General features: G+C 52.5%; 1 protein-coding gene across 2 annotated transcripts; it reads right to left on the bottom strand.

The window, feature by feature from the left end:
- Positions 1 to 14,920: 14,920 nt before the first annotated feature.
- POC1A (POC1 centriolar protein A) lies at positions 14,921 to 90,183 on the bottom strand. 2 transcript variants are annotated; one of them, XM_047844000.1, is made up of 11 exons: positions 90,069 to 90,183; positions 86,470 to 86,554; positions 85,327 to 85,498; positions 84,771 to 84,950; positions 83,778 to 83,885; positions 82,729 to 82,844; positions 74,505 to 74,638; positions 63,781 to 63,849; positions 61,232 to 61,330; positions 35,209 to 35,352; positions 14,921 to 15,680 (listed from the first exon to the last, which is right to left on the bottom strand). In XM_047844000.1, the coding sequence occupies exons 1-11, from the start codon at positions 90,084 to 90,086 to the stop codon at positions 15,582 to 15,584; spliced, it is 1,224 nt and encodes a 407-aa protein (XP_047699956.1). In that variant the 5' UTR covers positions 90,087 to 90,183; the 3' UTR covers positions 14,921 to 15,581. The 2 variants fall into 2 exon arrangements, with proteins under 2 accessions (XP_047699956.1, XP_047699964.1); XM_047844008.1 differs by lacking the exon at positions 90,069 to 90,183 and having other exon boundaries at positions 85,327 to 85,494; positions 86,470 to 86,543.
- Between the last annotated feature and the right edge of the window lie 23,803 nt (positions 90,184 to 113,986).

Raw genomic sequence — 113,986 nt, forward strand, 5'->3', positions numbered from 1 at the left:
GCGGGCTTGTTGAGGGCTTACTGGAGCTTCAGGTACAGCAGTGCCCAAGGAGAAAATTGGTCACTGCTCTCACTAGTGGGGGCACAACTGAAATGGGGACCTCCAATGTGTCCCCACAGTCCCTGTCCCCCCCCCCCCCCCATGGAGGAGAAAGAACCTCCCTGGACAGAGGAAAGGAGGCCCTGCCACCCCTCCCATTAGCTTGTGATGGCTCCCTTGTCTCCCCCTCAGGATTCTTCCAGGAGGCATGCACACGCCAGAGGAGAGACCTGTGAGGATGTGTGGAAATACAGAAACTCTCCAGGAGGTGGGGGCGTTCTCCAGCAGGGATGTAAGAAGAGGCAGCGTTCAGATGACTACAGGATGAGGGGGGCACCGAGAAGAGGGTGACATTAGAAGCAAAGGAGTGGAAGAGAATTAGTATGGCAGTATGAGCTGCCAGCAAGGTTGTGGGCTCCCATCACTCAGCTTGGAGGAGTAGCCCAAAGCCTTGGTTCCCGAGTGGAAGCCCTGCCTCCAGTCTTGAACGGCTAATAAAGTGGATCATAGCAGGGATGCCCTGGATGTATGTGTATATGTGTGCAGGCGTGTGCAAGGGGGAACACAGACTCCTCTGACTTACAGAGCATAGCAGGAACTTGCCCTTGTTCAGACAGCAAGAGACCAGAACTACCTCTGTCCAGGGCCTTGCCCTTTAACAGTGAGCCGCCCTCAAGAATTCTGGGAAAGGGTACCTGGAAGAGGGAGCCTGGTGCCCTGGGCAAGGTCTTGTGATCAAAGACATTCCTCCTCTTCAGGAATGTGGCCTTTCCTGCCCTTCAGGGTTCAGGCCCTCCCTGCAGCCCCCAGGAGAGGTGCCCCACCTCCCCTCTTCCCCCTCACCAGGGTCTCCCTGAGGGCCAGTGTGGGGGCCCTCAGAACAGGTCTGGGTCCCTGGAGGTGAGCTGGTCTCAGGAGAGGAACTGCAGGTAGGGTATGTTTGAGCTCTCTGAAGGCTGTCCCTTTTTCCCACACACCTCCAGGCCTTTGCACACACTACTCCCTCGGCCTGGACATTTTTTGACCTCACCCTTTGCCTGCCTTCTAGAAGATCCCAGTTCAGGTGTCACCCTCAGAGAGGTCTCCTCTGATCCTCCAGGCTAGAATTACCCACCTTGCTCTGTGCCCCTGGAACCCCTGCCCCCATCTTTGCTCTGGAATCTATCACTGTCACTGTTCAACACCCCCCACCAGACTTTCTCCCTTTGGACACCCAATGGCATGTCTACCTCCCCTCAAGCCCATTCTTCCTCCTGCCATCTGTCTCATCCCTGTTCCCCTCAGGTGCCAGGCCTGAGCCCATGAGGCGTGTTTGGAGCTACCTTCCCTGTCTGCACATAATCCATCCCCAGAAGCACAGTGAAGGGGCGTTCCCAGCAGGGCAAGTCTCGGCTATGACAGTGGAATGTTCGATGTGAATTGAGCAGATATGAACTGATATGCACCCCCTCGCCCACCACACACACATCTACATGGTTGGTAACCCAGGAACTATGTCACCAAGAATAATTTAAGCATCTTGGAAGCAAACTTTCCCTTTTCCACTGGTGCCCATGGATTTCTTAGATAGGCCAACATTTTTTTTTTTTAAAGTTCATTTATTTATTTTGAGAGAGCATGAGAGAGAGAGAGAGAGAGAGTTGGGGGGGAAATCTCAAGCAGACTCCACCTTGTCAGCACAGAGCCCAATGTGGGGCTTGAACCCACGAACTGGAAGATCATGGGCCAATATGGTTTTGAATAGCATATGCCAGAGTGCGAGGAACGCAGGGGGGGTCAGTTCCTTGCCCTCCTAGCCTAAGAAGGCTAGTGCAAATTTAGGGTGAGCTCCTGCTTCCTTCCAGGAGGGCAGTTGGCAATAAGGATGGATTTCACATCCCACCATGAGATCTGAGAAGGGGCTGGGGAGAGGGCCGGGTACTCCAGGCCAACTGTGCCTGAGACCCAGACTGAGGGTCACTCTGCTTGTCCCTGAACTTGAGACAGCTTCTTCTCCATCCTTTGGTGGGGTGCCTGTGTGAGTTGCAGTCAGAACGGGTAATGTCTAAGCTGGGCCAGAAGGGAATTGTGGAAGGCCCTGGCAACTCCCTTGCCCTGGACAGAACTCTTGCTGTGCAGTCCTGTGCTTGTACGTGCACATACACGCATGCAAGGACACACACTATATGCTGTATCATATGCTCACAGGCATAGATATGTGTGTGTGCAGAAATATACAATACACATGGACACACACAGACCCTGCATGTCTGGGCACTTGCCACTCTTGTTGGAGGTAGCCAGGAAGGGTTCTTACAGGCTGGGGGAATCTGCGTTCCCCTCCCCCAGACCTCCAGTCACCTGGACTCACCCTGTCCTATTGGCTATTGCTAGGATCTCTTGTGGTGACAAGTTCTGAATCGAACCACGTTCTGCCGCTGTCTTCCTTCCGGTGGGGAGCTGCCAGGCCTTGGGTGATGGCAGTGCAGCATGGGGAAGCTATGGCCCAGACAGGCGGCGCTAGTGTTAGGGAGCCACGTGCCTGTTCATCCCCCACCCCCCCTGCCCTGCCCAGGTGTGTGGGCCAGAGAGGTGGGAGGACAGGGCCCTGGGGAGCAGGTGGGAGAGGGTTACACCCAGGATAAGCAGAGAACAAGACCCAGCAGGATGAAACTCCCCAAGGCTGCCTGGAGTAGGCAAAGGGGAAGAAGTAAGGAGAGCCAGCTCCCCACCATTCATGCTCAGACGTTTCGGGGCACCTGCCCTGGGCCAGGGAGTGTGCAGGGAAGGCAACTGGGACCTGAGAGGGGAGCTAGGCCAAAGTAATTCCTCCCTCTCCCAGCTCCCCACCCAGCAGTGGCAGAGCAGGCCCTCAGCCAACCTCCCTCCCCAAGTGGATCCCCGTGGCTTACTTGAGAGTGTGCTTCTCTCAGTTGCATACCCAGCCCACCGGGGTCAGCCTGAGGAGGGAGACTACAGGACACAAACACAGGGCTTTGCCATGCTTTGTCCCTGGCAGGCATTACTAGTCAATCACAGCACTTTCTCCTGCTGAGCCACTCTCTGGCCTCAAAACCCTTCCAAGCAGGCATGACCAGCTGATTGATTGTGGTAGGCAAGGGAGATAAAGCCTATTTGCTAAGGCTTGGATTCACAGCCAGACCAGCAATGGCCTCTCTGTCCCCAGCCCCAGCTCACTTCACCCTGACCTTCTCCTGCTCCCTACTCTGTGCCCAGACACAGCACCTCTGCTTCCACACACTTCCTCATTCCATACTCCCACCCTCTGAAATCATCTCCAGCTTCTGAGGGGCCTCAGCCTCAGGAAGCTTGCCTTGCCTGATCTCAGCAGAGTCTGCTCCTTCTCCTGGTCCTTCCTGTGCAGTCCATACTTTCTGCCCTCTCCCCACTTAAGGGCAGTTCAGCTCATGGGGATCTGTGGTAGAGCAGGTCCAGTCATGGAGCCTCACCTGTGACTTCACCTATGTGAGCTCTCCTTTCATCACTGGAGTCCCACTGTGGTCACCCAGAGTCCTAGGACCCAACCAGGCCTTTCTCATGGCCCGGGCCTCCCTCCATTCCAAGCTCTCCCCAGCATGAGGGCCCCCTTAAGGGAGATGGGGGTCTCCTGGGCTGCTCTCTGCTCAGGGCTGATTTGGGACTGATGTCAAGCAGGCCTGGTTTTTGTCCTAGCACAAAGGCCACACCCTGTGCTGCCCTCATCCTATGGCAGCTTTCACATCCTCAGCCCTGCATGCACCGAGATTCTCCAGTGAGGAGACCAGGGCTTGTCTGTTCCACAGGTGGGGAAGCTGAGGCCTAGGAAGGGAAATGTCTTGCCCAAGGGCCTGGCTGTAGGCCCAGCCAGTTACTCACTTACCCATTGGGCCTGGGGTGAGTCATGGTGGCCCAGGTGATGGGAAGGAAACACATAAACATGGGCAAGTGGGAAGGGCAACCTTGGAGACGGGGGGTGGAGGGGGGGGCGGTAGTGCCTGCCTGGGACTCCCAGCTATGAGCTCCCACACACAGGCCCCTGTGGGCTTACTGGGAAGGTGCACATCTGACGGTCTCACATCCTGTTCCCTTCTGGCTCTGTGTCCAGGCTTTGCATCACCTCTGGAAAGGCTGTCAATGCATTTGACAGACGGGAACACTGAGGCCCATGGTAACCAATCAAGCTGTGACAGGGGGCTGGGCCCCAGACTAAACCCAGAGCTCCTTTTCCCCAGGTGAGGGGCTCCCTGCTGGCTCTTATTGCAGCTCCAGGACCCTGTAGGAGGAGACCCAAGCATAGTCCACAGGGAGCCTTTGCTCTACTTGCTCTTCCCCATTTCTGGGGTGGCAGGGGGCCAACACAGGCAGGGTGGGGGACAGACAGGAGGCATGTACAGCTATTCTCCCCATAACAAGAGGGGGCTATATCTTGCACGTAGCTTATGTGCTATCAAACGCTCTTTCTGCTTCCATGGCATACTTGGATAATCCATCCCATGACCCAGTTTCAGAATCTGCCTTCCCAGGCTCTCCTACTTCTCCCTGGCCCATCTTCCCAGCCTCCTTCCCAGCCCCTGCTCCATTCCCTACACGCCAGCCAGAGGGATCTTTTGAGAATGTGAATCAGACTTGGCCTTTTCTGCTGTAAAGCTTCCCATTGTCCTGGCAGAGTCCCAGCTCCTCTCTGTGGCCAGTGTGGCCCTTGATGATGTGACTCTGTCCCTCTCTCCACCTCCCTGCCTCTTCTCAGGGCTCAACGTTCTCTGACTGCCCCCACTCTCCCAGCCCAGCCCTGTCCCTATGTTGTCCTCCTGCTCTGTGTTTAGGGCCTTTGCACTCACTGGTCCCTATGCTGGAAACCTCTTCCCCCAGTTTTTGCCTTTAAATACCTTCTTATGCTTCTCCCCAAACCCACTTATCCTCCAGAGTCAGAGTGGACATCTAGGAAGTGGCTGAGCCAGCATTGAAACCCCCCTCTCCTTCTAGACTTTGTGTTGTCAGCCCCGAGCCGATGGTCCTATGATTTAAAATGCCTTTGGTTCTCCCTGCACACTGGTTGGTTCTGGAAGCCTCTCACTTCCATTTCCCACTTGCACCTCAGCCTGTCCTGCATGACTGCCCACAGTCACTCCGTGAGATCACCTGGAGCCAGAAGAGGCTCTTTGCCATGAAGGGATGGATTCCTGCTCTCAACTTGCCTAGCAGGACCTCGTCCCCAGCCTCAGGCTATAGGCCTCAATTTTGCTGTTTCAGAGAGGGCTCTCCTACCCTGCCATCCAGGTGCAGCTTACCCTTCCTCCAAAGAATGAGCCAAAACTTCTACCTCTTGGTGGCCTCAGAGGTCCCAAGCCTGGGTTCCAATCCTGCATAGAGCTACCCTGGAGGAGGGGCTGGGCTGGGGACTAGACTCAGCTGGGACGCCCATCCACTGACACTGAGGTCATCCCTAGCGGGCCAGAAGCTGCTGGGCCTGCTTTCCTGAGTGCTCAGAAGAAGGCAGAGGAGAGAGAGAAAGAGTCCAGATAAGCCCAGGTGACCCAGTTCCCTACCCCAAAGCCACAGGTCCCCCTCCCCAGAGTCATTACTCTGAGCTGATTCCCCCTCCCTCTTGTGACATTTGGGGCTTATGGGCAGCACCTCATGATCCCACCTAGGCTCTGAGGGATGGAAGCCAGGGCTTTGGGAGTAGGAGTCCTTAACAACCTGCCCATCCAGTCACCATATTGCCCTTGACCTCTTGCTCCAGGCTTCTGATCCTTCCGAGGCCACCTCTGCCAGGAAGGGCCTGGAGTCCCAGGGCCTGAGAAGGGGTGGGAGGCCAGAGGGATCTTGGACAGAGGTTCCCAGTCAGAGCAAAATCAGGAAGCAGTGATGGAGTCAGGAGTGTGTGTGTGTGTGTGTGTGTGTGTGTGTGTGTGTGTCCAGGTCCTGTCTTTGCTGAACCAGCCTATGGTCTTTTGATTGGGAGAGCCAGCAGTGGCAGGCTCCTGACAGTAAAGCCAGTCCAACCTTTGAGGCTGGGAGGGTGGAGAGGCTGGGAATTCCCAGGGTATCTGAGCAGGGCGGAAGTGCCGGGGGCCTGGGCTGGGTCTGCTTCTTCGGGTGGGCCAAGGGGTGGAGACTGCTAGGTCTCTCTGTAGCTGCCAGGCCTAATTGCCTCATTAGTATCTGCCTGCCGCCCGGGCCTGTCTGGTTCCCTCCCCAACGGCCCAAACAGCCCTGTTTTTCAGGAATCCCTCCTACAAGGCACTGGTGACAGTGACAGTGACCACATGATCATGACGAGGCTGGGGAAATGGCCCGGGAGCCAGGTGGCCTGGGCCAGGCATGAATTTGCTGGGTTGAGGCCTCAGCATCCAGCCCCATCCCAGGTTTCATGCCCTGTGCTGTCCCACATGGGTTCAGCTGTCAAGCTGCCTGCCGGGAGCTGGATATGTTGTGTTCCCAGGCTCACGGGGACCAGTAGCAGCACCAGAAAACAGTCTAGAGGACTCCCTTCCTGGTCTGTTCCTACCCACCCCTACTCCTGCCACAGGGGCATGTGCCCCAAAACCTGGGAGGATCCATCCCTGCAAAGACTAGGGTCTCCTGGGAGAGAGGAGTCTAAGGGACTCTGACTCTTAGGGCCCCGAGCAGGAGCCAAGATGAGTATACCATGTGTGTTGGGACAGGGCAGGAGTGAGAGGAGGGTGGTGGGTGGAGATTGGGGGACCCGACCAAGAGACCTGGTTCTAATCTTGATTCTACCACAGGCCTCCCTTCTCTGGGCCTCAGTTTCCTCCTCTATAAACTAGGGGTGCAGTATACCAGGCAAACTGCTCTGAGGCAGGAGGAAGCCCACCATTGAAGGGCCCAGCCAAGGGCTGAGCACATGTTCCCTGAGTCAACCCTCTTGTGCCTGGACAGTTGGGACAGGGCCCTGGGGGCAGGTGATGACCCCCAAGGGAAGGCCTCCGGGAGCAGAGGGATGGGAAGGGGGCTTGTAGCAGCTGTGCCAGGGGACGTGAGCAAGATGGGCTCTGAGCAGAGAGGCCGGCCCCGACGGGGAGGTTAAACAGAGACTGAGGAGACACAGCATCTCTTCTGAACCTGGAGCTGTTGGCTGCCCTGTCCTGAGGCTGATGTCGTGGTGGGGGCGGTGGCATGGACGCTCCCAACACCTGGGGCCTGCCTGTGCAGGTCCCTTCCCGTGGGGCAAGGCCCTACCCACCAGCCTTCTGCCTTTGACTCTGTGGCCACGCCTGCCCACCCACCTGGCTGCCCTCCCATAATGAAGGAGGGAATCAGAGTCATCAGGACCCCAACATGGCTCAAACATGGTCCTACCTCCAAGCCTTGGCCATGCCAGCCCCCTGCTGCCTTCTGTTCACCCTTCCTTAGCTGTCACCCCCATTCAGTTCCCACCTTTTGCTCAGACCCAGCAGACAACAGCCCCTGCTCTGAATCCAGAGAGCCTTTCCCATCATGGGGCTTTGACCTACACCTCCTGCCTCCTCAAGGGCTTTTCCTGTAGCACTGTCCAAAATGGGATCCATGGAATACTGGGCTGGCCCGGCACACCTCGATAAAAGAAGTTAAGTGGTCAAACGTCTGGAAAACACTATGAGCTCTGTGGCCCAAGCTGCATAGCATTGGAGTGTTAAATGCTCTGACAAGTCCTGCAAGGATTGAGCTGGATTTATTTTGTTCATCAAGCATTTCCCAAACTCTGGCAACCACAGCATGAGTTTCCTGCATAACCTCCACTATCAGCTCATGGGACTGTGCCCTCAGCATGTCCTTCGGGGGAGAAAGTGGCCTTATGTTGCCCAGTGGCTATTCACACCACATTCTCTTCCCTGGACTGTGCTTCCCATCTTCAGGGTCATCAAGGTGATCACTCAGAACCCCATACCCTTCCTCTGGCCTGCTGTAGGGCCCTGCGGTCTGCTTTCTGCCAGCAGGTCCAGCCACCCCTGTGGGATCAGAAGCTAGTCTGGTGGGAAGGTGAGGGTGATAAATGGATGCTGGGCAACAGGCTGGAGAGGAAGAAGATGAGCCAGACACTCAGCCATGTTTCTCCCAACCGGCAGCTGCCACCTCTTGGCCCCGACTGGCTCCGGTGGCCTCTAGCTCTAGGCTGCACAGGGCCAGGTTGGGTGGATAGAGGGGCTGTGCTGTCTCGGCTTGGGAGCTGCGGACGGGCTCCCCTCCCCAAGCCCAGGCCAGAGTTGGGTTACGAGCCCTGAGGGTCTCCTAATGAGTTCCACATGCAAGTGGATGCCTCGGAGAGGAAACGGGCAGGGGCTGGGGTGGGGGAGAGGGGCCTGAGGATTGGAAACATGTGTGGAGGAGGAGAAGGAGGATGGGGAGGACGACAGAGAGGTGGGGGAGAAGGAAGGGGAGCAGCAAGAGGAGGAGACTTTATTCTCAGAAGTCCTGGTGCCTACCCCTCACGAGGTTGACTGCCAGGCCCCCAAGTCCCTGTCGGAGGCCCCTCAGAGGGCCTACGCCTCTTTACTTCAGGTGGAAAAAGCCCCAACCTCCTGGCCCTGCTTGGTGGGGGTTCTGAGCCATTAGGGGCAGGATAGAACCCGCTGGGTGGGAGGGACCATGGGGACATAAGGAAGCCCCTCCAGTGCCAGCCAGCCTGGCCAGCAGCAAAATACTCCTCCAGATCCAGCCCGGCTTCCCCTACTCCACTGGAGAGCCCTGGGTGCAGCAAGGCCACTGACTCGTCAACCCTGACTCCCACCTTTGCCCCTCTTGGCTAGTGGGTGGGCAGGGAGGCCTGGCATGTGGGTTGGCTGCCCTACCACCCCTCCCACTCACGTGGGCACCTGGACTGGCCTGGTAGCTGGAAACCTCATTAGGAAAAACAAAGGCTGTGCAGGAGCCATGTTGACATGTGGGGTGGGGTGTCTGGTGAGAGAGGCCCACAGTGGGTAAGGAGCAGAGTCTACCTTAACAGATTCCCCCCCCCACTCCCAGGAATACCGGTTGAGCCCCAGGTTTCCAGCCAGCTGACCAAGGTGGAGCCTGGAGTGGGCCTTATAGCCAGCTGGCCAGCCTGCAGGACTCCGATGCCAGGAGCCCAGCCCTTCAGCCCCCACCTCCAGCCCCCTCCCCAAGCCATGGTCTGGAGCCCAGCAAGGACAAGGTCTGCTCTTAGAGCTTTGTGTGAATTGTCTCAGTGAGTCTTTCCAGCAGCCCTATGAGGTCACTCCTGCTCTTACCCTATGTCATGGAGGAGGAGGCTGAGGTACAGAGAGGTGCATACAGAGCATTCCTGGCATCAGAAATAGTGGGTGCAAAGGTCCTGGGGCTGGAATGTGCCTGGTGTGTCCAAGGAACAGCGAAGAGGCTGGTGTGGCTGGAGGGGCATGAGAGGAGGGTGGAGGGGGTGGCAAGAGATGGGGTAGGGGACAGGCAGGAATGAGTGGGGCCTTGTGGTCGTGGTGAGCACTGGGGCCTCTATTCACTGTCGGGGAGGCTGGAGAACCAACCACTGGAAGCAGTTGAGCAGGGATGGCATGAGCTATCTTACCAGTTCTCATTATTTATTGCTTTTTATTCTGACAGCTTAGTCAGCCTCTGGCTGCTCTGCTGAGAACAGATGGGGTGGGACAAGAGCGAAAGTGGGAGACCAGGGAGAAAAAGACCAGGCATCTCAGCAGGTTCTGGCTCCTTGAGGGTTTAGCTTTGGGAATGGCGTGAGTGGTGGGCAGGCCCAAACTTCTGGGGGAGGTTGACAGGACCCTCACCTGACCTGCACAAGCCTGAGGCTCCTATCCCTCACCAGAGGGGCCTATAGAGCTGAGGCAACCCCAGGCCAGAGACCTTATCCCCCAACAGGAGACTTCAGGATACCTCTCAAAAGGCACGGGCATCCTTGTGGGGTTTCACAGATGTCTCTATCTCAACACACCCTAACTACCAGGGGAGCTAGACCCAACCCCAGGATCAGGGCAACCCCAAGAGCAAAGGTCAGCTTCCTGGTTCCGGCTAAGAAGTCCATGGAAGCAACCCAGACAGGGGTTGGCCCCGCCCTCTGCCACAGAAAACACCTCCTGTTTCCAGTTAGCAGGCGCATGTGAGCTGCTGCCTGGAGGGTCTGGGAGGACTAACTACACCGCTTCTCTGGCTGCAAGTTTCAGAGGCTTCTGAGGAGCCAATCCAGGAGCAGTTGTCACGGGAGGAAGATTCTGGGGATTGAGTTGGAACTGGGGAGCAAAACCAGCATCTCCATTCCAACCTTGGGCAGGAGGGCATGTCTTTGGGGCGGATCTGGCTGCGGTCAGGATTTACGGGGCTCAGTGCAGAGGTGGGGTGGGGCATCATAGTTCTTCTGGGAGATCTAGATGGTTCTAGAGAGAGCTGCCAGGGGAGGGCAGGGGGCAGGGCAAAGGTCTGGAAGAGGCCAGTTAAGCAGAGCATCTGTGGGGTGCATGTGCCCTCGGCCAGGCTTGAGACCAGGAGAGTGACAAGGACTGGCTAAACATGGGCCCCCAGCGCTCAGGGACGTCCATGGCTCTGAAGGCAGTCTTGATTCCAAAGCTGAGTCCAGGCACCCAATGGGAGGAGAACGGAGATAGACTGGGGCTGATGTCAGGATGCGTGGTGGAGTGACACTGCCTAGCGTGGGTTCTGGCTCCTGCAGGCCAGCCCCCCACCTACTGGGCACCCACTTGGGCCTGAAGGAGAAGCTCAAGGCCGAGAAAGGGAAGCTTCGGCAGAACACGACTTCCCTCTCCTGCCCAGGTTCCTTATCCCAGTGCTCAGATTTCTCATCAGTGGTAGGTCAGCGGGTGGGGGGCTGGCATTCCTGAAGCAAGAAGCGCTCCTAAGGTGAAAGAGGCTCACCTAAAGTGAAAGCACTCCTTAGCTTTGCTTTATAAATAGGTCCTCGGGAGAGTGCACTGGCAGCTCCCAACCAAGGAGGGGCTGGCATGAAAGCTTCCTAATGGCTTTGCCCCAGGCTCTCTGGCCTGGCTCCAATCCTATCTTGAGCTCAGCTGGGCCCTCAGGGGTCGGGAGTCCGGGGCAAAGCTTCTAAAAGACTTCCCCAGGGTGGCCAAGTAAGTGAGCCTAGGTTGCCAGGGCCTCCAGGCTAGGGTGAGCTGGAGCCCACCAGCCAATGGGACAAGGCCCCACACCAGGTGTGGCGCTCACAGGAAGTGGAAGAACACCCAGGACACCGGGCTGCCAACAGCCTGCCACTGCTGCCTTGGCAAAGTGGTTCCCTCAGCAGCCTGGGGTGGGTGGGGTGGAGCAGGGGTGCTCAGTAAGAAGGCCCGGGGGGATTTCTGGTCCCCTTAAATGGCCATACACCAATTAAGGTGGGAGCCATCAGGGGCCTATCTTGAGCAAATCATTTAGGAAAATGAGGTTAATGACAGGGAGCCAGGACAACAGGGCCCGTGTGAGTCACCATGCTCCCGCTCGCTCAGCGGGCTGGGTTTCCGGGATTCCGGGTAATCACAAACACCCATCCTCGAGCCTGTGCTGGCCCTGGTGGCAGCCTGGGTGATAGCAGAGAGGTGGCCTTAGAGTGCTGGCCTCCCTAGGTGGGGAGGGGCTGCCCTGAGTCCCCCTGCCTGCCCGCCCAAATCCCCGTTCACCACAGGCATGCTCATGGCGGGGGCCACAGGATCAGGAGTTCGTAACTGTAGCCGTCTAGAATTCCAGAGCCAGAGGGACCGTGGGACCATCAGCCCATTGACACATGGACCAACTTCCAGGAAAGGGGCCTGACCTGTCACAAGTGTCACCCCAGACTGGTGGTGGCGGGGGTCATACCAACAGTCACACACTGACCACACTCTTGTTCTGTGCCAGTCACTGCTCTGAGCGCCTCATGTGCCTGAATACATAGGCATATAACCTCAGAGAGAGTCTACAAACTTGGGAAACTCATTCAAGACCACGGAGCTAGCAGGTGGCAGAGCCGGCGTCTGGAGTTGGGAGTCAGCGACCCCTGACTCCATTGCTCGACCTCTCAGCAGCCTGCTTGCACACAGCCCGCCACCACGGAGAAATCGCGAATCTGTGGCAAGCAGATCCTGGGACAGAGGGACAAGGATGGTGCTGGGTGGGAGAATGGCAGAGTTTCTAGGTCAGGCTGGCTGGTGCCACTTGAGTCTCTGAAGGGACATGGTCAGAGCTCGTGGGGAGTGGAGACTCGGGAAAGAAAGGGTAGCAGGCTTGCCAGGGGTCAGGACAGGACTCAGCTGCTGCTGCTTTCTGGCTTGGTGGGCCGGCCCACCTGAGCTGCCCCCTGCAGTTTCTCTGGCAGAAGTACAGGTTCATCTTGAAACCCCAAGAATCTGGCAAAGGGTAGGTGGAGGGAATCACAATTTAAATCACCCATCACCAACACCTGTTCTTTTATTTCCCGTTAGGAAAATCAGGGCACGAGAGAAGGGGGTGGTGGGAATTGCCACTAGGATATACTTCTTTTTAAAAAAAATTTTTTTTAACGTTTATTTATTTTGGAGACAGAGAGAGAGAGAGCATGAACGGGGGGAGGGCCAGAGAGAGAGGGAGACACAGAATCTGAAGCAGGCTCCAGGCTCTGAGCTGTCAGCACAGAGCCCAACGTGGGGCTCGAACTCACGGACTGCGAGATCATGAGCTGAAGTCAGACGCTTAACCGGCTGAGTCACCCGCCCCTAGGATATACTTCTTAACAAAAAACCCCTAACCTAATCTCACCTTCCTAGCAAAAAGAAAAAAAAAGAGAGAGAGAGAGAGAGAGAGAGAGAGAGAGAGAGAGAGAGAGATGCCTGAAATTTGGATTTTGGGGGACTGTTATCAAAATCTACAACCAGAAAATACGGTGGCTGAGCTGAAGCACTTGCATTTCCAGAAGGCAGAAACACCAGTGGGGGCACTGGTAAGAGCCCCTACGACGGGGGAGCCGGCGGCAAGGGCTGGCAGGGAGACACCACCACAAGAAAGGCCCTGTCATGTGGCCCCCAACCTTGCCAAGCCACCTCAAGCCCACCTAGGCCTCACGCTCCTCCCTTGCTTGTGAGGGTCCCCACGGCCAAACAGCCCAGTGTTGCCCAGCTCAGGGTCCTGTAGCACCTTCATGGGCTGGGGGTGGGGGGTCAGAGCACCCTAGAATCTCCCGTCCCCTCTTCCTCAGGAAAAATCTGGGCCCCCTAGATCCTCACTGAGCAGTGAGGTCCCAACTCAGGCCCCACGTGAGCAATTTCAAGAAAGAACTCTTGGGGTTAGAACTTAGGCCCTTCATTGCTCTGCCTTGTGTGTGTGACACACTGACCCTCGGGCTTGGAGGAGGTGGGTTCTCTGTGGTGTTTCAAAGACCAGCGCAGCTCTCCAAGAACCTTCTTCCCCCACATTCCGGGTCTGGCTGGTGGCTCCATCAAGGCAGGTGTGTGAGTGTGCAGGAAAGCCCTCAGGAGGGCCCTGCCTGGGCCACTCCAGAGAAGTCCTCTCAGACAGCCCGTGGCTGCCTCAGTAGGGGAGAGCCCAGGCTGGGCTGCCTCAGAACACACGGACATTGGCCTATAAGGGGTGTGGTGAGGGGGGCTGATAAACTAGGGTGGGGCTTCCAGGGACAAACACTACACCATTGTCCCCAGGCCATTTCCCCGAATCCCTAGCAGGCTCTCAATCTCCATTTTCCTCACAGAGAAAACTCAATCCTGGTGTAAACTGAAGGCAGGGAGATGGCAGCCTGGGCCCGGCCGGAGGGCAAGAGCTGCCATACAATGCCTGGAGACCTGGTTCCAGTCCTGCTGTCCCCAGTGAGAGGTACCATCTATGTCTCCCGAGATGACCTCACTCTGAGATGGCTGCTCAAATCACCAGAGTTCCAACACAGACCTCCAGCTTCACGACTGGAAGCTACAACAGGACAGCCAGCATGGTGGGGGCGGGGGGTGGGGTGGGTGGGTGCTGACAAACCTAGTCCCACAAGCTGCATCCTCTCTGAGCAGGTTCACTTAGGGTACCCAGACTCCCTAAAGGCCTTTACGGAGGGGGATCCCATGACCTCCCGAGGCAGCTGAGCACCTCACCTGCCAATTCAAACCAGCAGGCCCGCCCAACTCTTCTACACACAGGGACACATGGGAGGCCTCAGCAGATCCCTGGGGACCTTCAGAAGAGCCTGAGCCAGCAGCCTCCTCCCCACTTTCCCACTCACAGCTCATGGGGAGCGAGCCTCCCTCGTAAGCACCTGGAGGGGTGGTTACCACCACCACATAACACAAGAACCTGAGGCTCAGAGAGGTTATGTCGCCATGCGGAGGTTACACAGCTGGCTAAAGGCAGAATCTGTAGCCTGATCCTGGACTGCGGCTCTCTCTCCACACAGCCGGGGGAGGCAGCTTCCCCGTTCTCATCGTTTATCAGGGCTCAACACAGGCTGCCTCCTTGGCGGCCCAAGCTCCTAGGCATTCAGGCTCTGCTCCCACCTGGAAGCCGCAGAGGCTGGGAACCTCATTAGCTGCGTGGTACTAACAGCTCCCGAGAAGGTCTAACACCCCCACCCCCCACCCCGGTCTCCCAGGGCAAGGCAGGTATGTTGAAGGATAAATACCTCCCTGGCTGGCTGGGTCCCAAGAAGCCAAATGCTGAAGGCATAGACCGAGACACCGAGACATATGGCAAACACTGCCTGGCTCTCCCTGCAGGGATGCAGAGGAAGGCGCCTATGAGAACCCTCAGGAGTTAAGTGGAAATGCAGGTGCCTGAGTCTTCCAGGATCCAATCGAGGAAGCCAGCTGGGGGGCCGGCCAGGGGAGGTGAATGTCATGCGGGGACTCTGGCTGTCCTTGCTCCCCCAATACCCTGAGCTCCAGAGGTAACCTGGCAGGGGCTCTCCGAAGTCACCGCTCTCATTCTCCCTTTATGGGACCTGGGGATGGAGGCACTGATAAGGTCTCACTCAGAACAAGCCACTTTTATGAGAAGCTCAATAAAGTCCATTTTAATTTCAGATTCCTTCACCTTCGTGCATACAGAGGAGGAAGCCACCAGGCCCCAGTGAACATGCGTGAGGCAGAAATCGAGGCCACTGCAAAGCTACCGCCTCCCCGCCTCGAGTGCTTGGTCCTGGATAAACCTCAGATGGACCCACATTGGGCCTTTTGTCAGATTTAGAGAAAACTCCTGGCTCCCCATCCAATGTGTAGTCCATTGCTATGGGTGGGAAGAACCAGTCATATGACAGAAGGTTGGACAAACCCCAGGAAGGGGACTCTTCTGGAGGGGGCAGGGAAGCTGCGATCTTAGGGCTCATTGGGACTCCGAGGTAGAGGTAGCAAACATTTCCGGCTGACTCCTTCACATTAAACCAAACACAGTCCATTCTGCATGTGTTGGCCCTGCCCACAGGGGGCCGGCCTCCCACTGCCAGGTGGAGAGCCTCCAGGTGCAGACAGCAGGTGGAGGACAGAGATAGGGGCATAATCTCTGGGGCTCAGGGATGAATGTGATGCCCACAGAGCTGAATCCCTTTCATTTAAATAAATGAGTCCCCAAGTCCCACAGTACCAATCCCCGGTCTGCCACCCCCCCAAAATCGACCAAGCTCTTGATTCTTGCTCCCCTGATCACGGTGTTGTTCTCTGCATGATTAGCTGCTGGTTCTCCAGACACTGCTTCAGCTTGTCCTCCGTCAGTGTCAACCGCTGCTCTAGGATGGAGACTGTCTGCAAAATAAATGGTGGTCAGGCTTCAGGGTTGCCCTAGGGATCCCCCCAGCCATTCCTGCTCAGCTGCTCGGCCTGCTGTCCTGTCAGGTCCCTGGCTCTTGCTTTCATGTCTCTTCCTGGCTCTGGATGGCTGTTCTCTGATGCTTGCAGGCAGGGGGAGGACACAGTGAGGGAAGGTCGGCAGCAGGTCCCACAGCCCTGGGTCAGAATCCCTGGCCCTGGTGGTCTGGCACTTAGATTGGGGTCTGGAACAGAACCACTTCCTCATTTGGGCCAGGTTTCTATCCACAACCAACTGGAGACCATCACCCATCTCCATTCCAAAGGTAAGAAAACGACACCCCCAAATGAAGGCACCAAATTAGGGTCCTGCCTACACCTCAGGCTCTTCACCTCTATACCTGGAGGGACTTCCCAGACTGGGAGGTGAGCGACTGAGCGACCCCGAGCCTAGGAGGGCCTCTGCCTGTCCAAGTCCAGTGAGGACCATTGCAGGAATATGCCACCTGGAAATTTGGCCCTAACTCCGCTTCCAAGCCCCCCTTTTCCTCTGTAATGGAAGGATAACGCCAAGCTCACAGGAGTCCTGGACACTATGGGTTTTGACTCAGGATGGCACCCAGCACTTCTTAGCTTGACCCATGTTGGCAATGCTTGTCATCATGTTGGCTTCCGGAGGCTGAGCCCTTGCTCCCTGGCCTCTCCTGCACACACAGCACGACCTAGCTGTCTAGCCTGCCCACGCCCCCAGCTGCTGGGGCTGCATGCGCCTTATGGGCCAGGGCCAGTGTTGCAGACGTGGCTGCAAAAAACCTGCCCACCTCCTCTGGCTTTGGACAGAGTGCTGGCAGAGGGGCAGGTGCTATCTGGAAGCCGGTGTGCTCCCGGGCCTGCACACCGGTCACACGGCCCACCCCAGCCATCGCCCAGCCTGACCCATGCTGGCCACTATGGCTGAGCTCACATTCCCCCCATCGAGAGCTGGGTGAGTGCCTGTGCGTGTCAGACCCGCACCTGGCACTGGGTGAGTCTGCCGTGAGCAAGGCAGGCTCGGTTCCTGTGTGGTGCCGCCTACAGCCAGCAGAAAGGCTCAGATTAAGAAACAATACTTTCTATTAATTTTACCCATTTGTCTGTGGGCTTTCCCAAGAGGTTTTGCCACCTTCCCTGAGGCTCCACGGAGGCTGTGGGCCTTGGTCCAGTGAAAAGGAAATTTTCCCTTCATACATTTAATAAAACATTGAAACATTCTGGGAGGGAGTTTCCCCTCTAAGGCTGCTATAAATTCTCACAGCATCCCGCACGGACGTCAGCCGCTCACGGAGGCTGCTCCTCCTGGCGGCTGGCCCTTTCTAACTGAGCTGGCCTGGGCTGTAAGGGCTCTGAAAAGGTGCACTGCACCCTGAGAGGCAGGGCTGAGCTGAAAGAGAGTCACACTCCCCCTGTGCTGGCCAGAAGCCGTCGAGGGGTCTGTACCTCGTAAAAGTGGCGGCGGAAACAGCCCCTGGCTGGCCCAGAGCAGCATTCCTGGAAGTTTCCACAGACTGCTGCAAAGCTTGTGCCGAGCCAAGCTCCAAAATCATTCTTCATCCAGACTTTTTCCGATGGTCCCGGACTCCAGGCCACAGTGGGGGAGCCCGCCTGCTTTTTCTCTTTGCCCACCCCCTCCCTGCCCCTTTAAACTTTTCACAGGGACCGAAGTTTCAAGTGTGGAGGCAGTGGGTGCTGGGCCAATGTCAATACCGGGGGTGCCACGCATTTCATGAGGCCTCCACTTAGTTCCATGGGGGGGGGCCCATACTTTAGCTCAGTAGAAATAGGGCCCTCCTGAAAGGAGGGTGCCAGCCCAATTTTGGGCCCTTCCTGGGGGAGCTTTGAGAGGGTGCTTTGTGGCATGTTGTAGACAAAAAGGCTTTCACAAGTCCACTACTCCTCAAACCTGCAGCTCCTTCCTCTCCCTGACGTTCTCCTACTTCCCCCCTTTTCTAGCTGAGAAAGACTCGGGAAGAGTCATCATCTCTGTCTTTTCTCTCTACTTCCTGTCTCCCCTGTGCCCCCGGCATACTCTGCCAAGATGCTGGGTGGCAGCCACCATCCAGGGATGAAGTCTACCAGGCTCTTCCAGCTCACATTTAATCCCACCCAACCCCTGTCTGAGCCAGAAGGATGGGCCAGGGAGAGGACGATTTTTTTGATTTCTGTATGTTAGAATGTTGTCTTGGTGTTCTCTGCTCCACAAGTTTTCCTGAATAATCCTACTCTAATAAAACACGAGGCTTCACTTTCATGGAAAATGGTGTCTCTCATGATAAAGTAAAACCTAGAAATCCCAACGTCTAGTTTTGCTGATGTGCCTTCCCTCCACCACGGGAAGGGTCTCCACAGCAATGGAAAGGTTGCCAGTGGGGCATCTGAGGAGCAGAGGTCAAACACACTCAGGGCTGGAGGCACAGACAGCAGGAGGGCAGGTGGGCCACCTGTAGGGACAGTCCAGGCCACCACGGTGTCACCATATTCCCAGCTGCTGGGGCCTGTGGGAGGGAGGAAGGGAAAGCATCTGGGACAGTGTGTGGGTGGGCGAGGGTATCCCCAGCAAGGGCTGGTTCCGGGACATATCACTTGGCCTTGTTCGCAGTGTGACCTCACCTGCCGGTTCAGAACAACATGCCCACCCGCACCAAGTGTCAGGCACACAGCAAGCCTCAGTAAACACGTGCTGCCTCAGTGTCCAGAGGGCAGAGGCCGTAGCTCGTTTCTCCCGCTGTCCAGGGCCACGCCAAGCAGGCTGCTCGCCCTGCTCTGTGCACCGGGTCCTTCCACACGGCGTCTGCAGTGTGGCATGCCTGCCCCAGAGGCGGGGGGAGCACTACCGAGGCAAACAGCTCCACAGTCTTCCTGACAGCCCCCCACTCCCGCCAACATTCTCACCTTCCTTTCACTCAGGGCAAATGACAGCTGGCCTCACAAGCAGCCCCTGGGCCCTCATGGCCCCTCACCTTTCTCTGTCCGGAGGAGCAGGGGGTGAGAGAAAGTCCCCAAGGGGGTACAGGCTGGTTCTGGTGGCAAATGGCAATGAGAGAAGCAGCCCTGCTTGACCTGGGCATCTGTGGACCTCTGTCTTCTCAGCAGGGCAAAGGAAATGTGGAGAGAGGGCTGAGGAGGCCAGTGTTCTGGCTGCTAGGCAGACCTGTCTGGGTAAGGTGACCCATCTCCCAGGACTCCTGCATGGTGGAGTCCAAACTCCTCCAGAAAGGTCCCTCCTGCCTGCTGACCTTGGAGAAACCAGGCAACTCATTCCCTCTCCTTGGCCTTTGTGCCATCCGGACAACTTACTCTAGAGTCCCCTCCATAATTGAGGTGTGGAGCCCAGACTCCAGGGGAGACTGGTGGGAGGACCCGGGACAGGCCCTAGGGGCTCATCCTGATGCTTCTTGACACACTCTGCTCCAGGGGCTGCTCTCGGCAGCTCAAGTTCATGGAGCGCTCGTGATCCTGCCGAGCCCTCTTCCACAATCCTTCAGCGTGGGAGCCTTCCACATGCCCATTTTTCAGATGAGGAAATCCATGCACAGTGATATTAAGCAACTTGCCTAGAGTCACACAGCTTATAAATGACAAACCAGGCCATGACCCACAGCGGCCTGGCTTCAGAGTTTGGGCGAAGGCACCGGGAGCTGCACCTTCGCTTTGTCCCCATCAAGCACATATAGGGTGAGGCCTGGCCTAATTCCTCCCCACTTGCTCCAGCCATGCCTGAGGGCTACTGGCTACGTAACCGCGGGAGGCCTGTGTGTCCCCCACCCAGTGCCCAAGCTCGAGCAGCCCGAGGAGGAACTCGTGGATCTCTGTTCTTACCCAGCAACAGTCATCATCTGTCCTGTCCAGGCCACCTGGACACCTGGCTCCAGATTAAATGAGCAGAAGTAGTAAAAAGGGACACCCCCCAGAGTCACCTAGCAGTCCTCTCACACCATCAGGCCACACTTAGAGACAGTTCCTAGGCCTCAGACGCCTCCAATCCCCTATAAAGCAGTCTCTTACCTCACTTAACATTTAGGTTTGGAATTATCATAAAAGTCATGATTTTGAGCTACAAAAATATTATAGGATTAAAGGGGACATCCCAACAAGAACCCTTTAATAGACACACGATGAGAAAGTACCCAAACGCCTGAATTTTAGACATTCTCTTTCACTGGAGTGTGGTGTCACTCAGCATAAGTGAGCAGTTCCCAAACATGCTGTGGGACTTGCCCTGGTCACTGCTGGGTGTCCCACCCCTCACAAGACGGGGCTCAACTAAGTAAGGCACCTCTCTCTCTGAACCATGGGGACAGGAAGCAGAATTCAGACCCCACACCTGGACACTGTCACCCTCGCCCAACACTGTCCACTTCCAAGGTCACGGCATTCACCTGCCAGCCATGGAGAAGCCTCATGGGACAAAGTCATAGGAGACTCAGAAATTTCATCTTCAAAGTCACCCCTGTCAGAGGGTCACTTGGGGGCTTGTTTCTGAACCACCTTCTGCTGCTGTTACCAGCAATTTCCAGAAAGCCACAGCCCTTGTCATGGGAAACAGTACCCTTAAAAACATTCCTGTTCGCTGTTGAACATAGTCTGTTGTATCTTTAGACCGAGGCTTGGTGTACTTGGCCTGCTGTCTATTTTGGTAAGTAAGGTTTTACTGTCACGCCCATTTGTTTATGTTGTCTACGGCTGCTTTCTGGCTATGATGGCAGGTTGAATAATTGTGACAAGAGACCCTACGGCCCACAAAACCAGATATTTACCAACCCTTGCCTCAGACTGTCTTCACTCACTCATCCTCACTGAGCACCCCTGTGTTGGCCCGTGTAACCCAGGGTGACAACGGTGCACACAGACTCGGCTAGGCCTGCAGGGCGCACACCAGTTTGCAGAGGCAAGTACCAAGCAGTCGTACAGACCAGCAGCGTGTGCTGGGAAGAACAGAGGGGTTTGGCCTGGGGAAGTGGGCCCGGGAACGGAGCGGTGAGCAAAGGCTAAGGAAGAGTTCACCAGGCAAGCGGGGCAAGAAGGCGCTGGGGCCAAAGGATCGCAGAGCACGGAGCCCCGAGGTGGCAGGGAAGGTAACGAGCAGAGGGATGGATCAAAGGAGGCATGTCTGAGGGAGTGAGGAAGGGCCTTGTGGAGGCAAGAGATGGGGCCGGGGCCTTCAGGCCATGCTAGGTGGTGGCCTTGCCTTCAGCCTCAGAGCAGAGGACAGGGCTGGTGGTCCTGGGCCGAGTGGGGAGCAGACCCTTCTGGCCGCCACAAGGGGATGTTGCGCACACGGCTGTGGTTAGGTGTGTTGGAGGCCCAACCAGATACCAACGAAGTATGATCCCCCACCACGTGGGGGTAAGTCAGAGGCAGATGGGAGAAGGGACCATTCCCTGAGGCCCTAAACATAGGACAGAACAAAGGACAGGGGCAGAGAATGGGCTCCAGACAGGACGGGTTAAGTGTGAGGGCCCTCTGCCTCTGAGTGGGCTGGGTAGGAGGCCTGAGCCAGTAACAGGGCTATTTTGCATTCTGACACTATCGTCCCTGCTGGGGGCAGAGTGGGGGAGGAAGAGGTAGGGAGAGCAGAGGAACAAGCCCCTGGACACCAGACAGAATCTGGGGCGGGATGATACCAGTGACACTGCTGAAGCCCACTGGAAAGTAGCCTAGCCCCTCAGTGGGTGACAAGGAAGGGACAGCCAACTCAGGGAACCTGTCAGGGAGAGTGCTGGAGGCACAACGAACCAAAACCAAGAGCATGAGTGAGGCCGGCTCAGGCTGGGGGTGGGGCAGCATTCCCAGCCTGACTTGGCTGCCTGAGCTCTCCAGAGGAATATCCTCTGGGAGAGGCTGAACAAGGGCATCTTATTCAAATCCTCATCTTCCTGCCTAGGGGAGAACAGACGCTGTGATCTGTCCCCTGTCAAGGCAACGTTAACAGGGCAAGTGGCTTCTCTCACTCACAGTTCAAGATGTGTAAGACGGTTCATGTAACACCCTGAAGGGCCTTCTGAGTGGGGTCTAAAAATAACCTATTTTAAAGCGACAGGCTTGTTTTTTTAGTCCCCTAGGAACTATAGTGATGCCCAAAGAAGTTGTGCCAAAATGCCAGTCTTCAGCCACACGTCTGGCACCCAGGGCCCCCAGCTCCAAGCGGGAGACAACACAACACGAGGGACATCTAGACAGCCATCGTGGCTCTGGACCTCGCTGCCTTGGATATCTTTTCCCTAATGGCATCAAAGTATCAGATGCCTGCCCATGGCTGCAGGGCTCTGGGAGCTGGAAGAGTTGAGCCCAGCTCCCACACTGGCCCCCTGCCCACCGATGGCCCAAACTGGCCAGTTCAGGTGCCCTGAGTGGGGCAGAGCCTGGGGGCGTGTATCTCCACTGACTTTTGAGGTGCCCAAGGGGAAAGCCTCCACTCCTGATGTGTGACAGGGACTTAGGCATCTGAAGAGTGTTGCCAGAGGCCAAAGAGCATCTACAGGGCCTCTGCCTGACTGTGCTGCCTGAGAGGGCTGGGAGCCATGATGCTCCCACGGGCTCTGCGTGGGTGTCACATGGAGGCGGCGAGAGTCCAGTGCTCCCTGAGAGCATAATCCCTACCCTTGGAAGTAGAAGTGGTGCAACAAAGCAGGAGGGCTGCTCTGCCACCCAGCGCGTGGAGGCCCCGCTCGCTCCCTTCATGGAGCTCTTCATGCTCCTCTCATGGCCGCTCTCTCCCTGCCAGTTCCATCACGCTTTCCCTGGGCTTGGTGGGCTTTTCCTTTGTCCCTTCTTTCTCCAGTGGACTGCCTACTTCCCAGCCCCCCTCTTCCTATGGCATGACCTCCCCTTCTTTCAGCCCTGCTGGCCTCTTTTTTCTCCCCAGACTGGTTTCCTCTTGAGGCAGGCTTGTCCTGCATTTTTTTTCCTCAGCTCTTTCCCCTAGTCCTCATTTCTACCTCCTTTCTTTTTGTTTTAGTTTTTAAAAAATGTTTTATTTATTTTTGAGAGAGAAAGAGAGAGATGGAGTATGAGCAGGGGAGGGGCAGAGAGAAAGGGAGACACAGAATCTGAAGCAGGCTCCAGGCTCCGAGCCGTCAGCACAGAGCCCGACGCGGGGCTCAAACCCACGAACTGTGAGATCATGACCTGAGCCAAAGTCAGATGCTTAACCGACCGAGCCACCCAGGTGCCCCTCTACCTCCTTTTTAGGTCTCTTTTTCATCCCCTTTACACTTGTGTTTGGAGAGAAGGCAAGAAGAAAAGGAGCAGGATATGTTCAGAGAGTTAGCTCCAAGTGAAGCCCAGGCCCCTGACATGGCTCACCTACTCTGGGGCTGATATACCTGGGAAGAAGAGCTCTGACTCGGACTGGGGCCTGGGAGGCCTCTGTGAGGAGACAACAACCCAAGACAGGCTAAAGGAAATGTGTTCCAAACACAAGGTATAGTAGGTGCAAAGGCCCTGAGGCACAGAAGAATATGGCATTGTTGAGGAGGTGAGTGCTGTTGGTTTGGAGTGGTTGAACAGGGAAGAGAGTGTGGTGGCCACAAGGAAGGTGGAGGAGGGACCCTAGGGCCCTTGGCCAAAAAGGGACAGGAACAGGGAAGCCTCCACCCTGGCACTGCCTTATCACACTCACAGGTCTGAGCAAGTACAGCCAGGAAGATGGGGCTCCTGCATGCCTGTGGTCAGTTTTCAGAACTGGTTCTAGAGTGAGTCTGGGAGAAGAGGCTCAGCCCGGGAACTGACTGCGGCCACCAGGTGCCACAGTCGGAGGTGAAACAGAAGGGGGTGAACTGGCACTTCAGAATACCAAGGGCAGACCTCGTGAGCCAGGGGCCTTCCAGCAGCTGCTGCTCCTCCCAGAGCACTGCTGCTACTACGACCTTTGCTGAAAGCGTCTCTCCTGTACAGCCCACGAGCAAATGTAGCAGGAAGACTGGAGCCATAACTTCCACAAAGACCTGAGGGGCCACAGCACACCAACAGGGCCCTCCTGACCACCTCATCCATCCCCACACATTTGTCAGGTCCACCACATGCAGCAGACAAGAGACCGGCTCGGAGGGGCTTCCAGGCACTGGCGTGGCCGCAGCACTGGTCCTGTCTGGGCTGGCTTTTGGGGAAGCTGCTCGACCATGACTGACAGTGAGTAACATTTTGGAGGAAAGGAGAAAGACAGAAGGTAACCAGCCAGCCTTTCTGTGTGCATTTCTCAGATATTTGGCCAGTTCCTTCTGGAATGCTGCTGCACGTGCAGACCTCGCTCCAGGCCTCCCCGCAGCACTCCCCACCCCATCCGGCTCCGGCGCAGCCCTTCTGTCCCAGGGCCCCCGACCCCAGCCAGGGAACTTCTCCATGTCCACTTTCTGCTCTGAGCAGAGCCCTAGCCCTCTTAGGTGGTTTCTATGGTCAGAATCCCCTCCTGGGCCTCCCTGGAACATGGCCCAGAGGTGGACAGGGTGGCTGGGCCAGAGAGCAAACATCCAGCCACAGGCGCCCTCGAGCTCTCTGCCAGGCTGGGGGCACCGCAGCGAGGAGAACTAAAATGGGCAGCAGTGTAGCAGGAAGCTGGGACACTGGGCCACCCGTGTCTGAAGGGGGCCTGGGGGACAGCGAGGCGAGAGGGTTAAGCAATTGGGGTGGGGGTTGCTGCCCAAGCAGGCGTGAGGCAGGGCTGCAGTGTGGGGGGAAAGTCAGGCAGAGAGACGTCAAGTATGCGGGGCCAAGTATGTGGGGCCGGGAGAGGGCGGTGGGGGTGGTGAGCACAGCAGGGCGCCAGAGCAGGGGGGCACCGCAGGAAGGGCTGATGGCATGTAGGAAACCAATCGCATGACTAGACCGTGCTGTTCTCAACTCTTCTGGCTGCCGAGTCGGGCTGGGCAGCATCCTCACATCAGGGCTCTGCCTCACGAGTGTCCTCACCAGACCCAGGTAGGCTACTCCTGCCCCAGGGCTCCCAACATGAGATGGGTGCCCTAGGCCCCTCTCGGTGACTACTCCGCTCAGGCTCCACCTTCCACCTCGGCTTTCCGGGACTCCTGGGTCACCCTCCACCTCCACACTGCTTCTGCCGTGTCCCTTTCCTATCCAGGAGCTCAGGGATAACGGACGAACTCCTTGGCATGCATTCTCATGGCACTCAAGGTCCACGTTGCCTATTACTATTGCTCTCTCTGACCAAAGCCACCTACCAAAAGCCCCACCTCAGCCCTCTTTCCCCACAAGTCCCCCTCGGCTCACCCCCACGCTCAGTGCCTGCCCAGCTCCTCTCCCAGGATGTCCTGGCCATAGCACAGGTGCAGACTCTTGGAAAATGCTATTATGGTGACCCCTGGTCCCTACCTTTGTCCTGTGTGGTAAGAGCACAGGCTCCAGAGCTATGCTGCCTAGGTTCAAATCTGAACTTGACTGCTAACTTGCTGAGTGCCCTTGGGCAAGTTATCTGACTCAAGGCTTTAGATCCCTCATCTGTACACTGCATCTCTCGAGGCTCCGTTGTAATACTGTATCAACAGCTAATATTTACGTGGCCCTTGCTCTGGACATGGGGGTGCACCGTGGGCAACATGGCTCCCTACTTCATGGGGGCCATGGCTAAGCTCTGAGCTGCAGGGGACCTTGTATAGATGGGGCTTGATGAGTCCCCCAAAGAAGGCAGCCTGTGGTCAGGCCTGGTAGGGTCTGAGCCATCAGGGCACGTGGTGGTCTGGCTGCTCCTTAAAGTTCTCTTGTGACGGAAAGTTCCTTTTAATCATTTCCAGGCTTGTGGTTGATTTGGCTCCTCTAGGCGGTCTCCCACAGGGGCTGGGGCATCCCAACCCCCTCCCCCCAAGACAGAAGCCAGATTACCGGTGGTAGTGTCCGAGGTGCCCTGGGGCTTAGGGAGAGGACGCACCTGCCTGGCCACACCACTGGGGGCCTTTGTGCCAGGCTTCGGGGAGCATCCTGGCGCTGGCCATCGGCTCAATGCCCCTGTCTTGACTGTGCCGCACAGAATGTCTAACTTTCCTTTCGTTTCATTGCAAAGATGGAAAAATATGGAATTAATCTCCCCTCTAGCATGGTTTTGACTTCACTCAGATTCTAAAGATCTAAAACAGATGCAATAAAAGGGGAATCTCTTTGCTGTGGGGTCTTGTGAGCTATCAAAACAAAGTGGGGCTGCTGGGCTCAGCGCCTGCACAGCTCTGCCTTGTTTCCTGCCAGCTCCAGCTTTGTCTGTTGGTGTATGTCTGCAGGGCCCTGTCTTGCTGATGGTGCCCTGGTCAGCCAGTTGCCACATGTCAGGGGTGAACGGGGGCCGGAAGGGCCAGCCTGGCTTTGGGAGGCTGCTGGTCTGAGCCAAGTGCTTCCCACCAGCCAAGGCTCTGCCTCTTTGCCCTGGCCTCTGTCCAGCACCCAGTGGTCCGTGGCACAGGGGCCTTCTAGTCAAAGGGGCAAATGCTGGCCCTCGACAGCCCGCTGACGTCCATCAGTCTGAATGCTGGCATCATAAGGACAGGGGTTTTTGTCTATTCTTGCTCACTGCGGTCTTCCTGCTTCCAGGCACAGCTCCTGGCACACAGTAGGTGCACACTGAGTGCTGGATGGACAAATGCCAGGCCCTGAGCTCCACGAAGATGCAGGAATTCAGGTACTGCACCAGCGAGCCCATCATGTTCCCAAGGCCCAGGCGCAGCCTTACTCCTGGGATGAGACCACCTGGCTGGTGAGGGACACTCCCCTCAGGTTGGGCCTTGGACCTGGCAGGCTTGAGGGGACAGCGGGGGAGGGACTGGAGGCTAGATAGGCCAGAGGGGCCCCTGCCAGCTGGCCTTGGCCTCAGCAGGATGTGGGGGTGTGCAAAATAGGATGGGAGTCCAGGAAGCAGTCTACTTCCTCCCCTTCCCACCTCAGGCCTGATTTGATGAGGGCTAGCAGCTTCGAGGCCTGAATTTCAGAGGGGAAGAAATGGGAGAATCCCTCTCCCGCTGACGTCTGACATGCTAACTTGCCCGGGATCACACACAGCTGATGCACAACAAAACGTGTTTCTACAGAAATTCCTCCCAATCTCTCTGGGCTCAGCAACTGTCTTTTTAACCAACCCCCTTCACCCAAACGTTTGCTGCTAATAACACAAAATGAGCCTTTGTCCCTCGAGCCCACAGGTCTATGTTTCTGTTTCACATTATCTCAGGGATATAGGATTTCTCTGACGTTTTTGCATCCCCCAGCCCCCACCTCTACTGAGGATTAGCTCTCTTCGGGAAGTCCATGAAACACTATTTTCTATTGGTGGATTAGCCATGGGATTAAAGAATCTTGGCTAATATACCTTCCTTGTGGCTTTAGAGCAGCTCCTTTTAAATGAACACAGGCTTTTCCATATTACTGCTTACCCCCAAAAGAGAAGCTATAAAAAGTAGATCCACTAACCACTATCCATAAAACGGAATGCTCCTGGGGCCCAGGGGGTGCTACCCACACCAGGACAAAAGTTCTGAGCTGCAGACCCTGCCAAAACTGGCCTGAGTTCAAGCTCATCTCCTTGTCAGCCCTGGGCAGGCTGCCAGGGAGGCAAGGGTCTACAAGGGACACGCCCTAAGGTGCAGGATGCCAGTCACTGCTCAACCAGTGCCTTTGCTGTACTCTGACTCCGTGGTGAGTCCAAACAGGGCTGAGCACGGGCTGTGAACCTTGGCTTTGGCCACCTTCTGCATTCCATTTCTTCAGAAGTCGACTTTCCCAACAATCCATAATCCAAAGTGTTAGTTAATTTACCACAACTTGATAAAACACAATCATCCCAAGTCAGAGAGACTGTCAGGTAGCCTCCTGGAGGCCTCAGTACAGCCTGGCAAGTCAGGCTGTGGCCCCAGCCCGACAGGACCACCTCAGGGAAGAAGGGCTCACAGGCTCCCCCCTGCCCTGCCAAGGACCCAGCGATCCATGGAGGAAACCTAGCCTCTCATCTTGGATGGTTTTCTAGAGCCACCAACTGAGCCCAGATCAGAAAGGGGGACATGAAACCGCTCCCCTAAAAGCCATGTCCCACTGAGTTTAAAGCTTCTTTCTGTTTTTTCTCCTCCACCCAGGGAGAGGGTCTGTACTGACAGTCCAGGCCCAGAGAGGGCCCTCCACAGGGCAGGCGAAGGAAGTGGCAGACCTGACTCTAGCTTTCTCTGACCCTGCTCTAGTGGCAGGAGAGTGCCAAACGGCCACAGGGTCAGCTGTGACTTGGTTCATCACGGAACCATGAAGGCCTCTTTGGGACTGCCTTTCACAACCAGAATACTCATAGGCCCCTTCTTGTGGCCTGTACTTAACCCTTCCTTGGATGGCCCGTGGGTCCGCAGAGGAGTGAGAGCAAACCATCTGGGGTCCACATCTCCCCTCCTCTAGAGTAATCCCAGTCAGTCTGAATGAGATGCCCCTGCATGAGCCTTGTTATCCGGCTCCAGCCCCCGTGCCCCCACCCCCAGCTCTCCAGGCCTGCTCAGGGCCTCACAGGAGAAATCTCGGAAGACTGTGAACATTCCCAGGCCCTAGAGGCCCTAGAGGCAGCCACCCTAAGCCCATCTGGTGGGCAGGGGCCTTCCCTCTTCAGCTTCTCTGGGGAGGGGTGCTCTTTGCCACAACCACAGATGGCAGAGAAGACGGAGCTTGAGCCTGTCCTGCCTTTGAGCGCTGCTAGCAGCACCAGCCTTTGCTTTTTGCAAAGCCAGGGGAGCCTGTGGATAAGCTGCCAAAAAAGAGTGACAGAGTTGGGGAAGGGTCAGGGCCCAGCCCCTCTGCAACTGGCTAGTCAGACCCCAAGTACACTTCTGACACAGACCAGAGAGTGTCCTGTCCCCAGGAAGCAGCTTCTTGACAGAAGAAAAACAAGTCTCTCGTCTCCAAACCCCAAGGGGCAGGAGTTCAGGCTGTCCTGAACCTGACTTTGGTCCAAGGGTAATTCTTGAATGTCTATACAGAGGAGGACAGCCAGACGACCTCTGGACTGTGCAGGCCCGGTGGCCAGATGTGCTGTAGAGAGAGGGTCCACTTTTGTGGAAACCAGCAACCACCACCCCCACGCCACTGGCCGTATGTGTGAGTGATATAGGGGCTGCACACGCCCTATAAACAGGGATCCTGGCAGGGGCGTGGGGGCGGCTGGGCAGGGTGCCTTTTACTCTATACCTTCCGAACAAGTTGAGTCTGGGTGCACCTGAGAGGGCTGGCCCCCAGCTAAAATGGCAGAACTGTTTTAAAATCTGGAGTGTGTCTGCACAAACAACAGCTAGTCTGCTCAGGGAAGAGGTACACCAAGAGCCCCACAGAGTGGTCAGGCAGCTCGGCCCATGCGAGAGCAGACCCTGTGCTCCCACCTTGCCCACCAGCATGAAACTAGGCACCTCACACAAGCGGCGCATCAAATAGGGAACCCCCAGGACATGGGCGGTTGAGGGGGGAAGGCCAGGATGTCTCAAAACAAACAGGCCATTCTATCCAATTCCCCAAAGCTCACAGAAAAAAGTTCTTAGCCTTGTTGAGTTAGGTCGGTGGAGCTACAACAACCTGGATATTTCACAAACTCAAACGTCAGGAGACCCAGACTGGCAGGGCTGGGTGGGCCTGCCCCCGCCTGCTTCCCACTGCACGCATGTTCTAGTCCTGGAGCCCAGCAGCCCCCAGTGAGTCACAGGAACCTGAACGTGACATCACAGCATGGCTGTGGCCAGCCTGAAGCACGGGTGCCATAAAAAAAACATAGTTGGAGCAGGAATTTTCATGGCTTGGTATTTTTAAAAAGCAGCAAGATGTGAAACTGGAGTCGAAAATAACTCTGCTGTGGGCTTCTGAGGCAAAACCACCAAGCCGCTTGTTGGGCCGGGGCCCCTCGCTGCAGCCTCCCCAGCTCCTGGGCACTGTCCACGCCTCTGTGCCCCACCCCTTACCCTTGAGAAAGACTGAGGGACTCTGGAACTCCCAGACACCACCCAAACCTCTGTCACTCAGGAGTCTGCAAAGGAAGCAAAGGGAGCCAACCCGGGAGGTGAGCTCATGCAGTGAGGCTAGTTGTGGAAAGTAGCCTCTCCCTGCTCATTGGTGAGTCTTCCAGCATCTGTGAAAAGGACCCCTAGATCACCTGACGCACCCCCACAAGAACATGAGGGGAAAGGTCACGGCCTCTGTCTGGATGCATGCTGAATGCCTATCACCAGGCAGGCAGCCCTGGCAGCCACAGGGCCCACCCTGGAGTCCTTCTTCCAGGGGAGGGGAGATATAAAGGCGACTCATGGAAAGAAGGACCTGAGGGAAGTCCTGGCCTCACGTGCGGTGCTGACCTCTGTTGCCCATCCCACGGGACAGGTAGATGGGCAGTGCCTAAAGGCTCCCCTGTATAGAGATGGAAAACCAAGGTTACTCAGATCCACACAGATGGAAACAGGCAAAGCTGGGTCAGAGCAGCTGGGGCTTCTGACTCCTGGTCAGGGCTTTTCTCTGGATCCCACAGGCCTCCAAGGTCAAGCCACCTTTCTCAGGAAGAGAAGACTTGGGGCAGGTCCAGCAGGTCAGTAACCCATGGTAGCCATAGGACAGGTGCGTGTGTGTGTGTGTGTGTGTGTGTGTGTATGTATGGACAGGGTCACGAGAAAAAGAGGGGGTACACAGCCCCCCACTCAGGACCTCAGCCCCAGGAGTTCCTGAGAATTCCCATGATGGAGTTTTGAGGAGCAAAAAGTCGCTAAAGAGAAACCTAAACCCCATTATTAGGAAACACTTTTTTCAACAACCATTAAGATAACTGGATTCAAAGAACAGCTATCACAGTAAGTATACAACTTTGAAGGGCTTCAATCTTGGCCCAGTGACTGGGTCTGGGTTCAAGGCTCCCATCTAATGGGCCCCATGACCCATCCCTGATTTTCAATAGCCCCTGGGCACCTCAGTTCCCCATCACCTCCTGGGCTCCCCTTCCTGGATCTGGGGAAAGATCTCTTCCTTTTCTCCCTGTTGTCCTAGCGCCTAGCCAGACCACTAGAGTCTCACTGGCAGCTCAAGAGCATTCCTGGGACTCAAGTCCAGCAGTTGCAGAGGCCTGTGGAATGTCCAGTCCTGACACTCCTGTGTCACCTGGCCACCCTGGTACTTTCCCACATTCTCCTGGGAGGACATCGACTTCGTGCTGTGCTTTATGAAATAGCTGGTGCCGGTCCTGCTAACCAAGAGCTTCCCAACAGTGCTCAGAGGACATAAGCTGGCTCGGCTGTCCCCGCTTTACGAGGGAGGAAACTAAGGCTCTGGGGAGCAATGTCACCTGCCTAAAGTCACCCAGGTGATTAATGGTGGGGTTGGTCCTCAAATCCAGGAGGGCAGGTGTGTCCAGGCTGATGGGCACGTGGCTCACTCTGCTCCCCGGAGCTGGTAGGGATGTGTAAGACCAGAGAGACCCCAGCTGTTCAGAACGTGGCATCCAGCTGGGATCAGGGTCCCCAGAAGCTCTCAGTGGAGGAATCCGTGAAGCCCTCAACAGCAACCTCACAGGAGTAAGGAGGGGTGTCTCCTATATAAAGAAGGGCCATGGCAAGGGGTATGCTCTCTGGCCAGGGACCTGAGGGTTGCCCGGCTCTGTAATCACAGAGCAAGAACATCTGGCCGTAACTTTCAGGAAGATCAAGTTTGGCTTGCAGACGGACTCCTGGATGAAGCCATTCCTGACCACATGAAAACTGTCTAGCAGGGGAAGCCCCAGGCTGAGTGGCCCCTGGGGCTGGCCCATGCACAAGCAGTTACTCTCACCCTATCCACACCTGGCATGGTGCCAGCTGCTGGGCACCAAGTAGGAGGATGACACGAGGGCCACGAAGGAGAGCCCTTGGAAAGCTGCAGGTCTCAGCCAGATGGCAGGAGGAGGAGGACAGCAATGAGGACATGACCCCACACTCTGCAGACTTCCCATCTAAAACAACTCCCTGCCAGGCCAGGCCGGTCCAGACAGCACACCTGCTCCGGGGATGGCCAAAGGCCTGTGAACCTTGTAACGTGTTCCAAAGTTATCTACCTGAATGGATACACTTTTGAAAAACAACATATGCACTTTATGGAAAAGGTGTTCCTAAAGAAATAAAATGGTAAAGGGGTGCCTGGGTGACCCAGTCGGTTAAACTTCTGACTTCAGCTCAGGTCATGATCTCACAGGTTGTGGGTTCCAGCCCCAAGTCAGGCTCTCTGCTGTCAGTGCAGAGCCTGCTTTGAATCCTCTGTCTCCCTCTCTTCCTGCCCCTCCTCTGCTCGCAATCTCTCTCTCTTAAAAATAAATAAGCATTAAAAAAAAAAAAGTAAAAACAACAACAAAATGGTACAACCCCACATCGGGAGTCAAAGGGCTGCATTTTGGATGCTGCACATGCCCTAAGGGCATGTTGCTTTCCTTGGGATGACAGGCCTTATGGCCTGGCCTGGGAGGGAAGCCACCCGGCTCGCTCACTGGCCCCAGACACAGAAAGGGCTCAAGGAATGAAGGGAACTCGCCACCCCCACTGTGAGGGCTGAAGAATGGCTCTCCTGGGCAGGGAGGTAGTGGGGAGCCGGGAGAGCTATTTCTCGTGCTGCTGGGATCCCCCCGCCACCTCTGCCAGGCCATGAATAATGACAAGGGGCAGCACATGGCGCTGCTGGACACCACCCAAAGAGCCTCACACAAGCCGATGCATCTAATCCTCACAAGAAGCCCATAAGCGGGTACTATTATCATTCTGTATTCCAGACTTGGAAACCGAGGCACAGAGGTTAAGTACCTTGCCCAAGGTTACTGAGATCTTGACCCAAGCAAGCTGAGTCACATCTCTCCATGGCACACTCAGCTGCCCAACCTCCGAGTCTCTGTTTTGCACAGAGGTGCCACTGAAGAGGACTGAGCACGGGTCCTGGGCCTTCACACTAGTGTAAATGGGCTACGAACATCCAGAGAGGAAGACTCAATCACTGGGCCACACCAGCCTGTTGAGCAGGAAGCCAGGCTCTGAGGACTGTGAGTTTCCACAACGGGGTGTCCTGCTCATATCACCCAGGGGCTGGAGGCTCTGTGACTCACTCAGTAAACATCCCCAGTCACTGCAGCCCCCACAGTGCTTCCCTGGAGGATATTCTGCAGGATGGACGACCGAAGGACCTGGAAGGCAGCTTCCCTCTCAGAAGCCTCTTTGAAGTAGACTTCCTTGGGGGGGGGGGGGGGGGGGGGGGAAGGGCAGCGAAGCGGTGAGATAGAGAATAGCATAATTCAGACGACTGTGAAGTGTGAGTCACTGTTGGGGTGGCTGACAGCACCTCTCCAGAGCAGAGAGGCACATTGGGATGGTGAGGAGCATTCACTGAGGGGGGCAGCATGTGTCAATACCTACAGACCAAGAAGGCTCAGAGGCCGCTGAGCAACCTGCATAGGTAGCTACACACAGCAGGATTACCTGGCTCTAGGCCTCAGAGGAGCCTCCAGAGAGGGGACTGCCCACAGCCAGGCTGGTCCCAAGAGGAGGGAACTCCCAACGCCACTGGGGACAGCTCTGGCTGTGGCTAGGACACCTCAGCTAGAGCCCCAAATCCAGGAGAGGAGGTAGACCTGAAAAAAACCAGTGACCAAGCTCAAAGACAGCATCTAATTAGCACAAATGCAACTCCTACCACTTTGAAATGGGCTGAGGCCTCAAGTGGGGGCTTCAACTGTGGAACCCAAGTTTCTTCAGGATGTGTCAAGTCCATCAGGAACATGTCTCACTTGGTGGCATTCAGGAATGCACACCATTTGGCAAAGCAGGTGACTGGCTGATGGGCCTGGCATCTGGTTGAGGGCGGAGTGCTGTTTGGATCCACCAAGGGGCTGGACAGCGTGAGGTAGGACGAGGGTGCTACAGTCATCCAGACCCCGGGCCAGAGGCCCAGGCCACAAGAGAGCCTTCATTATTCTCTGTGATGCCAGTTTCTTACAAAGTTACTATCACACTCTGAACTGCTAACACATAACAAAACCTCCCATGTGCACTCCTGAAATACAGCAACGGGAAATGCTTTTAGTGCTATACTCCAAAGAAGTGATCCAATGAAGCTATTTTTAACCATCTTCTCAGACTTAATTTCCAATTTTATCCTATAAAGTTCTAATTGATTCCACCTCCCCTGATCTCTCACTTGACAAGGCTGTGAAGAACATGAGGCAGGCTTGGCAGTTTCTGACGCATCTGAGGTGGGGGATGTGCATGTTGCTCATACTTCTCTCTTAGCACGTGCCTTCTCAAGGGTTAACAGATTTTCCAAAATGTCTGTATGAGGTGCCCGCAGTTCCCCCGGCCTCCAGCCACTGATGCCTGGCCTTTCCCTTCAAATGTCCTTCCTTCACTGGGCCCAAGGTGTGCAGCACCAGCCGGGATGCTGTGACACTCCGTGGACCACGTGACATGACGGAGAAGAGCTTTTCTCACTTGGCCCCAGATCCAAGTGAGCCTCATCACCGGGAGGGCTCCAGAGGGAGGGAAAGGATGCCACACCACTTCAGCTCCATCTCCGTCAGAGATTCAAGGGTCCTTTGCCTTCTTCCCACACCCTTGCTCTACCCATGAGCTGACATAGGAAAAGGCTGTCTGCACCCATAGCCTAGGCGGAGAAGGGTCTGAGGACCTTTAAATCCTGCCTTGCCACCGCCCCTCGCCCATATGCCCCATGTCAGCCACACTGGGCCTTTTGCCCATTGCCTGGATGTGCCCATGGCCCCCTCCAGTCCTGCAGGCAGGCTGCTCCCTCTGCCAGCACTGCTCTCACGCCCCTGGTATTGGCTGCCACCTTTCGCCAGGGCATTTTGCTCTTACGGAAACTGCTGCGCTACAATTCTGTATTGGGACCTGACAGATGTCCACGTGCTCCAGAGGCCGGGGCCCACGTCCATCTTGACGATGGTGGTCAGCACACAGCTAACATTTATTGAGCAGCTACCTAGAGCCAGGCATAAGCCAAACACTTCCCACAGATTCATCTCCTTTGATCCTGACCACAAACGTGGGATGTGGAGTCCATGACCACTGCACATCACAGAGGAACCCACCAGGGCTTAGAGAGCCGAAGGGATTTTGCCAACGTTGCTTGGAGGATAAGGAGCAGTGCCAGCTCAAACCCAGAGCCTGGGCTCCCAGACGCCTTGACTCACGGCTTACAGTTCCCTGGCACGTCCCTGGAGTGCCCACCCGGTGATGTGCAGGATGAATGGACAGTGTTTCCTCCAAAGCTCTGCTGCAGTCCAGGCCAGCCCTGGGAGGGCATACCCTGGCAGGATCTAGCACTGCTGATTTTAGGGTCCAGTGGCCTGGCCGGGGCTTGGATGGTTCCGAGAGCCAGGATCTCAGGGCAGGCATTGCAATTTCATTAATTTGGCCTAGAACGTAGGTCCATTATGATTATGTTTTTTAAAAATCCAGCACTTGCTGGCCAACTCCAAATGGTCCAAATGCCAGGCCAAGTGCAGACGGTGGGGTGAACACACGTCAGGGCCTACCTGGGTGAGGACGTCCAGCTGGCCCACGATGTGCTCCAACGTGCTGGTCAGCGTCTGGGGCATGCTGATGGGCTCCTGGGGCTGGCTCTGCACCGACTCCTGACTCCTGTCTCTGCCTGGAGGGACAGGGAAATCCACTTCTGGCTAAAGACAACGAAAAGAAAGGGAGTCCTTCAGTCTTCATTCAGTGCTTAAAGAAACAACAGAGGAAGGAACAGCCCCTCTGAAGGATGAAGTAAAAAACGACCAGTAAACTGGAGAAAATGAGTTCCAAATATTGGCGGGAAACACAGTGAGGGGGTACTCCCACAACCGGGCCACACGCCCCCTTCCAGGACTTCCTTTCTAAGCAGAGGCTGTGAGTGAGGAGCGCAATCAGAGCATTTGGCAGTGTGGGACAGAGGGGCCTGGAAGGGATGTGCAGGTGGGCCGGTGAGTGCACTCCGCTGGCTCCTGGTGGCCATCAGGGCGGCCAGGCCAGCTGCTGGCTCTTCAAGCAGCCTACACCCCCCAGTAACCTCTCAGAGTCCAGAGACCCTGAAGCCCAGCCTGGCTCTGAAGCCACCCCTCTTCCTGGTCAGATCAATGCCAATTCCCCACCCCCCAGCGCAGGGATAGCCTAGAACTGGGGGGATGTTCTAATCCCGCCCTAGTGCACATCCCCTGGGAAAACAGGCATTCTGTGTGAACATCCTGGCCAGATGGCTGGTGGGAGTCAGAATCCACAGGACAGGCACCCTGGGCTCTTTAGACAGGATTCCGGGAATGTGAGGAATCAGTGTTTCTGCCTAAGATCCTTCTGCTCCCAAACGCAGAAGCCATCCTAACCTCTGTCCATGCCACCCCCCACAACCACTGAGCACAAGTGATTTCCTAAGGGGACTCATCCCAGTCCTACATGTGTCCCCCCAAATTCAGGCACCAGTCTGCACACAGATGAATGCCTCTCCTAACCTAGGAAGTGCTGTGCAGGGTGGGACTCCCAAGGACACAGTCAGCAGATGCCCCAGTTTGGTCTTGGAGCCTCCAATTCCTCCGTGGATATGACATATTTGGTGAGGCTCACACTCTTGGCCTGGCCCAAAGGCCCCAGTAACCCATAAATGCAGCTACACTTAGGGCTCAGGGCTTTAAACCATGACCTCACTAACAGCACTAACAGACATCCCAAATGTCACCACATTATTCCCTGACTTTGCTAGTCCTCCAGGGCTCTCTGCTGCCTTTGGGAGAAAATTCAAGCCCCTTGACAAGGCACCCCGCTTCAGCCTACCTCCTTTCACAGCTCCCCTCCTGCTTCTGCACCCTCTAGCCCAACTCCCAAAGTCCTCCCTATTGGGAGGCCTCCCAAGGGCCCTCATCCACCCTTCCTTTCCCCTGGCCCCAGCATCCTGTCCTCCACTCACTCTGCAACCCTGAACTCCTGATCAGAAGCTCCTCTGTGCTCCCACACGCCTGTGGCTGTCCCCACCCCAGCCACTGCATCCCCAGGACCAGGACACATGAGTGGGATGGATCAATTCTGGCCTGCCCACAGGGCCTGCTGGCTGCCCATCCATGCGTCTATGTCCCTCTTTCTCCTGCCCACACTCATCACCCCTCTCCCTTCTGAATCTAGGACATTACTGAGTTTAGAGCTTGCCAACTACCCAGATACCACAGAGTGAAGGCTACTCTACCTGGCACCCCTCCACCCCTCAATGCCATGGCCAGTGGAGTATGCTAGTTATGACTGGGGCTCACCTCGGATGCCTGCACACCTGTCCACTGTCTCACCCCAACACGGCTGCCTGCACACCTGCCACCAGCACCTAGCTTGCATCTCTGAGTCTCCCCATCTCTTGGATGAACCCACAGTGGCCAAGCCCTAGAAAGACGCTCTGCCCTGGACATGCTCACCTGGGTGGACATCAGAGTCCTTGAAAAGTATCACCCCAGGAGATGATTCCCAACCAGCCAAGGAGGGCAATTTAGCACATGGACCCTACTGCGTATCTTCCTTTATTAGGAAAGTGTTCCAATCTCATAGATAACAAACTCTCCAGTCCACGTCCATTTGAACCTGGACAAATACAGGCTTTGGAGGTTACAAAGAAAGTGAATGTGAGACACATTCTTGAAAACAGGAACAGTGCCATGTGTGCAAACCCATCGTGTGCGTGTCTGCTGTGGTGCTACAGCCGTTTTGTAAGACCCTAGCCCACCAGGGCTGGGGTTCCAGGCCTCTAGGAATCAATGCCCTTGGCTAGTGAAAGCCCTGACAGTTGTGGCTGTTTTTTTTTTTTTTTTTTTTTCCTCTTCTTTTTTGTAATGCGAGTGCTTGACTTCAGCTTGACTGCTCAGGCATCCACTTCAAAGAGGCATCCGCTGGAAAAGGGCTATCTTGAATAAACACATTGCCAGCACACGACCAGATAAAGAGCCAGGCCACCTCCCACTGCAGAGGCCCCTTTGTCTTAGAGATCTTGGTAGATTTTTGATAACTGACCATTGGACCACTTGTTTTTTCTTAAATTCCCACTCTTAAGTTTCAAATCCACCAATAAAGAGTGAGCCCTTAAAATTCCTAGGCCCCTACCTTCAATCCCAATAAAAGTAGAACCCCAGGCCTATGAGTGCCCACTCTCTCTACCCGCCAACCTCAACCATGTCGTGTGGCCTCACATGTGCTATTTCTAGGTACTGAAAGTAATAAACCTTTCTTTTTCAAAGTTTCCTGATGGTTACTGCTGATGGAGTCTTATAATCATATAAGAACTAAGGGGCGGTTCAACCACAACACTGGTTATTGACAGAGACTGACACACAATGTTAGATCCCAATGTCTATCCAGAAGTCCATTCCGAAAGGAAACATTTCAGAAGGCTTGACCAGCCTCTACCTCACTGCAGCAGCCCCCAGACCCAGGTGGCAATGTCAGGAGACACGACAGAGTGCAGAGAGGATGAGCAGGGACTCAGGCTTGGCTCACATCAAGCTCCACCACTCACCGGCAAGGTGGCCCTGGGCAAGAGGCTTAACCTCCCTGGGCCTCCACCTCCTCATCTGCAAGATGGGGGTGATGATTGGGCCTGCCCCACAAAGGGCTGGGCTGTGAAAGGCACTTATCTGAAATCATCAGTGGACCTTTCTTGAGAAGTAGCCACGGCCCTGTGCCCACTACTTCCAAAGGACCCCCACCTTTTGGACACGCACACTCTTCCTTTGGACAGTGAGTTCCCCGTGGCTCCCTCAGGAGAGGCCATGAGAAGGAGGGTGGGAGTCAGGCAGCCCTCTGTCCCGACAGCCAGCATCCTTGAGGAGTGGTCAGACGGGCGCTGCCTGCTGCCTGGGAAAGATGGAATGGAAATTCTGAGTGTTTCTGAAAAACGGCCCAGAAACTGACAGTGCAGAGCGGAGTCTCTGGAAGCCCAGTGATGGGGGGGGAGGGGGGGAGGGAGGAGGGAGCACCACTGACTCGCAACAGGAACCCTCCTTCTGAGCCAAAACCGAGCCAGCTCCAAAGGTGCACTGAGGACAGCAGCCATGTGTCAAGTCAGGGAGGTAGCCTTGGGAGGAAAGGAAAGCAGGAACCACCGTGTTTTCCCACCTACTCCAAGCTTCACAGGCTGCGTCCATTATACAATAAAGGAGACTGAGGCTCAGAAAGAAAGTGACTGTCGGAAGGTTCCCAGCCTCAAGCCTCACTCACAAGGTCCAGGGTCCTGCCTGCCCCAGGCTATTCCTCTGGCCACGCCGTTTGGTCCCTGTCCACCAGGACATGGCCCTTTTCTGCTTCCTTGTCCTCTCTCAACAGTGGACATTATAGCACTTAACACACCACCAGGCCGGCATATAAAGACGGCAGTCACTGCTGTCTACTTATTACCTACCATGTGCCAGCGTTTATACATGTCACTTCGCTTAATCCTTATAGGGGCCCTTCACAGCAGGTGTTAGTAACCTTCTTTTTTCTTTCTTTTTTTTTTTTTTTAAAGTTTATTTATTTATTTTTGAGGCCGGGGTGGGGGGTGGGGAGAGAAAATCCCAAGCAGGCTCCAAGCTGGCAGCACGGAGCCCAATGCGGGGCTCACACCCATGAACCCATGAGATCGTGACCTGAGCAGAAACCAAGAGTCAGACGCTTAACCAACTGAGTCACCCAGGTTCCCCTTAACCTTATTTTTCAGATGGGGAAGGAGGCTCAGGGAGGTAAGAATCTTGCTCGAAGTCACTCAGGAAACGACAGAGCTGAGATCAGAACCCAAAGTACAGGCAGTTCCCTGACATCAGGCAGCTACTGACAGGTGACATGGCCTGCAGTTTTGCTTCCACATGCCCAGCTTCTCTTACATCCTGTGTTTAACACTTTTTGCGTCATTCCCCCACCCACCTGCCCTGGAATGCCTGCCTGGCACAGAGCTGAACACAGAGCGGGCCCTCCACACACACTGGATGCCTCAAAGAGCCAAGCCCACCACGGTGACATTCCTGTGTAATGAAACCTTCCCAAGGCAAAGGGCCAACAGCCCCACCTGACACAGCATCGTGGCCACTCACCTGCACTCCAGCACCCTGGAGATGTGGTATTTCCCAGAGCTTGGCAAACAAGCGATAAGCAGAGATAAGATGACAAACAAGAGTGGGAAGGGACACACGCGCCAGGGCCGTGAGTAATGATAGTGATGGAATAACTGGAGCAGCACTGAAGGAGGAAAATCCTATCAGTGCTTTGCCCATTCAACATCAAAGGGTCCTGGGGCCCTGCCTGGTGGTTCGCAGGCATAGCATGCATGAGTAAAGTCACATTAGCCTACATGTACATACCTACAGAGCTGTACCAAGTTGTCATCTTTCACTTGTGCCAAATATAAACATCTCATTATTTATTATTGTTATTTTTTATTTTAGAGAAAGAGGGAGAGAGAGTGTGCCAGTGGGGGAGAGGGACAGAGGGAGAGAGAGAGAATCTTAAGCAGATTCCACACTCAGGACGGAGCCCGACACAGGGATTGATCCCATGATCCTGGGATCATAACTTGAGCAGAAATCAAGAGTCAGCTACTCAACTGACTGAGCCACCCAGGCACCCCAAATATAAACAGCTTAACATCAAAATTAAAAAAAGGTGGGGTAGCTTAGTTGGTTAAGCGTCCAATTCTTAATTTCAGCTCAGGTCGTGATCTCATGGTTCAGTTCGTAGGATCGATCCTTGCGTTGGGCTCTATGCTGACAGTGCTGGGGCCTGCTAGGGATTCTCTATTCTCTCCCTCTCTCTGTTCCTCCCCTGCTTGTACTCTCTCAAAATAAATACACAAACATTAAAAAAAAAGTGGGGGGGGAAGGCACCTGACTGGAGTGACTCACTTGATTAAGCATCCGACTCTTGATTTCAGCTCAGGTCATGCTTTCACGGTTTGTGAGATACAGCCCCACATTGGGCTCTACACAGACAGCATGGAGCCTGCTTGAGATTCTCTCTCTCTCTCTCTCTCTCTCTCTCTCTCTCTCTCTCTCTCTCCCCCTCCCCCACTTGCATGCTCTCACTCTCTCTCTCAAAAATAAATAAAACACTAAAAAAAATTTTTTTTAAAAAAGGTGAAAACTCAGAAAAGACAAATCTGTTTAACTGTGGAAATCTCATTTGGGGTATGTAGGGGTCCCCTCTCACCCCACCCTGGTGTGGGATCCTGGGCTCTCATAGTAGGTTAAATTGCTTGTCTCAGTTTCTGCTGCTGCCAGCCTATCACATGCCACCAGGAACTCACACTTTGCACACAGTAGAAACTGCAGAAATATCTGTGGTTGATCTCAGTCACTTAAACACATGGGTCACTAACCATAAATTTTCATTAAAAAACACAACAACAAAATAGCCTGCAGGTCTTCCTTGTGACAAGAAGTCAACCCATCTGGACTGACTATGGTCTCACTTATTCATCATCAAGATGCAGATATGGATAAGGAGCCTCTGCCTAGGATGTAGAAAGTTGGGTAAAACATTAACCCCATCCTAACAAGAAAAAGACTAGCAATCCAAAAGAATTACAATATAGCAATTGCAAGAATAGCAATCCAAAACTTTCTTAAATCAGAGAACTGAAGTCACAAAGCAAACAGCTAGCCTGAAATCTAAGGAAAGGCAGACTCATCTAAGGAAAACAGGAAGTGAACATCAGCTCACCTATGGCAAAGCATGGGAGGAAGGGGCACTGGGTGTTATATAAGTGGGTAAGAAGAACTGAGTTAAGCCAACAAACTGCTAGAGGCTGAGTATAGAGAGTGTGAGAGTGAAGAACCCCTGGGAACCACAGACACAAATGGAGTTTGCATCCACTCACAAGTTTTTCACAGACCTCCACTGGGAATTCATGACAAAGATTGGCGGCAGGGCAGGAGATGGGAGAAAACCATCCCTGAGGGTGCAAACCCAGAGGAAGGCAGCTGACACGGAAAAGGCATGAAACCCTAACAGGACCCTTCTCTCCTACAGAACAAAACCTATAAGTTATTGGGAGATGAGCAAAGATAAAACCCCGCTGCCCCTGGTGAGGAAAGGCAAGAAACCATCCGGAGCCAACATCACTCAGGCTTCCTAAGGCTGAGGGAGGGGATGGGCTACTAAGAATGCCCTACTTCTAAGACCGAGGGATATAGGGCCTGTCTAAGACTAAAGCTGGGGCCAGGCTAACAGAGAAGACTTGCAACAAAGCTAGCCAGCACCAACAACCTTGCACCAGCAGGCTATTGCTAGGGGAGGTGTAAGAGCATGGAAATAGATGCCCTCTGAGGAACAGGCCCCCAAGGAAGGTTGAAAGCTGGGGGTGGAGCAGGAACATTGAGAAAAACCCTCCAACACCCAGACCTTACCTAAGTACACAGTAACACTAAACTCAGCTCAACTCCTGATAAGACTATTTACTTCTGTCTCTACTGTCCTAACCATGATGTACAGCATTTAATCAAAAATTACGAGACATACAAAAGGCAAGGAAAAAGACACTGTCAGACAGAAAGTAATCAGCAGAATCAGAGGACTTCGATGTTGGTACTATCAGACATACAATTTAAAATAACAATGACTAACATGTTAAAGGTCGAATTGGAAAATGTGGACAATACACACAGACAGATCCGGAATTCCACCAGGGAGGTAGAAATTACAAGAAAGAGTCCACGCAAATGCTAAAAATAAGAAACCCAGTAACTGAGATGAAGAATGGCTTTGACAGGCTATTTATAGGCTCAGCTCAGCTGAGGAAAATAAATCAATGTCCTTAAACATTGATCAATTCCTCAAACTGAAAGATAATAGGGGTGAAAAAAACAGAACAGAGCATCCATAAACTGTGAGACAATATCAAATTGTCTAACATGTATGAATGGAATTCCAGAAGGAAAGGAGAGAGAAAAGAGACATTCCTTATAGACCAAATTTGCTGGTAGTGAATTATTTCAGCTTTTGTCTGAAAAAAGTCTATTTCTCTTTCATTTAAAAAAAATTTTTTTTTCAACATTTATTTATTTTTGGGACAGAGAGAGACAGAGCATGAACGGGGGAGGGGCAGAGAGAGAGGGAGACACAGAATCGGAAACAGGCTCCAGGCTCCGAGCCATCAGCCCAGAGCCTGACGTGGGGCTCGAACTCACGGACCGTGAGATCGTGACCTGGCTGAAGTCGGACGCTTAACCGACTGCGCCACCCAGGCGCCCCTTTCTCTTTCATTTTTAAGAGATATTTTTGCTAAGTACAGAATTCTGGGTTGACAGTTTTTTCTTTCAACACTTTAAGATGTTACTTCAATGTCTTCTGGATTGTGTAGTTTCATATGAAAATTCGTCTGTGATTCTTACCTTTGACCAGCTCTGTATATAATGTCTCTTTCCTGTCGACTTTCAAGATTTTCTCTTAATGTTTGATTTTCAAAAACTTCAATATAATTTGTGCAGGGTTTTAGTTTTGTTTTTTATTCAGCTTGCTTGTCCTTTCTCTGAGGTTTTTGGATCTATGGTTTGACACCTTTCATTAATTTTCAAAAATCCTTGGTCATTATCTTTTTAATAGCACAAAAATCATGAATTTTTTAAAAAGTTTATTTATTTTGAGAGAGAGTGTGCATAAGCATGAGTGGGGGAAGGGCAGAGAGAGAAGGAGAGAGAGAATCCCAAGTAGGCTCCATGCTGTCAGCATGGAGCCTAACTCGGGGCTTGATCTCATAGACTGTGAAATCATGACCTGAGCTGAAATAAAGAGTCAGATGCTTAACCGATTGAGCCACCCAGGCACCCCTCATGAATTTTATTATTACTTTCTTATGGTTGTTCTAACAAACTGTCACACTTGATGGCTTAAAACAAGAGAAATTTATTCTCAGAGTTCTAGAGATCAGAAATCCAAAATTAAGGTATCAACAAGATCCCTTCCCTCTGGAGGCACTAAGGGAGAATCCGTTCTTGCCTCTTCCACCTTCTGGTGGCTCCAGGATTCCCTAGTTTATGCATAACTCCAGTCCCTACCTCCATCTCCACATGGCCTTATCTTCTTCTCTCTGTGTATCTCTTGTAAGGACACTTGTCATTGGATTTAGGGCCAATTAATTCCATCGTCAAAGATCCTTTTCCCAAATAAAATCACAATTGCAGGTTCTGGGGGTCAGGACACAGACATATCTTTTGGGGGGGCCACCATTCAACCCACGACAAAATGCTTAGATATAAGTCTAATAACATATATGCAAAAAAACTACCATACGTTGATGAGTAAAATCAAAGAAGACCAATATCAATGAAGTACCATGTTTATATACTGAAGGCTCAATGTTATGAAAATCTCAATTCTCCCTGAAATCAACTACAGAAATCAAGAAGCTGATTCTAAAATCTGTATGAAAAGGCAGAGCAACTAGAGAAGCCAAAACAATTTTGAACAGAAGAAGAAAATGAGAAAATTCACATTACCTGATTTCAAGACTTAGTCTAAAGCTACAGCAACCAAGACAAGCGTGGTACTGGTGAAAAGACAGACAAATAGAACAATGGAACAAACAGTGTCCAGAAATACACCCACAGATATCTGGTCAATTAATTTTTAACACAGTTACACAAACAACTTAGTAAAGACAGTTGCAGGAACAACTGGCTATCCATATGTAAAACAATGAACTCTGTTACATACTTTACACCACATACAAAAAGTAACTCAAAATGGATCACAGACCTACATGTAAAACCTAAAATTATAGTATTTGTATAATTTTCTTTTCTAAAACATAGGAGAAGATCTTTGTAACTTTGGATTAGGCAAAGATTTCTTAGATATGACACTGAAAGAATGGCCCATAAAAGAAAGCACTGATAAAATGAACTTCATTAAAATTTAAAACTACTATTTGAAAGACAGTTAAGAAAATGAAAACTCAGGACGCCTGGGTGGCTCAGTCAGTTAAGTGTCCGACTTCAGCTCAGGTCATGATCTCATTGTTCATAAGTTTGAGCCCCCATCAGGCTCTGCACTGCCTGCACGGAGCCTGCTTGGGATTCTGTCTCCCTCTCTCTGCCCCTTCCCCATTCCCTCCCTCCCTCTCTCTCTCTCTCTCTCTCTCTCTCTCTCTCTCTCTCTCAAAATAAATAAATAAACTTAAAAAAAAAAAAAAGAGGGGTGCCTGGGTGGCTCAGTAGGTTGGGCGTCCGACTTCGGCTCAGGTCACAATCTCACGGTTCCTGAGTTCGAGTCCGGCATCAGGCTCTGTGCTGACAGCTCAGAGCCTGGAACCTGCTTCAGATTCTGTGTCTCCCTCTCTCTCTGCCCCTCCCCCGCTCACACTCTGTGTGTCTCTTTGTCTCTCAAAAAATAAACATTAAAAAAAATTAAAAAATAAAGAAAATGAAAACGCAAACTACAGATTGGGAGAAAATATTTATAAGTCACATATCAAGAATATTTTAGAACTGTCAAAACCAATGAGAAAAAAACTTAATATTCAAAAAACAAATAAGCAAAGATGTGAACAGATACTTCATCAAAGAACATATAAAAATGGCAATGATACATAAAAAGATGCTCTGCATCATTAGTCGTTAGCAAAATGCAAATTAAAATCACAGTAAGATACCAGTATACACCTATTAGAACAGTCTAAAGTTAAAAAGACTGACCATACCAAGTGCTGACAAGGAGGTTAGAGAAATTCAAACTCAGACACTGCTGGGGAGAATGTAAGATGGTACAACCACTTTCGAAAACAGTCTGATAATTACTTGACAGGCTAAACATATACCTATATGTCCCAGCCATTCCACAGCTAGGTATGTACCCAAGAAAAAGGGAAATTATGTCCATAGAAATATAAGTACATAAAAGTTAACAGCAACTTTATTTGTAATAGCCCAAAATTGGGAATAACCCAAGTGTTCAGCAACAGCAGACAAATGTGCTATAATCCATTCAATGGAGTACTCCTCAGCATTAAAAACAAATGAACTACTGATACATGTTAACAACAAGGGTGAATCTCAAAATAATTAGGCTGAGTGGGGCGCGGGGGGGGGGGGGGACAGACCAGAAAAAATATATAACTACATGATTCCATTTATATCAAATTCGGAAAAACACAAACCAATCTGTAGTGACAGAAAGCAGATTAGTGGTTGCCAGGGGCTGGAGGTGGAAGGAGTGGATTGATAAAGAGTGGCAAAAAGGAACTTTTGGGATGATGGAAATATTCTGCACCTTGAATGTGGTGGTGATTACATAACTGTATATGTTTGTCCAAACTCCTAGAGCAGTTTTTGTTTTGTTTTTTTTTTTTAATGGTGAATGCTGGAGCTCATGGCTGGCTCAGTCAGTAGAGCATGAAATGCATGATTTTGGCTCAGGTCACAATCTCACAGTTTGTGGGATCAAGCCCTGCATTGGGGTCCATGCTGCCAGCGCAGAGTCTGCTTGGGACTCATTCTCCCTCCCTCCTTCTCTCTCTCTCTCTCTCTCTCTCTCAAAATAAATAAGCTTTAAAAGAAGTAAATAAGCAAGCCTGACTTTATTTATTTTTTTTAATGTTTATTTATTTTTGAGAGAAAGAGAGAGAGACAGAGTGTGAGCTGGGGAGGGTCAGAGAGAGAGGGAGACACAGAATCCGAAGCAGGCTCCAGGCTCTGGAAGGTGTCAGCACAGAGCCTGACGCAGGCCTCGAACCCACGAACCGCGAGATCATGACCTGAGCCGAAGTTGGACGCCCAACCGACTGAGCCACCCAGGCACCCCATGCAAGCCTGACTTTAAAAAAAAAAAAAAGATGCAGTTACAACTGAAATGCCCCTGAAGCCCGACCTGCCCATCATGACACTGCATACCCATCACAGTCACTCTGTACTCAAGGTGAAAATCACTACGTCTCCATTGGACATCACCAGGGGGCAAAACCCACGGCTGAAGACTCCAGGTGAGGTCCATGAGGTCCACCATTGGTATGGTGATTATAGTTCCAAACCAGACTCACATTTCAGTACAGTTTAATTCCCAAAGCCTCAATCTCCCTGGTCATCAGTGGAGGTGCCCAGGTAGCATTTCCCAAGCAGCGGCTGCCAGGTGTATGGAATGTTAGGCCCCAGCCACTTAGGGGTCCCTATGCAGCTTGACAGTCATGAACATGCAAGGTCTGCAAACACCTGGCCGGCAGCCAGTAGTGGCTGGAGATTTACCACAAAGATGCTGTGAGCCGACGTGACAGAACTCCCCACTATGGTAAGTGGGGTGGTCAATTATTAACACCTGTTCAAGATGGAAATTTCTCCTCTTCTCTCAATCTCTAACACTGGACCTTGCCCCCTGCTCAGCCTATTCTGGAAACTGAAACTGTAACAGACAAAAGTATCCAGGAACTGGTCCACGGCTTGACTCTGGACCGCAAAAGGGAGAGGAAGGTGACCTGGGCCCAAGATCTAGGCTGCCTCATTGGTACCCAACTCATACAGACCCAGGAAGCAGCCCGACTGGCCACCGCCCACTAAAAACACTGAAGTGTGTCACTGTGTTTCCAAAACAGGGCTGAGCACAAAACTGAAAGAAATGGACAGACACACGCACCATGATTAAATCTTTTCAACTTAATCTTTCATTCAACTGCTCATTGCATAGTCTGCTAAGTGAAGGTACAGAGATTCAAGGACACGTTTCTTACAGTCTTTGCCTCAGGCCTTTGGCTTTGACAATTTGCCCTCATGAAAAGTTAATAGGTGTCTATGTCTGCCTGCCTCTGTTTGCTAAACCTGATGCTGGCAAGGAGAGCAGAAAATAGGACGGAGCTCACTTGAGCTCACCCTCCTCTCCAGCTCTTCAAATGGAAAAAGTCATGGCCATTTTCTCAAATCAGAGCTCAAAAGAAACCTGGTACTGAATCCACCACACATATTTGTGGACTAGATATACAACAGTCTTGTCTGCCCTATAATTTAGAGTTCCGGCCTGGAGTCCAACAAGAGAGAAAACTTCTGGTTCTAAACATAGCCCTGAACCCAGGAGGAATTCTGGTGTCTTAAAATCATCTAATTGTTCGGCAATCCTGCCAATGTTCTTCCAAGCCAGCCTAAATATCAGTATGGAATTTGGTTACTGTGTTGGCTTTCATCTAGAGTATGAATGTGCAGGGTGCCTTTGTGTGTTCCCCACAGTAGGCTCCCAAGGAAGGCAGGGTGCCGGGTCATCTGTGTGCACAGAGGGAGCCAACAGGCTCAGGGGCACAGGGGCCTGGGGCCAACAGGGCAGCCTCAGAATGGAATCAAACGCTCCATAACGATGGATCACATTTGGGTCTAAAAGCCACCCTTTGATTCCAGGCCCCCACTGATGGGAAGGGGAAAGAGTATTCTTTGAAGTGAGAATTGTGAAGGGGTCAAAGGATGGGTCTAAAATGGATGAGGGATCCATGTGCCTGACCCACCCTAGAACTGCAGATAGCTCAGGGCGCACTTTCTCACCTCACAGTCCTCTCCTCAGGGAGTGGTCCCTTTGAGGCAGGTGGCATCCTATCACACTTGTGTCCCTCACAGACGCGCCTGGCACATGGGAGATGCTAACTGCACAAACCAAGGTGCCCCACCTCCTCCCCCAGGCCCAAATCAAGACTGAGGCCTCCACACCCAGGGTCTAACAGCCACTCCCAGGCTCTAGCCCCCGCAACCTCCGGCTATCCCCCAGCCACACTCTCTGGGAGTTTCCAAGTACTGCCCCACATACAAGAGGGCTGATGTATAAACGCCAAAGTTTTCAAAGGAGTGAAAGCATTGCCTTGATAAGCAGGACCTGGGAAGTCATTCCGACATCCAAATATGCCCCTAAGAGAAAGCAGTGGAGCTGGAAAGGTTTGTCTCACTGCAGGGACACAGCCAGGTGAGGGAAACTCTGGGGAGAAAGGAGCAAGGATGAGCCAGGAGAGGAAGGCTAAGCAACTACAAATGGGTGGAGGCCATGAGAAAGCAAGCAGGCTATCACGCAGCAAGAACTTCCCTTGGCACAGAGGGGGTCCCTGGCCCTCCTCTCTGGAAGGGCTCTGAGGGAACAGGGAAACATCCCAGGCCTTTAGGCACTGAAGCCCTCCAGGCCATCATACCCAGTATAGCCAGAAACTCACACAAGTGGGCCGCAAGGCAGAGCTGGGGGCCAGGGCCAGAGCCAAGGAGGAACCGGGCAGCGGTGGGGGTAGAGTTTTCCACACAACCCCAAGAGGCCTCGGGAGAAGGCAGGCCGGTCACGGGCCTGTGCTCATGCTAGAGGACATCTGCTGAGTCTGCCCCGGGGCTCCTGGAGCCAATGCACCTCTGAAGCATTCGCACACGTGACAACACAGACAACGAGATGAAGCCACTGCACAGTCTCCATGCCAGTGACCAATACCTCGGCCAGCTCATTCTCTCTGAACATGACCTGCTTCTCTTGGGGCCAGCTCTTGCTCAGTTCCGTTCCACAAATGTTACTGAGGGCCCACTCCAGGCTGCGCACTGAGCACCTCAGGGTTACCTACCCCCTCCCTTGAGCCAGAAACACCTACCCTTCCATAGCAAACATCTGGGCTGAGGCACTCTGGGAGGGAGCTAAAGCCCAGTGTTGACTGGAGACTTTCTTTTAAAAAAATTAAACTGCTTTGAACTAATTTTAGACTTAGAAAAAAGTTGTAAAAAATAGTACAGAGAATTTCCATATATCCCTCCCCCAGGCTTCCCCAGTGCTAACGTCTTACATAACCATTAGTACAATGATCAGACCAGGAAATTAATCTTGGGACAATACCATTAACCAAACTAAGGACCCCACTTGAGCTCCACCAGTTTTCCTACTAATGTCCTTGGATCCTGCTGTTCCAGAATCCCATCTGGGACCTCATGCTGCATTTAGTTATTTCTCCTTGGTCTTTTGCAACCTAGGTCAGCTCCTCAGTTTTCTCTTGTCTTTCATGACCTTGACGCTTTCATTTTTTTTTTAATTTTAATTTTTTACATTTATTTATTTTTGAGAGACAGAGCGTGAGCAGGGGAGGGGCAGAGAGGGAGACACAGAATCTGAAGCAGCCTCCAGGCCCTGAGCGGTCAGCATGGAGACACGACTCTGACCTGAACTGAAGTCGGACACTTAACTGACTGAGCCACCCAGGTGCCCCGACCTTGACACTTTCAAAGAGTACTGATCAGTTATGTTGTCAAATGTCCCTCAATTAGGGTCTGTCCGAAGTTTTCTCAGGATTGAATCGAGGTTAGCATTTTTGACAAGAACACCACAAAAGCCAAACACCTGACATCACAGAACTCATGCGAACAGGACATATTATTAGTGGTGCTGACCTTGATCAATGGTGATGGTGACCTCTCTGCCAGGTTTCTCCTATGCGAAAATACATCTTTCCCTGTGTAGTTAATCTTGGCTTTTAAAATGTGGCTTTTTAAGAGGGAACGTGTTGCTGTCATTACAACTACACGCTGTCAGCCCAGCCTGCTGCTGGCTGCAGCTGCCCCACAGATGAGAGGCAGCTAATGAAGATGAGCGGCAGAGCCGACGTCTCTGGAAGACGCCGAAGCTCTCGGTGACAAAGAGGAACAGTAGCAGTTTATTTATAGATCCACTTGAAGACAGCTCATTGTAACTACTGGGGTTGAATTTTTAAAACCTCGGGAACAAAGGCTGGCTATTTTAAACTCTCCTTGCACTTAGTTCAATGGAGAGTGTTAGAGGCAACGACCACACCCAGGCATCACTTCCAAGCTTGGCAATTCATATTTTGTGTAGCATCTCAGGACACGAGCAAAGCCTGCCAGGACAGATAACCATGACTGGCTCTGCCTACCCTGCAGAGGCGGCGGGACTCTTCTGGGCCAAAGCGCTCACCCCCAGGGAGGAGTCTAGGGAGGCTGCATCCCGTGGGGTCTCCCAGCCTCCCCTTCCTGGAAAATTAACTTGCATACAGCTGTTGTGAACCAAGGTTACATCACCTCTCTCCCTGCCTCCCCCACAGGCTGCAAAGAGGGACAGCGCCCCCCAGCGGATGCCCGCCCCAGGACAGCTGGCAGCAGCTGATCCATCTCCAGGCTGGAGCAAGGGGTTCCTGGAGCTCACAGTACACAAATATCCCTAAGGATGGTGGGAGAGAGGCATCCCAGAGCTCCTCCTGCCCCCAACCTACCTGCACCTCTGGGCCAAGACTGCTCAATCTCTCCATGCTCCAGAACCACGGTGGGGAGCAGAGATTGGACTTTCTCAAAGCCTCCCAAATCTTTATTTGAACAAGAAGCACAAAGCCATATTCTTGACACATATGAAAAAATGTGAATATGGACTAGACAGATGATAGTAAGGAATTATTAATTTTGTTGGGTGTGAAAAGAGCACTACAGTTATACAACGAAGAAAAGTCTTTATTTAGGGTAAAATAATGTATCTGGGATTAAACAAAAATACTCCGACTCCACTAAAAAAAAAAAAAACAAAAAAACGTGTGTGGGGTGGGGGTGGTGGAGATGAACAAAACAGATTGGCAAAATGCTGAAGCTAGATGAAAGGTACATGGGGGTCTGTTATACTAGTCTCTCTACCTTTTGTGTGAGCTTGAAATTTTCCACAGTTCAAAGGTTTTTTGTTTTGTTTCATTTAATAAAAAAGAAAAAGTTCCCAGGTGACTGGAATGAGTGGTGGCCAGGCAAGTGGGACCCTAGGAAGAAGTTGACGAGGGTCCCCAGCCGGGTGTCCTGGCACTTTCAAGTCCAGGAGGTAGATCTGTCTCAATTCATGAATGTTCAGACCAGCCTTTGGCATTGCCGCAGAGAAAGCCCCCAATGTCACCACAAGCATTCTGTGAACCCTGCAGCAATGTCCAGACCTTCAAAGAAACTAATTTTAAGATAATCTCCATGGAAACCATCTATTCTGATTTTTTCCATGGTAACCAATGAGAACATAAACACAAGCACTATCTAACACCCTTACAACACATGGGCCAACGCTGCCATCCAATCTGGAAAATATAAACTGCAAAGGGCTTTTTTCCATTGAAAATGAGAAGTACTGAAACTTCTAGTCCAGATATGCAGATTCTACCATGCTCCACTGCCCAGTCACTGCCCATACCACCCCATGCACCTGCCCCCAAAGTGGCAAACCAGGCCAGAAAGTGATTTCCTTCATTTAGCCTGGGACCATCAAAAATGCCAAAAGAAACAGCCAGGGCCTGCCTCTTGCCTCACAGGTTCAACCCATGCTGCCCACAGACTGCAGGCACGTGTCCACTGAGCTCTGATTTCCAGAGCATTTTGGGTTCCAGCTACATGCTGGGCACCACAAGAAGACCAAGGCCCCAGCCCTCTGGGGAGACCAGACAGACCAGTGAATAACTGACTACAGGAAAGAGGAGTTGCTCCAGCAAGCAGAGCGAGTGCTCCAGTAGGTGGGGCGGGAAGAATTCGCAACCCGAGGGCCTCCCAGGGAAGGCCGCATGGAGGAAATGTCATCTGGAAAGAAGCTGAAAGGCTGAGTATAGTTCTGCTGGAGAACAGAGGGCGGGCAGCGGGGGGTGGGGGGGTGGGGGGGTGGCGAAGGCAGCCCAAAGTCTTAGTCAGACTTAAGCAACTGGGTCTATTTCCACTTGTGGCTCATTTCCTCCATTTTTAGGTTTCTGGGTTTGAAAAAAATAGCATGGAACTGAAGAAGACTCTCAAATCCCAACAGTCTCAGTTCTTGCCCACCCTCTCTGTTTTATAACCACACATGGCCTCTGTTGGCTCTTCCGTGAAGGAGACTTATCAGCGTGGCCTGACAGGGTTGTAGACACTTGTTACCACTGTCAGCAAAATGGCAGCATCACAGCAGTGGCCCTGGGTCATGCATGCTTTGTAGCAAAGCATCATGGTCTCAGGATCCCACTGCACACTGTCCCAAGATTTAGGCTCATTTCCCCACACGCAATGTGGAATCTCCACTGACCCTGAACCCACACTATGGCTGCCAGAGCGAAAGGAAAGCAGATAGTTCTGAGAGCCTTGAATGAGATAACAGAGCTCTCAAAGGTATGTGTGAGCGCCCAGGTTTATGCTCCCAATGTATCCTGACACACGCAGAACTAGACGCAAGGGTCCCCGGGCCTTGTGAGGATTCCAGAGGCAGGTTCTTCCATCTTCATGACACTGTGAGTATCTCACCATGCCTTGCCCAGGATTTCTGAAACCATGCCTCCTGTTGGTTTAAGTCATTAAATAGGGCTTTTTTCCTTCCTGGATAGGCCTTCCTGCCACTCTTCTCTGGATAGGGAGCTACCTGTTTGTGGAATGGATGAGAATTTTCCAGTGGCAGGAAACTACAACTCAAAGGGGCCGCTCAGAGAAGGGGATGCAGCCTCTGTCTCATCCCACAACCCCATCCTCTTGCCACCACTACTGTTGCTGCTATTTTGGGACTTGGTCCTACTCTTGTTGCCTGGAGGCACTTCCCCAAAAGGCTCCACAAAGAAGACCTTCACCTGGGGGCTTAGATGTTGAGCCATGAGCACCAGGCCATCTCAAGCTCGGGTGCCAGAGACTCTTACCTGTCAGCTTCCCTAAAGGCTCCTCAGGCTCTGGAGGATGGGAGCTGATATAGGCATCGCTGTCTAGAGGGCAAGAGGCAGGAGTCAGGGATACTGAGGACAACACAGGAGGCAGGTGAGCCACAGCACGTGGATTCAGGAGCAGGTGACTGGACTGGTGCAGCAGCACTGACGGGCAGAAAAGGAGCCAAGACAGCAAGACAGCTGGCAGAGGCCCATAGAGGGCTGCCCTGGGTACCATCCTTCCTCCTAGTGCATCCTGGCTGCTAAAAAAAACACACATCTGCCTGCCCAACTGTAAGCAGGGCCTACTGGGTGCCTCTGGGTTTAAAGAGCCCACAGGGATGTGATGGAATTTAACGCTAGACTGAGATTAGAGCCAATGCAATACCACTTTTCCTCTTTTGGAAAGAAGTGGACCATAATTCTCCAAACTGGGCTGAAAGGGACCCAATCCCCCAAGTGCTTTTCCCAAACTATAGTTAGTCCCCACGAGCACGTAAACTCCCCAAGATGGACAGAGGCTCTCTTCTTCCCCCTACGTCCCTGCCCAGGATGCCATGGTCACAATTGGCTAGACTGTTTTCCAGTAGACCAGTGACTCTTCAAAGTGGGTCCCTGGACCATCAACATCACCTAGAAACTTCAAATTCCCTACCAAATCAGATGCTCTGGGAATGGGGCAGGCTGTGTTTAACAAGGCCTCAGGGTGATTCTGAAGCACATTAAGGTTTGAGAACCATTGCAAGAGGCTTACTGCAATCTATGTCAAATGTTAAAGGGCCTGTCTCCTCACTGCACTGCCAAAGGCAACTTCTCCCTTCTGGTAAACACGGTAATTATTTAACATGTGCTGGGATAGCCCTGACCCACCTCCCAATAAAGTCAGTTTTAGCCTCTGGAAGGAAAAGGAGATCTTGCCTGCTTCCCGGTAACAGACACAAGTCGGACCCTGAGGGAAGGAGCCCAGCTCCCCACGCTGATTCCGGGCCCAAAGAGCCCCTCCGTGGGAAGCATCAGAATCTTTGGTGCTTCTAGACTTCACACAGCCATGTTACTCCCGGCCACTGTACAAGGATGCTCTGATTCAAGCAGGAACTTCCTTTAAATAGTAGCTCACAGGACGCCTGGGCGGCTCAGTCGGTTAAGCGTCTGACTCTTGGTTTCGGCTCAGGTCAAGATCTCATGGTGTGTGAGGTTGAGGCCTGCATCAGGCTCTGCACTGACAGTGAGGAGTCTGCTTGGGATTCTTTCTCTCCCTCTCTCTCTCTGCCCCTCTCCCAATCACACAACAAATAAATTAATTAATTGTAACTTGGTAACAAATATTGAATCTTCTTTATTTTTAGTCTCTGTCTTCCCACTGAAACTAAGAAACCCAGAGCACTTTCCATGACTTCCTCTCAAGTAAAGGTGACGAAAATGAAACTTGAGTGTGAAGTGAGACATCTTGTCTGAGGGCCTCTGTCACCCAGAGTCAGCAATGGCTGTTGCGGCCACCCTACCCCCACCCCTGCAGGATGATCTTTTCCACAGTAAGCCCCTAAAATGGAAAATGCCCAAAGGATGTAATGTGGACCGGTGGGGAGAAATCTGAGTACAGAGAATCAAGATGAACTGCCTGAGGTCACAGGAGAGATTTGACCTAGCTTCACTGTGGACCAGCACACAGGGGCGGCACAGCTCTTAAACTGCTCACCAAGTTGTTAAAGGCTGTCGAGAGTCTGGCTTCCATGAAACCAACCCTCTTCTAAGACACATAAGTATCTGAGCATATTCCGACTCACCTGCTGATAAGAGCCAGACAACAATCTTGGGAAATTCAGAGCCAGAATGGGGGCCAGTGGGAGAAAGGAGAGGCTCCCCTCCAACACATAAATTTGGGATTCAACCCTGCTGTAAACACCCAAAATGCCTTACCTGTCAAGCATCCCCTTGAATCCATACTTCTCCCTACTACTGAAAGCAAATGTCAGCCAGAAATCTGTGTTATCAGCAAGAGACCCCAGTCCTCCACACTCACAAACAGATGGAAATCCATAAGGCAAGTGGAAATGGACCCCATCCCCTGCCTCAACTCTATGACTCTTCCAGGTAAGTGCTTGGGGTGATAACCCAGGACCCCCAGATCCTCAGCATGGGGCAAGATCCAGTGCCAAGACTGGAATCAGAGCCCAAGAACCCCTAAGTCAAGCCCCGTGTAGCATCCCAAGACAGAAATGTGAGAGCAGAAACATGGGTGCGGGAGGTGGTGGGGGCTTCACCCTCAGAACCAGAACTAGGAAGAAACAGGTCATCCTCAGAGAAGGCTGAGACCTCAGATACTGTTAGCTAACCCAGCCTCCTCCCCCTGGGGACAACTCTAGCACTGAGGCTCTGGGGGTCCCAAACACTTTACTTTGAGGAGTCATGGGGGTGGGGAGCACAGAGGACTTCGGTCTCTCATCAGGAAGCACAACAGATTCCTGCAAGGGTCTAAAACCCTCACTGGACCTCACAAAGGCGACCTGCAGAAGGGAGTCAACATCGAAAATTATCTAGGTCAGAATTGCCCCCTTTCCTGCATGTTGTCTCCCTACTCCAACAATCTCCCCAACTGGGCAGGGGGCTCATCCAGCCCTCAGTCTGACAGAGGAAGGAAGAGGAACATTTTAAAAATAGCTAAAGCTTGGTGAGCACTTGCCATGTGCCAGGCACAGTTCCAAGTGCCTGCCTGGCATGTACCACCTCGTGAAATCTCATGAAAGAGGGCCTGGTGCCTCCCCATCTGAGGTTGAGGGAGAAAAGCCCTCGGCCCCTGAACTCAAGGTTACTGTCTGAACTGGAAGGCAACCAGCCCTGACAACTCAGGAAGTGTTTTTCAGTTTTCCTGAATTACCTAGAATTCTGCATTCTTCCCCTCCCACCTGCCTAGCACAACCTTCCTTCCTAATTGCATAATGGGCTCTCAGGTATTTGGAGGAAAGGCAAGAATAAGAGTAAATCAGAATAAATGCATCCTTGTTAAAAGTGGTTTAAAAATGCCTCTATGGTTGAAGTAAAAACCAGTCCTATGGTAGCTGGGACTTGGGAGGCAATGGCCAAATCCAAGGCCAGCCAAGACACAGTGGCCCTGATACCTCAGGGATGGCTCCGAAGCACTAACGGCAGGAAGGAGCTAGAACTTGAGTAGATGAGTACAGGGAGGAAACAGAGAGGCCAGGGCTGCAGCACAGGACAGAGTTAAGCACCAGACCCTTAAAACCCCCAGCACAAGCACCTGTTGCAGATGACTCGTGGGGGTCCCACTCTCTGCCCCGACATGAGCCCCTCTGGGAGGCACTCACCTGCTTGCAAGCAGCCCTCCCAACCTCCCTCCGGCCTTGCAGTATGTCATGGGGCAGAGCATGGAGCTTCCTGCCCACCTCGGCCCAGCTATTAGGCTGGAGTCCTTCCTCTACAGCCTTCCAAGCAGAGAAAGCCCCCCAGCCACAGCCCTAAACCCTCTCCTCCACAACTCAGCCAAGAACAGAGAGAAAACGGAACCCTTTATTCTCATTCTGGAGGGCTGGGAAATGGCTTGTGCTTTTCAACATGAAATGTGCCTAAAAATAAGCTGTGAATTTCAACCAGAGGTTGAAAATAGCTCTGGCAGTGAACAGAGCTCTGTTCAGAGTGAGCTCAAGGATGGCCTTCATTCCAAGAGTGAGAGCTGAATGCTGCGGCCCGAGCAAAGGTCCTGGGCAGGGGGCTTTCCAGGGCAGAGGGGCCATCACATGCTCGTAGGGCTGCCCTTGCCATGCTCTGTTGGCGGGCCTGCCTCTGGCTTTAGATTGCCATACTCTACCAGACACAAGGTACCTGGCCTGGTGGCTTCCTAAGATGCCCCAAATGCCCAGGTGTGTCTCATGCAGCTTTAGGGCCTAAGGGCCAGGGGACAAAAGGAGCTAGAGAGGGAGGGGTCATAAGATCCAAGAGCTCCTGGGGCACAGACCAAGCCAAGCCACCCTGGCCAGCCACCAAACCACTCACTGGTTACTATCTTGGAGCCAGGGAAGCCAGCAGGCAGGAAGGACAAGAACACTCCAATTGTAAGTGAAGAATATCAGGTTGCTAAAGGTCTTTTTTTTGTTGTTTACCATCACCTCTGGAAGATTCCAAAGTGTGACAGGCCAAATGACATTTTTATAAAATAGACTTCTGCTAGAAATAGGCTAGAGACCCGAGCCACAGCTGCGGGGATAAGCCCAAATCTGGCCCAATCGAGCAGGCTCGGCGTGGCCCACCCTCTGTGCTGTCTCCATGCCTCCTGCCACAAGGACATCCCTACCCCCAGGCTCATTCCCACACTCCTCCCGCTTCTGCAGCAGCCTCCCTTATGGGCTCACTCCTGAGGTAGGAGTTAGTGCAGTGATTCTTGACTGGGGGCCATTCTGCCCCCCAGGAGACATTTGGCAATGCCTGAAGACATTTTTGGTTGTCACAAGTAGGGGGGTGGGGAGATGCTATTGGCAGCTAGTGGGTAGACGCCAGGGATACTGCTAAACACCCTACAATGCACAGGACAGCCCCCACAACAAAGATTTATCTGTCCCAACAGATGAGCAGTGTCGAGGCTGAGAACCACTGGGTTACTGGAGGGACAGTATATGGATAGCCGGAGGGGCAGGGGCTCATCGGATGCACCGGCTCCTGGCACATGGCCGCAGAGCACCTGGGCCCCCAGAGGAGCTGAGATGCCCTGGCCAGCCATGGGATCGGTCACCACATCTCAGTGCCACGGAAGCCTTTGGGCAGGAAAGCTGAGACTATACTCGTCAGCTTCCCTACCCACCATGGGGGCAAACCTAACCACCAGGCGGTGCTGGCTCTCCCAGGCTTGGGAAGACCAAAATAACTCTATGGATGGCGGCAGTGATGGCTGTGCAACAACATGAATGTACTTAATGCCACTCAACTGTACGCTTAAAAATGGCTAACAGGGGGCGCCTGGGTGGCGCAGTCAGTTAAGCGTCCGACTTCAGCCAGGTCACGATCTCGCGGTCCGTGAGTTCGAGCCCCGCGTCAGGCTCTGGGCTGATGGCTCAGAGCCTGGAGCCTGTTTCTGATTCTGTGTCTCCCTCTCTCTCTGCCCCTCCCCCGTTCATGCTCTGTCTCTCTCTGTCCCAAAAATAAATAAAACGTTAAAAAAAAAAAAATTTAAAAAAAATGGCTAACAGGAGAAATTTTATGTCATGTATATAAAATGCAACAAAACAAACAAAAAATCCCTTAGCTCTCCTCTTGGCCCGGGAGTCCTGAGATCAGACACACTCCTACAAGTGTACTCCACATGGTGTGCAAGCTTTGGCATGGGTGTGTGTCTGGATGAGGGCCCATACATCTCTTCAGTGTCCCAAAGGGGCTTGTGACAAATAAGGGAAGAGCCATAAACAAAGAACAATTTCAGGACTAGTAAGTCAAGTCACGGTGTGGGTCAGCAGAGTTCAGCTCTGTCATACATGGGGTCCTCAGAGCCCGCCAAAGGGGTACGCAGGTCCCATCGTGGAAAACAGAGGTTTGGGAAGAGCAGGTGCTTTGTCTGGGACCAGACAGCTAGGGTTCAGACCCAGTTCTCTGACCCTAGAGCCCATATCCTTTCCTCTGTTTGAGTACCACGTGGTGATGCCCAGTGGAACTGACTACAGCTCTGTTGTGGGCCTGAAGGTAGTAGGGGAACAAATGGTTTTCCTGAGCACTGGTGAGCACTGGCATCCCATCCATGCCAAACTGCCCTGTCCTGCTGGCTTCCCCCACCCCGAACACCTTCATGCTAGATGATCAGGCCCCACAGCTCTGGGATGCAAGGGTGCTCCACACCCCGTATCTGAGCAGGACTGAAGGGACAAGAGGTGGCTTGCCTGAGCTACTTCCCTAATAGCCACAAGAAAAGGAGCACAGGATTCTCCCCTTGCTGATGGTTACTGACCATTCCCAAGAGACAGGTGGCAGTGCCCTTCCCTGGGATGGGGAAAAGCTGACAGGCAGCCCTCTGCCACCTGTAGCTTCCAGCTCAGTCAGCCTCACTCAGAGGGGCCAGCGTGGTGAGTCTGTAGGTCCAGGCATCTGGGGCAAGTGACTAAGCCCCAGATGTCTCATCTGTGAGTAAGAGTAGTAACTTTGCCCACCCAGCCGGCCAAGGTAGGGGATAAACAGGGCAGCACACATAAAGGCCTTGGCTGGACCTCATTCATTGCGAATGCCCAACAGATAGGGAATAGATGCTACAGACTCCATAGGATCCCAGTCCTGCAGTTTGAAAAATGCCTTCTAGGGGTGTCTGGGTGGCTCAGTTGGTTGAGCGTCAGACTTTGCCGACTTAAGCTCAGGTCATGATCTTGTGGTTTGTGAGCTTGAGCCCTGCATCAGGCTCACTGCTGTCAGCACAGAACCTGCTTCGGATCCTGTCCCCTCTCTCTCTCTGTCCCACCCTGCCTTGCACTCTCTCTAAAAAAAGAAACATTTCAGGGGCACCTGGGTGGCTCAGTCGGTTAAGCGTCCGACTTCGGCTCGGGTCATGATCTCACGGTTCATGGGTTCGAGCCCTGCATCGGGCTCTGTGCTGACAGCTCAGAGCTTGAAGCCTGTTTCAGATTCTGTGTCTCCTTCTCTCTATGCCCCTCCCCAACTCATATTCTGTCTCCCACTGTCTCAAGAATAAATAAACATTAAAAAAAAAAAATTAAAAAAAAAGAAACATTTCGAGAAAGAAAGGAAGAAAGAAAGAAAGAAAGAAAGAAAGAAAGAAAGAAAAAGAAAAGGAGAGGAAAGAAGGAAGGAAAGGAAAGGAAAGAAAGGAAGGAAAGGAAGGGAGGAAAGGAGGGAAGGAAATGAAGGAAAGGAAAGGAAAGGGAAGGGAAGGGAAGGGAAGGGAGGAAGGAAGGAAGGAAGGAAGGAAGGGAGGGAGGGAAGGAAATGAAGGAAAGGAAAGGAAAGGAAAGGAAAGGAAAGGAAAGGAAAGAAGATAGATGCTTTTCTAGGTAGACCAAACAGCAGCAAAAAGACCACCATGCAACCCAGTCATACCCCAACAAACCCCAAAGCTAACAATCAGCTATTCATTAGCAAACGTGGAGGAGAACATAACCTCCCAGCTAAGGCAACCCTTGGAAGAAAACTTTAAATCTCAAGCTGGCCTATTCCTAGAGGGAGCCCCAACACACAGGATGGGTATGTTTAGGGGGGTGTGGGTGTGTGTGGGTATCTCGCTGGGGTGGGGGATCCCTCTGCTGGAGCCAAAGAAAGCTCAGGATGGACTCAGAGACTTCCTGGTTCTATTCTGGGCCAGCCTTGAGTTGCTGGGGGCCTTGGGCAAGCCGCTTCCTGTTGTTCAGGCCAGTTTCCGTGGGTGGGAGAGGCTACACTGCCTCTAGGGTCCAGGAGGGAGAGATTCAAACAGCTTATGGCCACTGGCACTTAAAACCTTCAGGGCTCCACATCCTTAGCTTTTAAAGCTTATTTCAGCCAAAGCTGAATGCAACTTTATTCAATGAGATCATATCAGTTCTCAAACATTTTTTCCCCCAAAATATTTGTCAAAAAATACCATTAACTATCTTAATTCGGGAACACCAAATGGCCTTTTACCGACAAAGGTACTAAAAATGGCTTGTGGCTGAGGAACTTCCTTTCCATGGTTTAAAAAAAAAAAGGGAAGTGAGAGCAACAGGGCTGGGCCTTTCCCATCCGTCCCAGCTGTGGCCCAGGCCCCACGCCCTCTAGGAACCTCCTGCAGGGTCCTGTGGCCCAAGCCTCAGCAGGGGACAGGTCCTTCCTTTCCTCAACCATCAGTAGCATATGCCATGGAAACACCCCCTGATCAAATGGCAGGGGGCCTTGGCACCTGCAGTCCTCACGTCTTGCTTGTTAATTCTAGATTTGAAACAAAGTACAAGCGCCGAAGTATTATTCACCGTTTGCCATGACCACCAGAGTTTCAGGGCTCAGGACATACCCGCTGAGCCACTTACCAGATTCCTGGAGGAGGTGGCCAGGGTGGCTGGGGGCCTGTGCACTTTTGTGACTTCTCCATAATCGACAACATCAAAGTTACTCTTCCACACCATCACCTGCCAAGACCCACAAGCACAGAGAATCAGGAGGAGAAAAACCCTTGCCAGTCCTACTTCATGGAAAATGCGAGCCCAGAGGCCACCTCCAAAGTTCTAGGCCAGTGGCAGGATAGTCCCCACCAGACACCCCAGCTCAACTCTGGGACCTGCCCCACCTCCCAGGCTTTCCAGACAGGCCTCGAGAAGACCTGGGTGTGCCATCAGGATGGACTCACTGCATGCTGCCACGAGGCCTTTGTACTTGCTGGTCCCTCCCTGCCGTGTCCCAGCCCAAGTGTAACTGTCTCCTCAAGCTAGAGTGTCCTCTTCCACAGCATCTTCTCAGAGAGCGCTTCCCTGACCTCCTACTAACTTTTATCATAGCTCTCTACTTATTTCCTCCATAGCATCAAACTTCGTAGTTATTCAATTTCTTTGTCCCTCTTCCTCATTTATCATCTGTCTCCCCACTAAAATAGAAGCTCCCGAGGGTTGTGGCCTGGCCTGTTACACCAGACCACTGCGGTCAAATTCCCGGCTCCGTCCCTTACTGTGTGGCTCTAGGCAAGGGATTCAACCTCTCTGTGACTCAGTTTCCCATTTGTGAAAAGGGGATGATCTTCTGACCTCACAGAGACAGCTTGGCACAGACACTGGTACCCAGGGAGCCATGGGCAACACACCCCTTATTCCACAGTCCACTTGAAGGATTTTCACATCCTAAGGCTCCTCCAACAAAAGCTTGGCAAACAGCCCTGCTGGGGAGCAAGAACGTTCCTATTGGAGAGAATCAGCCCCATGTGGCTGCCCTCTGCCAGGGTCACTTCCAGTACAGCAAGAATTGTGGAGCATAGCCAGTGCTCAAGTGAGACCACAGAAAAGCCCTGTGTCCAGGTAAGACGAAAACTCAGCATAAGCAGGACACTTTCCTGAGGCTGTTTGCCACTCCTAGAGAAGCCTACCGTTTATGGCTCCCTGAATCATGGCCATTAAGGTCTCTCATTCCTCCTGCCTACAAACAGAATTAGCACACACCCCCTTGTTCACAGGGCCATTTGTAACTGTGCTAGTCTTGAAAAATTCCCGGGAATAGAACAGTATTACGAATGTGAAGATTCAAATGTCTCTCCAAAAAGGCTCTCAGAGCAGACTTTAATAAAGCAGCCAGGGAGCTGATAGGAGTGGCTGCCTGAGGAGGGCCCAGAGTGGGCGGAAGCCCTACTTTCTACCAGGCTGCCTCTCGTACTATGTGACTTTCTTTTACCATGACTATTTCTAGTATGACTCTACTGCACTATTTTCTCTTGCTTAAGCAATGAGCCAGGCCTCCACACCCAGGGACAGCTCAGGGGTCCCCTTGGTCTTCCTCCTCCCTTGTCTGGTTAGCACAGAAACCAGTGCTGGTGGGGGGAGACACACACTGCCTCTTATCCAAGCCATGCTGAAAGAGCTTCCAACAACCCTCTGCTTTCTTGGCAGAAACTCGACCCGGATCGGTCCACGGGAATGGGGTTGGGGCTCATTGGAAGGCCAATGGGACTTTTCTGGCTGAGCAGAGCTGTGAGGCCCAGCATCAAGAGAATGAACATTCTGGGGCACCTGGGTGGCTCAGTCGGTTAAGTGTCTGATTCTTGATTTCGTCTCAGGTTGTGTTCTCACGGTTCGTGAGTATGAGCCCCGCGTCAGGCTCTGTGCCACCAGCACAGAGCCTGCTTAGGATTCTCACACTCTTTCTGCCCCTCTGCCGCTTGCACTCTCTCACTCTCTCAAACATAAATAAACGTTAAAAAAAAAAAAAGAGACAGAGAACATTCTGGGCAGGAGGTACCTGGGCTGATGGGCAGAAAGCTTGGGCACACAGGGTGACAAAATGGGACAGGACCTCCTCACACGTGTCTTCTCCCTGCAGCCATACAGTCTGAAAATCTGATCCCTCAAAACTATTTGCAGAATAGGAGCAAAGAGGGCAGATGACAGAGGTGGGGGCTCCAGGGCAGCCTGATCTCTGTCATCTGCTGAGCCTCAGTTTCCTCATCATACAATGGAGGGACCAGAGGCCCTGTCCACTGGGCCGCCATGAGGATTAAATGAAATATGAAGCTTTTGCCACATTGCCCACATTGCCAGCCTATGTATGTATCCCCTAATTATCTCATCAGGAAAAAGAAGTTATTAAGAACCTTCATTTTAACTTTTTCATGGCAATGATAGCTCAGGATCCTTCCAACCCATGCTGGTTTGAGCAGTTAGGGTTTTAAGATGCTGCCACGGGGTCAGCACCCCTAGGAGACCTGCTTTAAGGAGATGAGCACCCTGGGTCTAAGTACCCCACCCCAAGTGCCAGCCTTCATGGTCGCTGAAAGACACCAAGGAAGCTAGTGAAACCTGGCCCATCCTCAAGATGCTCTGACCTCCTGTTCTCTTCTGATAAGTACCAGTCAACATGTCTTAGACCAATCTTTACTTACTTGTTCATCAGAACCTCCAGAAGCAAAATACTCTCCCGTTCTTGAAAAAGCAACAGTGGTGGCTGGACCCTGTCAGAACAAACAAACAAGAAAAAACACCAAAGGTCACCGTAGATGTTAAATGCACAGGAAGAAAACCAGAAGCTCCCGAATGGGAGCAGCAGCGGGACAAAGGGCTAAGGGCCTCATTTAGCCCCTTGTCCTCCCTCACCTTTGGCAGAGACACCTGCAGAGCTCAGCCGTGAGTGTCACTGCTGAGGCCTCTGCTCCCCACCACCACTGACAGCACAAAGGCCAAGCCAGGGGGTCATAGGTGGGCAGAAAGCCCTGCTGGGTTGCCATCACTGTGCCCACTTCCCAAGGATAAGATGGAGGTCGGACAGGTACACTGACTTATCCCAGGCCCAGCACTGGCACCAGAACTTGGGTCCCCCTGGCCCAGGTCGTGCTCCTCCCCGACACCACCCTGCAGCTGACCAGAGAAGTGTGCAGCCCTGAGGAGGAGCCAATGAGCAGAAACGGGGTGCAGTCAGGGAGCCCAGGTGACACAAGAGGCCAGAATCAGGGTAGGAAGGAGGCTGGGGAGGGGGTTATGAAAGGTGTCTGAACAGAGGAGCAACGAGATGTCTCCCTCTAATGTGCAAATCACTTTCTTTATGTTAGGACCTTTGGGGAAGAAGTACCAGCTCTGGCTTCCCAGGTGCTGAAGGTCCACATGACCATTGGAAGGGACACGCCAGGCCTGTGCCACGCAGTGCTTTGAGGGCCCATGAGTTTATCCGGGCTTGGAGCAGGGGCGCATAATCCTCTAGTAAAGAGGGAGGGCTCTTCCTCACATGCCTGAAATCTGCTGCAGAAAGATGCACGGAGCAAGAATCTGTTCACACACCACCGTGAACCATCTCTTCCTCCTGGCCAAACTTTCAGTGTGGTAGTACTTGGCATTCCCAAAGAAAAACCAGATAAAACAGATTCTCTCCTAACTGATGACAGCATGGCCACTATTACAAAGGCCACCTCAGTTCCTCCAGACCAGAGCAGGGAGCAGCAAGAGCCCCAACTGCCCAAATGAGATGCCTCCGGCCATGGGGCAGACATAGGAGGTGGAGCCATGGACAAGAGGAACACTGGGACACACCTCCACGATGCTGGAAAAGACAGAGAAGTTCTGGGCTAAAGAACGGATCTGAAGTCATGGAACGAGACCAGCTTCTGCCTGCCCAGAAGAGACAGGCAGGTGGAAAGATGCCCCTGGGTACGCTGGGCAGGAAGGAATATGTACCCCCACAGTTCCCCATTGTATCCACGGCCCTTCCTCTCCAAGGTGCCCATAATGAAGGTGGTGAAGAAGAAAGTAAGTACAAGGCCAGCTAACACTAACTTGCACTTACCCACTTCACCTTCAGAGGATGGTTTGCACGCTTACCCTTCCTACAGGTGATGCGTCCCAGAGGAGAGACCAAGGCCCAAGAGGTCAGAGACAAAGCCTCCAGCCTGTGCCTCTCCCCACCTCCTCTCACAGATGGGTCTCCGAGGGCCTGGGGTTCAGGGCAGTCGGGAGTCCTATATGGCCATCCAATAGGACAAAGGAGATCCATTCTTATGATGGGGAATGTCAATTACACCAGGGACTGTGAAATGCCAGGTGCAAGGCATCGTGAGCCACAAGTGCAGGGCCGAGTGCGGGAGGGAGCAGATCACGCATCACCCTAATACTCTTCCGGGTGAACAATCCCCAAGGGTTAACACAGTGGGGTGCGGGATGGAAATTTCAGGTGACTTTCACTTGATTCTTGGAAATCTTTGTTAATTCCTCATACTTCGAACTCTTAAACAGTGAGTATATGGTATTACTATGTTAATATAAAAACAAAACAACAAAGCTATTTTCATTTTGAGGAAAAACAAAAAAGGAAGAGAGAAAAGAGAAGGAAACCAGGACATGCAGTGTCAACAGAGACAGGCTCTTTGCCTGTCCAGAGCTCACTGAGGAATAGCGGGTTTCCAAGAAGTCAGAGCAACTAAGGAACCAAACAAATATTCATCAGCCAGTCTCCTTTCCTGTTGTCACTCAGCCACCAGATGCCAAGTTGCCGACAAGATTCTGGAGGCCAAGGGCGCCTGGGTGGCTCATTTAGTTAAGTGTCTGACTCTTGATTGTGGCTCAGGTCATGATCTCACGGTACGTGGGATCTAGCCCCATGTCAGGTTCTGTGCTGACACAGAGTGGAGCCTGTCTTTCACTTTTTCTCTCCCCTTCTCAAAATAAGTAAACTTAAAAAACTTGCTGGAGGACAAGCAGTGGCAGTACCACTGAAGAAGGCGGCCGGTAGCCTGTGGCGTGGTGGGGGACTGGGACCAGAAAGCAGAGGCTAGCGCTTTCCCCGGAGTCCAAATGCCAGGAAACTCTCTGGGGATGATGCCAGCAACATACAAGCAGTAAGGGGAATCTTGGGGGTGAGACCCATGGTCTTCCCCAGCAGTGCCCATTTACCCAGAGGATTACTCAGCTCCCACACCAGGTACCTTGGTGTTCCTGGAAAGAGCAACATTCCACAAACGCTCTTGCCTGTCTGTCTGTGGCCCACAAAAACAGCCCCGGGGAGCAGGTGGCCCTAGGCTCTGCTGTGGGACAAAACCAGCAGGGACTAGAACGCAGACCGAGCTTCTCCACCACTGACAAACATCATCCCAACCCTTTGGCACCCAGACAACCCCGGCCCCCACCAACCTCGCCAGGGCCCCTCCTCCTGCCCTCACTGGTGCTCCAGCCCCACCGGCCTGCTCAGGGGTCCTCACTTCAAGCTCCAGTCTTCTCTTGCTTCAGGATCTTTCTGTGACCTCTGGCATTGAGCTCTTAATTCAGTTATTTCTAATCTCTCTCCATTTTAAATAAACTCCTTTAAGGCTACACATTTGCCTCTGATTACCACCCTAGATACATCCTCAAAGTTTCCAATATGCAATATTCTCACTGGTGGTCACCTCCAAACATTTAGTTTCTACAGCGATTTACTCTTTAGCCCAGCAGTTACATTTTGGAGTGCATTGTAGCTTCCAAACCATGGGGGCTTGATGGGCGCTTTTGTCACAGACACTGATCCAATGTGATACACGTTGAGATCATTCTGCCTTCAAGGTGGCTTATTCTTTTTGGTTAATCAGTTACTCTCAATGCATTAGTTCACCAGCTCAGGGCAGGAATGTTGCCAAATTGTTTCTTCTCCCAGGCAAGACCCAGGGGCCTCTCCAGAGACTCCTGAATATGACTCTGAACCCTCTGCTGAGACTTTAGCAGTGTGGTCTGAATGCCAGAGGTGTTTACTTGCCTGAGATCCTGGTTCCCTCTGGCTCCAGGCCATGTCTACAGGTAGGATGCCTCACAGGCTCAACCAGATCCTTCCCTCCCTTTCTGGATCTGGCCAGCTTTGGTGAGACCATTCATTCTGCTTGGTCGTCATGAGCACTGGATGTAGCCTGGCCTCCCACCCCACTCTCCCTCCTGATGCAGCTGCATGTGGCCCTCGAGGTTGGCTAGGCCCACACCCAGTCACTTCACCAAACGCCATCTTTGCCTTGACAACCTCCAAACCAAGAGCCCCGCACAGTCTGCTTTCTTCACTCTTGAACAGCAAGGTGTTAATCAAGAAACTTGAAAAAAAAAAAAAAAAAAAGGCAAAACAAAGGAGCCCATGGTGTTTAGCTCCCATAGCTTCTGGGTGACTTTCCCTTTAGGGCCCCTATAGCTGGTCCAGACCCCTCTGCTCTCCTCACTCCCTTCCACCGGACTCCCTGAGGCCCCTGTGCACCTGAACTCTGACCACTGTGTCCACAACAGCTATGCTGGCAAAGACCCAGCCAGGTACCCCATCCACCACCACCTTGTTGGCTACCAGCCAACAAATAGTAATGTCACAACACATGCCTGGTGTCAGAAGTAACAGAAGAGTGACCATTAAACAAAGACATGGAGACCAAGGAGGCATAAGCGGCCTCTGGTGTGGGAGCCCTGGTCTCTGATTCCCCAGGCTGCTTCTTCCAGAAGCCCCACACCAGGGAGGCTCCTGCACTCATTCACCAGCATCTTGCTGTGGGCTGGCTCCTGTGTCTGAGTAGTGGCCCCGTGGACTAGGAGTGGCCTCTGGGAAGAGCTGGTGCCCAGAAATGCTGAGGCTCTCTCCTGACCTTGGCCAAGGACACTTCCTCCCAATCCTCAACCCTGAGCTGCTGGCAGGGGACAGAAGGCCAGGCAGGCCTCTTGGTTTACTCAGGTAGGAGTACATGAGCTGTTCTCCCTCGTGATATCCCCTCACCTCTCCCAGGAGGTGCCCAACCATCCAAACCAGGTCTGAGCTTCCCAAGCATAAACCTAATTTTTCAAAATGAAATGACTACACAAGGGGCCACAGAGTGCCGGAAGAAACAAGGTGGCAGGGTGGGGGGGCGGGGGGAGCACGTTCAGAGAGCCTCCTTCCACCTGGAGCCACCTAGGGGCAGCCCATGCATCCCAGGCCACTCTGTCACACTGCCGCCTCTCCTCCTTGACCATGTGTACCCCTTTACTGCCACTTGCCCAGCCCCAGCCTAGGCTCTGGCATGACACAAGCTCCCAGGGACGTGGGTGGATCCCGTGCCCTGAGCCTGTGATTTCACAGTAAACAAGCCTAGGAGCACAGCCCCAGGTGCAGACAGCAGCGCCAGTTCTGGGTTCTAGGCCCTTAGTTGGATGGCTGCTCACCTGCACCATGAGCCAGCCGGGGTGCATGGAACCACATGCCCAGTGATTCCCGTGCAGCTCAGTCACTCCACAGCAACATGAACGCCAACTGCATAGCCATAAACACCAGATTTAACTCCCACCCACGTCCCGCCCACCATCCTCTCCCAAATAGCTCTGGGGAGTTAAACCAAATGAGCATGGCTCAAGATTATGTTTCAGAAAATACAGAAAAATAAATCTGTATTTCTAGCACACTGCCCCCACACTTGCCACCCAGAGCTATGGGGGCCTCGCTCAGGGCACAAGGTTTCAAACAATAGCTGTACTTGCTGGGGAAGTCCTTCCTTCTTCTGCTCTTCCCTGCTGCAAGGTGAGGGGTGGGACAGGATGAAGAGGCCCCTGTGTGCCCTGACACCCCTAAGTCTATACTGGATTCAGCAAGAAGCAGGAGCTCCTTAAAGCATAAGAGACTCTTAAAAAATGAGAACAAACTGAGGGCTGATGGGGGGTGGGAGGGAGGGGAGGGTGGGTGGTGGGTATTGAAGAGGGCATCTTTTGGGATGAGCACTGGGAGTTGTATAGAAACCAATTTGACAATACATTTCATATATTTAAAAAATAAAAAAAAGAAGCAGGGGCTCCTTTTCCTCTTGCTTAAGTGTCAAAGCTGTGGCAGATTCCCAGGGCAAGACCTTCCAGAGCCCCAGAGAGGGCACTGGCACCTCTGCCAGGCCACTGCCAACAGATACCTGGCCTGTCCTCCAGGAATTGGGCCGTAGAATGTGGCCTGACAGGCGGGACTAATAATGGGCACTGCAAACAGACCTGTGGACCAAGGCACCAGCAGGCCACACCTACTCAGAGCAACTGGTGGGGACAAGTACATTCAGAGGAGTCACCACAGGGACAGATTTCAGGAGCTGTGTGACAAAAGAGAAACCAAAGCAAGAGGATGTTCTGGGGGAGATGAGGACAAGACTAAACAAAAAGCCAGATAAACCCTTGAAACACTCTGTGGGAGAGTGGGTGGAAGGAAAACAGGCACTCCCATCCCAGCGGGGGAGGGGCTGACGGCTATGGCCCTGTGCCCATAGAAAGGGGTGAAGCCATCAGAGTCCCCTACCATGGATTCATTTTCCTACTAAAGACTGACTGCCCATCCAGGGTGCCAGAACCATGCCCATAACAGAAACGTTCAATGGCCTTTTATTTATTTTTAAATCTTTGTTACTCATTTTGAAAGAAAGAGAAAGTGTGTGTGAACAGGGGAGGGATAGAGACAGAGAATCCCAAGCAGGCTCCATGAAGTCACGGCAGAGCCTGACGCAGGGCTCGATCCCACGGACCATGAGATCATGACCTGAGCCAAATCGAGTTGGACACTTAACCGACTGAGCCACCCAAGCTTCCCATTCAACAGCCTTTTAAAGAGCTCTCACCTAGAGCAACAAAAGATCTTTTCCAAGAGCTGAAGTGGAAAGGGACCAACATCTGTGAGGATCTACTATGTCTGGTGCTGGGGAATGTAGACACACCCTCTCCTGTTATGAGGCAGATACAGGAGTTCTTACAAATGAGCAAAGTCTTAGCAAAGTCAAGATCTTGCCCAATGTCCCAGGGTAAGAGGCAACGCTGGAATGGCCTGACCTTGATGCCCAAGGCCTTTCCTCTCATCTGCAGCCTCCTGAAACCCAGACTTAACTGAACAAGATGTGACAGTACTCATGGCTTTTCCAAACCAGAAACAGGTGGGTACAAGCTATTTGTTCCTGGAAATACTGGGGTGTTTCCTTAAAAAGCTGGCACCATCACTGACCAGATAAGGCTGTATGAACCCTCCTCAACCGAATGCATCCTAGCACTTGGCCTCAAAAAAAGAAGCTGGCAAAGGTGACTGGTGCAGGCTCTTTACCAGCTCAAGCCACAGAGAGAGAAATTGCTCCTGCGTTCCCAGGGACAAAGGCAGAAGAAAGAGGGCAATGTACCACATTCAGGCTGGCAGCGCCCTCCCTGCTCTGTCCACTCTCCACTTGGGCAGATTAGGCTGGAGGTAGACGGCTACCCAACTGCTCAGCCCCAACCCCTGCTTTGGCAAAGGGGTCAGTGTCTGCTCAGGTTGCATTTGGTAACTTGCCACCCGCTGCCTCCTCATCACTGAGGCCCATCACAGCTGAAGCAGCAGAGCTATTGAGGGGCCGGGGCCCAAGGACTTGAGCTAGCAAAGGGCTTGCTCAGCTCTTAGTCCTGCCACCCAGCAGCCAAGCACTTGAAGAGACTCACGCGTGGAAGCCTCTGTAGAGCCACAAGGGCCACAGCTGCAGCCAAGGAACTATTCCCAGGGTACAGTCTGTGTGGCATCAAACACCCATGGGACAGGAGTCTCTCTGTCCCCAGCTACATCCCCTAAATGGCCCTTTGTAGCTCAGAGTCCCAAAGCCAGGACTTCAGAAGAAAAGCACCAGAATCCTCGAGGCCCACAATAAGCTTATAATTGACATCCACCTCTAACCTCACAAAGTGAGCCAGCCTCACATGGGCCAATGGGAGGTGTGATCAAGTGCATGCTAGAGAACCACCAAACTGCTGCTATGGTCAGACTCCCAGGTTGACAAGCTGCCCTCAAAGCAGTACAGAAGACCCAGGCTGCATTGGGTGATCCTGATCTTAGCTCTGGCACTTGGCAAGTGCCTCCGTCCTGGTGCCCTCATGCCTTTAAAAGACAACTAAATAGATGGGGCACCTGGGTGGCTCAGTCAGTTAAGCAGCCAACTTTGGCTCAGGTCGTGATCTCACAGTTCGTGGGTTCAAGACCTGTCGGGCTCTGTGCTGACAGCTCAGGGCCTGGAGCCTGCTTTGGATTCTGTGTATGCCTCCCGTCTCTGCCACTCCCCTGCTCTCACTCTGTCTCTCTCTCAAAAATAAACATTAAAACACAACTAAATGGCATATCAGACTTCCAGCCTCAACCCAGATAAGAAAGCGTCAGCCCAACAGCACTGCTTCCCCTGATCCTTCTTCTCCACGCTGTTGCTCCCTCAGTGCTCCCCCACAGGAGCTGGCTCAGGCCCTGCCCTCACGCAGGACACAGGCACTTCCCTGGCACATACCCAGAGCCCCCTCCCAGCTGAGGGCTGTCTCACCCCCAGCATTGGCTTCCTGTGGCTGGCTTCTCTCAGCTGGTGTGCCACCCCCTGCCCAGCTGGCCCTGCCTTTCTCACAGGTGTGGAACTGAAAGCAGGAGGGGGGTGTGCTCCAGTTGGCCGAAAAAACTCAATAGCCTTCCCTCCCACAGCTCTCTCCGGGCCACGCCCAGGGATGGTCACAAGGAGGTCCTCCAAGTCCAAACCAAAGTTTCACTTGGTTCCCTCCTGCTGAATCAGAATGAGGTCATGTAGCAGCAAGGCTGGGACACAGCAGCCACAAGGCCTGCTGGCCTCCTCCACAGATCAGTGATCTAAAGACAAGAGTGAAATCACAACTTGACATCTAAAAGCTGTGTGGGGGGGTGCCTGGGTAGCTCAGTGGGTTAACTGTCCAACTTCGGCTCAGGTCATGAGCTCATGGTTTGTGAGTTTGAGCCCCATGTCAGGCTCTGTGCTGACTGCTCGGAGCCTAGAGCCTGCTTCGGATTCTGTGTCTCCCTGTCTCTCTCTCTGCCTCTCCTTCACTTGTGCTCTCTCTTTCTCTCTCTCAAAAATAAATAAACTTTAGGGGCGCCTGGGTGGCACAGTGGGTTAAGCGTCCGACTTCAGCCAGGTCACGATCTCGCGGTCCGTGAGTTCGCAGTCCGTGAGTTCGAGCCCCGCGTTAGGCTCTGGGCTGATGGCTCAGAGCCTGGAGCCTGTTTCCGATTCTGTGTCTCCCTCTCTCTCTGCCCCTCCCCCGTTCATGCTCTATCTCTCTCTGTCCCAAAAATAAATAAACGTTGAAAAAAAAAATTTTTTTTAAATAAATAAATAAATAAATAAATAAACTTTAAATAGATAAGTAAAATAAAAGTGGGTGTGTGAGGCAAGTGAGTACTCAGGGTCGAACCGTAGAGACATGGATACTTATCCCAGCTCTGCCACCCTAAGCTGCATGGGACCCCGACAATTCAAACCACTCTCTGGGCCTCAGTTGCCCCATCTGGATCAAAAGTACTTTCAAATCAGCCATCCTCATCTGTGGGATGGAATCCCTGGGCACTGAGGACCCAGTGGGGACCCCTGGGGCCACTCAGTCACACACTTCAAGAAGTGGCTTGTGGCAGCTGGGCCTTATGGGGGCACTTAGCTACCTCCTGGAACAGAATGTGAATGCTCAAGTCACCAAACAGCCCAGGTGCAAATCTTTCTGGAAAGGTAGACCAGGGAATGGACTTCATGATCAGGGAGCCCAAGAGGACTATACATCTGCATGGGGCTATGTGAACCCAGATGTCCCTTGGCCTAGTTCCCACATTTCCAGGTTCAACGGCAGACAGGCAACTGCGCCGTCTCACTTGGTCCCTGTTTCACTTCTCCAGAAGAAGGTCAATGGGTTTCCGTTATGTGCTTGATGCTGTGCCCAAACACAGGACAGGCACTTAGACACCACATTTCTAGGGTTATCAGGCTAAGAGCTGAGTCAGCTGTTTAAAGAACCTTTACACACACACACACACACACACACACACACACACACACACACTGAAAGCCCTGGATGATCACTTGGCACACATCTGTTTGCATGTTTCTGCATATTGCTTTCTTTCTGTGGGGAGCAGGAGAGACAGCACCATTCGGGTGGTTTTCAAATACCCTCTTTGGTTATAAGATCTCAAACTGGTTACACATGAATCTGAATAACTGACTTGCCAAAGAAATAACAAAGGTGGCTCTGTAACAAGAGCAGAGGTCACCCAGCCCCGGGGCCACATATTACACCTAGATGTGCCAGTTGCTGGGAGAATGAGACATGTCCTGCACTGCAGACATGTGACATGGAGGACAAGGGGTCACCATAGGCTGAGGGCAGCAAGGAGCCTTCCAGGTCCCAAGGAAGCAGAAGACAAGGCCCATGCTCCCACGCCAAGCCACAGCCAATGGCCAATGGCCCCCATGTGCCTGACTCCGATGGCGCTGAATCCAGAGCCCTAGCTAGACACCACACCTTGCTCCCTGCCCAAGGTACACGGGCACCCCAGGGCCTCCCTCAGCCCTCAAGAGCCTGCCCCCCTGCTCACAGATGGAGAAGGTGACAAACTGACAGCTCTGGTCTCTGCACCCCATGTCCAACTTGGGTGTGGCAACTATGTCCCAACAGGACACATTCTGTTCTGCCCAGCAGGAGACAGCTCAGCCATAATTGGGGGCTGGTGTGGGGGTGAGGGTGACAGAGTGACTCCCAGACCGGCTTCTAGGAGAGCAGCAGGCAGCCCACCTCACCATGGCCCCGTGCCTGGCCACTGCCCACTGAGAGAGTCCAGGGCACCAGCTGCATTGGCGAAGGTTGCTCAGAGAGGTCCCTTGATTCAATTTCAGGAATTCCCAAACAAACACACAGGAAGATGTCCATCCTAAGCACTCGTCTCTGAGAGATACCTGTTAGTTTCTATCTCCAAAGGCATCAACATCTGCAGAACCCTCAAGAAACTCCAATGGCAATTCAGGGCATGGGGTCCAGGGCTCTACTCAACCAAGGGATGCCTGAGGTCACTCAGGGGGCAGATTCCATGTAGCTCCCTGGGATAAATGTGCCAACCATGTCTGAATGGCTCCGTCCCACTCCCAAGTTAGCTCCTGCACCCCCTTCTCAGCTGCGGTACCAGGCCCAGCACTTCTGCCGGAGCTCATGGGCCCCATGAGGGGCAAACCTGTTTCCGCCCTTCGCTCCACTGCCCAGACTGTGAGGGGACCACAGAAGCCATCCCCAATGGGCTCCAAGGGAAGGCCCACCTCAGATGAACCACAGCCCTGCATGTGCCTCAAGGCGGCACCTTCGCCTCCCTCTACACCACTCAGTGCCAGGCCGATGGCCTCACCTGATGCCCGTGGAGAGTATAGAGCAGCCGGCCCTCCATGAGGTCCAGGATCTTCAGGGTCGAGTCGCTGGAGGCCGTGAGCAGGTAGTTTCCGGATGGGTGGAAGGAGAGTGCATTCACCGCTGCGCTGTGCACTAGGGAAGGGACATCTGTCAGGCACTGGCTGGGAGGCCAGGGGATACAGCTGAAGCCCAGAGATGGGCAATCGGGACCAACCGAGGCTCGGCTCCAAGGAGCTATGGGGAGCCCCACAAGGCTTTCCCAGAAGTGCAGCACAGGAACAAGAGCAGACTCATCCAGAGCTGAGAACCAACAGCGGGAGATGCAGGGCAAGCGGGCGCACAAGCGACAAGGCCGGTGGGATCAGGTGATTCCCCCACCTCTCACAGCACACAGAGTGTCGAGCTGGGGCAGAATGGAGTGCTCAGACGTAATGCTCCGTCTGTCTTTCATACTGCTACTCAGGGGGAATGAGGTGGAAAAGAAATCCCCTGAAGTCCCAATACCATGCCCCTGCCCTACAAGAGTGTGGGGCAGGCAGGCAGACGGTAAGACATGCTCAGGAACTAGTCAGGCCTGGGTTCCAATCCTGGCCTCCCTGCTGGCCCACTTTATGACCTTGAGCAAGCACCCTGACACATCTAAGCCAGTTTGTTTCTCCTGCTGGATCATGGCACTCACATGTCAGGGGTGCCGTGGGGATAAGCCTGCCTATGGGGCCTCTGTACAGAGTGAGCCCTCAGATGTGCCTCTCGGCTGCCCCTGGTGTCACACGCAGTTTCTAGGTCCCAACACTCAAAAGCTCAATCCCATCCATGACTTTCTTTTCCCCATTGGCCTGACCCAAACCCCACTATCCGTCCCGGTGTCCCTCACTCTGCAGGATCCAGCCAGCCCAGCCCTTGACAGCTCTCCAGGCTGACAGCTCTCCAAGTATTCCCCATGGGCCCAGGAGACCCTTGCCCACCTCTTCCCCTGACCTTGAAGCTCATTACTCAGTTACCTCCTCCGAGAAGCCTCCTGGCCTCCTGGGGGCCACCCCCTTGAACTGTCCTCCTGAAGCACCACGAGTCTCCAGTGGGTGTACTCCTCACAACAGTGTTTTACATTTATGTGTAACTATTTCATTCCGGGCTGGGTCCCCCATTAGACTGTGTGCTCTGTCAGGTAGGGGCTTGACTCAGTGTCAGGCACCGAGCGGGACTCAGAAAGCAGCGGGTGAGTGGGTGAGTTGGACCCAGGCAGGCCACATGGGGACAACAACGTGAGCACCAGCTACATCGCAGCTTCTAAAGCAGCTGCTGAAGACGACCCCGGTGCCTTCATACCCACTATTCAGGCCTGGGAGGGGACATCAGCGGGGATAAGATAACCGCGGCCTGCCAAATCAGAACAGCCACAAACAGAAAGGCAAATTCTAAAACCAACCCCTCATCCTGGCACTGTGAGGCTGCAAGAGCAATAAACACATCCACCACAAAATGGCCTTCAGCAGAACCCACAGAGGAACATGGAGCCCCTCAGACACCAGCCCAGCTGATAAGCTCATATGCCTGGGGAATGTGGGTACATGTTCCCGAGCACACTTGGGGGAGACAGCCAGGGCTTTACATAACATGGCAATTTATGTCTGAACACTCTTTAAGCACCAGAACTCCAGGAGCCAGCCTGCAGAGGGGCTGATGATGTCTGGGGACGGGGAGGTCAGTGTCCTCAGTGCTTACTTAGATTTGGGGCATGGAGAACAAAAGAATACAGCCATAGATGACCCCAGCAGGAACTGAACAGGTGCAGAGTGTGACTTTCACCACCCACATGTAGAGGGGCACACACATGTGCAGAGGGATGTGGACAGAAGCTCCTGGTAGGGCCCTCCTATACAGTCTTATGGGTAGGACAGAAATAAGGCAATTTTTACTCTGCATACTTCCAGAATAATTTTTTAACCATCAGTATATAGTCACTGTGATTACACAACTGGGTGAATGATAAAAAGCAAATCCTTCCCGAGGTAACTGGGTGGCTCAGTCATTAAGCATCCGACTCTTGATTTCAGCTCAGGTTGTGATCTCACGGTTCATGGGTTCGAGTCCCACGTCAGGTCCCTCGCTGACAGTGCAGAGCCTGCTTGGGATTCTCTCCCTCTCTCTCTGCCCCTCCCCACTCACATGTGCTGTCTCTCTCAAATTAAATAAACTTAAAAAAAAAAAAAACCTGTGTGTAGGGGGCGCACCTGAGTGGCTCAGTCAGTTAAGCATCTGACTTCAGCCCAGGTCATGATTTCACGGTTGGTGGTTTTGACCCCCACATCAGGCTCTGGGCTGACAGCTCAGAGCCTGGAACCTGCTTCAGATTCTGTGTCTCCCTCTCCCTCTCCCTCTCCCTCACTCTCACCCTCTCCCTGTCCCTCCCCCACATGTGTTCTCCCTCTCTCTCTCAAAAATAGATAAATAAACATCAAAAAACAAAACAAATCCTTCTCTCCTCTCAATAGAGAGTCCTGTCCAGGGAGGCAGAGCCCAGGCCTAGCCTGGCATCGCCCTGGCAGCACTTCAGGCTGTAAGTCTACAGGCTAAGAGCTAGTGCCCTGCACTCCTGAGAGGCCAGCTATGCTCACCAGACTGCTGGCTCACATTGGCGGAGAAGTGAGGGACGAGGAGGGCCAAAACACTGGGAGATGCTCCCAGGGGAGCCCCGCCACCCTAAGCCCTCAGTCCCACAGCAGAACAGCTACCTATGCCCCATCTTCCCTCGGGCTTCAAATGCTACTCCTGGCATGTCTGCCTCCCTGAGCCTGGAGAAGGGCACTCTATTCTCGTTTCTGCAACCCTTGGCAGCCTGTACTGGAAAGAACGCCACCCCACCCCACCCCACCTGAGACAAAGCTGGCAGAGGAACAGCCAGGGTCAGGAGGGTGGATCGGGGGAGGGTGAGCTCAGGGAGCCCAGGGCTTCCCAGCACCACCAGGCTGGCGGGGTCAGGATGTGGATGCCATGCCAGGGCCTCCCACCTGGGCAAGTCCACCCCAGGGAAGGGAATCTCCTCCAGAGAAAGGGCACCAAAAGCTCTGCTCCAGTATAAATGGCAGGAATATCAAAGACCTCCTAGCTGGGGTGGAAACATCTGGAACCATTTACTCCAGAAAAGGGCTCAGACTGGGGGTGAGGATGTACCAGATGCCAGGACCTACTGCCTTTCCCTCCTTGTTCTCCTGCCTTGCCCACCAGCCCCACCAGCCTGGGGAAGCCTCTCTGGCTCTACAGAGGCGGGACAGCCATTCTAGGGAGGCCCTGTCCTAAGAATCATCCCTGCGTGACAGTCCCCCAGGTAGGCTCCCACCATAAAGTCCTGAGCAGTGACTGTGCAGGAATAATCCACTTTTCATCAAGCCCAAAACTTACAGGCCCTCTTCTTGCTTCCATGGCAGTTATCAGTGTTAACTGATGGCGGATTGCCATTTGGGCACAGCTGTGGGCTCCTGGCAAAAGAGAGACTCCAACTCAAGGTCAGAGGTACACCAACATCAAGGTTCTACAGGCCACCAGGAACCCAGAGAGGGTGGGATCGAGGCCACTGCAGACCCTGCCCTGGGAACTGGCCACAGCTTGCGGGCAGCACATGGCCTGAGGAGAGTCCCAGGTACCCACAAGCCACTCTGCCCACACAGCTCTGTTGTACAAGCCTTCGGCAAATCTGGCCTACTGCCCAGTGGGCTTCAAACTGACCGAGGAGCCCAGAGTAACCCCCAGGTACCCAAGTAGGAGGTACCTTCCTAAAGCAGGCCGCACCAGACCGAGTCCCACCCCACTCTCATCACAAAGGGCTCAGCTTAACTTCACCCGGGGTGACTTCTCATAATATGCAACTGGAACTACCCGTGACTTTGGGTTTGTGAGGGGCTATGGATTCATACAATGAAGTTGCTCTGATACTAGCAGGGAAGGATGTTCAAAACCCTCCTCTTTGTGACTGTCACATAAATGCTCACTTAGGGATGGTGGGAAAGAGCCAATGAGTTGGCCAGATCAGGTGGGACAGTGCACTGCCTCCTGACCAACTGTTTCAGTCTCAAAAACCAAGCAAAGGGTACAGGCCTGCCCCACCAGCTGCATAGCTGCCTTAAAATTCTCTGTGACTGTAGCTGGGGTGGGACAGAGGGGTGTGTTAAGAACCAATGGAGGGGCTGCCTGGGTGGCTCAGTCGGTTAAGCAACCGACTTCGGCTCAGGTCATGATCTCACTGTTCGTGAGTTCAAGCCCTGCGTCGGGCTCTGTGCTGACAGCTCAGAGCCTGGAGCCTGCTTCAGATTCTGTGTCTCCCTCTCTCTCTGCCCTCTCCCATTCCTGCTCTCCTTCTCTCAAAAAAAATTAATTAATTAAAAAAAAAAAAAAAAAGAACTGATGGACAGAGAACCTGGGACTCTGAGCTCTAATTGGAATTTCTGGAGAGGGCCAAGCCAAGGCTTCCCAGAGGCCTCAGGAAGTAAATGACTAGAATCAACACAGTGTAAGAATCCAGCAAGGGGTGGTGGACAGAACGTCAGACTCGGAGGCCTTGAACTGGGAGGCTCAGATTCCCAGCTTCCCAGCTGTGTGACCATGGGCAAGCCTCAAACTCCCCATCTGTGAAATGGGGAGCAGCCCCTGACATCCACCCAGGACCTGCACGTGCCTGTAAACCGCAAACCACATTACGGGTTCCGGATGGGGGCTGCTGCTCAGATGTTTAAACAGCCTTGATGTGGGCTCAGAGCATATGAAGCCTAACCCACCTCCGTGGGGACTGGTGCTCCCAGGGCTCTAACAGCCCCACTGTCTCCTTGCTGAATTGGGAAACCAGAACTGCTCCCCACAGTGACAGGCCAGAGCCAAGAAATTCCTTGCCCGAGAAAAATGGTGCCAGCTACCTGCTGTTGCCTAAAGCGACTCCCAACAACCTAACACGGGACAGGAAGTGTCCTCCATAAAGCACAACCATGCGGCAGCTGGACACGGGCAGGCTAGGATTGCTGACCACACACTGCAGTAGCATGAATCGAAGTGTCTCAGAAAAGCCCGGCAGCCTCATGTGCCCAAAGCCCACTCAGGAGTGCCTGGTTCTCACCCAGAGTCCCCAAGTGTCACAGTGTCCCTAAGAACTCTCCTCTGGGTTTCCCAGGGATCGGAGACAGAAAGTAGCTCAGGTGTCTGCTGTCAAAGGGTCAGAAGTCCTTCTTGGGGAATCAGCCTCCAAACAGATGCCCCTGCACCTCCAAGGGTGGGGGAGCAGCTGCTACTAAGGGGCTAGGGAGAGTCTCTCAGGTAGAGGTTCAGCCATGGAGCTCTTAAGGGGAGCCACCAGCCAGAGCAGACCTAGCCAAGTCACTCTGGCAGCACAGAGGGTGAGGGGCATGTCCCCCAAGCAATGTGCTCGGATCCACCTGGCTCTTCTTGAGCCCCAGAGGGTGAGTCTAGAGGTAGTGGGAAGAGTTTGCGGCACCGTGAATACCCACCATGTACCATGCACCACGCACTGGGCAGGAAGCTGAGGAAACCCAGTTGTTGATGGGGTACTCCAAGCCACCCGAGGTCTCTGATCTATATCGGGGTGGCTTAGGAATGAGACACTGAGTAGCTCTGTCACAGAGGAAATAAGAACAAAAACTCACTGAAATCTCTCTGCAGAGCCTATCAACCTCATGTGCCCCAGGTCCCCTCAGGACTTGGCTCCTGATGCTACCTGAGCCCTCCCACTACCTCCTCAGCCCTGCCAGTCACGGACTCCCACCCCCCACCCACTGCCAAGCCTGCTCCCTCAAAAACCCCAGGGCCCTCTCTCCAGCACCTGCCACCCCCCTCAACTGCTCTGCATCACTCCACCTCCTGACCACCCTCTTTGGGAGACTCTGTCCTCCTCCGTACCCCTGGTTCTGCCCCCCTCAGCCCTCCCATGATGGGAGAGGGGGCTCCCACCCCTCACACTGACTGCTTTGTGGACCTTTCCTTTCATGGCTCCTCAATCGCAGGGACCCAGGATATGGCCTGAGCCCTTCACAAGCCGCAGAAATGGCCCCCTACCCACAGCATCAACTTCTGACTCTACTCAATCTCCAAAACCCATCCCCTGGGCCTGACTCCTGCCCTACTTGGATGCTCAGCCCTCACCCAGACATACCGGCTTCCCACTCCCATAGGCTCTCAGCACTGCTGTCCTCTCAGACATACCTTCACTCTGCAAACCATGGGACAGTCCCACCACTGCCGCTGCATCTTTGGGACCATGATCCAGAGTACGGCATTCAAGGTCCTCCCCAATGGGTACTTGCTGGTGCATGCCACAAACACCAACCAGGCCCAGGCTCCTGATCCATCAGAGGTGAGGCTGGACCCTCCCAGGGTCATCTAGAGATCCTCTCCCTGCAGTGTCAAGACTTATATAGTACAAAATAATAAGTAATAATAAAAGTCTTATGTGGTACAAACCACATTTCCAGCACTCTATTATAATTCTCATGTGGACTCCCCCAACAGATCTTCACAAACCCCATAAGGTACTATCACTACCCCCTTTACAGATCGGAAACAGCCTATGCTCCTAACCTTCCCATCTCTCCTGACCCCACACTCAGAGGCACCTCTCTGCCCAGCACTCCTTTGCACCTGCCAAACTTCGCCTAGTCAACTTTGCACATGGGCCCAATCTCCAATCTAGGCCTGGCCGAGAAAAGAGAGAGGCCTCTAAACCTGAAGGAGGGGAAGGAGAGGCATGGTCTCCAAGGACGGGGTAGACCTCATATCTGCTCTGTTCTAGAAGCTCTGTCTGAAATGGCATCTGTGACAAACCCCAGGGCTCACTGTAGAGAAAGGAACCAGTTATGCAGCTGGCCCCTGCCACCTGGTGGTGGTGTAGAGTAGCGCAAGCCGTGACTGACGGCTCACCTTGCCCAGAGACCAGACCCCAGGACCAAGACTTGGCAACAACAGCATCATCATCAACATAGTGCTTGTTTTCTGTTTTGTGCCAGGCACTCTCTGAGTTCTTCATGTGGACCAACTCATTACCCTCCCAACGCCACCTGTGAGAGAAGCCCTATCACTGTCCCAGGGTGATCAGAGGAGTCAAGTGACCTGTCCAACGTCACACAACTAGGAATGCTGAGGCTGGCTGCAGAGCCCACCCTCCACCATGTGCTTCTTAAGACCAGGGGCCTCTCTCCCTTCTTAGGAGGTCTGTTTCCCTTGGTTACCTCAAGAAAGTGCTGTCCTCACAGTCTGAGAATCAGCTAGGAAGGGCTTAAAGCAGAGCTCTGAACCCCAAGCCCGACACCTTTGTCCAGATGCGTCCTTCCCGTCTTCAGGTGTGAATTCTCGAAGTGGCCCATGGACTTTAAACTCAGTCCCAAGTCAACAACCACAGTTTTTCAAACAACTCCAGCTCTGCCCCTCCCTGGTCTCGGCCCCAGGCCCCCAAGGTCCCCTCCATCTGCTCCTTGCACAGCCTCCAGTTCCTCCCGTGGCCCCTCACCAGCTTCCTTCCCTGGCTCCATCCCCACCACTGAGGTGATGCATGGCCATGCCCAGTCACACCTGCTCTCAAGACAGCTCCATACTCCAGTACCCTCAGCTCGCGCCTCCTAATCACACCCAAGTCTGCTCCTGCCCCACCCCCCAGCTGGAGCCTGACGCCGGCCCACGTGGAATGCCTGCGGCTCTGCCTCCCAAGGGCTACAATTAGATCAGGGGACACAACTCCAGGGCTTGCGTCCTGGCCTCTAGCCTAAGTTGACCCTCCATATGGCTCATGGCTCCGTATCAGTGGAGGACATCATGAGGCCCAAAGTGGCCAAGGTCTCACACACACTGACCTCTTTTGACAGACCTGGCCCCCTCACCTGAGTTAGCCCTGGAGGCCAGTAGCACGGGCAGCCCCTGAGAAGTGGCGCTTGAGCAGAGCCCTGGCCGGAGACCCACTGAGAGCTCCTCATCCGGCCCTGCAGTACATATGAGACCCTGGCAGCTCGTGAGCAGGCACCAAAGGGCTTGGTGGATGCCAGGTAGTGCCATGATTCACCTCCTGGCCAACGTTAAAAAAACCGGCATAGCTACAACACGGACTACTCGCCCCTGGAGATCCCAGCAGGCCTGGGACTTCTCTCCACTGACCGGGGCCATCCTCAGGCCCATTTAAGCACCACAGCAATGAGCCCGACACCTGGCCCCACACAGTCCCGCTCGTGGACACTCACGCTGATAGTGCTGCAAGAGCCGGTGCGTCCGCACGTCCCACACCTTCACTGTGTTGTCCATGCCGGCAGCAGCAATGCATGTGCCGCTGGGGTGGAAGTCCACGTAGGTGACAAACCTGGAAAGACAGGGGCCACTGCAGGCTACAGGAGGGCTGCCCTGGCTCAGAACAGACCTGAAAACGTCCAGCACTTTCCCTCCCGTGCATACCTGCTCAGGCTGTCCCCTCAACCCAGAACACCTCCCTTCTGCCCTGTTTCTTTACCAGGTGGCCAAGGAATAGCAAGGAGAGGGTGAGAACAGTGGCTAGCAATAACCAGAAGTAGCCTCACCAGGGAGCAAATCCCAGCATCCACTTCTAAATACAAGTAGAGAAAGTGTCTTCAGCCCAAAGGTCAGCTGATGGCTCAGGGGTTTTCAGAGTTAGAGCTGGCGCCCTCATCAAAGCAGGAGGCAGGGCAGGCCCTGCCAGCTGAGGCCCAGTCCCAAAGGGCCAACAGGGCCCCAGGGCCGCTGGTTCACCTATCTCCAAGAGACAGGCCAAGGGCCCTCAATATACCGACACGTAACACCCAGAGTGGTATCGTGGCCAGCTCTCAGGAGGAGCCTGTCCTTGGGGCTCCCAGCCTAACTGAGGAGGCAGAAGCTGGGGTTCACTGAGGAGCCCAGAGCAGGTGAGTCCCTCTCCTGGTGATGTGGCACAAAACGAATAGCCTCCAAGAACTTACAAGAACCTGACAAGCTTTTTCCTTTATAAAACCATCACCATAGGTGACATACTAACATGATTTAGGAGGGTCCAGGCTCACCTGCTTTCAGACAGACGTGGCACAATTGGAGAACTGGAGAATGAAGGGAAAAAAGAGGCCCCAAGAATTATAGGCCTTGAAGTTAAACACTTCTGTTATCTGCGGGGATGGGAGTGAGGCTGAACCTCCCATTCACATAGGAAAAACTTCAGAGACAGCAGCAGAGACGTGGTTCCACACGAGGCCACTGGGGCCCCTCACGACTAGGTCCTGCAGGTGGTGGACAGGGTCTGGTGACTTACCCGCCATGCTCACAGTAAGAGTGGACACACTCCCGGCTGGTCTTGTCCCACAGCTTGACAGTCTTGTCATCACTGGCAGACACAATGAGCCGCCCGTCGGGAGAGAACCTGAACCAGGCAGGGCACAAGTCACACCACTGTCATGGGTGCTGCACAACTGTCCTCCACAGCCACCTCTCTGCACTGCCCACCCCCCGATCCCAGAACCAGCCAAAGCCACACACCCTGCTCTGACCCTGAGTGATCCCAGCCAAGTGGCTTTCCTTCTGTGAGATGGGTAAGAATGGCGCCCACCTTACGGGAAGCAGGGAGCAGCATTGCACGCGCAAGCCCCCAGCACTGCACGTGGCATACGACACCGCGTGGGGTGACCCCTAATGCTAGCAGCATGAAGGTGGTCCAAAGCCCACCATCAGCCCCGTTATCCTGTTCCCAGGCCCCCCGAATCTACATACTGCCCCCCGCCACACAAAAGGGAGAGCTGGCCTCCAGACCAGCCCCCTCAGAAGCCTGGATCCCCAACTGGCAGCTCAAGCAAAATCAACTTCCGAGAAGCAGACTCAGGTTCAAACCCTAGCTCTGCCATTAACCCCACCAGAAACCGCACTCTTCCGGGCCTCAGCATCCTCATCGGCATAATGGGAACGACACCATTTAGCCTGCCTCTAAAACGTATAGAGGCAGCAGTGACATCATCCTGTTGTTGCTAGTGCTCATAAACAGCCCCTTCTGACTTGCTTTGGGCCTCATCAGCACAGTTGTCAGGGCAGCCAATCACGGCTGGCAAAGGACCCATGCACTTGTCACCTCTGAGCTTAAAGCTTCTCAATAATTTACAATGTAACAACGTCTTTGTTCCCACTTCACAGATGAGGAAGCGGAGACGCAGGAATAGAAAAGAGTAGTGAAAGTGTTTGCCCAAGGTCATGATACTGGCACCTGGCAGTGTCTCTGTACCTCTCAAGCTCCAGGTCTCGACAGGACAATGCTCACCTGGCACAGCGGACCCAGTTGATGTGCTGGCTTAGGGAGAACAGGAATTTCTGGCGATGAGTCGACCACACCTTAACTGTCTTGTCATCGGAGGCTGTCACGAAAGACTGGCCATCACTGCAGAAGTGGACACTCCTCACTGTGGCCGTGTGTGCCCGGAACACAGTGGACTCGCCTTTGCTGCAGGAGTGGGTACTCCAACTCAGGAAACCCGTAACAGTGACACAAGGGCCCATGAGCACATCAAAGCTCTCCCCACCCCTTGGGAGCCCCTCCAAGTTGACACAGGCCTGCGCACCCATGCCCCACATGTTGCCCATGTGTGAACAGCACCAAGATGGGACCCCTTCCAGGATGGCTGGGGTAAGCCCAGAATCCCTCTCCCAACACCAAGGGGAGGGGCCCAGCTAGAGCTCCAGTTTCTGATGGCACCTCTTCAGAAGCAGAGCAGATGTCCCACTACAATAAGTCCAGAGCCAGGATGGGGACCTGAGTGTGGATAGCTCTGGCACCAGGGCCCCAAGCTCAGATGAGCCCTTCAACGTCTATAACTCACACATTGGGTATCCAGATCCGGACAGTTTTGTCTCGGGAGCCTGAGGCAAGAAGGTGTCCCGAAGGGGAGAAGTTCACACAGGTGACAGCATCCTTGTGGCCCGCAAAGCGGTAGGCGCGTGACTGGGGCTTCATGTGCCAGATCATGAGGCATGAGTCCATGGAGCCGCTGGCTGAGAAAGTAGGGATGCTGTGACCCTCAGGTCCAGTGGGCCTTGAGCCTCCAGCAAGACAAAGGGGTAAGGGGGCAGGGGACAGGCCACACTTCCAGTGACCACTGAGCTGGTGTTTGGAGAATCTACCGGTCGTCAGCTCCCCGAGCAGCAGGCCCACATGGGAGCCAGACCAAGAGATGCTCTTCACATGCCAGCCCTGGGCTGCAACCCATGGCCTCTGAGAAAACTTATCCTCCACAGGGCCCCCGCACAGTCACACCCTAAGGGCTCTAGAGAGCAAGTCCTCCCAACACAGGGCAGCCAGTCCAATCCAATTGGCCTTTTACCATTGAGAGTGCCCACATCAATCAGAAGCCTGGCGATCCCCAAGACAGGTCAAATAACTTCAGTTTGCTCTTAATCTACACTGATCACAAGGCCAACAGCCTCTGACAGGGGACCTTGACCATAGGATGAAGGGAGAGCCTTGTCCACAGAAACAAGAAAGCTGCAGCCATGACAGCTGTGTATGAATCCCTAAGCGGCCAAAGAGCAGGGGTACTCAGCTGGTGTGCAAGGGCAGTGGTAGAAGAGGGCGTACCCGGCTCTACTCCACCCCCTTCTCCTGGATGCTCCCATAATACTATGGACAACAGAATGGAGGACCCAAGGAAAAGAAGGCACTGTTTAGGGCCATTCCGTAAGCCAGACCCAAAAGGTGGCTGGGATATATGCAGTGAAAAGCCCAGAAGCTGGTCCCACCCTCAAAGCCTATGTGACCTTGGCAAGGCCCCCAACCTCTGCCATGTAGAATGAAGCTCACAAAGCCCCCAGCACCCAGACAGCTGACCAGCTGAAGCAAGATGCAGGTCTAGACAAAGCACCCGGGTTCTCACTGTGCCCTACCTCCCCCACACCACACCTCACAGGTAGAAAATCAGCCTTCTCAGCTCATAAGCTAGGGCCTAGGAAAAGACGTCTCCTCTTACCCAGCTGCTTCGTGTTGAGACTGAAGTCCACACAAGTAACTGCATCTCGGTGGCCCTTAAAATGCCTCTCCAGCGAGGGGTCCTCCTGTGGGACAGCCAGGGTCAAATGAGTGAAAATGTGGAGGAGGATGGGGCTTGACCCCAGGGCCAAGACTCTTCCTATAATAGGAAGAGTTTAAAAAATGCTCAAGGCATGGTCTTGGATATAGAAAATCCTAGGGAATCCATTAAAAAAAACTAAGCCAGTTAAGTAAGGTTGCAGGATACAAACACGAGTAACATACAAATATCGATCCTATACACCAGCAATGAACAATCTGAAAAATGATGGCAATTCTATTTATGACACGTGAGAAAGAATACTTCGAAATAATTTAAAAAGAGGAGTGCCTGGCTGGCTCAGTCAGTACAGCATATGACTCTTGATCTCAGGGCTATAAGTTTGAGATCCATGTTGGATGGAGAGATTAATTTAAAAAAAAATCTAGAAATAAAGGGGGGAGAGGAAAGAGGGAGGAGAAAGAAAGAAAGAAAGAAAGAAAGAAAGAAAGAAAGAAAGAAAGAAAGAATTTAACAAGAGAAATAAAGGCTTACACAGTAAAAACTGTAAAACTTCATTGAAAGAAATTTTAAAAGACCTAGATGAATGCAAAAATATCCATGGTCACAGTTTGAAAAACAATTTTGTTAAAATGCAATACTTCCCAAACTGATCTACAGATACAACACAGTCCCTATCAAAATCTCGGGTGCCACTTTTTGCAGAAATTGACAAGCTGATCTTAAAATTCATACGAAAATGTGAGACAGCCAGAACAGACAAAATAATCTTAACCAAAAAATGGAAAAAGTCACTATGGAAACAAACTTTGCAGGGCGCCTGAGTGGCTCAATCGATTAAGCGTCTGAATTCGGCTCAGATCTTGCAGTTCGTGAGCTCGAGCCTTGTGTCAGGCTCTGTGCTGACAGCTCAGAGCCGGCAACCTGCTTCAGATTCTCCCTCTCTCTCTGCCCGTCCCCTGCTTGCACTGTCTCTGTCTCTCTCAAAAATAAAATAAACATTAAAAAAAATTTTTTTAAACAAAAAAATCTCATTGTTCCTCAAAAAGTTATCAAATTCTAGGTAAATACCCCAAAGAATTGAAAGCATGTTCACACAAAAACTTGTACACAAGTGTTCATAGCAATATTATCTACAATAGCCAAAACGTGGACAAACCTAAATGTCCATCAAGAGATGAATGGGTAAAAAGGGGCACCTTGGTGGCTCAGTTGGTTGGGCGTCTGACTTTGGCTCAGGTCATGATCTTACAGTTTATGAGTTTGAGCCCCCTGAGTTGGGCTCTGTGCTGACAGTGCAGAGCGTGATTGGGATTCTGTCTCCCTTTCTCTGCCCTGCCCCACTCATGCTCTCCCTCTCAAAAATAAATAAATGTTGGGGCACCTGGGTGGCTCAGTCGGTTAAGCCTCCGACTTCGGCTCAGGTCATGATCTCACAGTTCGTGAGTTCAAGCCCCATGTCGGCCTCTGTACTAACAGCTCAGAGTCTGGAGCCTGCTTTGGATTCTATGTCTCCCTCTGTCTCTGCCCCTCCTCTGCTTACACTCTGTCTCTCTCTCTCAAAAAGAAATAAACACTTAAAAAAAGAGAGAGAGAGGGGCGCCTGGGTGGCGCAGTCGGTTAAGCGTCCGACTTCAGCCAGGTCACGATCTCGCGGTCCAGGAGTTCGAGCCCCGCGTCGGGCTCTGGGCTGATGGCTCAGAGCCTGGAGCCTGTTTCCGATTCTGTGTCTCCCTCTCTCTCTGCCCCTCCCCCGTTCATGCTCTGTCTCTCTCTGTCCCAAAAATAAATAAACGTTGAAAAAAAAAATTAAAAAAAAAAAAAAAGAGAGAGATGAGTGGGTAAACAAAATGTGATCTCTCCATACAATAGAATATTACTCAGCAGTAAAAAGGAATGAAGAAACAGACATGCTACAACGTGGATGGACCTGGAAAATGTTACATGAAAAAAGCCAGATACAAAAGGCCACATTTTGTCTGATTCATTTATATGAAATGTCCAGAATAGGCAAATCTATAGAGAATGAAATTAGATTGGTGAGGAGAAGGGGAGTGACTGTTTAATGAGTACAGGCTTCCCTTTGGAGTGACAAAAATGTTCTGAAATTAGATAGTGATGATTATTGGACAACAATGTGAATGTACTAAATACTAATGAATTTTACATCTTAAAAGGGTACATTTTATGGCATGTGAATAATATTCCAATAAGGCTATTTTTCTAAAAGAACCAAAGAGAGAAAATAGGGGAGTCTTTCAGCAACCTGCATCTCAGGATTCAGATTCCGTACCCTCAGTCCCACTGTGAACCCAAAGGTCAGCCTGGACAGGCCCCAAGGGCCGCTTCCATCATCTCCACTCAGCCCAATGTCAAGAAAGCAGTAGTTTAGGTCACTGCTTAGGAAGACATGGAGATAATAGTCCAGAGACTGTCCACTCAACAGCAGCTTCTTAGCATTTGAAGAATCACAGCCCTGCTGTGCAAACATCTCCTCCTACCCCAAATATCAGAAACCTCAAAAAAGCATTCCAGGCACACCAGGGAGGCCCACAAAACCTCCCCTTGGGGGGGAAAAATGTCCTTGGGAAAGAGCAAGGCCATTGCCACCTCCACAGAGCTGTAACCAGAATAAAGGCCCTGTGCCCAGCTCCACCCCCAGCACACCCTGCCAGAGTCCCCTTTTCAACATGAAAGGGAGTGGCAGCTGGGGGAGGGCCCCCAAGAGAACAGCAACTGCCTCACCTGAACCTCTTGGGAGAACAAGGGTAAGATAATGCTCACCTCTAGTCTCAGTGGGAAGAAGCAAGTTCAGATCCACCTCTGACCAGAGGGCCCCTGAAACCTCCCAACACCCTTCCCACCTCATCCCACCAGGCTCTGTGGTTCCTCATCTCCCCCAAAGGTGGCTTATATATGGAAGGAAGTGGGGAGGGACTTAAGGGAAGGGCACTAGGTTAGGGGTCAAAACGCCTGGATCCTATGCCTGGGCCCTCTGCTCAAGTCCCCACACGCCTAAGGGTGCCAACAGGCACCACCCAATCTTCCTCTCAACCCGGCCCAAAGGCCAGAAAGAGGAGTTTTGGAGTGCTTCCCTCTGGAGGAACCTTAGACTCAGGGCGCCGGGCCCAGATCATGCTGCAGACCTAGGCTGCCCCTTCCGATAAAGGGGTACGCTAAACTGGCCCCTACCCAGCTATCCACTGCTCAGGATGGCGAGGCTGAGCCCAAGGGAGGTCCTGCGTTAACCCCAGGTTTGACCTCCAGTTGGAACATACCAGTACCAGTGTCTCCTCCGCTAGGATGCAAATCCTGGGAGCAGGGACTGGTTGGTCGGCTCCGGGAGCCCGCAAAGGGTCTGGCACGCAGAAGGTGCTCACTACGTGTCCCCACCCAGCGCCCCCTGCACAGACAGTAAACTGGGACCGGAGAGAACTGGCTCGGAACCCGGCTTCCCCCTCGAAGCCGTCGCCCCGGCCAGGCGCCCACAGTCCGGGCGGGGAAAGTAAGGCCGGGCAGACCCGCGGGCAAAAACTTACAGGGCAGGGCGCAGCCATGGCGGGCCCGGGGCGCCCAAGGCGCCGGACGAGGCAGCGTCGGCCGTTGCGGCAGGTTCAGTTTCCGCGCCCCCAACCGCCGCCAATAGCAAAGCGGGTCGCGTTGCCCCGCCCCGCCCACGACGATTAAAGGAGACGCAGCGCCTCTGCTTTTTGCCCCCGGCCGGAAGCAGAGCTGTGTGGATGGTTCCACAGTGTCAGCGCGCAGCGCCTACATGCCAGGCAGCCCACGAACACCGCCGCCAAAGGCATCTGTCCACCGTCACTCATCCCCTGAGAAATTTAAAAACCCAGGATGAGGAATTCTGTCCACCGGCCCATAGCCCGGTTCCTGAGACGGTAAGCAGAGCCTTCTGGGAAATGCAGTTTCAAGACGGCCGCCGCCATGCGTCGGCCGGAAAGTGGAACTACTCTTCCCAATATACCTTGAGGGTGAGCCGGGATTCACCACCTGTAGCAAGTATCCCGGAAGCGGAGGACACGTGGGTCGTTGTAGCCTTGTCCTCTTAAAGGGCCCCGGAGGCCAGGTGTTCTCCCAATACCTTAAGATCCAATTAGTCGCCCCTCAGATTCTTTAAATGGTTCGCTCCTCTGAACTTAAAACAGGTGTTGGTTTAGGGGCGCCTGGTTGGCTCAGTCTGTTAAGTGTCTGATTTTGGCTCAGACAGGATCCCACGGTTGGGTGGGTTCCAGCCCCACATCAGGCTCTGTGCTGTCAGCGGTGAGTCCACTTCAGATCCAATGTACTCCTCTCTCTCTCTGCCCTTCCCCGCTCACAATCTCTCCCTCTCTCAGGAATAAATACTAAGAAAAAAAAACAAGTGTCAATTTAAAAGAACACCAGTCACTCTGAATCACATTCATACGTGAAGAAACCTAGATTCTATTCTGTTATTGCTACTTCCTTGTGTGACCTGTGACCTGAGGGAGGCGGGGGCGATGGGGGAGAGGAATACCTCTGCTCCAGGCCTCAGTTTACCCATTTTACTCAGTTTATCCATAATTGGAGGGAATTCGTGATGCAGCCTGGCCCTCTCCGGACTCCTCAGACCTGAGAAGGGTTTATAAATTCCATCTCTAAAAGAAAAGGAGACATTTCTAGATATGTCTCCTGAGGCAAGAGAAACAAAAGCAAAATTAAACGTATTGAGATTATATCAAGTTAAAAACTTCCTACACAGCAAAGAATATAATCCACAAAGCTAACAGACAACCTCCTGAATGGGAGGAGATATTTGTAAATGACATATCTGAAAAAAGGGTTAGTATCCAAAATATATAATGATTTATACAACTCAACACCAAAAATTTGAATAATCCAATTAAAAATGGGCAGCAGCGCCTGGGTGGCTCAGTCAGTTGAGCGACCAACTTAGAATCAGGTCATGATCTCATGGGTTCATGGGTTCAAGCCCCACATCCAGATTTGTGCTGACAGCATGGAGCCTGCTTTGGATTCTCTGTCTCCCTCTCTCTCTCTGCCCCCTTTCCACTTTGTGTGCTCATGCTCTCTCTCTCAAAAATAAACATTTAAGGGGCGCCTGGGTGGCTCAGTCGGTTAAGTGTCTGACTTCGGCTCAGGTCATGATCTCACAGTTCGTGGGGTTCGAGGCCCACATCAGGCTCTGTGCTGACAGCTTAGAGCCTGGAGCCTGCTTCAAATTCTATGTCTCCCTCTCTCTCTGCTTCTCCCCCACTCATGCTCTGTCTCTCTCTCCTTCAAAAATAAATAAAAACATTAAAATTTTTAATAAATAAATAAATAAATAAATAAATAAATAAAATAAACATTTTTAAAAAGTGGGTGGAAGGGGGCACCCTGCTGGCTCAGTCGGTTAAGCATCCAGTTTCGGCTTAGGTCATGATCTCACTGTTCATGAGTTCGAGCCCCACGTCGGGCTCTGTGCTGACAGCTCAGAGCCTGGAACATACTTTAGATTCTGTGTCTCCCTCTCTCTCTGCCCCTCCCCAACTTGTGCTCTGTCTCTCTCTCTCTCAAAAATAAATAAACATTAAAAAAATAATTTGGGGGCGCCTGGGTGAAGCGTCCGACTTCAGCTGAGGTCATGATGTCATGAGTCCATGGGTTCAAGCCCCACATCAGGCTCTGTGATGATGGCTCAGAGCCTGGAGCCTGCTTCAGATTCTGTGTCTCTGTCTCTCTCTGCCCCGCCTTCACTCACGCTCTCTCTCTCTCTCTCAAAAATGAATAAATATTAAAAAAGATTTTTTTAAATGGGTGGAAGACATGGACAGTTCACCAAAGAAGACATACAGATGGCCAACAGACACATGAAAAGATGCTCAACATCACTCATCAATAGGGGAAATGCAAATTAAAGCCATAATGAGATACCACCTCATACCTGTCAGAATGGCTAAAATCAAAAACAAAAGAAACAACAAGTGTTGGCAAGGATGCGGAGAAAAAGGAACCCTCAAGCACTGTTGATGGGAATGCAACCTGGTGCACTCACTGTGGAGAACAGAAGTTTCCTCAAAAAAGTAAAAATAGAACTACCATATTTTTATTTACCTAAACAATACGAAAACACCTAATTTGAAAAGATATAGGCCTCTCCCCATGTTTAGTGCTGTATTATATACAATAGCCAAATTATGGGAGCAGCCCAAGTGTTCATCGGTAGATGAATGGATAAAGAAGAGGTGCTGTATTTATACAATGGAATGTTGCTCTGCCATCAAAAAGAATGAAATCTTGCCATTTGCAGCAATATGAATGGATCAAGAGAGTGTAATGCTATGTGAAATAAGTCACAGAGAAAAACAAATACCATATGATTTCACTCATATGTGGAATTTAAGAAACCAAACAAAAGAACAAAGGAAAAAAAACCCACAAACTGGTGGTTACCAGAGAGGAGGTGGGTAGGGGGATGGGTGAAATACGTAAAGAGATACACTTACCGCGATGAGCACTGAATAATGTATAGAATTGTTGAATCACTATATCATACACCTGAAACTAATATAACACTGTATGTTAACTACACTAGAATTAAAATAAAAAATAAAATTAAAAAATAAAAGAGAAGGAGACTTTCTAGGGGCCTGGCCACTAGAGGCCATCCCTGCTCACTTTATGCTGTGGAAAGTCCAGGCTGTCCTTGTCTAGACCTTCAACCCTGCTCCGGGCATCTTCCCAACCTGGAACTGACCTGGACCGGATGTTTTGCAATATTCAGGAACCTTCTGTCACCTCCCCTGGACAGGCCAGTTTGGCCAGACTCCAACACTGATTAGGATCTGGCCAGGCCCTGAGGTTTCTTACTACATCCTGAGACCTAAGGTGGTGTCTACGTGGACCTTCAAACCAGAACATATTCAGAAAAAGGCACATGTAGATAGCTGGCATGGAGAGGAGTGGATCTCTCCTTTGGACCTGAAAAGTCTGGGGCCATAAAGAAGAAACGGAGATACATTTAATCTCATTTTCAAGGTGATTTGGCATAGGTTTCTTTACATTACAAATGTTCAGGTTCATTTAACTTAGATATCAAAATTCTCCTTAAAACAACATTTACTGTGGGGTGCCTGGGTGGCTCAGTCAGTTAAGCATCCGACTTCAGCTCAGATCATAGCTCATAGTTCATAGGTTCGAGCCCTACATCAGGCTCTCTACTGTCAGCGCAAAAGCCGCTTCAGATCCTCTGTGTCTCTTTCTGCCTCAGCCATGCGCGTGGTACACACACACTCTCTCTCAAAAATAAACATTTTTAAAAATTCAAGTATTGTATCATTCATATACCCAGAAGTTGTTCAACACTGTTCAAATGATGATTTTCAAGTCTTCCCACCAATTTCACCTTATTCAGCTATTCTATTGCCTGCTATGCAAACACTTAAGGTGAAAAAATTAAGGAAAAAAATTAAATACAGAAAAATCTATCCATTAAACTCAGAGTTCTTTTATTGTTGTTATTGGTAGTGTTTTTTGTTTTTGTTTTGTTGTTTTGTTTGTATAATTTTAGCTATGGAACACCCTTGGTCTATAGAAGCTCACAGTCTACAAAACTGAATTTAGAGAAACCCTTTTGTAAAATGATTTTCAAATGTCACGCTTGCTCAAAGTTACAGGCACTCTAAGATTTTACTCATCCTCCCTGGTCTTTCCAGATCCCACTATTTTCTATCCTTACCCATCAGAAGAGGAGCTGGGGGTGCCCCACCCACTCTGGCTCATTTAGTCTCCAAAAATTGCAACACCACATTCCGCCAACGCCATAGAGACAAGCCAGAATCCACCACTGGCACAACCTGTATAAACCAAGATTGGTGCCTCCCCTGTTTGACTGAATACTCCCACCCTGTGCCACCTCCATCAGATTGGACTCCCATTTCTATCTAAGTCCCTCATGTTGGGGGAGTCCCTCAAGTTGCTCAACGTTGGAGGAGCCAACATTGCTGGCCTCAGTGTTGAGGGGGACTAGAAGAGAGCTTCTTTTTCAAGCCCCCTTGTGGCAAGAATGTTTCTATCCTGGTATAAAGCCCATGGGTAGGCACCCCTGCAAGAGACTGTCCCCCTGTCATCACTCCCAGACCCTCTGCCCAAAAGCCAACACCTCAGGGTGGGGCAGAGAAAGCAGGAGGAAAGGTAGGGATCACACCCACCTGCATAGCCCAGTCCAACCCATGCCTGGAAAGCCCCATCAGTTCTGTCACTCAGCCCTGCACTGCGGCCTGGCTTGAAACTGAGCACGGCAGCTCAGGGCTTGTCCCAGCGTCAGGCATATCTTGGGGTGAGCCCAGGCCCTGCCAACTTCATGCTGGGTGACATACCAGGAGTTACACCATCTCTCTGAGCCTCCATGTCCTTGACTGTAAAATACTCGTAACATACCTGCCACAATGGGGGAGGAAGGATTCCGTGAGCTATTAATCAGTATCAGAGCTGGATACTGAGCTGCCACTTAATACATTTGACTTTTTACTGTGACCTCAGCCACATCACATACCTCCTCTGTTCCCACAATCTCGCTGACACCTCTCTGCCTCTGCTCCTACCTCTCTCCCCTGACTGCCTCTGCTCCAGCCACATTGGTCTTCTTGCTGTTCCTTGAATAGGAATGTGCCAAGCGTTCTCCCATCTCAGGACTTTTGCATTGGCTATTGTCCCTGTGTCCACTTGGCTCAACCCATCACTCCTCTCAGGACTTTGTTTGTATGTCACCTTCTCAGTGTGGCTTTCCCTGGCCACCCTACTTCAAATGCCAACCTACCTTCCCTCTATTTTATTTTCCACAAGTGGCATTGCCATCTGGCACACTGGACTTGATGGTTTGTTATCTTCTCCCCTCTTAGAACATCAGCTCCAGGGGCGCCTGGGTGGCTCAGTTGGTTGGGCGACCGACTTCGGCTCAGGTCATGATCTCACAGTTTGTGAGTTCGAGCCCCGCGTTGGGCTCTGTGCTGACAGCTCAGAGCCTGGAGCCTGCTTCAGATTCTGTGTCTCCTCCTTTCTCTGCCCCTCCCTTGCTCACGCTCTGTGTCTCTCTGTCTCTCAATAATAAATAAACGTTAAAAAAAAAAAAAAAAAGAACATCAGTTCCAGGGAAAGGATGTGACTATATTCCTGCACCCAGCACAGGGCCCCAGAGAGAGTGGGGTCACAGTAAATATTTGCCAATTAAGTAAATGAATCGTGACAAGATTGCTCACAGAAGGTAATGAGGTCTGGGGCGCCTGGGTGGCTCAGTCGGTTGAGTGTCCAACTTCGGCTCAGGTCATCATCTCGTGGTCTGTGAGTTCGAGCTCCGTGTCAGGCTCTGTGCTACTGACAGCTCAGGGCCTGGAGCCTGCTTTGGATTCTATGTCTCCCTCTCTCTTTGCCCCTCCCCCACTCATGCTCTGTCTCTCTCTGTCAAAAATAAATAAACATTAAAAAATAAAAGAAAAGGTAATGAGGTCTGTGAAGGGTGGGACTTGTTCTCAGCAGGAGAGAAGGGGAAGGGATTAGGGTAATTGGGGAAAGCTTCTCTGTGGGGGCAGGAAAACCTGAACTTCAGAGCACAAAGAGGGCATAGGTAGACAGGAGAGAGGATGGGCACAATTCCAGTGCAGGGAACAGACTAGGCAAAGGTCTGGTGACAGGATTGAGGGTGGAGTATCTGGAGACCAGGGACAAAGTGGATGGCCTCAGAAGTAGGGCCAGATTATAAGGACACAAATGTTGACAAGAATCATGGGGAACAGTTTCAACGGGTCAGGGGACTAGCCACATGTCTGTCCCCTCCTTGGGCTGAGGTGAGCCAAAAGAGACCCCTCACAGATGAGGCTACGCTATCAGGACTGGGAGTGACCCCTGCAGGAGGACCTTCCCTCTGAAGTCTCATTGCAGTTCTGGGCCTCAGTCTTACCCCCTGTGGAAATGGCACACCCCTACAAGCCAAACTTCTCTAAATACAGGCCATACCCCAAAGCAGGAGGGGTTTAAGGGGCCACAAGCCTTCGTCCTCACTCAGGCCTACTCCTCCATCCAACAGCATTGGCCACTCTGGTAAGAAGCTCACACCCGTGGGGACACTGGGTGTCCCTCTAGGTGAGCGTCCACCTTGAGCCTGTCCTTCCACATTGCAAACAGTGAATGCATGACTAGAGCTGCTATGGCAATTCCTGGGGACAGTGATGTCAGTGGATCTGGGACCAGTTTCCAGGAGGTGTGAAGATACAGAGTCACTATGCCACACCATTCACTCAAGTCAGATGTGGACGCCTCTGTGTGCTGAGTCCTCCCGTGAGCATGACCAATGCCCTCCCTCTCTCAGCCCCAAGCAACCCCTTGGAAGATGCTGGCCCTCCCCTTCACATTGCCCAGGGAAAAGAGAAGGACCCAGGGCAGCCCAGCTATGATAGAACAAACCCCAAAAAACTGAGGCCACCTGGCCTTGGCTTTGCACAGATGGGCTGGGGGTGGGGTGCAAATGCCATCAAAGGTCTGAACACAAACGTGAGAACCTTCCTGGTAGATAATGCTGACAGGGCTTCAGAGCAGCAGTATTCAGCCCTGGCTGCCATTTAGAACCTTTGCAGGTGGGGCCAGGTACCAGTGTCTTACAAGATCCCCAGGTGAGGCCATTGGGCCCAAGCTGCTCTAAACCAGAGTGACCAAGAGAACTTCCCGTGATGATGGAAATGTTCTCTACATCTACGCTAATACAGTAGCCACTGGTTACATGTGACTATTGAACATTTGAAATGTGGCCACTGTGCCTAAAGAACTGAATTGTAAATTATATTTAATTTTCATTAACTTCAATGTAACAGCCATATGTGCCCAGTGGCCACTGTATTGGACAGCACAGCCCCAGACTATGAATTGACTCTGTGGTCTTAGGCAAGTCACTGAGCGTTTTGGACTTCAGTCTTCTGGTGAGGCCACGGGGAACATAGACCCAGTCCACAGTAGCCAAGGTAACTCTTTGTCCTGGTGCCCCACTGCCCAGCTGGAGGAGTGGGGGTGGTTGGAGTTACCAGCACAACTCCAGAGATGTGGGGCAAGACGGGAAAATGCAGGCCACAGCCCCTTGGGTCCCATAGCAGGACTCTGCTGGCTGCCCCCAGAGCATTTGGAGTGAGAAGCTGGGGTCAGGGGCCCAGAGTCAGAAGGCAATTGGATTTCCCCCATCCAGGGAATCCTGAATTGCAGTGCAGTGAACTGGCCTCGAATAAGGTCAGCAATAAAATAACTGATGACTTTAATATACCAGAGTCACTGTACCCCAAATACCACATGAAGTCTTAGCGCCAACCCCAGGAGTGATGCAGTATTTTGTCCATTTTACTGATGGAGAAACTGAGGTGCAGAATTAGTAAGTGGGGAGCCAGGATCAGAACCCAAGTCTGTGTGCCTGCACAGCCAGAACCTTTAATTCTAACACATATTGGAAAAACTAAGAACCCTTACATAGTTCAGGCCCCAGTGTAACTTAAAAGGGTCTTAAGACTTTAACCCCCAACAAGCAGAGATGGGGGCCGAAGAGTCCCGAAGTGACTGACCCCACGCTAGAAAGTCCTTTGTTGTCTCATATTTTATCTTAGTCAATTCGGTTTGGCATCTACTTCTCTTCTAATACCTTTTTAATATCAAATTAATGTTTCGATGATGGACCAGTTCACTCCAAGTCATGCTGATAGTCAGGAATATGCTCCAGTGTATCCTGTAGTTTCGTGTCCTCCCTCCATCACCCATCATTGTGAGAAGCAGGACTGTAGAGGGGCACCTGGAGGGGCTCCATCAGTTAAGCGTCTGACTTCAGCTCAGGTCATGATGTCATGGTTCATGAGTTCAAGTCCCACATTGGGCTCTGTGCTGCCAGCTCAGAGCCTGGAGCCTGCTTCAGATTCCGTGTCTCCCTGTCTCTCTGCCCTCCCCCACTCACTCTCTGTCTCTGTCTCTCAAAAAAAAAAAACATTTAAAAAATTAAATAATATTAAATTAAATTAAATTAAATTAAATTTAATTTAATTTAATTTAATTTAATTTAATTTAAAAAAAGAAGCAGGACTGTAGAAGAGTCTCCCAGCTGGTCATCAAAGGGTGTGAGCTTGCTCAGAGGGCCTAGGGCACAGGGTTTCCAGAATCCAGGGTATAGTTGGTTTCAATGCTGATTTCCAGGCCAGCTGTAGAGTCTGACTCCATGGGTCTGGGTGATTCTTATGTAATGGTCCTGGTAACTCACCAAGAAGCCCTGGGCACAGTGGGGACCTGGACAGCCCTGCCCTGCCTTCAAAGGGAGCTCTCACCTACCTATGATGCTCTGGCCAGGCACCAAAGACTAGACAAGTCTCAACTCTGGCCCCAACTTGCTCTGTGGTCCCAACTTGCTCTGAGGGCAACTCAGGCCTCAGTTTCCCTATTGTCCAATAAGGACATCCATAGGGAACCTCTAAGGCCCTTCTGGTCTCAATGGGTGGATGTAGTTGGGCAGACTTCCTGAGGGAAGTGGCTGGAGGCAAGCCTAGCCAGACTTCCTTTGTCTCTCCTTCCTCATCTTGTCACACTGGCCTCCTGCACTCCAAGCTCAGACCCTCCCAGGGACCTTTGCACTGACTGTTTCCTCTGCTTGGCCTGCCCTTCTCTGAGATCATGGCTTGTCTCATGCATGGACTTTCAGGTCTCAGCCTGAACATTAACCCCTCAGAGACACCTCTTTCCGGGCCCACCCCAGGGACCCTCTCCTGCCTCCATCCTCCAGGGTGCTTATGAGCAATTGCTTTCTTGTGCATCTTCCTGGGGAACATGAGCTCCAGTAGAGCAGGAACCATACCCTGCTGGGTCACCCTGCCCAGTGCAGTGCTGGGCACTCATCATCGGCCTGACACAGGGAAAGGTCACCAGAACTTTGACAGTTCAGTCACCCGACTGACTGGACCCAAGCGACACTGGGAAACCCTTTCAAGGGCCCCAGGGATGCCCGGACTCAGAGAGAAGGGCTTTCTATTAGGTTGGTAGCAGGAAATTCAATTCCACAAGCATCTGTGAAGTACCAGCTGTGTGCCTAGCCCTATTCTGGGATCACTACATTATGGAGGGTCAGGTACACAGGAGCCCTTGTGCCTGGCTCATCAGGGGAATCAGATAGAAGGAGCCATCAAGCAAGCTGAGCCCAGTGAGTGTCCTCTGAGGGGTTCCATCCAGCTCAGCACTGGGGTGTCCCTCTGTGGATAAGATGGGAGGCTTCCAGGAGGAGGCATGTGAGAAGGGGGGTTCAAGGACAAGCAGGTCTTCCACAGAGAAATGGCATCCCAGGCCCCAGAAGGGCAAGTTATGGGATGGAAGAGATACACAGCTCCTCTGGGCTAAGGTGGGCAGTGACAAGCTTGCCTGGTGTGGACTCACCTCCACTGCCTAGTTTCCACCCATCTGTTCCCCTGCTCCTTGGGGATTGATCCCTCCCATCCCAGCTGCCAGGAGCCAAGAGGTTCACCCAGGTGACAAAGGCCTCCTGTGGTGAGTCATCCTTGGGTCCCAGGTAGGTTCACCCCCCAACAGATTACTCATATGTGTGGGGCCTGAGCATCCACCTGTGCAAGGGAGACACTGAATTCCAGAGGGGATGGGACTTGTCTTATGGTCCTCGAGGAGGCGAGAAGGGGTTTGACGTAGATGTGGGATGATTACACTTGTCAGTATTCCCTGGGGCTTGCCGTGTGCTCCCTCAGTCAAAACCCATCCATGGCTCCCCTCTGGTTGTCAGAATAAGGCAAGGTTCTCCACAGCCCATCTGCTCTGTCCCTGCTCCAGCCTTGCCTTGCACCCCATCCCACCTCATGGGCCAGACCTTCCCACCCTTGTGCCTGGTCTACACTATTCCCTCTGCCTGGGACACCCCAGTGTTCAGCCCTCAGGGAAAATCCTACCCTCTACCCTTGGCTCAAATGCCCCCACCCTCCACAGGTAGAAGGAAAGGCTGCTTCTCCTCCGGGCCCCATGGGGCTCAAGCTGCTCAGATTCCTTCAGGCCAGATCCTCCGCTTCTGTGGCTACCGGGCCTGGGTCTTCTTCTGAGGATCTCTGTGCTTCTGGAGGGAGGGTCCAGTCAGTTCATTCTGTTCCCCTCTCTAGCACACGTGGAATGGACACAGGTGTGTGCCTAGCTGTGTGTGCATGTGTCTGCGTCATGACTGAGGATGTGTCCGTGTGTCTAGGAGTATGAGCGTATCTGTGTGTGCACGCATATGTGTGCGTGTCTGAGTATGACTGACCACATGTGCCTGGCCGTGTCACTGAGCACTTCTACATGGCTGTATGTGTCTGCTGCATGTGTATGTGTGCCTGTGTGAGATTCTTTATGCATATCTTAGTTTGCTGCATATCTTAGTTTAGGTTCTTCCAGAAGCTCGCCCCGAGAAAGGATTCAGGGGTAATTTATTTGGGAGGTGATTCTGGGAAACAGCAGTAGGGCAAGGGGCAGTGACACAGAGAAACGAAAGCAGCCAGTGAAAAGTATGTTATTAAGCAGATGGCCACTGTGGGTGACCGGGGCCCCATTACATGGGAGAGCTCTAGGACACAATGCAGAACGTGCCTTGGGGCCCTCCCACCTGAAGATAAGGGAGACGAGGGGTTTATCCTCACATTCCTGATAGCCATGGTGCAGGCCTGGCACTTCCGGGCCATCTGGGGGAAGAACGCCCTCTGCACAGGGCCTGGAGTACCAGCAAGGAAGTCGGCCTTGTGTGCATGAAAGTTGTAAGAGGGAGGGGACCAGGAAGGGCGCCAACACAAGCTGCTACACCCTGCATGTGCTGGTGTCCTGCTATGCCACATGGACACAGGGACTCCGGTGACCTCTCTTATGCAAACTTCTGCTTGTCCAGGGAAGGTCAGCACAATATCAGGCAAGTAATGGCCTTGCCCTCCTTCCCTCTCTCAACCAGGCCGACACAGGATTTGCCAGATCATGCCAGGCCTGTGTCAGATTTGGCCAAACAGATCTGCACCTGCTTTGGGCAGTGTCAGTTTTGCCCTTGGGCGAGGGTAAAGGCAAGGGATCAAGCGGGTTGGGGGCAGGGAACCAGGGAAGGCCCTACTGCAGAGAGGACTAGAACCCAGACACCGTCTGTCTGAAACTTGCTGCCCACAGGAGCCTGGACAGTAGCAGGAAAGGCCACAAAGGCCACGCAGGGGAACTTAGCCTCCATCCTATAGGCAGCAGGGGAGTATTAGAGGCTTAGTGTGCCAGCGAGGGGTGCAGCCTTCCCCTTCATAAGGACCACTCTGTGAGACTGGAAACCTCAGCACTCAGAGGAGGTGCTTAACTGGACAGACTGGGCAAAGCCCTAAGTGTGACAGGTGACCAGCCCAGGGTGAAGGGGGAGGTACATGGGGGTGACATCGGCCAGGGGGCTATTCCTCTTTGGGGAGAGGTGGTAGCCACCTCTCAGCAAAGTGTAGGAATTCAGGAGTTATGGGACAGAGTTGGGGGTCAGGGACCCATGGGAATGGGGAAAGGAGAAATGCCAGGTCTCACTGGCTTGGTCTTATGGCCACTGGCAAGGAGCTGGGGTAAGACAGGAGTCTGAGTGTCTGGGGGTATTGTGCTTGGCAAAGAGAGAGCATGGAGGTCCCAGCGGGACAGCCCCCAAGAAGCCCCTTCAGAAAAGGGAGAGGTCTGAGAACAGAGCGGCCTGGGTTGTTTGGAGGAAAGGGGTCCAGCTGCAGGGAGATATGACTTCATGGAGATGGCAGGAAGGGTGGCAGGATGCTGGGTTGTGGGGCAACCAGAGTCCCCACATGGACTGAGGCCACGCTGGGGTCCAGGGCGTGGTGAGGGAAGAGTAGGTAGGTAGGATTGGAGCTTGGGGAAGCCAGGACACTGGGAAAGTCTAGGAGCCAGCAAACAAGATTGGAGGCCACTAGCAGGGAGGGCATGGGGTCTCCCCTGAGGCTGGGGATTGGTGTGCTTTCGTGGGTCAGGGGATGGAGGTAAGGGAGGAGGTGATAGTTCCGGGGTCCATGAGGGAAAGGCTGGAGTTATGCAGATTGGGTTCCAATCACAGTTACAACACTGACTTACTGTGTAGCTGTGGGCAGGAGCTCAACCTCTCTGAGCCTCATCTCCTCATTCAATGGAGATCATAATAGAAGCTAGGGGTACTAGGGCCACCGTAACAAAGTGCCACAAACTAAGTGGCTTCAAACAACAAAAAATGATTCTCTCCTAGTTCTGGAGGCCCAAATTTAAAAGCTGGGGTGTCGACAGGGTCATCCTCCTTCTGAAGACTCTAGAAGAGGACACTTACTGGCCTCTTCCAGCTCCTGGTAGCCCCTGAGTTCCTGGCTTGGGGCCACATGACTCCACTCTCTGCCTTCTTCAAGTGGCTGTCTTCCCTACGTATCCAAATTTCCTTCTTCTTGTAAGGACACCAATCATAGGATTGGGGTCCATTCTCATCCGGTATCATCTCATTTCAACATTATTACATTTGCAAAGAACTTATTTCTGAATAAAGTCACATCCACAAGTACTGAGGGTTTAGGACTTCAACATACCCTTTTGAGAGACACAACCCTAGGGAACAGAGTTGCTGTAAGGATTAAAATACAGGCCTGGCACCAGTAAGCTCTCAATAAATGGTAGTTTAAAAGAGCAGGGCACACTGGGGGGGAGATTGTGGGAGCTCAGACCGGCAGGCTTTTCCTGAAGGTACCTACATACTCATACATGCACACTTGTGTGTGCCTCGGCAGTATGAGTACACAGGAAGGCCAGGACAGGAGGCCCAGGGACCCCAGCCCTCAGTCTACCCACCAGGCAGAGCCATTCAGAACAAGGCTCAGGGCCTAATGTCAGCTCACTGGGCAGGAGGCCCAAAGTCAAAGCCTTGCTTGCCAGAAAATTCCTTGGGAATCCTGAACAAGGCCACCACTGATATCATGTGCAAATTCACACAGTCCCTGTGGGGGGCTACTCAAGGCTACCCAAACACAGCCTTGACATGAGTGGGGAGGGCTTACAGGGGTACCGCCAGCAGAAGACACAGAATCAGACAGGCCACCCTGGTGAAAGTCCTGGGCAACACACCCCCCCTCCCCCACCTTACAGAAGAGGAAAGTGTACCAATGCCCCACAACCTCCCTATACCTCCTCTGCATCTGGCAGTCAGACGGGCTTGGCTAACCCTCCTTCCCCCAGCTGCCCACTGGGATTACCCCTAGGCCAAGCCAGAGCCAATGGAGGCTGCAGTGGGGAGACAGATCTGGCCCCCATTCCTCAGAAACTTCTGGTTTCTGCCACAGGACACCCTCTGAGCTCATCAGGATCATAAGTTCATCAGCACTTCCATGACCTCTGGGGAGATGCACCAGGAACACAGAGTGCTCCAAGGATAGGACGCAATTCAGCACTGATAAGGTTCACAGAGCCAGTGACAGAACCTGGCATCCACAGGTTCTGTCACTCCCCATGGCCCCAGCCTGGACACTCCCCATGGCCACTCCCCATGGCCCCAGCCTGGACACCTCTGCCCTCCTCCCCAGCCCATCCCAGGGCACCAGACCTGGCATCAGACCAGAGGGCCCCATCCAGAGTCCACCTGTGAGGGTGTTCCTAGATGCTCAGGCCTGTCTGGCATGGGAGGCCCAAGCTTTAGCCCTGCTGGGGTCCTGGGCTCCATTCACTTAACAGTCCCCCCAACCTTTGCTGAGCACTGTGCTTGGTGGCTAGGAACAGAGTCATGAGACAGCACAGCCCTGGCCTCATGGAGTCAACATGCAGGGCTGTGGAAAGAGCAGTGGTATTGGAGGGCCTCTTGGAAGAGCAGGGGTACAAGGCTGGGTTGGGGGTGAGAATGATGGGATGAGGGATGATTGCCCCACCAAGACCTGGGGGAGGAGCATTATACAGGGCAAAAGGGACAGCAACGGCAAAGGCCCCAGGTGGGGATTTGTTGGGTAGGGTTAAGGGACAGAGAAAGAAGTAGAGGGACAGTGTCATTGAGGTGGGGGGGCCTTACAGACTCCATGAGGACGTGGCTTCTGCTGAGTGAGAGGGAGACACAGAAGAGCTTTGAGCAGAGGAGGACCTCTGTGTTTTAGCCTTAGAAAGATCCCTCTAGCTGTTCTAAGATCAGTGGTTTTCCAAGTGATGTCCTGGCAGCAGCTCCTGACAACTTGCAGAAATTCAGATTCCCCAGCACCCTGCTGAATCTGGAATCCTGGTGCCCCTCAAGCAGCATTGCTCAAGGTCTCCTGCCCGGCCAGAGGCTTGGAGAAGAAAGCAGGGTGGAAATGAGACTCACACTCTCTCTCCACCCACTCCCAGAACACTGTTGCAGCACACAGGCTCTGCCAAAACCCACAAGCAAGAAACTGGTTTACCTTTGTTCAGCCCAGCTGAATTATATAATAGGCTTTCCTAACTTACTTGACCACAGAACTTTTTTTTTTTCCAGAGAACACTGTGAAACGCCCTGCACCAGTGCTACTTAGGGCGCACTTTGGTTTATTTTCTCTGGGCTCCTGCACTGCACCTGGCACACATTGGCCACTCAACAACCACTCTTTGGAAAGTACACAAATCTCCCTATGGTGACGCTGACTAGATTTTTGGGATTTGTAAATCTACTGACCTCTCCTGAACTCAGGGGGACATACTGGTTATGCTGGAACCCCAGGGGTCTGGGAAGATCAGGAACAAGAAGGGGAAGAAGGAGGGGCTGCCTCTGGCCTTTCCAGAACAATGACTGTCTCTTGTACTGAGACACCCTGCCTGAGCTTGCAGTTGAGTTATGTGGCAGCTTTTCTAGAAGGTTCTTTCTGCCAGTGTGTTGCTTGTAAGAAGGCTTGGGTGAGTCCCCCAGAGATCAGGCTTTGTGGCGCCCTGTCTCACAGGCTCCTCCTGTGACCCTGACAGACAGCCAGGTATCAGGCCTTCAGTGAGAGCATAGCTGGGCTCTCCTTTGTTCCCAAGGAAACCTCACTGGGGCCCATTCATTATTGAGAGGCATTTGCCTTAAGGTTTGAGTAGAATCTCAGGAGCCAGGTGGCTCAAGGAGCCCAGGGCCCAGGAAGTGCTTGAGGGGTCACAGGATCACAGCTGTCCCTATCATGAGTGCCAGAAAGGACTTGGAACCACCAAGTCCATGCCTCCATTAAACAGGTGAAAAAATTGAGGTCCTGAATGAAGAGACTGTTATCACACAGCTTGACTGTAGTGCCCCAGAGTCCACACAGGCCCGTTGGGTACTTTTCAGAGTTGTACAGGACCATCAGGGCATCTGTGAGTATTATGGCCACAGAAAAGGCAAGCCGAGGGAAGGATAGGGCTCTTGATAGCCTTGACCTCATCAGGGATGTGGGTTGGGGAAGGGATGGTGATGACACATCCCAGGGAGGTAGTGAGCACTTTGGGAGGTTGGGATAGCAGTAAGGGGGAGGGGCAAAGTAACGTGCACAACCCTGTGACCCTACATGTTTCAGCCCACGCGTGTGACCTCATGTATGACAATGTCACAACCATGGTGCACTGTGGCTGCCCTAGCATGCCTGCCTGTAACAATGTGACTTTGCAGCTATATATGGCTATGAGCATGTGTGTTACTGTTCCTATGATCAGAGTGGCTGGGCATGTGGCTGTGCAGAGGTGGTGTCAGTGACTCTAGCACCTGCGGGCCTGAGACCATGAATGAACTTGAGAGATACCCAGTGTGTGCACCTCTGAATGTGACTAGCAGGTTGCTCTGGCAGAAACTTGGCCCTAAGAACTCACAAACCTGATTTGTCACTTCAGAGTTACCAGCAGAGATGCAGGGAAACTGTGGAAAAACTATTTTCTAAATGTAGTTAGGTAGAGGTAAATGAGAGCATTCCTGCTGCACGGTCATGGTCATCCTCGGATGTGCTGGTCACATAGGTGGTTGGAGAAAGACAACAAGAAGGGGCGAAGGTCTGGGATAGGGAAGACTTACTACTTGTCCTGTGGTCTGTCCTGTAGCCCCCATCCCATGCCAGCTCTGCTCCACAGACCAGGCCCAGGATCAGAGGTGGCCTGACTCAGGACAAGCACAGAGGGAGGCGTGGAGGAGGCTGCGTGGACACCTGTGAGGGCCCATGTGTGCTTGTTAACGTTTATTTATTTTTGAGAGAAAGAGACAGAGCAGAGAGAGAGGGAGACACAGAATGCAAAGCAGGCTCCAGCCTCTGAGCTATCGGTACAGACCCCTACGTGGGGCTCGAACCCACGAACCATGAGATCCTGGCCCATGCCAAAGTAGGACGCTTAACTGTCTGAGCCCCCCAGACGCCCCCCAGTGCGTGCTTGTATATGGATGAGAGGAGGTGTGGTGGCAGGATGCTCAGAATGTGGGCGCTCACAAATCTCCCCAGGGCAAGCTCCTACAAATGCCCAAGCAAGTGGGTGCCTGTTAGATGACCTTGCGAATTCCCCTTCCCATCTCTGGGCTATCTGCTGACCAACCATCTGCTTCTTGCTTTCCACACTTGCCTCTTGCTGACACAATCTGCCCACAAACTGCCCCATTTCTGGGGCCTGAGAACCCACACAAACCTATGCATTCACACAGTCCACAGCAAATCCTCATTTATTTACCCATTCCATTTATTCATTCATGCATGCATTTGCTCGTTCATCCATCCATTCATTCAACAAATGCTCATTGAGTACCTCTCTTGTGAGCCACCAGCACTGCTGACCCCCTCAAGCACCCTTCTCCCCAAGTCAGAGCAATGAAGGCAAAATCCCAATGGACCTTGATGTGGGTAGCTCAGAAAAGAGGAACCTAGGGCCTGGGTGGCATGGTGACAGTTACCTAGAGGGAAGCACTGAGCCCGTGTCACAACCAGGGTGCTGCATTCAAGCCGGATGGGTTCTGGAGGTTGGGTAAATGTCATGGGTGGCCTTGCCCCATGCTAGCCCCCCCTGGCTGGGTCTGGCACGGCCACCCTGACTGAAGCCCAGGGTCTGCTGAAGTTGAGCCTCAAGGCTTCAGAGCTGTCTCCCAATCCCAAACTTCACACAGTAAGGTCCATCTCTTGGCTGGCTCTCAGGGCCCTTCAGTTGGGCCCAGGCTGCCTCTGCTGCCCTTCATGCTACGCCAGCTTCTGTGACTTCAGTGAGGCCTCAGAGGCTTGGAGGCCTTCCAGCTCCTACCCACTCTCCCTCCTCAGGGTGCTCAAAGTTCTAGAGAGCCCATTCGAGCATGGCCACCTCCCACAGACTTCTCGCCCATGTTTTCTTGCTCACATATTTGTCATAATAACAGTAATATAATGAAACACACCCATGCCTCCTCAGCCCTGGGCAAGACGGCTGGTGTTCCCAACTTTCCATGTTATATAAAGTGCACTGGCCAGGGCTGGAGGTGGCCAAGGGCATAGATTCCCCAGCCTGGCCTGTTCTACCCCCATCCTTGTTGGCTCCTTCTGGTCCATTAGGACTCACCTCCTCAGAACATCAGAGGGGGAACTTCACCATCAGAACATCCCCTCCTCAGAGAGGCCTCCTCAAACCCCAAACAAAGCAGCCCCTATTCTTGTCAGACCACCTATGTGAGCACTCATTCTGTGGTCACATGTTGACATGGGCTTGTATTTACTATATATGTGTGTGTATATGTATGTATATATGTGCATATACGTGTATATGCGTATGTATATGTATATATATATACACATATAGTCCCCCCCACTAGACCATCCATCCCATGAGAACAGGACTACATCTGCCTTGTTCTGTCTTAAAATCTAGTCCAATACCTGGTAAACAGTGGGTGCACAGTAAGTATTTGCTGAATAAATAAACCTATTTATCCTTTTCCAGAAAACTACTTCACTTCATCAAGGGTCTGAGGCTGCTCACAAGAACACATACAATTCAATATCAGAGAAAAAACAACCCTGGAATCAAAGATTTTGACCTTTGGGGCACCTGGGTGGCTCAGTCAGGCTGCTTCAGATTCTGTGTCTCCCTCTTTCTCTGCCCCTCCCTGGCTCACACTCTGTCTCTCTCTCTGTCTCAAAAATAAATAAAATGTTAAAAAATTTAAAAAAAAGATTTAAACCTTTGGCTTGCCCTTTGACCTAGTGATTTCATTTCTAAATATCCCACAGAAGTCCTCACCCCATACAAAGAAGCACGTTCAAGAATTTGTATGAGCAACCTACCGGAAACCACGGAGCAACTAGAGATGAGGTAGGCCACAAGAAGTCTCTCTGCTCGCTACAGGGCTCTCTCCAAGCTACAGTGTTAAACACAAAAAACAAGGAGCAAAATGTGTTTTATGAATGCAGGTCATTTATAGTAGGCAGTGAACAGGTAAATGTTGAATGACTGAGTAGGCTCTTTCTGGAAGGACCCATAAAAACTTGGAAGCAGTGGTTGTGTCTATGGGCAGATTTGAATGAGGGAAAAATTTTCTTTTACCATGTCATACTATTTGCATTTTAGCCATATTCAAATATTATCTACTCAACTAAGTTTTTGATATTTAAAAATATAAGAATTCCAAGTGCTCACATCAAAATCTGGATGTGAGGCTATTCTTGAAATAATGGGAAGAAGGCCTGGCCACACTAGGTTGTGTCCCATAGATGACAATGAGCAGAGCGGAGACATAGAGGATCCCAGGGCACCCACTGCCCTCCCTGACCTGGTCCCTGCAGAACCCTGTGCTGCTAACCCCAAGTCTATGAGGCACAGGGATTAGCTTGCTAGGTCTGCAGGGTGGGTGGTGGGGCTAAGAAACCATCCCGAAAGAGAAGGGTCATTATTTGGTCATCACTCCTGTGCTGATTTCACCCCAACGATTCCAAAGGTCACAGCAGAGCCACAGCAATTCTAGGGTTGGTGAATGTTGGCATGTCACAAGCCTGCTAGTCTTGCACAAGAACCTGTTAACTCAGTACCAGCCGGGCCCCAACAGTGCCTCCGGTCTCACCTCCCCCCCCAGGGCTTGAGGGCTTTCATTCAACCCAAAGGGGATCCTGGAGAGAGGGAGCCACCTCGACCCAAGGTTCTTGGCAAGGAGGAGGGTGACAGGGCAAGGACATGTTAGGAAGGCAGATCTGGCTCAAATACTGCCTTGAGCTCTGAAACTTTGGACAAGTTACTTTGCCAAGGCTCAGTTCCTTCATCCGTAGCCACCAGCTAATACTAACTGCATGCTGTTTCCAGGTGCTGATCCCTCCCGCCACAAGCACGGAGGCAGTGGCTCAGCAAGCCCTCGTGTCAACCGTGTGTGTTTATCACCAGGTTTATCAGTCAGGGTTCTCCAGAGAGACAGAACCAATAAGATAGATATAGGTATATGAAGAGAGAAATTGATTTTAAGGAATTGGCTCAGATGACTGGAGGCTGGCAAATCTGAAATTTGTAGGGCAGTCTAGCAACCTGGAAACTCAGGATTCCTATGTTACAGCCTGCAGCAAAAGACCTTCTCCACAAAACCTTGGTTTTTGCTCTTTAAGGCCTTCAGCTGATTGTATGAGGACCACTTACATTATCAAGGATAATTTCTCTTAAAGTCATCTGACTGTTGATGTTAATCACATGTACAAAATACCTTCACAGCAGCATCTGGACTGGTGTGTAACCAAACAATGGGCACCATGGCCTAGTCAAATGGACACATAGTTCAACCATCACAGAAAGTACCACTCCCTCTTCGTGCATGCAGAAATGGAAGCTGAGAGAGGCTGTGCTGTCTGCCAAAGGCCAGGGGGCACACAGAGACGGAGCTGGGAGCTGAACACAAGCAGGATCCTGCCTCCACTCTCTAAGAATGGGTTGCGTATCTCCACTTTGTAGGGCACATTCGGGAATTAGGTGCAGAGACACGCACAAGTGCCAGGCCTGTGCCTATGGCAGAGGCAGAATTCAGGAAGGCATGGGCTGTTCTTAGGGATTGCTGTTAGCACTGGAGAAGGCTGGAGTGTCCAGGAGGCCTGGGAGAGGAGGAGACAGAAAGGAGGCGAGTTCTGGAGTACAGGACAGAAAACCTGTAGAGCCAGGGCCCCCTTTTCTCCTTCCAGGAGCCCCAAAGAGAGAGGAAGGCAGAAGGGGGTCTGTGCCAGGCTGTGAGTCCTACTGCTAAGCATCTGGGCCCAGAGCTGTTAACCCAGGTGCAGGGGATAGAGAAGGAATACAGTGTCTACCAGTGTGTGGGTTCTGGAAGGAGTCTTCCCTCCTGAGGCCATGACTGGCTGCCCAGAGGTCCCTCAAAGTAAGTGATTCCCACTAAGAGTCAGGCTGGTTGGCTCCTTGGCTGGGAACTCCCATCTGCCTACCTAAACTAGGCCGATTTCCCGGAAGTAGAGAGAAGCTTCCACTCAGACCTTGACCCCCAACACAGTCCCAGTCTTATTCCTCTCAGCTTCCTCATCCTCCTCAGGGTAGAATGCTAGACCAGAAGGCACAAGGCCAACAGGTAAGCCACACTCTCCACTTGCTGGTTGTGTGAATTTGGGCAAGCTACTTAACCATTCTGAGCTTCTGCCCTATGGATGGGTCTCCTCATTCCACTTACCTGTAGGGTTGCTCCAAGGCGACCTGAAATTGTGCACATAATCACAGCGCAAGGCCAAAACATTGAGGAGAGCTGTTCTTGTTGCCATACCCATTCGCTGTAGTATTATAATCCCTCCCTGGCCTTCTCCTAGTTACCCTTGTCCAGTACCACTTCTCTGAGCCTCCCTCACTCTTTCCCTATTCCTCCTCCTTTGCTTCAGCTCCTCAATGTCTGGCAGAAGGGGTGCTGGGCAGGCCTTCAAATGCTCCTGGGCCAGAGAGATTTAAGGGCCTTACCTTGGTTGATAATCACATTGTTGATAACAGTGGGACTCTGGCAGCAGTTAGTTGGGACTCCAGCCTCCTCCAATCTCCATCACACACCCCCTTCTCCCTCTGAGCTGCAGCCTCCTTGGCCTCCTGATGTCCCTCCTCCATACCAGCCTCATCCAGCCTTCACTGGGGGCCCCCTCAGCCTAGCTGACCTGTCCACGGCAGCATCTCCTCAACACCAGGATCCAGCTCTGATGTGGGTCTCCCTCCCTGCCATTCTCTGTCCCCACACCCTTGACCACACTGGTCACAGTCTCAAAACAGGTACTTTCCTGCCATCTCTCTCCAGCATCCCAGGAGGGCAGGGAACAAGGCTCCTCCATCCTGTGAATACTATACAGGCCAGAGGGGCAGGGGCTTAGCCTACTCCATCCCATCACCACCCATCACTTCACAGGCCCTGCCCTGGTCCGATCTGTATGCAGAGGCTGTGGGTGGGGCCTGAATGAGGACAAGCACTAGGGAACTCATCTCTTAGTCCCTTCCAGAAAGCCCTCACAACCAGCCAGATCTTTCCCCTAACCCCTTGCCTCAGACTGTTCTCCAGAGGCTGTGAGGGCAGAAAAGCCCAGTGTGTGGCTTAGAAAGCAAGACACTTGGGTCCCCTTGCGGACCAAACCTCACTTGCTATGTGGCCTTGAGTGAGACCTCTCCCCTCTCAGGATCTTAGTTACCCTGGCTCTAAAATGGGTTAGGGCTACAGACACATACTCAGATGCCTACAAAGCCAGAAATATGTTATTGCTGGGACATTACATGTCATAAGGATCGGGGACCCACTGACGGGAGGGCTGGTAGAGAACTGGGGAGAACAAATTATGCCTGGGCCAGCTCAGGGGCTCCAGGCATGCTGATCCCTCAAGGAAAGTTGGGAATATTTCAGTGTAACAATATCTTGATTATTAAATGTTGGTAACTAATCCACATTTTTAAAAAGCACTGTCTGGGTCAAAGAGAACATATCTGGAACACAGTTTGTGGGTTCTATCCTAGAGGGCTAGGCTCAGGGGTCCTCCAAGGCTTTTTGGGAGAATAGTGTTTGCTCTTTGGGGGTAGGGGATACTATTCCCTACGTGCAATCCACCCGCCCCCCCCCCCAACACACCTCCTGGAGCATTTGATGGCTTTGCCCCAATCCAGCCCCTTTCTCCTCTAGCCAATCAGAACCCACCCCTTGCTCCAAAGCTGGCTTTACAAACCCAGGCCCAGGCCTGTCTTCTGGGTGGGTCAGAGCCTAAGAAGACTCCAAAGGAAGGGCCAGCACAAGGCAGGTGTTGGGGACCCTCCCACCCTGCCCAACCCTTAGAATCCATCTCCTATGCTAATTATTGGACCCTATTACTGTTAACCCTGGAGCTCACATTTCCAACTCTGTAGGGCAGAGCTGAACTGTTTCCAGAGTCTCTAACCATTCTGTAAGGCTGATCTCCCACTCTTTGCCAGCCAGCCAGCCAGCCAGACACTAACATCCCAAGGAGCATGGCTGGCTCACAACCAAGGGCACACCAAGCATCAGAAGAACAGGCTAGAGGTTTTATTTATCTTCAAAACTGTCCCACGTCCATCTGGATCTCCTGGGGCTGGGGAATTGGAGGGATTTCTTGCCTGGCTGATAGATGTTGAAAATGAGGCTCAGAGGAAAGCAGTAAGCTTGTCCAAGGTCCCTTGTTGGCTCCTTCACTCTGACAGAGAGGCACTACTACAAGTAGTTTCTGGGGCCCAGAGTGGAAAAGGATGAATTCTGGGGCTGGGATTGACATTTTCCTTCTGCCTTGACCGCTGGAGGAGTGCTGTGTGCAGCAGTCCCAGACGACGATGATGACGCAGATTGGGGTGGAGGGAAAAAGTGGGGGAGGAGAGGTCATGCCTCAGCATTGTCCCCAGAATGGAGCCTGACCTTGCCTGAACTCCAGCAGCTTGGTCTTCCCTGCCCAGAGCCAGGGTGATAAGACGAGTTTGTACTGCAGCTCTGAGGAGGGAGGCAAGACAGCAGTGAGGGAGAAAAGGGAGGGAGGAATGGAGAGAAGAAAGGAAAAAGAATGGGGAAGGAAGAAGAGAGGAGAGGAAGGCTGAATGGGACCCACTCAGACTCATCAGCGAGACAGGTGAGGTACTTTCACTTTACAGATGCAAAAACAGAGGCTTAGGATGTGGGGTATTTTGCTGATGACCTCACGATCAGAAAGTGGCAGAGCCAGGATTAGAACTCATGGCTTTAGTACTTGCCCTTCAAAATCCCAAACTGGAAACCACTCAGGAAACAGTTCCCAAAATGTGGCCCTAAGATATGCTGCCCGCACATCACCAAGAGAGAGGCCTGGTGAAAATATAGATTCCTGGGTCAGAATCAAAGGGCCATTGCCTGCGAATACGCATTTTGACCATTGCCCTGGTGGTGGTTCTTGAGCTGACACTGGAAATCTCTGTAGCCCCTTTATGGCCTTTCTCTCCTACCTCCTCACATTCTAGCTGCATCCCTGAAGCCCAGCTATTCAGGCTGACTCACACTAACCCTCCAGGACAGGCCTGGGACTTTCCCACTGAAAGCTTCACTTATCAGTCTCCCAGTTGCATGTAGACC

The sequence above is a fragment of the Prionailurus viverrinus genome, chromosome A2 (genome assembly GCF_022837055.1).
Source record: "Prionailurus viverrinus isolate Anna chromosome A2, UM_Priviv_1.0, whole genome shotgun sequence".
NCBI lineage: Eukaryota > Metazoa > Chordata > Mammalia > Carnivora > Felidae > Prionailurus > Prionailurus viverrinus.

Excerpts from the sequence above, each read along its gene's own strand:
- POC1A (XM_047844000.1), bottom strand. Across the intron at positions 74,639-82,728 it reads GCTCTTGCAGCACTATCAGC|TGCACAGCGCAGCGGTGAAT; the intron begins GTGAGTGTCCAC and ends TCCCTTCCCTAG. Across the intron at positions 61,331-63,780 it reads CTGGAGGTTCTGATGAACAA|GTGATGGTGTGGAAGAGTAA; the intron begins GTAAGTAAAGAT and ends GGGTCTTGGCAG.